Source organism: Equus asinus, chromosome 14 (genome assembly GCF_041296235.1).
Source record: "Equus asinus isolate D_3611 breed Donkey chromosome 14, EquAss-T2T_v2, whole genome shotgun sequence".
Taxonomy (NCBI): domain Eukaryota; kingdom Metazoa; phylum Chordata; class Mammalia; order Perissodactyla; family Equidae; genus Equus; species Equus asinus.
In genome coordinates, this window is record NC_091803.1 from 13,883,145 (window position 1) to 14,027,323 (window position 144,179).

Consider the following 144,179-nt stretch of genomic DNA (forward strand, 5'->3'; position numbering starts at 1 on the left):
GTCTTTCTCTGTATGGCTTATTTTGCTTAATGTAATACCATCAAGGTCCATCCATTTTGTTGCAAATGGGACAATTTTGTCTTTTTTTGTGGCTAAGTAGTGTTCCACTGTTTATATATGCCACTCTTCATTATCCATTCATCAGTTGATGGGCACTTTGGTTGCTTCCATATCTTGGCTATTGTGAATAATGCTGCAATGAATATAGGGGTGCATAAATCTCTTTGAATTGTTGATTCCAAGTTCGTTGGATAAGTACCCAGTAGTGGGGTAGCTGATTGTATGGTATTTCTATTTTTAATTTTTTGAGAAATCTCCATACTGTTTTCCATAGTGACTGCACCAATTTGCATTCCCACCAACAGTGTATGGGGTTTTCTCCGCAGAAAAGAGAACATTTGGTACTTTTTGTCTTGCTAATCATTAGCCATTCTGACACATGTCAGGTGATATCTCATCGTAGTTTTGATTTGCATTTCCCTAAGGACTAGTGATGTTGAACATCTTTTCATGTGCCTGTTGGCCATCTGTATATCTTCTTTGGAAAAATGTCTGCTCATATCCTCTACCCATTTTTTGATTGGGTTGTTTGTTTTGTTTTTTGTGTTGTTGTTGTTAAGTTGTGTGAGTAGTGCAAATTATGAATAAAGCTGCTATAAAATATCAGTGTGATATCAAAATATCAATGCATATTTTGGAAATTACCCCCTTGTTGGATATATTATTTGCAAACATTTTCTCCCAGTTGGTAGGTTGTCTTTTTGTTTTGTTCATGGTTTCTTTTGCCTTGCAGAAGTTTTTCATCTGATGGAGTCCCATTTGTTAACTTTTTCTTTTGTTTCCCTTGCTTGGTCAGACATAGTATTCAAAAAGATGCTGCTGAGACTGACATCAAAGAGTGTACTGCCTATATTTTCTTCTAGGAGTTTTATGGTTTCAGATCTTACATTCAATTCTTTAATCCATTTTGAGTTAATTTTTGTGTATGGTGCAAGACAATGGTCTACTTTCATTCTTTTCATGTGGCTTTCCAGTTTTCCCAACTCCATTTATTGAGGAGGCTTTCCTTTCTCCATTGTGGATTCTTGGCTCCTTTGTTGAAGATTAACTGACCATAGATGTGTGCTTTTGTTTCTGGATTTTCAATTCTGTTCCATTTATCTGTGTGTCTGTTTTTGTGCCAATACCATGCTGTTTTGATTACCATAGTTTTGTAGTATATTTTGAAGTCCAGGATTGTGATGTCTCCAGCATTGTTCTTTTTTCTCAAGATTGCTTTGACTATTCGAGGTCTTTTGTTGTTCCATATAAATTTTAGGATTCTTTGTTCTATTTTTGTGAAGAACGTCATTGGGATTCTGATTGGGATTGCATTAAATCTTTAGATTGCTTTAGGTAATATGGACATTTTAACTATGTTTATTCTTCCAATCCATGAGCATAGAATATCTTTCCATTTGTTTATATCTTTTTTGATTTCGTTTAATAATGTCTTATAGTTTTCAGTGTATAGGTCTTTCACCTCTTTGGTTAAATGTATTCCTAGATATTTTAATCTTTTTGTTGTGATTGTAAATGGGATCGTATTCTTGACTTCTCTTTCTGCTAATTCGTTATTAGTGTATAGAAATGCAAATGATTTTTGTAAGTTGATTTTGTACCCTGCAACTTTACTGTAGTTGTTGATTATTTCTAATAGTTTTCTGATGGATTCTTTAGGGATTTCTATATGTAGAATCATGTCATCTGCAAATAATGAAAGGTTCATTTCTTCCTTTCCCGTTTGGATTCCTCTTATTTCTTCTTCTTGCCTACTTACTCTGACCAAAACCTCCAGTACTATGTTGAATAGGAGCGGCAAGAGTGGGCACCCTTGTCTTATTCCTGTTCTCAGAGGGATGACTTTTAGTTTTTCACCATTAAGTATGATGTTGGCTGTGGATTTGTCATTTATGGCCTTTATTATGTTGAGATACTTTCCTTCTATACCCATTTTATTGAAAGAGTTTGTATCATAAGTGAATGTTGGATCTTGTCAAATGCTTTCTCTATTGAGGTGATCATGTGATTTTTATTCCTCATTTTGTTGATGTTGTGTATAACATCAATTGATTTGTGGATGTTGAACCATCCCTGCATCCCTCATATAAATCCCACTTCATTATGGTGTATGATCCTTTCAACGTATTGCTGTATTTGGTTTACCAATATTTTATTGAGCATTTTTGCATCTAAGTTCATTAGTGATGTTGACTTGTAATTTTCCTTCTTTGGGCTGTCTTTGCCTAGTTTTGCTGGCCTCATAGAATGAGTTAGGAAACATTCCATCTTCTTCAAGTTTTTGGAATAGTTTGAGAAGGATAGGTGTTAAATCTTTTTTGAATGTTTGGTAGAATTCTCTAGAGAAGCCATCTGGTCCTGGATGTTTTGTTTTTTTTTGATGTTTTTTGATTACTGTTTTGATCTCTTTACTTAAGATTGATCTATTCAGATTTTCTATTTTTTCTTGATTCAGTTTTGGAAGGTTGTATGAGTCTAAGAATTTATCCATTTATTCTAGGTTATCCAATTTATGGGCGTATAGTTTTTCATAGTATTCTCTTGAATCTTTTGTATTTCTGCAGTATCCATTGTAATTTCTCCTCTTTTATTTCTAATTTTATTTATTTGCGCCTTCTCTCTTTTTTTCTTAGTGAGTCTGGCTAAGAGTTTGTCAATTTTGTTTATCTTCTCAATCAGCTCTTAGTTTCATTGATCCTTTCTACTGATTTTTAGTCTCCATTTCATTTATTTCTGCTCTAATTTTTATTATTTTCCTTCTTCTGCTGACTTTGGGCTTCATTTGTTCTTATTTTTCTAGTTCTGTTAGGTGTAGTTTAAGATTACTTACTTATTTGATATTTTTCTTGTTTGTAGAGCTGGGCCTTTATTGCCATGAATTTCCCTCTTAAGACTGCTTTTGCTGCATCCCAGGAGTTGGTATATTGTATTTTAATTTTCATTTGTCTCCAGGTATTTTTTAATTTCTCCTTTGATTTCTTTATTTATCCAGTTGTTGTTCAGTAGTATGTTGTTTGATCTCCATATATTTGTGACTTTTTCAGCCTTTTTCTTGTAACTCATTTCTAGTTTCATAGCATTGTGGTCATAAAAGATGCTTGACATGATTTCAGTCTTAAATGTATTGAGGCTTGCCTTGTTTCCCACATATGGTCTGTCTTTGAGAATGTCCCATGTGCACTTGAGAAGAATGTTTATTATGCTGTTTTTGGATGGAATGCTATCTATATATCTGTTAAGTCCATCTGATCAAGTATTTCATTTAAATCCACTATTTCCTTGTTGACTTTCTGTCTGGACAATCTATCCATTGATGTAAGTGGGGTGTTGAGGTCCCCTACTATTATCATATTGCTGTTAATTTCTCCCTTTATATCTGTTAATAGCTGCTTTATATACTTGGTGATCCTGTGTTAGCTGCATATATAAGTATTATGCCCTCTAGGTGGAAAGTCCCTTATATCATTATATACTGCCCCTCTTTGTCTCTCATTTTTTATCTTGAAGTCTGCTTTGTTTGATATAAGTATGGCAACACCTGCTTTCTTTTGTTTGCCATTTGCTTGGAGTATCATCTTCCATCCCTTTTCTCTGAGCCTATTTTTGTCTTTAGAGAAGAGATTTGTTTCTTGGAGGCAGCATATTGTTTGGTCCTGTTTTCTAATCCATCCAGATACTCTGTGTCTTTTGATTGGAGAATTCAATGCATTTACATTTAGAGTGATTATTGGTACATGAGGGCTTAATACTGCCATTTTATCACTTGTTTTCTGGTTTTTCTATATTTCCCTTGTTTCTTGTCCTGTGTATTTCTGTCAGTTCAGTTTGATGTTTCTCTATGATGGTTTTCTCATTATCATTTGTATTTCTGTTCTGATTTTTTGTTTAGTGGTTACCGTGAAGTTTGTATAAAAGATCTCATAGATGAGATAGGCCATTTTCTGAGAGCTTCTTATCTCCATTAGCCTAAGTAGGTTCCATACCTCTCCTCTTCCCCTTCTGAGTTATTGTTATCACAAATCATTCTGTTTCATGTTGTTGGTTTGTCACTAAGTTGAAGTGTCTATAGTTATTTTTTATGCTTTCCACCCCTTTATCTTTTAAGTTATAATTAGTATTTGCTACCCTGTTCTGATAGAGAGCTGTAGTTTTCTGATTTTGTCTGCCTATATATCTCCTTGCTCAAAGCTTTGTAGACTTTTGCCCTTTTGTTTCAGGTATGAGGGCATCCTAAATCATTTCTTGTAGGGGAGGTCTACTGGCTATCTCCCTTAGCTTCTGTTTATCTGGGAAAGCTTTTATTTCTCCATGATATCTGAAGGACAGTTTCACTGGATAGAGTATTCTTGGCTGAAAGTTTTTGTTTCTCAGTATTTTCAATCTATCATTCCATTCTCTTCTAGCTTGTAAGGTTTCTACTGAGAAATCCACTGAAAGCCTGATAGGGGTTCCTTTGTAGATTATTTTCTTCTGCCTTGCTGCCCTTAATATTTTTTCTTTATCATTTACTTTTGCCAGCTTTGCTATTACATGCCTTGAAGAAGGTCTTTTATTATTGATGTAATTAGGAGTTCTATTGGCTTCATGTATTTCTAAGTCCAGTTCTTTCCTTAGGTTTGGGAAGTTCTCAGCTATTATTTCTTTGAACAAGCTCTCTGCTCCTTTCTCCATTTTTTCTCCCTCTTGAATACCTATAATTCTTATGTTGCTTTTCCTAATTGAGTCAGATATTTCTCAAAGAATTCCTTCCTTTTTAAAATCTTAGTTCTCTCTCCTCCTCCACCTGAAGCATTTCTATATTTCTATCCTCTAAATCACTAATTCTTTCCTCCATAATGTCACCTCTATTTTTTAAGGACTCTAGATTATTTTTTTAATCTCATTAATTGTGTTCTTCATATCCAGAATTTCTGCTTTGGTTTTTTGCTTTTAATAGTTTCAATCTCTTTGATGAAGTATTCCTTCTTCTCAGTAATTTTATTCCTGAGCTCATTGAACTGTCTTTCTGAGTTTTCTTATAGCTTGTTGAGTTTCTCTATGACAGCTATTTTGAATTCTCTGTCATTTAGATTGTAAGTTTCTGTAACTTCAAGGTTAGTTTCTGGATTTGTCATTTTCCTTCTGTTCTGAATTGTTGCTGTAGTTTCTCATGATGTTTGATGAACTAATCTTTTGCCAGCACATTTGTGGTAGTATCGGGTTGCAGATTTCACCTGCTACCACTGGGAGGAAGCAGGAGCTATTTTTCCAATCCCACCCCATCTACTGGAAGTTGTCCGGGTACAGTGGGTGCTCTCATCATCTGGGAAAGCATTCACACATGGCACAGGGCTTCCACTGAGCTGAGGCATGTTCCCACTTGTGGGGCTACAGCAGTACTGTAGGCATTTGTGCCAGCTGGGAAAGTGTTTGTGTGCATGTGTTTATCTGCTGCCACCTCTTCTTATGGTCATGCTGCGCACTGTGCTTGGTGGGCAGGGCTTCCTCATGGAGCCCAAGCCTGGGCCACATGTTGGGACTGTAGGAGCAGGGTGGGCTCTCTCACTGGCCAGGAAAGCATTCACCTGTGGTCCCAGGGCTGCTGCCACCCCTTTCCACTGTCACACTGAGGCACATTCTGAGTTTTGGGGCTGCAGTGGTACTATGGGTGCTTTCACTGGCTGGGAAAGCATTCAGGCATGCACACAGGACTGCTGGGGAAGGGTAGGAGAGTGCTCATCTAGCTCTACCACTTCTAGGGAACCAGTCCATCCACCTTCAGATGTATAGCTGTGTGGGTCTCTCAGGCATCCTGTTGTTCTATGTGGGTATCATCCATTGGTCAATGAATGCCCATTTACTTGTAGTTCAAAGAGGGAGAGATAAAGGGAAAAGCTCATTCCTCTGTGTTGCTGACACCACTCTCCAGAAGTTTTAAATTTTAATTAAGTCTAGCTTATCAATTATTTATTTCATACATCATGTCTTTGGTGTTGTATCTAAAAAGGCATCACCATACAAGGTCATTGAGGTTTTCTCCTATGTTGTCTTCTACGAATTTTACATTTAAGTCTATTATCCCTCCTCTTTTTTTAGTGAAGAAGATTGGCCCTGAGCTAATATCTGTTGCCAAACTTCCTCTTTTTGCTTGAGGAAGATTGTCACTGAGCTAACATCTATGCCAATATTCCTCTATTTTGTATGTGGGACACCATGTCAGCACAGCTTGATGAGCAGCGTGTAGGTCTGCACTCAGGATCCAAACCCATGAGCCCTGGGCTGCCAAAGTGGAGCACACGAACTTAGCCATTATGTCACCAAGTCGGCCCCTCTGTGATCCATTTTGAGTTAATTTTTGTGAAGAGTGTAAGGTCTGTGTTCCAGATTCATTTTTTTGCACATGACTGTCTGGTTGTTCTGCACCATTTGTTGAAGAGACTGTTTTTACTCCATTGTGTTTCTTTTGCTCCTTTTTCAAAGATGAATTGACTATATTTATGGGGATCTATTTCTAGGCTCTCCATTCTGTTCCAATGATTTACCTGTCTATTCTTTCACCAATACCACACTGTCTTGATTACTGTAGCTCTGTAGCAAGTCTTGAAGTTAGTTAGGGTCAGTCCTCCAACTTTGTTCTTCAATATTGTGTTGGCTACTCTGGATCTTTTGCCTCTCCATATAAACTTTAGAATAAGTTTGTCAATATTCATAAAATAACTTGCTGGAATTTTTATTGAGATTGCATTGAACCTGTAGATCAATTTGGTAAGAACTGACATCTTGATGATCTTGAGCCTTCCTATTCAGGAACATGAAATACCTCTCCATTTCTTTAGTTCTTCTGTGAAATCTTCATCAGAGTTTTGTAACTCATATAAATCTTGTATATGTTTTGTCATATTTATACCTAAGTATTTCATTTTGGGGAGTGCTAATGTCAATAACACTGTGTTTTTAATTTCAAATTCCACTTGTTCATTGTTGTTATATAGGAAAGCAATTGACTCTTGTGTATTAACCTTGTATTCTGCAACCTTGGTATAACATTTGTTAGTTCCATGAAGTTTTTACTTTTTTGTCAAGTCTTTTAGATTTTGTACATGGATAATCATAACGTCTGCAATGAGACAGTTTTATGTCATCTTCCCCAATCTTTCGACCTTTTATTTCCTTTTCTTATTTTATTGCATTATCAAGAATTTCCAATACAATGTTGAAAAAGAGTGGTGCGAGGGGACATCCTTGCCTTGTACCTCATCTTACCAGAAATGGTTTGAGTTTCTCTCCATTAAGTATGATGTTACCTGTAGGGTGTTTTTTGTAGATAGTCTTTATGAAGTTGGGAAAGTTCCACTCTATTCCTAATTTATGAAAGTTTTTCTTTTATCATGAATGGGTATTTGATATGGTCAAATGCTTTTTTCTGCATCTATTGATATGATCATGTGATTTTTCCTTTTTAGCCTGTTGATGTGAGAATTGCATTAATTAATTTTCAAATGTTGAACCAGACTTGCATGCCTTGGATAACTTCCACTTGTTCATGGTGTATAATTTTTTAAAAATACATTGTTGGGTTTAATTTGCTAATATTTTGTTGAGGATTTGCACATCTTTGTTCATGAGAGATATAGGTCTGTAGTTTTCTTTTTTTTCCTTCTTGTAATGTGTTTGTCTGTTTTTTTGGTGTGTGTATGTGTGTGAGGAAGATTAGCCCTGAGCTAACTTCTGTGCCAATCTTCCTCTACTTTGTATGTGGGATGCCTCCACAGCATGGCTGATGAGTGGAGTAGGTCCACACCTGGAATCCAAACCTACAAAACTGGACCACCAAAGCAGTGCATGCAGAACTTTAACCATTCAACCACGGGACTGGCCCTGTTTGTCTGGTTTTGAAATTAAGGTAATGCTGGCCTCATAGAATGAGTTAGGAAGTATTACCTCTGCTTCTATCCTCTGAAAGAAATTGTAGAGAATTGTTATATTTTTTTCCTTAAATGTTTGGTAGAATTCACCAATGAACCAATCTGGGCTTCTTGCTTTCTGTTGTGGAAGATTATTAATTATTGATGCAATTTCTTTAATAGATTTGGACTATTCAGATTATCTATTCCTTATTGTGTGAGTTATGGCAGATTGTGCCTTTCAGGGAATTGGTCCATTTCATCCAGGTTATCAAATTTGTGGGAATAGAGTTGTTCCTAGTATTCCTTTATTATCCTTTTAGTGTCCATGAAATGTATAGTGATGTCTTCTCTTTTATTTCTAATATCAGTAATTTGTATCCTTTCTCTTTTTTTCTTAGTTAGCCTGGCTAGAGGCTTGTTGATTTTATTATCTTTTCAAAGAATTAGTTTTCGGTTTTGTTAATTTTCCCTATCGATTTCCTGTTTTCAGTTTCACTGATTTTGCTCTAATTCTTTTATTTCTTTTCTTCTGTTTACTTTGAATTTAATTTGCTCTTCTTTTTCTAGTTTCCTAAGATTGCAACTTGGATTATTGATATTATATCTTTCTTCTTTTCTAATAAACCCATTCAGTACTATAAATTTCCCTCTACACACTGCTTCTGCTGTGTCCCGCAATTTTGATTAGTTGTGTTTTCATTTTCATTTAGTTCAAAATATTTTCAAACTTCTCTTGTGATTTCTTCTTTGACCTATGTGTCATTTACAAGTATATTGTTTAATTTCATGTATTTTGGGATTTTCCGGTTGTCTTTCTGTTATTGACTTCCATAGTTTAGTTCCACAGTGGTCTGAGAACAGACATTGTGATTTCTATTCTTTTAAATTTGTTAAGGTGTGTTTAGTAGCTCATAATGTGGTCTATCTTGCTGAATGTTCTGTGTGAGCGTGAGAAGAATGTGTATTCTATGGTTGTTGGATGAAGTAATTTATAGATATCTATAATATCCAGTTGATTGTTGGTGGTGTTGAGTTCAACTATGTTCTTATTGATTTTCTGCCTGTTAAATCTGTCCATTTCTGAGAGAGGGGTGTTGAAGTCTCAAACTATGATAATGGATTCAACTATTTCTTCTTAGAGTTCTATCAGTTTTTACCTTGTGTAATTTTTTTTTTTTTAGGAAGGTTAGCCATGAGGTAACTACTGCCAATCCTCCTCTTTTTGCTGAGGAAGACTGGCCCTGAGCTAACATCCATGCCTGTCTTCCTCTACTTTATACGTGGGATGCCTACCACAGCATGGCTTTTCCCAGGCGGTGCCATGTCCACACCTGGGATCCGAACCGGCAAACTCCAGGCTGCCAAGAAGCGAGATGTGCACACTTAACCACTGCACCACTGGGCCAGCCCTACATTTTGTAATTTTATGCTCTATTGTTAGGTGCATACATGTTAAGAATTGTTATGTTTTCTTGGAGAATTGGCCACTTTATCATTATATAATGGCCTTCTTTATCCCTGAAAGTTTCCTTACTTTGATATCTTCTTTGTCTGAAATTAATATAGCTACTCCTGCTTTCTTTTGATTAGTGTTAGTATGATATATTTTCTTTATCCATTTACTTTTAATCTACTTGTGTCTTTATATTTAAAGTGGGTTTCTTTTAGACAATATGTTGTTGAGCTATGTTTTCTGATCAATTCTGAAATTTCTGTCTTTTAATGGGTCCACTTAGACCATTGACATTCAAAGTTATTATTCATATAGTTGAATTAATAGCTACGATATTCATTACTGTTTTCTATTTGTTGCCCTTGTCCTTGTTCCTGTTTTTGTCTTCCACTCTTTTTCTGCTTTTTGTGGTTTAAACTGAGCATTTTATATAAATGCAGTACACACTATAAAAACCTAATGGTTATTGATTTGATTTAACCCAGGGACAGAAAGGTGGTAAGAAGGTGGGAGCTAGCATTTATTGAGTGTTGCTGTGGGCTGGTAGACAAAGACTTCCATGTTTGTTCCCTTTAATTATTTCAAAATCTTTATAACTAGATATTTTCCATTTTAAAGATAAGGACACTGAGGCTCAAAGTGTGTAAAATCTGCTTAAGACCCATGTCTAGGATATGGCTTGTCCATGGCTTGAATCCAGGTCTTTGTGACTCCAAAGCCCATTATTCATTCTGCCGAGATAGGTCATCATTTCCAGAGATTTTTTGGACATAGAAATTTAGGAGTTTGCTTTGTGAAAGGTAAGAACAGATGACCTAATAGGAATCTCAGCTTTGTCACTTTTTCACTTAGGCCCTAAGAAAAAATTTGAAGCTCCCCAAAGTAAGGCCTCAGTAATCAGCTCATCTGAGGAACAAGAAGCTAGAATGGTGCCAAAAGGCCTGACCCCACCAGCTCATTGCAAGGCCTGTCCTGTGGTGGGGTAAGAAGGGCCTAGACACCAGGAGCCACCACCTCAGGAGGCTGGAAATTTCTCCCCTGACGATGAAGCCTCCAGTGACCTGGACCTGGACCAACTCACAGAAGATGTTGGAAAAGAGCCGGACCAGCGAGAGGAGCTGCTGCATAGAGACAACGCAGAGGAGCTCATCATGGCCTTCTTTGAGGAATAGTTGTGTGCTCTTTTCTCCTTCCTGCTGTCTCACCCTCCTTCCCTGGGAGCAGGAGGGACAGCCTCTCAGACGGTCCCTGAGAAGCTGATAAGTGTTGGGGCTGTTCATTGGCCCCAAGGTTAATTGGCTAAATTTGGAGTTGTGCAGTTTATGTGTTAATAAAACGGGCTACTGGTTTAATTGGTTTGGTTCATCTCTAACCAGGTGCTTCCTTTTGGCTTTGCCCCCTCCTCCTCCATGTCAACATGTCACATCATTGTTTCTCGGAGGAGGCCTGCTCAGTATGGGAAGCTGGGAAGGCAGTGACCCCTGAGTCCTGGGAGAAGGACATCGAGACTGGGTTCAAGTCCTGGCTCAGTCACTTACTAGCTATGTGGCCTTAGGAAAAGCACTGTGGCCATTCTGGTTCTTGTTTTCATGCCTCAAGTGAGAACATCTAATACCAGATAGGGTCGTTGATGATGTTTAAATGAAGTGATGCTTGTGAAGCACTTACACGATACCTGCTACTTATTTTCCTTAGGGAAGGAGAATGGTTCGACTGGGGGCAGTCCTTGAGTTTCAGGCTGGCTACAGGGGATTTTTGGGATTATTGTTCCCTGGCCTGAGGCGGTCACTGAACAAAAGTACTGGAGGAGGGATCTTGGCTTTGAGCTATAGATTAGAATTCATTGTGAGCGAGAAGGACAGAAGTTGAAGGGGATGTCAGTTTTCTCCTTAGATGCATTCAGGAAAATTCTCTGGGTACTTTTATTTTGGTGGGTAAGGCTAGGAAGTTGAAGAGGGAACTGGAGCAGATGGCTCGGTCTCAGGTCCCTGGTGGCCTTCAACACCTGCTGGCTTCTGAGTCGTGTGTGTGGCCGGGGTTATTATTGGAAGCTGAGACCCTCTGCACAGCTTACCCTAAGGAAGTTGTCCCTCAGTCCGCTCCTTAGGCCTTGAAGGTAGAGTATAGGGTCTCTTCCTGGGGGCTCCCATGGGGAGGGGGGCAGGGAGGTGCTGCTGGTGAGGTCTAGCTGGAGAGGGCAAGGGAGGCGTAGAGGATGCCGTCACCCTGGGCAGGGAAAGAGAAGGGGGTTAGTCAGTGGAGGGTGAGCTGTCCCCATCTGAGAGCAGCGATCCCAGACCTGAGTGCCCCGCCGATACCACATTCTCTATTCCTTCCACCCCACCTTCTCCAAGCTTCCCTTTAATTTTTTCTGTCCCTAGTCTGAGCTGCTTATCTCTGGTCTAGCTTGGGGTCAGTATATTGTGTTGGGAAAAAAATCAAGATGTGCTGGGGTCAGGTGGCAAGGCATCCAGGGTAGAGAAATGGTCAGGGGGCTCCAGTACTGAGGTTATCTGCTAGGTTAGGACCAGGGTCGTGTGGGATGGTGGGTGAGGAAAGAGGAAAATACTGGGGCACCTGTGTGGGTAGGGAGTGTGTGGGGAAGAAGGAAGACTGAGGTGGACAGTGTGGAGTGATAGTGGTAGGACATACCTTTAGTCTCAATATTCTGGCATTTCTCCTCAGTGTTGTGGAAAGATCCGCTGCATGAGAACGAGAGTGCGGAAAATGTGTTAGAGGCAGGGCAGGAAAGAGTTAAAACCCGCATCTGGTGGTTCTCTTTGTGGGGGGCTCTGCGACCTGCCTGGACAGGCTCAGAAGGTGAACGCAGTGGTGTAGGGTCAGAAGGAGGCTGCCGGGAAGAGGACTGAGAAGCATTTTGTAGTGTAGCCCAGCAGAGGTCGCCGAGTGCCCACTGAAGGGGGATTGTTCTAGTAACATGGCTTTTATTGAAGGGGCAGAGAGAAATCCTCAGGCTGAGCTCCTGTCCTCGCTGCTGGCACTGCCGCCCTAAAATCTGGAGAATGAAAAGCAGCAAAGCTAATCTCAGGTCCTCTGGGTGGGTGCTCAGGCCCTGGTCCCGGGAGGAGACGCCAAGGTTGGGGGGGGGGTGGGAAAGGGTGGAGGGGAGGGAACAACACGGGATAGACACCAGAGGAAGGCAAGTGGCAAGAGTGGGGGAGGCACAGGGAAGAGGGAGCGGTCTGTGGGAAAGGAGAGTGTGGGAATGGGAAGAGAGGCTGGAGAAGAGGAGGAGGTTGGAGGGTGTGAAGGACCAGGGCTGAGAAAGGAAGGGGAGCCCGGCAAGAGGAGAGGAGGCGAGGCTGGGAGCTGAGGAGGGAAGCTGCTCTGAGAAAAGACAGCAGCGGAGGAGCTGGAGGCAGAGGATCTGTGGTCCTTCGCCCAGGTCACAGGGAAAGGACAGACTGGATGACGAGCAGAAAGAGGAAGAACGTGGAAGAGGTGGAGGTGTTTGGGAAGCATGGGTTCAAGGTGGAGAGAAACCAGGAGGCACAGAAGGACAAACAGAAATGGGGACGAAAGGCGGAGGAAAGCGGGCACCAGAGAAAGATGAGGGGGAAGCATTCTGCCATTCTGGGAAAGAATCAGAGAAAGTGCTGGACCCTTCAGTCCACTGTTCTCAGGGTTTTGTTTTTGTTTTTGTTTTTTTTTAGGAGACAGAGCCTCAGGAAGTGAAGGGCCTGGCCTGTTGGGGACACCTGAGGATGTGGACTGGAGAGTCAGGATGGGAGCAGCTGTGAAAGGCTCACTCCTGCTGTTCTCATAGGAAACTCCCTGTTTCCCAAACCAGTGCCCCCTGCCCACCCCGCCCCACCTTGGAGAACAAGCACTCACCTGGCTGGGGTTCTGGCTTTAGTCCGCAGACCTGTAGGGGGATAAATGGGGTGTTAGTGTGCCATCCACGGACGGCATCTCTCCTCCTGCCTTCTCTGCTCCGTCCTACTCTGAGCCCATCCTTGGAGAGACCGTAGCAGCGAGCAGCTCTGCCGAAACCCCTCTGGGAAGGGCCTGGGACTCCGCGCCCACATCTGTTCTACCATTGTCCCCAGCACCACATGAGGAGAGCAGCTCTTCTCTGCACCCTGTACCCCCTTTGCCCTGCCCTCTCTCCCAACCTTTCCCTCTGCTTCCTTCTCCCTTCTTGGACTCCCAGTGCATCCCCCACCCTGCTTCTTCCACTGCTGAACCCTGGCCCACGCACCCCTCTCCTTCCCTCCTCTTGTCACAGGCACCCGTCCCTCCTGCCCTGACAAACCAGCTTCTTGTGCTTTCCTTCTGGGTGGTGGCTGTTTCTTTCTCCCACCTTGTGAACCTCATGACTGGAATCCGTGTTTGCACTGCAGCCCGTTCCTCTCCATCCTCTTCCACTGATCCTCTGCTGTCTCCCCGTGCCCTCTCCCCCGACATCCTCCTCAAGTCTCTCTGCGGTCTTTCCAAGGGATTTGGCCCCTGGTCCACAGACCTCCTCTCCACCACCCATCACCATCTTGGAGGTCTCATCATGCATGGTGACAACCCTCTGAACACACTCCAGTGAACTCCACTCCACTCAGCCATTCCCTGCTCTTTTATTTTTCATTCACTGGGACTGAGAACTCTAAATATTAAGTACTGGTATCATTTTCATGCTACAACTTTCTTTCCTTCCAGCTCTCTCTCTCTCTCTGCTATACCTGTGCTTTGACCTCACTGAGCTCTTGTCCCTTGATAATCCACTCTCTTCCAGGTTATCCAAGCTCCCTGCTGAGCCCTCCACTCTCCATCCTGCTCTCACTAGCTCCTTGGCCTCCTCTGTTCCCCTGTCCTCAGGCCACACCTAGTTGACAAATCTCCAATCCTGGATGTGTCTCATGGCAAGAATGCCATTTGCTCACCCAAAATTCAGTCACTTTTTACTCAGTTACAGAACCTTCATTTTATTTGTAGTGGCAGTGTGCTTCCCTGCAGATAGATGTGGGACATGTGACTAAATTCTAGCCAATAAAATGTAAGGGTAGAACTTTTGGGAAGGCTCTTTAAAAGGACGACAGACAGCTGGGGCATAGCCTTTTTTTTTTTTTTTTAAAGATTTTATTTTTTTCCTTTTTTCTCCCCAAAGCTCCCCCGGTACATAGTTGTGTATTCTTCGTTGTGGGTCCTTCTAGTTGTGGTATGTGGGACGCCGCCTCAGCGTGGTTTGACGAGCAGTGCCATGTCCGCGCCCAGGATCTGAACCAATGAAACACTGGGCCACCTGCAGCGGAGCGCGCGACCTTAACCACTCAGCCACGGGGCCAGCCCCCATGGGGCATAGCCTTTTTATCCTTTCCTCCTCTCTCCTGTTTCCTGCCTGGATTCAGAAATAATGGGCTGGAGTCCTCGCAGCCGTCTTGGACCATGAGGCAACCTTTTGGATAGAAGCCAGTATCCAGGACAGTGAGCAGAAAGATAGGAGCCTGAGTGCATAAGGACAGTGGCCTCTGCTGTCTGCCTCCAGATGGTTTTATATGAGGGGAAAAAATAAACTCAGTGTTATTTAAGCCATTGTTACTTCTGGTCTCTGGTGCTAGTAGGTTTTATGTCATAATTACGATGGTCATCGCCACTCCACATTTATGAAATAGTTTCACATGCTTTCTTCTAGCACTACGGTTAGTTTTCTCCTCGTCTGATTCTTTGATTTCCAAAATAAATGGAATTTGTTTTGGTGCAAATAATGAAGTAGGGAGATAAAATTACTTTTTCTTAGATGGCTACTCAATTGTTCCACCTCTACGCCATTTATTAAATTAACCATATTTCTGCATTGATTGGAAATGCTATCTTTTAACCCACTAAATTCTACATATATTTGTGTCTGTTTACATCCTGCCTATATTTGGGTTTTCCTCTTCCCTTCCATTGGCTTTTCTGTGTATTAATATGACAGTGTCAAGTCATTTTAATTACTGTGGCTTAGTAATTATAAGTGCTTATGCTCATCTGGTGCTTACTCTGTGCCAGGATCTATTCTAAGTGTGTTACGTTCAAGCGTCATAACGACCTCCAGTGAAGTACTATTATCATTCCCATTTTATTGATCCGTAAGTTGAGGCAAAGATAATAGTACCATGTGCCAGGGTGTACCCAGCCGGGGTGTCAGACAGGATTGACTGCAGGCAGTCATATATATTTAGTAATATGTATATATATAATTATATCCACATTCTATGCTCATCACCTCTGTGCTTTAGTATCTGATAAGGCTAATCTAGCCTTGTTGCAAATTTTCCTTAAAATAATTTCAAATCCATTTTGGAGGGTGTTGGGGTATAAATAATCAATGCCTTCAGCCGTGTCCTCTCTGTGGGCTATGAGCACATACATCCAAATTTTTGATGGACATCTCTACTCAGGTGCCACACAGGTATCTCAAACATAACATACCCAAACTAGAGAATCATCGTTCTCTCCAAACGTGGTCTTGACCTCCTTTGTTCCCTAATTTACTTGATGGTTCCATCATAGCTTCATTCACCCACGTTGAAAACAGGGGACTTATTTCCACTCCCTTGCCCCACATCAAGCCCATCACCAGGTCTTACTGGTTTCCCCTCTTAAACTTTTCCAGGATCTGGCCATTCCCTCCATCCGCATGGCCAGGACTGACCCCAGCCTGGCCCACCTCCGGCCCCTCCACCACAGACTGATGTATCTGTAAGGTGAAGCTGAGGTTGCCACTTTGCTGCTTCACGTTGCCTCTGGACCACAGGCTCTTGGGTATGATTTACAAGGTCCTCTCCTCCAGCTGCTGCCTCCTCCACAGCACTGAGCTACTTACAGGTCCCAGAATGGCTTCCTCCCCCTGGATGGACAGTGACCTCTTCCCCACCTTCACCACTTGCCTGGCTAATGCCTTTTTAGTCTTTGAGACTTTTTGAAGGTGTCACTTCCTCTGGGAAGTCCTCCTTGATTTCCCTATCCTTTGTTCCAACCTACCATAGCTCTTTCCAAATGAGGTCCTGAGGCAGCTTTCTCCTCCTTCTCCTTCTCCCTCTGAGTTCCTTGAAAACAGGGCCTATGCTTTATTTACTTTTGTATCTCCAGTTACAAGCCAGGCCCTGGAAAATGGGCACTCAACCTATGCTTGCTGAGCAGAGCCAACTTCCTGTCCCTTCAGCTCTCTCCTTGCTTTTTCCAGGGCTAACCCTCATGAACCAGGAGGTGAGGACTGATGAGAAATGATTGAGTCAAGAGACAAAAACTGGAAAATGATCAGATTGTGGAGAGGGACTGGTCTGGATCAGTGATTCTCAAACTTGATCACACACAGACTCCACTTGAGGAGACTGTTAAAAATGCAGGTTCAGATCCCCAGACCTCGAGCCCAGCAGAGATCTGAACTCTAAGGGCACCTGGGGTCATTCTGATGCACGTGGGCTCTGAGAAACACCCAACTGGGAAGTTTAGGGAGAGGCTGGGTCTCCTGGACCACTTACCTTTCCTTCTTTTCCACCTGAGGTAGACCGTATGTCCCAAAATTGTGGTTTTGAGAACAGCGCTGGTCAGTGCCACCCCAACCACAGCTTCCAGACTCAGGGACTGAGACTCTGAGTTCCTTTTGCCCTCTGAGACACTGAGGTCAGCTGTTATGGTGGTGGCAGTGGTGGTAGGTTCCAGGATGGTCATATTGGTAGCTGAGAAGACATGAGAAATAAGCAAATTCTCCCTTAGGGGTGTGGAGGTATCTGGGTGAAACTATTACATCTCGTTCCCTAGTCTGGGGAATGTTGGGTGTGCAGGGCAACTTTCTGAAACTCTCACACAGGGAGGGGAGTAACAGGGGAAATGCTGAAGGCTTAGAATCCAGATCACTCAGTTTAAGGAGTGATGTCAGCATTATGGTGGAGTGAGTTGTTTGTTCCCTTTGTGTCTCCCCTCTAGTTTACATCCAGAGGCCTTCCATTCACCAACAGAGGATTCCCTACACAGCACAACAGGATGCAGAAGAGATCCAGGCATCTATACAGCTGAAAGTGGGTGGACTGGACCACCGGGAGGCAGTGGAACTAGGGGGGCAACCCCCTCCCCCTCCCCTGGCAGCAGCAGCATTCCAGGGCACAAATCCTCACACTGGCCTGCAACAGGTGCGGCCTGCCCCCTCCCAGTGGACCCAGCCTGCTAGCTCGTGAGTGGTCCTGGTTGGGGTAGAAAAAGGGGGTGGCTTGCACCCTGCCTATCTCCTGGCAGATCCAGGGTGGACGCCCTCTCCCCATCCTGTGGCAGTGGCCAGGTCTTTCCAACAGTGGGGATCGTATACAAAACTCAGATTTTCCTGGCTGGGGCAGGGCTCTCTGACCTGAGTTTTCAACACACACCAGCTAGCACCAGAGACCAGAGGCTGCACTGCAAGCAACAACAAAGGCTCTCCCTGCTTAGCCCCTGTTTACCCCAGCTGTGGCAGATGGAACTTCTGACCAGAGGCTTCAGGAACCACAGCAGAACTGGTGACCCAGCCCCCAGTGGTAGCACCTCTGACGCCAACTTCACCAGAAGTGGGAGCTGCATACAGTTCCCAGAGTCCTCCAGCCCTCAGCAGCAACAGTGACACCCGTGAACCCAGCACCCCTGGCAGTAGTGCAACCAGTACCCCTAGATAACCCAGGAGCAGCAGCACAAGTGGTGCACAGGGCAGCAGCAGCTGAGCCCATGGAGAGCCCGTAGAGAGCCAGTGGAGGAACAAGAGACCGAGGTGACCCCAGAAGCAGTAGAAGTGCTCACAGCTTGTGACCCTGGTGTTGATACTTGAGACTGAAGCAACATCATAAGCAGAAAGGCACCAGCAGCCCCAGAGGCACAAGTGTCACAAGGAGGGCACTGAGGATGCCCCTGGCAGAGGCAGTGGAGGGTGGAAAGGGCAGGCTCTCAAATACAACCAAAAGCAGCCCAGAACCAAAGTAACCAAAGCTGTACCCAAATAAGGAAGGTGGTTACTGCCACAGATGCACCAGCAGAGGATCAGTTCATGAAGAACCACAGTAACAGCAGAACAGAAGGAGAATGACAGCTCCCCAGAAACCAAACTTGAAGTCACAGAAGATTGCAATCTGACTGACAGAGAATTCAAAATAGCTGTCATAAAGAAACTCAACGAATTACAAAAAAAACTCAGAGGGGGCTGCCCCATGGCCGAGTGGTTAAGTTCGCACACTCCACTTTGGCAGCCCAGGGTTTTGCTGGTTCGGACCCTGGGTGTGGACATGGCACCGCTTATCAGGCCATGCTGAGGTGGCATCACAGGTGCCACAACTAGAAGGACCCACAACTAAAAACAAAAACATACAACTATGTACTGGGGGGATTTGGAGAGAAAAAGCAGAAAAAAAAAGAAGATTGGCAACAGTTGTTAGCTCAGATGCCAATCTTTAAAAAAACACAACAACTCAGAAAGACAGTTCAATGAGCTCAAGAACAAAATTAATGAACAGAAAGAATACTTCACCAAAGAGATTGAAACGTTAAAAAGAAATCAAACAAATTCTGGAGATGAAGAACACAATTAATGAGATGAAAAATAATGAGACAGCATTAAAAATAGAGCAGATTATATGGAGGCGAGAATTAGTGAGCTTGAGGATAGAAACCTAGAAATGATTCAGGTGGAGGAGGAGAGAGAACTAAGGTTTTTTTCTTTTTTTTGGTGAGGAAGATTGGCCCTGAGCTAACATCTGTTGCCAATCCTCCTCTTTTTACTTTAGGAAGATTGTCTCTGAGCTAACACCTATGCCAATATTCTATTTTGTACATGGGACACTGCCACAGCATGACTTGATGAGCAGTGTGTAGGTCTGTGCCCGGGATCTGAACCTATGAAGCCCAGGCTCCCAAAATGGAGCATGAGAACTTAGCCACTACACCACTGGGATGGCCCCAAGAACTAAGGTTTTTAAAAAATGAAGAAATTCTTTGAGAATATCTGACTCAGTTAGGAAAAGTAAGATAAGAATTATAGGTATTTAATCTGGGGAGGGAACTGGACAGAAATTCCTCCTAATTACCTCAAAGTAAAAAGACTTTCTCTAAGGCATATAATATTAAAATTGCCAAAAGTCAATGACAAAGAAAAAATGTTAAGGACAGCAGACAGAAGAAAATAACTTACAAAGGAACACCCATCAGGCTTCCAGTGGATGTCTTAGTAGAAACCCTAAAGGCCAGAAGAGAGTGGAATGACATATTCAAAATACTGAAAGATAAAAATGATCAGCCAAACATACTCTACCCAGTGAAATGATCCTTCAGATATGATGGAGAAATAAAAGCTTTCCCAGACAAACAAAGCTGAGGGAGTTCATTGCTGCTAGACCTGCCTTATAAGAAACATGGAAAGGAGCTCTCCTATCTGAAATTAAAAAGCAAGGGTTTACAAAACATTAAGCAAGGAGATAAATAGACAGACAAAATCAGAAAATTGCAGCTCTACCTCAGACTAGATTAGTAAACATTTAATTATAACATGAAAGCTAAAGGGAAAGAAAGCATCAAAAATAACTATAACCAATGCAGTTTGGTCACAAACTCACAACACAAAGAATAATTTGTGACAACAAAAACATAGAAGGGGAAGAAGAAAGGGACAGAACCTGCACAGGCTAATGGAGATAAGAGGCCATCGGAAAAAAGAGTATCTCATCTATGAGATCTTTTCTGCAAATCTGATGGTAACTGCACAACAAAAGAATCATAAAGAGCAGAGTCATAAAGCATAAATAAAGAGAAAATAGAGAAAAACATCACATGAAACCACCAATCTGAAGTGGCAGACAGAAATACAAGGAAAAGAAACAACAGAGGTATAGAACAACCGGAAAACAAAACATAAAATGGCAGTATTAAGCCCTCATGTATCAATAATCATTTTAAATGTAAATGGATTGATTTCACCAATCAAAAGACACAGATCACTCAGTGTAAATCACAAATCACACCGACCTATCGGTGCTGTGACCTCAGAATTGCATTTCATCATGGGATAATAATGGCTAAATTGCAGGATTACAAAAGCAATTTTTTTTTATTGTGGTAAAATGTATGTAACATAAAATGTACCATTTTAACCATATTTAACTGTACAGTTCAGTGGCAGCAAGTACATTCACATTGTTGTACAACCCCCACCATCATCTATCTCCAGAACGTCTTCATCTTCCCAAGCTGAAACTCTGTCCCCATTAAACACTAACTCCCCATTCCCTTCTCCACCCAGCCCTTGGCAACCATCGTTCTGTTTTCTGTCTCTGAATTTGACTACTCTAGGTACTTCATATAAATGGAATCAAACAATATTTGTCCTTCTACATGATGGTTTTAATATATGGGAAAACATCTGTAAAGCACCTAGTGTATATTGAAAATACGTTTTTAAGATTAAATTAATGTATATTGGACTTTAGGTCCTACAAACAGATTACACCTTCATAGAAGTTTAATGCAGCATTAAAAAATTAACATGAGCATCATGGCAGAGTGAGGTCTCTCAGAAATCTTTCCTCTCCAATATACAATGAAAAAAACATCCATACTTCAACAGACGACATCCAAACGAATACAGAAAATGTTGGAGAGATCCATGCAGCCATTCAATGGAGGGCAGAGAGGCTGGAGCCCCTTCGGAGGAGGTGGAATGGGGTAAGAGAAATCTTTGCTCCCTCCCCTAAAGACTGCGAACAGGATCATGGGAGGCCTTCTAGAGGAAAGGAATGAGGGAGGGGATGTTCATTCACAGGAACTTCAAGGATTCCTAAGGGCCCTTGCAGCCTAGAGGGAAGTCTTCTACTGGGGTGAAAGCTTTTGCAGGGGTTGACCGTATCAAGCCAACACCCCAGGAGAGCAGAGCAAGAAAGCCTGAAGAGCACACAGGAGAAAGCGCTCCTACCCCCACCTGCCCAACCCCAGCTCCAGCCCCTGGGGTTTCAGCTGAAGGCAGAGGGCTCAGAATATGCAGCTCTTGACCCTTGCCCAGTGGCGATAAGTGGTAACTGCAACCAAATAATATCAGGATGCGTAAGAACTGAGCCACTGCCTCTAGCAATATAAAACACTATATTAGATCTCCAGACCAGAGAGAAAATGACAGGTATTCAGAAGTCAGTCCTGAGGACGCAGAAATATGTAGTCTAAATGACAAAGAATTCAAAAAAACTATCATCAAAAAACTCAATGAAGTAAAAGAGAATGTAGAGAAACAATTCAACAAGTTCAGGAGCTACTTAACAAAAGAGATTGAGACTATAAAGAAGAATCAATCAGAAATACTAGAGATGAAAGACACAATGGAAGAGATAAAACAAAATATGGATTCCCTGAATGCTCGTGTGGACACCATAGAGGACTGAATCAGCATAATTGAAGATAGACATGTTGGATTGCTCCAGACAGAGGAGGAGAGAGAACTGAGACTAAAAAGAAATGAAGAAAGTCTCTGAGAAATATCCCTCAATTAGGAAATGCAATGTAAGAATTATAGGTATTCGAGAAGGAGAATGGAGCAGAAAGCTTGTTCAAAGAAATAATAGCAGAGAACTTTCCAAACCTAGGGAAGGAAATCCATATGGAAGAGGCTGCCAGATCTCCTAAATATGTTAATGTAAAAAGACCTACTGCAAGGCATATAGTAGTGAAACTGGCAAAACTGAATGACAAAGAAAGCATACTAAGTGCAGCAAGGCAGATGAAAATAACCTACAAAGGAAGCCCCATCAGGCTTTCAGTGGATTTCTCTGCAGAAACCTTACAGGCTAGGAGAGACTGGAATGACATATTCAAATTATTGAAGGACAAAAACTTTCAGCCAAGAATACTCTATCCAGCGAAAATATCCTTCAGATGTGATGGAGAAATAAAACTTTCCCAGACAAACATAAGCTAAGGGAATTCATAGCCACGAGAACCCCCCTACAAGAAATCCTCAAGAAGGCCCTCATTCCTGAAAGAAAAGGGAGAAAGAGGTTACAAAACAGGGAGTAAGGAGTTAAAAAGGTAAACAGAATCAGAGCAAGATAGCAAATACTCAAATATAGCATTAAAAGCAAAGGGAAGGAAAACACCAAAAACAAAGGTAATCTTGTCATTTTAACCACAAACTCATAACACAAGATGGAATGAGATGTGAGAAAAACAACTTAGGAGGGGAAGAGGAAAGGAACTGAATTGGTTTAGTTCAAGGAAATTAGAGGCCATCAGAAAAGGGACTGTCTTATCCATGAGATCTTGAATACAAACCTCAGGATAACCACTAAACCAAAAAGCAGAATAGAGACAAAAATAATAAATAAGGAGAAAACAAAGAAGCACAACATAAAAAACTGTACAGCTCAATTGGTAGACCAGAATACACAGGATGAGAAACAAAGGAAATGGAGGAGAACCAGAAAATGAGTGATAAAATGGCAGCATTAAGCCCTCAAATATTGATAATCACCTAAATGTAAATGGATTGATTTCTCCAATAAAAAGATACAGAGTGGCAAAATGGATTAAGGAACAAGACCCAACAATATTCTGCCTCCAGGAACCACATCTCAGTTCCAATGACAGACACAGGCTCAGAGTGAAGGGATAGAAGATGATACTCCAAGCTGATGGTGAACAAAAGAAAGCAGGTATTGCAATACTTACATCAGAAAAAGTAGACTTTGAGATAAGACAGGTATAGAAAGACAAAGGGGGCAGTATGTAATGATCAAAAGGACATTCCATCAAGAAGAAATATCATTTATAAATATCTATGCACCCAACACATGAGCACCAAAGTACATAAAGCAACTATTAACCTAAAAGAAGACATTAATAATAACACAATAATAGTAGGGGACCTCAACACTCCAGTCACATCAATGGATAGATCATCCAGACAGAAAATCAACAAGGACACAGTGGAATTAAATGAAAAGTTAGACAAGATGGATGTAATAGACATATATAGAACACTCCATCCCAAAACAACAGAATACACATTCTTCTCAAGTGCGCATAGAACATTATCAAGAATAGATCATATGTTGTGAAACAAGGCGAGCCTCAATAAATTTAAGAAGATTGAAATAATAACAAGCATCTTTTCCAATCACAATGCTATAAAGCTAGAAATAAATTACAAGAAAAAAGCTAAGAAAAAGACAAAGATGTGGAGACTAAACAACATGCTATTGAATGACCAATGGATCACTGAAGAAATTAAAGGAGAAATCAAAAAATATCTAGAGACAAATGAAAATGAAAACATACCATACCAACTCATATGGGATGCAGCAAAAGCCATATTAAGAGGGAAATTCATAGCAATACAGCCTCACCTTAACAAACAAGAAAAAATCCAAATAAGCAATCTCAAAGTACACTTAATTGAATTAGAAAAAGAAGAAGAAACAAAGCCCAAACTCAGCAGAAGGAGAGAAATAATAAAAATCAGAGCAGAAAATAATGCTATTGAAACAAAAAAAGGCAGTAGAAAGGATCAGTGAAACAAAGAGCTGGTTCTTTGAGAAGATAAATAAAATTGACAAACCCCTAGCCAGACTTACAAAGAAAAAAAAAGAAAGAAAGCTCAGATAAATAAAATTAGAAATGAAAGAGGAGAAATAACAATGGATACCACAGAAATACAATGGATTATAAGAGAATACTACAAAAAACTATATAGAATGGACAATCTAGAGGAAATGGATAAATTCTTAAACTCTTACAACCTCTCAAAGCTGAATCAAGAGGAAATAGAGAATCTGAATAGACCAATCACAAGTAAAGAGATTGAAAGTAAAGAGTAATCAAAAGCATCACAAAGAGTAAAAGCCCAGGACCAGACAGCTTCCCTGGGGAATTCTACCAAACTTTCAGAGAGGATTTAATACCTATCCTTCTCAAGCTATTCCAAAAACTTAGGGAAGATGGAATGCTTCCTAACATATTCTACAAGGCCAACATCACTCTGTTTCCAAAGCCTGACAAGGACAATGCAAAAAAGGAAAACTACAGGCCAATATTGCTGATGAACATAGATGCAAAAATCCTCAACAAAATATTGGCAACCCAAACACAGCAATAAATCAAAAAGATCATACATCATGATCAAGTGGGATTTATTCCCGGGACACAAGGGTGGTTCAACATCCGCAAATCAATCAATGTGATACACCACATTAACAAAACGAGGAACAAAAACCACATGATCATCTCAATAGATGCAGAGAAAGCATTTGACAAGATCCAACAGCCATTTATGATAAAAACTCTTAACAAAATAGGGGTAGAAAGAAACTACCTCAACATAATAAAGGCCATATATGACAAACCCACAGCCAACATCATACTCATTGGGGAAAAACTGGACACCGTGCCTCTGAGAATAGGAACAAGACAAGGATGCCCACTCTCACCACTCTTATTCAACATAGTACTGGAGGTTTTGGCCAGAGCAATAAGGCAAGAGAAAGGAATAAAAGGAATCCAAATAGGGAGTGAGGAAGTGAAACTCTCACTGTCTGCAGACGACATGATCTTCTATATATCGGAAAACTATTAGAAATAATTAACACCTACTGTAAGGTTGCAAGGTACAAAATCAACTTACAAAAATCAGTTGCATTTCTCTACTCTAATAACGAACTTACAGAAAGAGAACTCAAAAATACAATTCCACTTACAATTGCAAAAAAAGAATAAAGTACCCAGGAATAAATTTAACTAAGAGGGTGAAGGACTTATACAATGAAAACTATAAGACATTATTGAAAGAAATAGATAATGACATAAAGATATGGAAAGAGATTTCATGCACATGGATTGGAAGAATAAACATAGTTAAAATGTCTATACTGCCCAAAGCAATCTACAGAGTCAATGCAATCCCAATCAGAATCCCAATGATATTCTTCATGGAAATAGAGCAAAGAATCCTAAAATTCATATGGGGCTACCAAAGACCCCAAATTCCTAAAGCAATACTGAGAAAAAAGAACAAAGCTGGAAGCATCACAATCCCTGACTTGAAAATGTACTACAAAGCCATAGTGATCAAAACAGCATGGTACTGGTACAAAAACAAGCACACAGATCAATGGAACAGACCTGAAAGCCCATAAATAAAACTGCACATATACAGACAGCTAATCTTCAACAAAGGTGCCAAGAACATACAATGGAGAAAAGACAGTCTCTTTAATAAATGATGTTGGGAATACTGGACAGCCACATGCAACAGAATGAAAGTAGACCATTATCTCATGCCATACAGAAAAATAAACTCAAAATGAATCAAAGACTTGAAGATAAGTCCTGAAATGATAAAACTTCTGGAAGATAATATACGTAGCATACTCTTTGACATTGAACTTAAAAGGTTCTTGTCAAATACCCTGTCTTCTTAGACAAGGGAAACAAAAGAAAAAATAAACGATTGGAAGGTCATCAGACTAAAGAGCTTCTGCAAGGCAAAGGAAACTAGGATCAAAACCAAAAGACAACCCACCAATTGGGAGAAAATTTTTGCAAATCATATATCCGATAAAGGGTTAAGCTCCATAATATATAAGGAATTCACACAATTGAACAACAAAAAAACAAAGAGCCTGATTGAAAAATGGGCAGAAGATATAACAGACATTTTTCCAAAGAAGATATACAGATGGCAATAAACACATGAAAAGATGTTCAACATCACTAATCATCAGGGAAATGCAAATTAAAACTACACTAAGATACCACCTTACACCTGTTAAAATGAGTGTAATCACTAAGACTAAAAATAACAAATGTTGGATGGGTGTTGAGAAAAGGGAACCCTTACACACTGCTGGTGGGAATGCAAACTGATGCAGCCACTATGGAAAATAGTATGGAAATTCCTCAAAAAACTAAAAGTAGAACTACCATACGACCCAGCTATCCCACTACTGGATATCTATCCAAAGAGCTTGAAATCGATAATCCAAAGTAGCATATGCACCCCATGTTCATTGCAGCACTATTCACAATAGCCAATGGAAACTACCCAAGTGCCCATCGACCGATGATTGGATAAAGAAGATGTGGTATATATATACAATGGAATACTACTCAGCCAGAAAAAAAGACAAATTCATCCCATTTGCAACAACATGGAAAGACCTGGAGGGAATTATGCTTACCAAAATAAGCCAGACTGAGAAAGACAAACACCGGATGATTTCACTCATATGTGGAATACAAACAAGCACATGGACGAAGAAAACAGTTCAGTGGTTACCAGGGGAAGAGGGGTGGGGGGTGGGCACAGGGGGTGGAGGGGAGCACCTATGTGGTGACAGACAAGAAATAACTTACAACTGAAATTTCACAATGATGTAAACTATTATGAACTCAAATAAAAAAATGAAAATAATAAAAAATTGACATAATACTGAGCCACAAAAAAAAATCAAACTTCAATAAGATCCTCACAATAGTTGGAAGCAAATTCACTGTCTATGCTTATTAGAAATTAATAATAAAACTGTAAATACCATGTCTCAATTGAGATAAAAATTTTTAATTACTTAGTCAAAGAAAAACATATAATAACATACTATTTAGAAAATAAACACCAGAGTTAAAAAGAAAAACCTTCCTGGAATAAATGTAAAGCTGTACTCTATAAGCTAAATTCATAGTATTAAATGCTTTATTATTTAAAATGGGAAGGATTCAAAAAATGAATGAAATAGTCAATTTTCAAAGAGAAATTACCAAAAACAGAAAGGACTCAGGCTTAAGAAAATTCAGAGTTAGTAAATAATAAAAACCTATATAGGAATAAGTTTATTAGGAAACAGAATAGTGGGAGGAGTAGTAAATGCAGGAAGTGGTTATTTAGGGAAAAAACAACCAAAAAAACAGACAAGACTCTTGCAAACCTAACAACAAAAGAGTTCACTGAAATCACGAGTGAGTACATGCTCAATTATAGGTTGATAAATCTAAGAACCTTTGTGACATGGATGATTTCCTAAAACAATAAAAAATTTGAAAAAGTGGATTTAAGCAGTAGTAAACTACAACTGATAGGTAGACAAAGAAGTTAAGAATGCCATGAAAGAACTACCTTTCATATAGATTTTAAGTTCAGGAGATTTTATGGGTAAATTCTTGTGAAAATTTAAGGGACAGATTATTCCCACATAGAAGATTCTAGAACACAGAGAAATATGGAAAACTATGAATTCAAATTCACTTCATAAAATGGTATCATAACCCTGATGCCAATATCCATTCATAATTTTTAAAAATACAGATTAAAACAAGAGGCCAGTTTTCTTACTGATCTGAGTGGAGGAAAATACTCAGTATTGGCGAGGGTTTGGGGAAAGAGGACCCTCACACAACTGGAGTGTAAGTTGGCACAGCCTTTGGGAATACGTGAGGGACTATCTATCAAAATGTAAAAGACCCGTGCATGCCCTTTGACCCGGTGATTTCAGTGCTAGGAATTTATCCCGTGGAAACGCTGCACACGTGTTCAAAGGCCTGTGTTCAAGGGTGCTCTTTGCAGCTTTGTTTGTGATGTGACAACAAACTGAATGTCTTTAAATAGGAGACTGATTAGGTAAATATGATACATTGTACATGGGAGACCAGCAGCCATTTTTTAAAAAGGCACAGACGTCTGTGTACTGAAATAGAAGGATACTTGAGGTACAGGAAATAGAAACAGCAAGTTTAGAGCAGAATAGCGTGCAGGCTGATTCTACTGTGTCATATGTCTACACCCACATCTAAATCTATGCCTGTATCTACGTCTGTAAGGTGAACATTTCCACAGAAAGAGGTGGTGGCCGGGGAGATAAAGTGGAGAGGGGAGATTTTACTTTTCATTTGACTCCCGTCTGTGTCATTTGAGCAATTTTTTGTACTGTGCAAGTATCACCAGTACCTTTATTATTTTTAAAATGTAACACTTATCTTTATCAAAGTTGTATAGGCACATAATTTAAAGAGTCAACAAATTCCACGCAGCTTATAAAAACAGCGACCCTGCATAAGCCTCCTCACTCCCTTCCACTCCCCAGAGGCAACTATTTTCAACACCTGTAGCTACGTCCTTTAGCATTAACCCCATATTTACAAATCATCCGTGTACACTGCTGTTGCTTGATTTTGTTGTTTTAGGTGGTATCTATTCACTTCCAATATTGAAATTGAGGATTTAGGTCTCTTACACTGCCGTTTTCTCCATCTTACTCAACTTCTCAGCAATCAATATTCTCCCTTTCGTGAAACGGGTCTTCATTTGGCTTCTGGGACAACATTCTCTCCCTTGGTTCTTCTCTTGCCTCTCTAGCAGCTCCTTCTCAGTCTTCTTTGTTGGCTTCTCCTTGTCTTCCCACCTGGACCAGTCACAGTTCAGTCCTAGGACCTCCTCTCTGTCTCCACTCACTTCCCAGACAATTGTTTCCAGTCCCAGGGCAATAATTATCAGCGATATGCTGATGATCCCCACATTTACACATCCAGCCAACTCTGTCCCTGAACTTGAGACTCAGATCTCACAGCCTACTCACACCTCCATTTGTTTCTCTTGCAGCACTTCAAATTTAAGATGTCCTGAACAGAACTCTGGATTCCTCCCACGCCGGTCCCCCCTCCACTTTCCTTCTCAGTAAATGGCAACTCCATTCTTCAAGATGCTCAGGCCAAAAGCCTTAGAATCATCATTGGTTCTTCTCTCTTCCACACCCCTCACATCCAATCTGCAAATCCTGTCTGCTCTGGCTTCAAAATATCACCAGCATCTGGCTACTTCTCACCTGCCATTGCTGTCACCCTGTTCAAACCACATCATCTCTCACTAGTCTCCCTACTTTTGATCTTGCTCATTTGTGTAGTCTTACTCTCCATAGACAGCCAGAGGGACACTTTTACAGTGTAGATCAGATCAATGTAGATCAGATCACGGCACTCCTCTGCAGGAAACCCTCACAGGCTCCCATGACACTCAGAGTGAAAGTTCTTTCCTTGGCTTTCAAAGCCACATAGGACCTGCCCCCACTGCCTGTTCTGACCTCACCCCATGCCACTCTCAGTGTCTTCATCTGCTTCAGCCACACTTGTCCCACCTCACGACCTTTGCCCTTGCTGTTCCCTCTTGACTGGAATATTCTTCTCCAGATCTCTCCCTCACTTCCTACAGATCTGTGCCTAGCCTGGATTTTTCTCCTGGCTTCTCTAGATCCAGCCCCCAGCTCCTCTCTACCCTGCTTTGTGCCTTTGGAGGCTGGTCTTGGTGGACTCCACTCATGGGCTCTCTCACTGGCTGGTTCCTATTCAGTGGCCAGTAGTAGTCACCAGTGGGAGACAGAAGAGAGAGGAGGGTAGGTCAGGGCATAGCTCTTGGCCCCCTCCCTGACAGGCACTGTATTAGTCAGGGTTCTCCAGAGAAATAGAACCAATAGGATACACAGACATATAGAAAGAGTTTTGTTATGAGGGATTGGCTCACACAATTATGATGGCTGAGAAGTCCTACAGTCTGCCACCTGCAAGCTGGAGGCCCAGGAAACCCCATGGTGTAGTTCCAGTGCAAAACTGAAGGCCTGAGAACCAGAGAGGCCAATGTTCTAAGTCTTAGTCTCATTCCAAAGGCCAGAGGACCAGGAGCTTCAATGTCCGAAGGCAGGAGAAGATGGATGTCCCAGCTCAAGCAGAGAGCAAATTTGTCCTTCCTCCACCTTTTTGTTCTGTTTGGGCCCTCAAGAGATTAGATGATGCCCATCCACTGCTCATCTGTACTGAAAACACTCTCACTCTAGGACACAACCAGAAATGATATCTTACCAGCTATCTGGGCATCCCTTAGTCCAGTCAAGTTGGCACTTAGAACTAACCATCATGTTGACTCCATCTTCCCAGAGGTCACAGCTCCTCTCTGGGGCCCTCTCATGTACTCCAGTCCTCTCTGGGTACCAGTACTTTCTCCCTCCCCTGCTCCTTAGGTCTGTGGCTGCTCCCAGGAGTCTCACCATCCCTGACTGATTTCCCTACCCTGTGTCCAACTCAAAACTCTCCTCAGTTACCCAGTTTGAGTGGTTTTTCCTGCCAGGACTCTGGCTAATATCCCATAGGCCTGCCCTGTCCCATCTGAATGAAGTAACACCCCAGCCACCTCTATCCCACTGATTCTGCTTCATTTTCCTGCTTTTCTCCTTTTACCACCACCTGACATACAGGCAGAATTAATTTCTTTGCTTTTTTTTTTTAGTCTTCTTCCCACACTCAAATGTACGTTCCATCATTGAGCCCTTTTCTGTTTTGTTTTGTTTTTAACTGCTGTTTGCCCAGTGCCCAGCTTAGCGCCTGACACATGGCAGGCACTCAGTCAGTGTTTGTTAAGTCAGAGGTGAGACATCTTGGATCAATCCTCAATTTTCCGTGTCTTTCCTTTTAGTTTCTGTATTACTTTCCGGTGGCTGCTGTAATGGATCACCACAGACTGGGTGACTTACAAGAACAGAGTTCAATCTCGCGCAGCCTAGGACAGCAGTCGGGGATCAAGTGTCAGCCGGCTGCATGCCCTCGGGAGGCTCTGAGGAGGGTCTGTTCCCTGTTCTTCCAGCTCCTGGCGGCCGCCTCACTCCCGTCTCCGCGTCCGTGGCCACACTGCCTGCTCTTCCGTCTGTGTCAAGCTCCCTCTGCCTTTCTCTTCCAAGGACACTGGTGTTTGCATTTAGGTCCCACCCAGATCATCCCAGACAACCTCCTCATCTCACAATCCCCAACTGAGTCACATCTGTCACCACGTAAGGTAATAGTCACAGGGTCTGGGGATTCTGATGTGGACAGATCTTTGGGGGCCTCAATTCAAGTGCTACGGTTTCTAAATCTTTGATCTTTTATTCTACCTTCTGAGAGATCCCCTCAAACTTCACCTCTCCATCCTTTTACTGAATTTTCCATCCGTATTATTACGTCTCTAATTTCCAAGAGCTTTTTACTGTTTGGAAAGCTCCTTTCTAAAGCACTCTTTCTTGTGAGCTGCATGTGACCTCTTAACTTCCTGACAATGATAGTTATTTGAAAGTTCTACTCTCCCTCTGTTGTTTTGGTTCCTTTTGCTCTCTGCCTTTCATGGGAGAAGCTTTCCTTAAATGTTTAGTCTAAGCATATTTTAAAACGGGATGTCTGACCTCGGCATCCCAGACACAGCTGAGGCGTTGGTGCATCCACAGTGCTGGGGGACTTGGTCTGAGACCGAGACCCCACTCTCCCTGTGCCCTTGGCTCCCAGCATGCAGAGAGCCGGCTGACCGGAAACTGTGTGTGTGGGTGGGAGAAAGTGCTTGTCAGTTAGTGGGCTGTAGGGTGATCGGTTAGATTTCTAAGTCTTTTCTGGCCCATCAGATAGATTTCCCAGAGAAGAACCCCTGATCTTCTGCAGGTGGTGGGGGGACACCAGCCTGGCTGCCTGAGTCCTGGGCGGCATCTGAGGGGGTCGAGGTGTGTAGGGTCTCATCAGTTCACCAAACCTCTGGTTTCAAGGACTGAACCCTTGCCCCCAGTATGCCTGGGGCACTCCTCCCAGTGTCCCTCTGGTTCATCCTTTCTGGAAAGCACATTTCCAGGCTTCTGCTCAGGGGGGGTGAAGGGGGGGATGGAGGATTCCTGCTTCTTAATGTGATTTTCAACTAGTTCTCTAGTTTTCAGACCCCTTTTCTGTCCCACTTCCAGAGGTCCTTGTGGCTGCCATTCCTGAACCTTTGGGGGATTTTGCAGTGTAAATCACCTTTTTTCTGGGTTTCCCCACTGCTGGCTTAGGGTTTAGCTCCTCTGGTCTCCCAAGCCAGTTACACTAGTCTGCTTCCAACTTCCCAAATTTTGTTTTTGTCCACCTAGGTCACATATTTTTTGTCCTTGTGGATTTTTGTCTTGAAAATTCCCTTTGCTGTCATTTTAGTAGATTTGGAGAGGCATGGAGGTAAACATGTGATGTAACCCACTGACTTGGCCAGAATTTATGCCTTACTTTTACAGTGAAAATTATCAAAAATAAACATTCAAAAATAATGTTGCACATTAATAATAAAAATAAAGAATATAGAGGAAAAAGTCTTGTGAGACATTTACATAATCTTTAGAAGAACACCCCCAAGGTCTCCTGAGTGACATAAACTGGGACCCATTCCTGGGTGGGAAGATTGTATATTACACTGATTTCCATTTTTTGTCAATTCCTTTATAGGTTTAATGCAATTCTGATTTAAGAAACCCCCATGAATGTTTTTCTCAGGACTGGGCAAACTTATTCTAACATTTATGTGAAAGAATAGTCAGGTAACAATAATAAAGTTTTTGAGGAAGGAGTAATGTAGTTGAGATGAAAATAGTCTTATCAGCCATGAAACATGATAAAGTTACAAGAACTAAAACAGTGAGGGAGTAGGGGGCTGGCTCCGTGGCCCAGTGGTTAAGTTCGCGCGCTCTGCTGCGGCGGCCCAGGGTTCGGATCCTGAGCTCGGACATGGCACCGCTCCTCAGGCCACGTTGAGGCGGCGTCCCATATCCCACAACTAGAAGGACCTGCAACTAAGATATACAACTGTGTACTGGTGTTGGGGGGTTTGGGGAGATAAAGCAGAAAAAAAAAACAACGGAAGATTGGCAACAGTTGTTAGCCCAGGTGCCAATCTTTAAAAAAACAAAACAAAACAAAACAGTGAGGGAGTGATTCAAGAGAAGACAGACCAGTGAAACAGGACAGACAGACCAGAAATAGATAGTGGTCTACAAAAGAACTTAAAAGCCAGGCCTACGAATCAATGGAGGAGAGAAAAAATATTCAATAAATGGGGTTGGGACAATTTGTTTGTTTCTTAATATAAAGATCAATTTAATTCTTTACCTCACACCATGTACCAATGTAACCACGTGCCCACCAGGACCAGTTCAGCTCACCCCATCTCTTATGAATAGAGTGGTTAAGATTCAGAAAATATGCAAAGTCCTATAGCCAGGCCATGTGCAAAAGAAGAAATCCTGAGCTGAAACACCCTTGGAACCAAAGATCCTCCTCCCCATGGAACCCAAGGACCAGGACACAACCAGAACTCGGAAGCTGTACTCCTATCAAAAGCGAGGGGTCCCTCATTCAGGAAGATCCAGTGCTAAAATTCCTTCCCCATCTCATCAGAAATGTTTGGAGCCCCATCATAATGTCTACAACCCTGTCATGAATGTTTCAAATCTTACCATAAATGCTTGAAGCCCACCAATCAAAACCTGTCCCACCAGCATTTCCATGTGCCAGCCTGTTCTCTCTAACATGTTAAATTTTTTCCCAAATCCTGAAGTGGGGAGACAGATCTGAGGGCACATGCCCCCTGTATCCCTGCAGATCAATCTTGCAGAATAAAGCTGATCTCTTTTCCCAAGGCTGCTGCCTAATTAATTGGCTTGTTTATGTGCATTGGGCAGAGAACCCCAATTTTGTGTGATAACACCAATGGGAATGCTTGCTATATTAAAGACTTATGTGAAAAGTAATCAAATCATACAAAAATTAGAATAAACTAAAATATTTTCAACCCTTAGTGGGATATGGGATTTGGAGCTTAGAAATAAAAGAGGACAATTATAAAGGAGAATGATTAGATTTGGCTACAAAAATAAAATATCTGTATGTAAAAAAATCAATAAGACAACCACAAACTTATCAGTTATATTCAGTACAAATATCCCTTTAGTGTGATATCCTTGCATGGTGGTACTTCACTTGGATTAAAAATGTTTCTTTTCATTACTTTCTTGTATTTCTTTAAAAATAATGATCATAAATATGCAGTGAATTGCCGTAATTGAAAGAATTAATTTATTGATGAAAAATCTCATAGTGAATGTGACTGAGAGGAGAAATGAGAAAAGTGAGGAAGATTCAGGAAGGAGGCAGAGGGACCTAAGGAGAGGCCACATCTCTCAGAAGCCACTTAAGGGAACACAGGGACGGCAGACATTATAAATCCAAGGCTTAATCAGGATGAGCCACTTTCTATTTGCCCTAAAACCAGCCCAGTGGTGCAGACGGGGCAGGAGTTTACAAGGGGAGGCATGGAGAGCCTCCTTCCCAAGGGAACAGATATGCAGCACTGACATTGTTTAGAATTGCCAGCCCAAGTCATTCTAAAAAGCAAACCGACTTAGAGGATCTTTAGTTTTCCAAAAGATTTTCTACAGACAATGCACCCCTATTGCCAGCGCCTGGGAGAGATCCCTCCCCCACTGTTCTGGAGGCAGATAAACCCGGGTTCAAGTTCCCACGCCCCACCCAGAAATAGAGGAAGATCTGTTATGCAACACACCCATTATTAGGTTTAAAACAGGTCAAGAGGACAAGATGATCAAGTCAGTGGGTGAGGCCAAGCAACTGGTTAAGAGAGGAGGGTCTGGGGTTAAACTGGATTCAGATCCACCTGCACCACGAGGGAGACTTTGGGCAAGTGTTAGATCTGGGAGCCTCAGTTTCCCTATCTGTAAAGGGAAGAGGAGAGCAGTACCTGCAGTTACTGTGGGGCCATGGTGCAGGTTAACTTGGGTGACGCACACCCAGGTATTCAGCCGGACAAAGTGCACAGTAAGCGGCAGGGGCCGTTTTTGTAACCACAGGACCAGAAACAGAATTTGCCACTCCAAAATATGCCTTTTTGGCTTAAGGATTATTTTGAGATGATGATGATTATTAAGAAATAGCAGGTGCAGGAAAAGCTCTGGAAAACCTGGTAGAAGTTACTCTTTTGTAAGGGAAATGTACATTTATAAGAGAAATCTCCGTTTGTAAGGGTGTCTCCTTCTCTGTGCCAGGAAGGGAAGGATGAGGTAAATCTCTAGAAACTCTTGCCCATGGAGAAGGCAAGGACTGAAATCTGCATAACAACTTTTCACTCATTTATTGTGTTTTTCTTGGTAACCTCCCATAATGGACCCCATATTAACAACAGAGTGTTAAAGCTGATTTTCAGGAGCAGCAAGACAGCCAGGAGCATGAGCAGAAGAGAAAACTGTGACCTGCCAATCAAAATGCACCCTGCCAGTGCTCCCACATACCAGCCAGCCCTCCTTAATCCCTTAAGCTTCACCCCAAACCTGGGCTGGTGAGACAGATTTGAGAGCCTTGCTTCCTGTCTCCTTGCTGATTGACCTCCCAATAGAGCTTTTTCTTTTCTCAAAAGCCAGTGGCATAATACATTGGCTTTTTATGTGCATCAAGCATTGAGCCCTCTTGTCTGGGAACATTATTGCTGCTGCAGACTTGCCTCTTAATGACCAGGACAGAGGGCCAGTATCACGGTGGACAATGTGGACAATGTGACTACAACAAGGAGAGATGGCAGCTGGGGAGGGCAGTGAGAGGATAGGAGGATAAAGAGTATAGAGACAGAGGAAGAGGGAGATGGGAAAGGAGAGAAAAGAGGAAGGATGGGGTAGAAGAGTTGAGGGTCATGTTCTTGGGGGCAGGGTGGGAAGAGGAAGCCGGGAGGTTGGGAAAACAGATGATGGGCATTGCCAGGGGACAGAGGCTGCTTGAGCTGTCACTGGGGACCTACTGTGTATGCTGGGCTGAGCTCCTGGCTGTGGGGAGAAGATATGGGGCAAGCTGGGGTTCCACACACAGACGAGGTGAGGCAGGGCACATCCAGAGAAGTCAAGTTCCCTGAAGTGGGGCAAGGGCAGGGGGCAGGGCTGGAGCCCCAGCTTGGAGCAAGAAGGGAGGATAACTAGGGAGCCCAGAAGATGCTGAGGCCTGGGGAGTGAGGGTGGGGGCTGGACCTGGAGGGGACAATGAGGGGAAGTGGCAAGGAAGGCAGCACAAGTTTGGGGAAGATTAAGGTGAAAAGGATAAACTTGTCAGAGGCCTGGGGAGGAGGATTGGAGGAGAGAGGGAGAGGACTTTGAGAGAAGGGTCAGGAGGAAGGGGGCCTTGGCCAGGACTGGGGGACGAGGGTGTCTGTGGCTTCCAGGAGCCTCAGTGGGTGGGCAAGTTGGCTGTCAGGGCAGCTGGACTCACTGTGGGTGATGGTGAGTTTGGTCCCTTGCACGGACTGCCCAATCAGCTTGCCATCTTTCAGCGTGTTCCACTGGACCCGGCAGAAGTATGTACTTTCGTCCTCCCTCCTCAGGTTTGAGATCCGTAGGGAGCCAGTCTTTGAACCCTCTGTCCAATCCAGGAAGAGCCGGTTCTTGTAATCCTTATGGATGAAAGGAGGGGTCATGCTATAGATGAACTCCCCATGGAAGTGCTTCCGTCTCCAGGATATACTCATGCTGTGAACCTTGGCTGACTCCCAGGAGTAATAAAAGGAGAAAGGGATGTGGATGGAGCCACCCTTGGGGGCTGAGAGGTGCTCTGGTTGGTTGACTCCATAGTCAACCTTTGAATTGGATTCTGCCCAGGGATCTAGAAAGGGAGGAAGACAGAGAGTCTTTGAAGCCATTGGGAGAGACAAAGAAGACAACCTCAGACCTTCTGGCACCCTCATCCATGGGCAGTAGTGTGACAGATGTTAGGACTGGCCCTCTGGCCTGGTTATCCCCTTCTCCAGGCTTGGGATAAGGAGGAGATGAGGGGTTGAGGGGGGCCCAGCATTATGGATCCAGACCTTAATTAGGGATGGAAGGCCTGGCCAGCTACCCCAGCAGACCTCTTCTCCAGGTACCTGACTACAGGGTTTTTTCCCATGGTCCTGGGCAGAGCCAGGGTGGTCCTGGCCACTCACCAGCCTGCAGAGACACCAGCAACAGCAGCAGCAGGGGCAGCCCCATCTTTCTGCTCTCCTCCAGGGGGTTGAGAAGACAAGCAGTACTGTAGGGAGGGGCCAGCTCGGGGGACTCTTGGCATCTGGAGAGCAAGGATCAGCCTCCTTCAGAGGACAGAGGGAGGGTGGAAGCCCTCCCCAAACCGGCCCACCCCCAAGTGACCAGTACTTCCTTCATCAATCTGGCTTCTTGTTTTCGTGTGTTGCAAGAGGGCCTCCCTTGTGGTCAGAACAAAGAGATCCTGATATAGATCCCCAGCCCCCATATTCATGCTGAAGAGCATTGTCCTGAACTTGGCTGGGGCCTCTCTTCTCTCTTCAACTCCCTGCCTCTGCCAGCTCCCTAGGCATCTCCTTAGGAGTCAGTCTCTGTCTCTCTCTGTCTCTCACTCTCTCTTCCTTTGCTCTGGTTCTCTGACTGTCTCCCAGCCCATATCTCTCTCTCATCCCAAAGGAAGAGGCAGCAGCAGAACAGCTCAGGGTCTTCCGTGAGAGGAAAGCAGCCATAGATCTCTGCCCAGCTACAGTTCCTTAGAGAAAAGGAGGTATGCACTGATGGTAGTCAGGTGTCCTCAGTCCCCAGCCCCAGCACCATGCCACCCTGCTTGCTCTTGGCCCTCCCTTCCAAGCATGGGCCCCCTTGCAGTCCTCAGGCAGAACCAAGGCCCACCAGGCTCCTTCCTGCCCCTGGTCTGCTCCCCATGTGCAGTCTCACACCCTCAATAAGGTTAAGAGGTGACGGTGGGCTGACATTCTCAACTTCCCAGGGAGTGGGGCTTCTGGAGGCCACATCTTGACTCACAGAAGGCAAGACTAGACCTGCAGGGCCCTCTGTCCTCGCCACTCCACAGATGAGGAGACCAGGCTCACAGAAGCCTTGCCCAGCTCTGTGGCTCTTAAGTGGTAGGTTTAGGACTCGAGCACCAGTCTTGCTGAGTCCACAGAGCCTTCGGCTCCTTCTGGATGCTTCTGCCTGATTACACCATAGAATCTGGGCCTCAGCTCCTGAATGCAGAGTTCTGGGAGGTGAACCCCAGGAAGCTGTAATTTTACAACACTCCTTGGGTGATTCCATCTCACAGCTGTGAGAGCCCTGAATAAACCAGGACCTTCCTTGGACAGAGCAGGAAATAAGGGCTCATAGCAGAAATGTCACCCTGGGGACAGTCCCTGGGACCGTCTCTAATGGAAGACCCTGCAAGTCTGTGACTGGTAGAGGCCTGGGGTAAGAAATTGGGGCCTGGGACCTTTGGTGACCCACAGGGCTGGCTCTGAAGGAAGCTCTGCCTCATTCTCTCCCAAGGATGAGGTTGGCATTGGCTTACTGAGTCGACAGTAGGGGAAGGAGAATGTGATTTCTTCCGAGGAGGAAACATGTCAGTTTCCTCTTAAATCCTAATAGTTCTTTTTCTACGCTTCTTACACCACCAGCCAGGAAGCCCCCACCCCCTCTCTGTGCCTGCTTTTCTTACCCTTCCTCCCAGGTCTCAGAGGAGAGGTTCTGCATTTTCATGGACTCCCTTTCTCTGAGTCAGGCCTTAAATGTCCATTGCTTCATTTTCAACTTTACAACATTTTGCTGTGGACATATCTTATCTCCATTTTCTCCATAGGGAAACTGAGGCATGGAGCCTCAGTGTAATGGAGTCCTCTTGGCTGTGAAAGATGTTTGGGTGAATTGCTCAGAAGAGAGACAAGGGACCCACTGGCTTCTTGGCAAGGGCCTCCAGAGGATGACTTGCCCAATGACACCTGGGGTCCATTCTTGCCTTGCCTCACTAGCTGTGGGACCTGGCTGGACATTCTCCTCCTTGCCAGGCTGTTTTAGGAGGGGGCTGAATCCCACCAGGGCCATCATCGCCCACTCTGTTGAGCAGCACAGAACTTTCTCTTTTTCTCCCTGAAGCCCCAGTGCATGGCTGTATATCCTAGCTGTAAGTCATTCTAGTTCTTCTAGTCAGCCACTGCCACAGCATAGAAACTGACAGACGGGTCATGTGGTTCTGCAACCAGGACACAAACCTGGGCCACGAACCTGTGATGCCAAAGAGGTAAGTGCTGAACTTTAACCACTAGGCCATCAGGGCTGGCTCACAGAAGTTTTACATAACAGGCTCCCCATAACTTTTACATAGTACTTGCTATTCAGGTGCCTCAGGCCCTACTGCTCCCAGGTATGGTCTCCCTAGATGCAAGTTGCACATTTCATGTCACATTTAGGCCCTTGGACCTAGTTGCATACTCATGAGGCTAGAAAATGTGAGGTGTGATTCCTGCTCAGGGATGGTGTGTTCATCCTCCTTCCATCAGCAGGAATGAGAGGGCCTGGGAATCAGCCTTGAGCTGTGGCTCTACTCACAGAGGGGGCTTTCTGGGAGAAGAAGGCCCTGGTGTTTTGTGATTCAAAGATGAGCAGAGCTTGAATGCAGCCCTTTAGCCCAGCAGGTGGCCATGGGAAAGGAGTCAGAGCAGTGTGATCAGGAGCAGGACAGAGTGAGGGCAGGAGCTGTGGACCATATTTCAGGAACCACTGTCTTAGATCTTCCTCATGTTCTGCCAAGCTTCCACTCTCCCTTCCTCATTGGCCATATCCATCACTGTCCCAGCTCCTTGTCTCTCCATGGCACCTCACCCTGCTCTTGTTTTTTCCTCAAGATCAGGAGTAAAGCAAAGACATCTGCTCTTACTACCTCAATTCATTGTGTTGGAGGATGTAGCCCATGCCATAAGGGAAGAAAATGGAATTAAAAGTATTCTGTATATATGTATTTGGCATCCATTCAAAACACGGCCACTTATATTTGCTATTTTCCTTAGTTTTTGTATTATTCATACTCTGGCTTTGTGGCCTCACTGACGGGAGAGACTGCCCCTCCCAGGGCTAGCCAATTCTTAGAGACAGCATAGGGCCCTCCTGGGAGCATGCCTTTCGTATACAAACTAACCTATCCAGGGCCCACACTCTAAACCGCCTCCTTTATCTAACTCACACACCAAGGCAATATTTTCCCTGCCCTAAATCAACCCTGGACCAGGTACCAGACAACTAGAGACAGCACCTATAGCCCAAAGCCCACCAGAATTGGTCAACCTGGCCAATCCTAAGCTGTTTCCCCTGTCCTGCCTTGCCTTTCCAGTGGAAAATACAATAAAGGCTGAAGTGTATGCTTTCCTCTCCTTCTTGCTTCTGTCTCCTGACTGACTCTACTGCTTCCCCAGAGGACCCTGTATGGTGTGGTGTGCTCCTTCCCCTCAGGAAATGTAAGTAATAAAAACCTTTCAATGGCATTAGACTCTCTGAGTCATCACTCAGTCACCTCTATAAATTAAAATCCTGCATGTACAACAATTGAGACAAAGGGCATCCAGATCAGAAAGGAAGAAATAAAAACTGTCTTTATTCACAGATGACTAGATTGTTTATGCAGAAGATCCAATGGAATGTCCAAAAAACCTACCACATCTATAAGTGATTTAAGCAAGGTTGCAGGATACAAGATCAACATACAAAAATGTCATTGTGTTTCTATATACTAACAACAAAGAATCGGAGACTAAAATGAAAACAATACCATGTATGATAGCATAAAAAATATTAAATACTTGGGAATAAATATGACAAGGTCTGAACACTGAAAACTACAAAACATTGCTGAGAGAAATTTAAAAAGACTATAAATTCTTATATCAAGATGTCAATTCTCCCCAAACTTATCTGTAGATTTAACACAGTCTCAACCAAAATCCTACTGGGGGGGGTCTTTGTAGAAATTGACAAGGAAATTCTAAAATGCCTATAGCAGTTCAAAGGACCTAGAATAACCAAAACAACTTTGAAAATCAAGAGCAAAGTTGGAGGATTTATACTACCTAAGATCAAGATTTACCATAAAGCTATTATAATAAAGATGTATTGGTATCAAGATAGACAATTATCAATGGAACAGAACAGAGAATTCAGAAATAGACCTACACATATATGGTCAATTAGTTTCCAACAAAGATGCAATGGAGAAAGGATAGTCTTTTAAACAAACGGTACTGGAACAACTGGATATTCATACACAAAAATAAACTTCAATTCATAATTTGCGCTATGCAAAAATTAACTCAAAATGAATAGTAGGCCTAAATATAAGACCTGAAATTATATAACTCTGGGAAAAAAATGTAGGAGAAAATCTTTGTGGTTTTGAGTTATGCAAAGATTTCTTGGGTTCAACACCAGAAGCATGATCCCTAAAGAAAATACTGATAAATTGAAATTCATCATAAATAACAACTTTTATTCTTTTTTTTTTTTTTTTGGGTACCAAATTACTTTATTTGAAGGAATGGTACAAATCCAAGAACTTAAGTAGATGATTTGGTACAACTTATAGAAAAGGTAAAGGTAACCCCAACATGCATGCACTGCCACGGTGGATCAGGGAAGTCACCCGGTGGCTGGGGGAGGCTGGCCTGAGACTTAGCTCTCGTCACACTCTCCCAGGGTGTGCTTGTCAAAGAGATACTCTGCCATGCCAGATTCGGGGGGCCCCATCCTGCGCAGGTTGGTTACGTGGTCACCCAATTCTTTGATGGCTTTCACCTGCTCATTCAGGTAATGAGTCTCGAGGAAGTCACACAAGTGGGGGTCATTTTTGTCAGTGGCCAGTTTGTGCAGTTCCAATAGTGACTCATTCACATTTTTTTCCAAGTGTAATGCACACTCCATTGCCTTCAGCCCATTCTCCCAGTCATCCTGGTCTGGTTTCTTGATGTCCTGAAGGAAGATCCGGCCGCCTCGTTGGTTCTGCAGCTTCATCAGTTTCTCAGCATGTTCCCTCTCCTCATGAGATTGGTGAAGAAAATATTTGGCAAAGTTCTTCAAAGCCACATCATCGCGATCAAAATAGAAAGACATGGACAGGTACACACAGGAGACGTGGAGCTCCAGGTTGATCTGACGGTTGATGGCGGCCTCCGAATCCTGGTGGTAGTTCTGGCGCACCTGCGAGGGGAATGCGGTTGTCACGGCGGACGGCTGAGGAGAGGAGAAGGCGGCGGCGGCGGGGCGGCGCTGGAGCGGCGGCGGGAGCCTTGCGGCGGGCCGAGGGCGCTGTGAGGAGGTGAAGGAGGGCTGACTCTGGGTGGCCGGCCGGGGCGGGGAGCGAGCGCCGGGTTCCGTTCAAGCACTGTTGAAGCAGGAAACCGCGGCAACTCCGACGAAGACTGTCAACAACTTTTATTCTTAATAGACATTATTAAGAAAATGAAAGGACAAGCTATAAACTAGGAGGAAAGATTTGCAAATCACATAACTAGCAAAGGACTTATATTCAGGATATACAAAGAACTCTCAAAATTTGATAAAATGAAATCCCAATTTAAAAACATAAGCAAAAGATTTGAATAGATATGTCATCAAAGAATATACACAGGTAAGAAATAAGTACATGAAAAAATGTGTAACATCATTAGTCACTAGGGAAATGCAAATGAAAACCACAGCGAGATACCATTAAACACATAGTAAATGGCCAAAATTAAAAGACCGACAATACTAACTGTTGGCAAGGATGTGGAGCAACTGGAACTCTCATACACTGCTGGTGGGACTGTGAAACAGTACAACGACTTTGGCCATTCCTTCCAAACTGAAACCCACACCTACCATGTGACCTAGTCATACCACACACAGGTATCACAGTGTTGACCAGCAGTCAGCATCACCTGGGAACTTGTCAGAAATGCAAATCCTCAGGCCCCACCTCAACATGCTGAGGTTTGAGGACCACTGCCCTGGGGCAAGGATACTGACACTGACTGAGGACCTGCCTTGTGTGTTACCTGTACTTTTCATAGCAATCCTGTGAGAAGAAGGAATTTTATTCCCACCTGACAGAGGAAGAAACTGAGGCTCACAGAGGTCACCTTACTTACTCCAGTTCCCTCCACTGGGCAGGTCTCTAGTTTGGGTCACATGCAGGTCTGTTGGCCTTGTGAGCTTGGTGCTGATCCAAATAATGACCCCCCACCCCTGACAATTTAACCTCTCTTCCCTCTTCTTTCCCCCCACAGGGCTTCCTAGAGAGGGCTGCTCATTGGTGCTTCATTCAGAAGGCGACTTATCAAGGTCTGGGGAAACTAAGCAGGAGGGACAAGAGCATGACCCCTGAGGGGAGGCAACCCCCATAAGGCACGGAAAGAAGACAAGTGGGCTGTCTGTGTACTTCTGCTGACATCAGCACTGTTTACTTCCTCCTGTTTTCCACCTGGAGGAGGGGCCCAGAGAGGATTTCTCCTGCCCCTGGTTGGGCGAAGCCAGGCAGTGGGCCCTCCAGGAATCAGAGTCCAGCTGGGAAGGGAGGACCCTTGTGTGAAACAAGTAGAGGGAGGCTGGGGCCCCACAAAGTTAATGTTGAAACAGGCGGGGATGACATCTCCCACTTCTGTGCACTGGGTGCTTTGCAATTGCATTAACTGTGTCCTCTTACTTGCTGATTCTTGATGTTCTGACATCTGGGGCCTCAGTGACCAGGCAAAGACTACATTCCCAGAGCTGGTGAATTCTTAGAGATAGCAGCCGACCTTCCCAGGAGCATGCCTTTCTTATGCAGACCAACCCATCCAGAGCCCACATGAGAAACACGTCCTCTATTGGGCTCCTGTTTCTAGAGATCTGAGAGTATAGACATCTTCCTTCATGACAGTCATTTCTGTGTCTGTGCGTCTTACCATACTCGATTAAAAAAAATCCAGGATTTATTTTAAAATAGCACTTAACTCTCCCAGCAAGCCCAGGAGTTAAGCAGGGTTTCTTGTGGCCCTTCTTTACGCAAGAGGAAACTGATACCCCGAGTGAGTTTATGAGTCTTGACTGAGCTCACATTGCCAGTAAATGTCTGCCCTGGTGCTGGGTCTGAGCCCAGAGCCTGTGCTCCTGACCACTTCCCCGTGCAGTGACAACAGTCAGAAATCCTTGGGGCCACATTAATAATGAAGTGTCCCCTTTTCTGTGTTGTCTTCCTGCTACACAGGGAGATGCTTGAGGACTGACTGGGACACTGGCTCATGGAGCTTTGTGTCCTTGTCACCTGGCATAGTGCCTGGGGCAGTCGGTGCTGACTGAATATGTGTGGAAAGAAAGAATGGAGAGGCCCTTAGAGGATGCGTATCAGGTGGAGGCGATACATGTAACTTTCCAGGCCGTGGGCAGTGTTTTCTGTGTCACCTCATTCTGTCCTCACTCAGACCCTCTAAGTGATGTACTACCATTATCCCCCTTTTACAGACGAGAGAACTGAGGCTCTGGGGAGGGAAGTCATTTCCCCAGCAGTTTGACTCCAGTGCCTGCCATCTGTGGTTTGTGCCTCTGTCACCTTCACAAGTTTCATTTCTCATGTAACTGAGACCTCCTCACCTGTCAGCCTCCTTCTCATGCCACCAGGCTGCCTTTCAGCTCCTGATCTATCTGACAAATGCTGACTGAGCTTCTAGGGGATGAGAGCAGAGGCCTGAGAACTGGCAAGGAAGGCTTATCCCTGTCCTTGCTGAGCTCCCAGCTGAGAGAACAGAAAGGATACTCGCAAAGAATGGAAACAGGAGACGCCTGCCTCCTTTCTGCTCAGAGCAGTGGTGTGCTGGCAAATGTCCAACAAACAGCTCTCCAGAAAGAAGGCCTGATTTGTAGCATCTGCCAGTTTCCATGGTGTAAATACTCCCACAATACTGATAGGACTCCCGTACGGGCTGAATGTTGTGTCCCCCCAAATTCGTATGTTGAAGCCCTGACCCCCAGTGCGGCTGCATTTGGCGATGGGGCCTCTAAAGAAATAATTAAGGTTAAATGAGGTTATGGGGGGGGGGGGCTGATCCAACAGGATTAGTGTCCATATAAGAAATCTCACAGAGCGCTGCTCTCTCCTTCTCCACCCACAGGCGCTGAAGAAAGGCCATGTGAACACAGAGCGAGATGATGGCCGCCTACAAGCGAAAGGAACAGGCTTCAGAATGAAACTACCCTGCTGGCATCTTGATCTTGGACTTCCCATCCTCTAGAACTGTGAGAAAAAATTTCCACCCAGTCTGTGGTATTCTGTCATGGCAGCTGAGCAGACTAATGTAACTACCAGTGTCAAGTCACTGAATGTGGAGTTGGCAGAAATGTGCAGCATGCGCCATTGTCTAGTGTTCCCACTGCACAGACACAAGAGCATGACAACCTCAAGTCACAGATGATAGTGAGACGTGGAAAAATATGTAGGAAGTGATGAGTTTCCTTCATTTCTTACATAATTAATTTTATTGTAAATTTATATTATTTAATTTCTTCTTGCTAAAAACATTTTTTAATGTGATAAAATATATATAACATAAAATTTACCATTTTAACCATTTGTAAGTATACAGTTCACTGGCATGATTAGTACTTTCACCTTGTTGTGCACATATTATTTAATTTTTAATAAGGGATGTTTTTAATGAGTGGATGTTTTCATGACACAAAATTTAACAATTGGCTCCAGCATGCCCTTGTCCCTGGGTCCCCCAGTGGTCCTCATGTGGCTTGACAAATTTAGAACAAAAAGCTATGAAACGATTTTGTTTATGTGCATTTCACAGAATTCAAATTTAAGATGAATTATTTGACTTGTAAATCCTCCTTTTTCTTTTCTTTTTTTGTAATATGTTTTTAGTCAACTTTCACTCTGAAAGGCTGAGCATGCGCTTACGGGGCCTGAATTGGCAAATCCATCTCATCTGAGGTGAAGGTGCAGCTCATCTCAGCCCACAGAACTTCACGCCATTGCGTGTCACCAGCCCACGGTATTTATTTATTTTTGGTTTAAAACAACAGAAGTTATTCTCTCATAATTCTGAAGCTCAGAAGTCCAGAATCGAGGTGTCAGCAGGGCCGTGCTCCCTCTGAAGGGTCTCGGGGAGGATCTTTCCTGTTTCTCCTGGCTTCTGGTGGCTCCCAGCTCTCCTCCGTGTCCCTGGGCTTGTAGATGCATACTCACTCCCACGTCCACTTGTTAGTGTTACAACCGGGCTTCACTATGTTCCCAGTTCACAAAAGTGGACCAAGGGCTCTAGGGCAGTACACTGAAGGGAACGTAAAAATCGTGATGAAAATAGTTAACACTGAGATGCAGACAACACCATGCAGGTGATGGTGACTGAGACCCGGAGAGGACGGAGGGAGGGAGGTTGTGTCTGCTGAGACGAGTGAGTGAGGACAAAGGCTTCTCCGAAGTCCAGGGCTGATGTCAGCAAACTGGAAGTTAGCACCCCTGCCATCCTTGTCCCCAGTACATAACCTGTCACAGGACTTTATTAAACTGTGGTCTCTCTAGAAAATTAAGTGTTGGGTACAAGCAAAAAGCAATGTCCCTCAGTTCAAATTTTGTTTCTAAAGGTGGAGAAGATACCAACATTACCAGGTGTGACTCAGCATTGTGCTTCCTGTAGCAAAACAAGATACAAGTACCCCTGGTGGACCCAGGATGACCTTGCTGGTCCCGATGTGATAGATGTAGCCCATTTTCCCTCCCACCTCCACCCTGCATGCTTGTTCCCCCTACTCTTACTGGGGCTGACAGACTGACTCTCCGTTGCACTCAGACAATGGGAGCCAGCAGGATCCTGATCAGAGCGAGGTTGAGGGGGGAGATGGCCGAGGGGGCATCTCCTTGCCCCCTGCCTGGGCGTGCCCTGCAGAATTGTGGTCAGGGTCACTGCGGGCCGGTCACCTTCCTTTTAGACAGTAGGCTTGCCCTACCTGTGGACATGGGCCAGAGCACAGCTGCCAGAGGCCCACACACCTTATTTCAAAATATTTAAAAGTTATCAGTCAAGATTATAATGTGCTTAATGAGAGATGCTCTGTGTCTGAGAAGGATACCTTCAGAATACAAAACTGAGAAATATGTATTTTGATATGAATGAACGTTAGCAAAACAACGACAACTGTCTTTAATTATTGTTGCAGGAGCCTGGATGTTCTGTTAATGGGCTGGTGATATTTGCAGGACTTTTAAAGACATATGGAATTCTTAAATTATTATATATTTTTGTTAAAATTATTTTTTAACCTTCTCTCAGTAAAATCACTAAATATGTTGTTATAATCAACATTTTCATATAACTTGTTTTCTATTGACCGTAATGCCAAATTAGACAAGCTTTCTTGAATCACTGTAGTTCTGAGGTAGTTCTATTTTATTAATTTCCATTTGGAGAAACTTCTCTCTGTTGAGGCAGCAACAACTGGAATTGTCAATTCTATTCCTAAAGGAATCCTTAGATTTGGGAACGTCGTGCATTTTACACAACATATTGATGTGTTGCGGTGAGGTCACATATCAGAAGTTATTATGGCAGAAAATATTACAAAATGTTTTAATTTCATGATCGAAATGATCACTTATATCATGATTTTAACCACTTTTTAAAGCAACATCGGTAGCTTGCTTCATGCATGCTATGTCAAACCCATATGTATGATATATGCATATATAATGTATATATATACACACATATGCATGTATATAGATATGTGATAAGAATTGTTTAAAGATCTGCAGCTGCCATTGCAACTGTTACGCACAGGATGCTAATTTGTGAGTGGCTCTGGAACCCTGAATTGGAACATGAAGAGAAGAAAGAAGGGAATGTTTGAGTCAACCAGAAGACAATAGTTTCTTATGCAAAATCTGTTGCATTCAAGTTATCTGAGAAAGAGATTTCACAAGTTAATTAGTTTGTCTTTTCTGTTACATCATCTTTAATCACGATTGCCTTTAAGACAGGACACTTTTCCTGCGTACAGCTCTCATTGTGACTTGGGTTGTGGTAGGACATGTTTTCCTTCCTGTTGCTTTCCAAGTGGTTTGTTATTTCCATTTTAACTTCTTTTTGGTCCAAGAGTTATTTAAGAGTGTCTCTTCATTTCCAAATACATGTAGTTATGACCTTTGGTCCCATTTAAAAAATGAAACAGTCTTATTGAGATATGATTCACATAGCATACAATCTACTCATTTAAAGTGTACAATTGACCGGTTTTTGGTACATTACATTATTTATTTTTAAAACTTGTGGTAAAATATACATGACATAAAATTTTCCATTTTAACCACTTTTAAGTGTACAATTCAGTGTCATTACTTAAAGTCACAATGTTGTACAACCATCACCACTACCTATTTATAAAAATTTTATCACCTCAAACAAAAACTTTGTAGCCATTAAGGAATAACTCCTCACTTCCCCTCCCCTCAGTCTTTGGTAGCCTCTAATCTACTTTTACTATCTGAATTTGTCTATTTTAGGTATCTCATGTAGGTGGAATTGTACAATATTTATTCTTTTGTGTCTGGTTTATTTCACCTAACATAATGTCTTCAAGGTTCATCCATGTTGTAGCATGTCTCAGAATTTCATTCTTCTTTATGGCTGATTAATATTCCATTGGATATGGATACATTTTGTTTATCCATTCAGCAGTTGATAGACATTTGGGTTGTTGCCATCTTTTGGCTCTTGTAAATGAGCTGCTATGAATATTCATGTACAAGGATCTGTGTACCTGGGTTTTTATTCTTTTAATTTTTATTTTGAAATAATTTCAAACTTAGAGAAAGCACGCAGGTAAAGAACGAGAAAATCCTATATACCTTTTCCCAGATTCGCCAACTAGCAACATTTTGCCACATTTGCTACATATATAATGATTTGAAAATAAACTGTAGATATCTCTGCCCTGTTACTCACAAAAATTTTAGTGTCTGTTTCCTAACAACAAGGACATTTTCTTTCATAGAGCACAATAATCAAAATCATGAAAATTAACATTGACTCAATAGTACTGTGCCTATTCAAATGTCCCAAATTGTCACAGTAATAGTTTTTTAACTTTTTATTGAGATTTTGATAGTTTACAACCTTGTGAAGTTTCAATTGTACATCATTATTTGTCACTCATAGTATAGGTGGGCCCCTTCACCCTTTGTGCCCACCCCCCACCCCCGCTTCCCCCTGGTAACGACTAATCTGTTCTCTTTGTCTACACATTTAACTTCCACATATGAGTGGAGTCATACAGAGATTGTCTTTCTCTATCTGGTTTATTTCATTTAACATAATACCCTCAAGGTCCATCCATGTTGTTGTGAATGGGATGATTTTATCCTTTTATATGGCTGAGTAGTATTCCATTGTATATATATATATACACACCATATCTTCTTTATCCAATCCTCAGTCAATGGGCACTTAGGTTGCTTCCATGTCTTGGCTATTGTGAATAGTGCTGCGATGAACATAGGGTGCATGGGACTTTTGGAATTGCTGATTTCAAGTTCTTTGGATAGATACCTAGTAGCGGGATGGCTGGGTCATATGGTATTTCTATTTTTAATTTTTTGAGAAATCTCCATACTGTTTTCCATAGTGGCTGCACCAGTTTGCATTCCCACCAGCAGTGTAGGAGGGTTCCTTTTTCTCCATAACCTCTCCAACATTTGTTACTTTTTGTTTTGGTTATTTTTGCCATTCTAACAGGTGTAAGGTGATATCTTAGTGTAGTTTTGATTTGCATTTCCCTGATGATCAGTGGTGATGAACATCTTTTCATGTGCCTATTGGCCAGCATATATCTTCTTTGGAGAAATGTCTGTTCATGTCCCCTGCCCATTTTTTGATCGGGTTGTTTGATTTTTTGTTGTTGAGTTGTGTGAGTTCTTTATATTGTATGGAGATTAACCTTTGTCAGATATACGACTTGCAAATATTTTTTTCCCAATTGATGGGTTGTTTTTTTGTTTCAATCCTGTTTTCCCTTGCCTTAAAGAAGCTCTTTAGTCAGATGAAGTCCCATTTGTTTATTCTTTCTATTGTTTCCCTTGTCTGAGAAGATCCTTTTAATACTGATGTCAAAGACTGTACTGCCTCTATTTTCTTCTAGAAACCTTATGGTTTCAGGTCTTAACTTTAGGTCTTTGATCCATTTTGAGTTTATTTTTGTGAATGATGAAAGAATGATCAATTTTCATTCTTTTACATGTGGTTGTCCAGTTTCCCCAGCACCATTTGTTGAAGAGACTTTCTTTTCTCCATTGTATGCCCTCAGCTCCTTTGTCGAAGATTAGCTGTCCAGAGATGTGTGGTTTTATTTCCGGGCTTTCAATTCTGTTCCATTGATCTGTGCACCTGTTTTTGTACCAGTACCATGCTGTTTTGATTACTGTAGCTTTGCAGTATGTTTTGAAGTCAGGGGTTGTGATACCTCTAGCTTTGTTCTTTTTTCTCAGGATTGCTTTAGCAATTCGGGGTCTTTGGTTGCCCCATATGAATTTGAGGATTCTTTGTTATATTTCCATGAAGAATGTCATTGGGATTCTGATTGGGATGGCTTTGAATCTGTAGATTGCTTAGGTAGTATGGACATTTAGCTCTGTTTATTCTTCCAATCCATGTGCATGGAATGTTTTTCTATCTCTTTATGCCGTCGTCAATTTCTTTCCGGAAAAGTCTTGTAATTTTCGTTGTATAGGCCTTTCATTTCCTTGGTTAAATTTACCCCAAGGTGTTTTATTCTTTTTGTTGCGATTGTGAATGGGATTGTGTTCTTGAGTTCTTTTTCTGTTAGTTCACTATTAGAGTATAGAAATGCTACTGATTTATGCAAGTTGATTTTATACCCTGCAACTTTGCTGTAGTTGTTGATTATTTCTAATAGTTTTCCAATGGATTCTTTGGGGTTTTCTATATATAAGATCATGTCGTCTGCAAACAGCGAGAGTTTTACTTCTTCCCTCCTTATTTGGATTCCTTTTATTCCTTTCTCTTGCCTAATTACTCTGGCCAAAACCTCCAGTATTATGTTGAATAAGAGTAGTGAGAGTGGGCATCCTTGTCTTGTTCCTGTTCTCAGAGGGATGGTGCTCAGTTTTTGCCCATTGAGTATGATGTTGGCTGTGGGTTTGTCATATATGGCCTTTATTATGTTGAGGTAATTCCCTTCTATCCCCATTTTGTTAAGAGTTTTTATCATAAATGGCTGTTGGATCTTGTTGAATGCTTTGTATGCATCTATTGAGATGATCACATGGTTTTTATTCCTGAGTTTGTTGATGTGATGTATCACGTTGATTGATTTGCAGATGTTGAACCATCCCTGTGTCCCTGGTATGAATCCCACTTGATTGTGATGTATGATCCTTTTGATGTATTGCTGAACTTGGGTTGCCAAAATTTTGTTGAGAATTTTTGCATCTGTATTCATCAGCGATATTGGCTTGTAGTTTTCCTTTTTTGTGCTATCCTTGTCAGGCTTTGGTATTAGAGTGATGTTTGCCTCATAGAATGTGTTAGGAAGTGTTTCATCCTCCCTAGTTTTTGGGAATATCTTGAAAAGGATAGGTATTAAATCCTCTCTGAAAGTTTGGTAGAATTCCCCAGGAAAGCCATCTGGTCCTGTGGTTTTATATTTTGGGATGTTTTTGATTGCTGTTTCAATCTCTTTCCTTGTGATTGGTCTGTTCAAATTGTCTGCCTCTTCTTGACTCAGCTTTGGGAGGTTGTAAGAGTCTAAGAATTGATCCATTTCCTCTAGGTTATCCATTCTGTCGGCATATAGTTTTTTGTAGTATTCTCTTACAATCTGTTGTATTTCTGCGGAGTCTGTTGTTAGTTTGCCTCTTTCATTTCTGATCTTGTTTATTTGAGCTTTCTCCCTTTTTTTCTTGGTAAGTCTGGCTAAGCCCTTTGTTTCATTGATCCTTTCCACTGCCTTTTTTGTTTCAATAGCATTTATTTCTGCTCTGATTTTTATTATTTCTCTCCTTCTGCTGACTTTGGGCTTTGTTTGTTCTTCTTTTTCTAATTCAGTTAGGTGTAATTGGAGATTGCTTATTTGGGATTTTTCTTGTTTGTTGAGGTGTGCCTGTATTGCAATGAATTTCCCTCATAATGCAGCTTTTGCTGCATCCCTTATGAGTTGGTATGGCATGTTATCATTTTCATTTGTCTCTAGATATTTTTTGATTTCTCCTTTAATTTCTTCAATGAGTCATTGCTTGTTCATTAACATATTGTTTAGTCTCCATATCTTTGTCCCTTTCTCAGGTTTTTTCTTGTACTTAATTTCTAGCTTTAAGGCATTATGATTGGAGAATATGTTTGTTATTATTTCAATGTTTTAAAATTTATAGAGGCTTGCCTTGTTTCCCAGCATATGGTCTATCCTTGAGAATGTTCCATGTGCACTTGAGAAGAATGTGTGTTCTGGTGTTTTTGGGTGAAGTATTCTATATATGTCTATTAAGTCCAACTGTTTTAGCTTTTCGTTTAATTCCACTGTTTCCTTGTTGATTTTCTGTCAGGATGATCTGTCCAATGATGTGAATGGGGTGTTGAGGTCCCCTACTATTATTGTGTTATTTTTAGTATCTTCTGTTATGTTTGTTAATAGTTGCTTTATGAACTTTGGTGCTCCTGTGTTGATTGCATAGATGTTTATAAGCATTATTTCTTCTTGATGGAATGTCCTTTTGATCATTATGTATTGCCCCTCTTTGTCTCTCTTATCTTGAAGTCTACTTTGTCTGATATAAGTATTGTGACACCTGTTTTCTTTTGTTTGCCATTAGCTTGGAGTATCGTCTTCCTCTCCTTCACTCTGAGCCTGTATTTGTCATTGCAGCTGAGATGTGTTTCCTGGAGGCAACAGATTGTTGGATCTTGTTCTTCAATGCATGTTGCCACTCTGTGTCTTTTTATTGGAGAGTTCAATCTGTTTACATTGAGGGTGATTATTGATGTATGAGGGCTTAGTGCTGTCATTATATCACTCATTTTCCAGTTTTCCTGCATTTCCTTTGTTTCTCATCCTGTGTGTTTTGGTCTACCCATTGAATTATGCAATTCTTTATGCTGTGTTTCTTAGTTTTTCCTTATTTATTTTTTGTTTCTGTGTTCTGCTTTTTAGTTTAGTGGCTACCCTGAAGTTTGTATTCAGAATCTTGTGCATAACATAGTACATTTTCTGATGGCCTCTCGTTTCCTTAGTCTAAACTGATTCAGTCCCTTTCCTCCTCTCCTTCTAAGTTATTACTCTCATATCTTATTCTAACTTGTGTTGTGAGTTTGTGGTGAAAGTGACAAGATTGTCTTTATTTTTTGGTGTTTTCCTTCCCTTTAGCCTAATGCGATAGTTGAATATTTGCTACCCTATTCTGATTCTATCTGTCTCCTTACTCTGTGTTTTGTGACCCCTTTCTTCTTTTTTCAGGTGTGAGGGCCTTCTTGAGGATTTCTTGTCGGGGGTGGGGGGTCTTGTGGCTACGAAGTCCCTTAGCTTTTGTTTATCTGGGAAAGATTTAATTTCTCCCTTATATCTGAAGGATATTTTAGCTGGATAGAGTATTCTTGGCTGAAGATTTTTATCTTTTAAAGTTTTGAATATGTCATTCCATTCTCTCCTAGCTTGTAGGATATCTGCAGAGAAATCTGCTGAAAGTCTGATAAGGGTTCCTTTGTACATTATTTTCTTCTGCCTTGGTGCCCTGAGTATTCTTTCTTTGTCATTCATTTTTGCCAGTTTTTCTACTATATGCCTTGTAGTAGGTCTTTTTACATCAACAAATCTAGAAGATCTGAAAGGTTCTTCCACACACATTTCCCTCTCATTCCCTAGATTTAGGAAGTTCTCTGCTATTATTTCTTTGCGCACACTTTCTGATCCATTCTCCTTCTCCTCACCTTCTTGAATACCTATAATTCTTATGTTGCATTTCCTAACTGAGTTGGATATTTCTTGGGGACTTTCTTCATTTCTTTTTAGCCTCAGTTCTCTCTCCTCCTCTGTCTATCAATTCAACATGTCTATCTTCAATTATGCTGATTTGCTTCTCTATGGTGTTGACACAAGCATTCAGGGAATCTGTATTTTGTGTTATCTTTTCCATTGTGTCTTTCATCGCTAGTATTTCTGACTAATTCTTCTTTATAGTTTCGATCTCTTTTGTGAAGTAGCCCCTGAACTAGTTGAATAGTTTCTCTACATTCTCTTTTACCTCATTGAGTTTTTTGATGCTAGCTATTTTGAATTCATCATCGTTTAGTTTACGTATTTCTGAGTCCTCAGGACTGAATTCAGGGTATTTATTGTTTTCTTTCTGTTCTGGAGGTTTGATGAACTGTCTGATGCTGGAAGAATGAAATTTTTCCATTGTGATAATATTCGGCTGCAGTTACAGCCTATCGCCACTGGATGGGGGTCGAAAGCCATGTATTCTGAGCCCTTCACCATCAGCCGGGATGGTGTGGTTTGGGTCAGGGGAGGGGCACTGTCTCCTGCGTGCAGCCCGCTGTTTCCCAATCAGCTCTCACTATCTGATCTCCCAGAGTCTTAGCTTGGTGAGGTCTCACCCCATTAGAGGGCTTCCCTCTAGGCTGCAAGGGCTGTGGAAGTCCTGGTGATCCCGTGGATGTGCGACCCCTCCCTGACTCCTTTCCTCACAGGGCCTCCCGTGGCAGCAAACCTAGTCTTTAGGGGAGGGAGCGAAGTTCTCTCTTACCCCATTCCAGCTCCTCTGAGGTGGGGGTGCCAGCTTCTCCGCACTCCATCTTGTGGCTGCATGACTCTCCGAGGATTCCTGTGCTATTAGGATATTTTCTGTTGGAATATGGTTGCTCCTTTTTGTTGTATGTTGGAGGGGAGAGAGTCCCAAGCAAGCTCACTCTGCCATGATGCTGACATCATTCTCTGAGTACCTGTTTTTAATTCTTTGGGGTATATATCTAGGATTGGAATTGTTGGTTCCCATGGTAATTCCACGTTTAATTTTTGAGGAACTGCATGGCAAGGTGTTCCAGGCAAACTTTATTCATTTTCCATCCCAGACTTGGAATCAGGCATTTCCCCAACAAGCCTCAGTTCCTTTTAGTGGGAAATGATAATTCAAGACCATAATCTTGGTTCTATGAGTGCCCATTCCATGTGGTTGGTTATCATTTCACTGTTTCAGTGGACAGAACTATGAAATACTTTTATCTTTTAACTCAAAAGCCATCATGACTTTATACTGGTACTTCCAATTAAAGTGAAAGATTACAGGGTTTTTACTTAATCTCATCTATTTTACCAGCTTTTCTAAAACTCTAATCTGACAGTCTTCCATTTAGTGATTAATTTAACTAATTTGCATTTCTTGTGATTATTTATATATTTGGATTGTTTATACTCTTTCACTTTTAAATTTTAGTTTGATCTGCTATTTTTTCTTTTTTCTCCTTTTTTTTTCCTTTCCTTCCTCTCTTCCGTTGTTCCTTCATTCCTTCGTCCCTTCCTTCCCGGTTAATGTCTTCTTCCCAATAATACAAAACCTTAAACACATGTTCATGTTCCTTATTTTCCCTTCTTGTAGCCCAATCATGTTGATAATACATAGGGTTTTTAGTTATGGACACACTTTTTTCCTTCACATTGATTTCAGTTTCACAATACATTTTGGACAATAAAATACACCTTACGTCCCATATCTCTTGTGGCATCTCCTGGATTTGGTTCTATCCTTTTTGAATAATAAAGAAGGATTTTAAAAGTGAATCTTTGTCTAGTAAACCTTCTGATGCATTATGCACCTGGGAGTATTTTTATTACACTCTCACATTTGAATAGCAATTTGGTGACATACAAAACTCTAGGTTCAAAATTCTCTTCCCCCAACACTTCAACAGTGTTACTTCATTGTCACGACTGTGAAAGCCATCTGAATCTTGCTCCTTTGTATGTGACTTGCTCTTACTCTGAAAACTCTTAAGAGTTTTTTCTTTGCCTGATATTCTTACCTTTCATTAAAACACATGTAAATTTTGTCCTTATTTCTCCTAGTTGGCACTCAATGGGCCCACTCAGTCAGGACATTTCTCTTTTTAAATTAAATAATTAAATAATGTCAGGCAATTCTGGGAGATTTGTTTCTATTTGTATCAGTCAGGGCAGGAGACAGATGGCATTCTCAAGTGAAGGTAATGGAGGAGAGTTTAACAAGGGGACAATTTACAAAGGAACAGGAAGGATTATGGGATGCCAACAGGGATGGTGGACCATATCAGGCTATGAAGGGTGTAGAGTGTTTGTTACCCATAGGTCTGAAGAGGCAAAGAGAGGGAACAATTACCAGAATCTGGGATAAGTAGCCATAGTTTTAGGGAGTAGAGGAAAACAGCAACCCAGAGTGATTCATCAAGGAGATCTCCTCCCCTTGGTCAGCAGGGGTCTCCCATTGGCAGGTCCCAATAGGAAGCAAGAGGGCAAATGCACCTGGGTGATAGGGTCCTAGGAATCAGCCTCCTGGGGTATGCAGGGTGCAGAAGGTTGGAGACTGGATTTAGGGGGTGAGGAGCAAATATAAAATCCACCATTCCATTGTTTCCCCCGCCATTTAAAAAAATACACTTTTTGTGTCTGTGTGAGGAAGATAAACTTTGAGCTAACATCTGTGCCAATCTTCCTCTATTTTATATGGGATGCTGCCATAGCATGGCTTGATGAGCAGTGCTGGGTCTGCTCCTGGGATCTGAACCTGCAAACTCTGGGCCACTGAAGTGGAGCACCTAAACTTAACCACTATGCCACTGGGCTAGCCCAATAATAGATTTTTTAAAGAGCAGTTTCAGGTTTACAAAAAAGTTGATCAGAAAGGACAGAGAGTTCTGAGCATGAGAGTCAACTTTGCTGCTAAAAACTCTTTAGTGGTGTCCCATTATGTGAGAGAGCAGAACTTTAAAAACATGGCCTTCCATGTCATGCTTATTCCCCCTTCCCCGACCTCTCTCTCCATCTCTCCATCCTTCGCCTTGCTCTCTGGGTCCAGGTATCCTGCTCTACTTCCAGCTCCTCAAACTTCCTGCACAACTTTCCACCACAAGGCAGTTATCTGATCTTTGCCTTACCTGAAATGCTGCTTCTCCCTAATCCTACTTCTCCCTTTGCATTAACTCCCACAGCGCCTTCAGACTTCAACACAAACATCACTTCTTCTGGGAAGTTTTCCTGATCCCCAAAACCAGATCAGCATAACTTGTGACACACTTTCTTGATACTTGGTGCTATTTCTTTCTAACAGTCATCACGGCATCACAGTTTACCCTTTCTGTTTATTTGATTGAACACTCTCTCCTCACTAGCCTTGAACCTCCATGAGAGCAGAGACTGTGCTTGCTTTTGCTTTCTATGGCATTCCCTGCACCTTGCACAGAGCCTGGCACACAATAGATTCTCAGAAAATATTTTTGAGTAGTTGAGTATAAGCCAGACACAGCCAGAAGATTGGAAGCCCCAGGACTCTCTATGTCCTGAGTAGTTGAGAACTGGGAGCTTTCCTTTACAAGTTCCAAAAAAAATATGCAATCTTGCCTTTGAAGTCGACAGGCAAAAATTGTGAATAAATTAAAACATTCCTTGTTCTTATGAAGGAAATTGTAAGAATCTGAAGTTGACACAGTCATCATTTAAGACTCAAGCTGTGAAGAGGTGAGTGTGGCTGTGACACTTTGTACCATGTTATGGGAAAATAAGTCTCTCATAAGGAAGGAGGAAGAGTGGAATGTCGAGCTTTTACATATTCAGCTCACTTTTATTCCTTAGCGTTACTTCATCAGTGAGGCTGAGAATCCATAAATTGCTACATGGCAGTATTTTTTCCTATCAATTTGAATTTATTTTAAAAAGTTGTAGCAAGAATAGAAATAAATCACTGGGGAAAGTCTATCAGATGACTAACCCAAGAAAGACCCTCTTTTTTTAAAAAAAATTGAGACATAATTACATATGGCATTATATTAGGTTCAGGTGTACAACATAATGATTTGAACGATTTAATATTTTTATATGTTGTGAAATGGTCACCATAATAAATCTAGTTAACATCCATCACCGGTATAGTTACAAATTTTTTTTCTTGTAATGGGAAATTTTAAGATCTCCTCTCTTAGCAACTTTCAAATGTGCAATACAGTAGTTCTAATTATAGTCACCAAGCTGTACATTACATCCCCATGACTTTATTTTATAACTGAAGTTTGCAACTTTTGACCACCTTCACCCATTTTGCCCACCCTTCCCCCAACCCCTGCCTCTGGCAACTGCCAATCTGTTCTCTGTATCTATGATCTCTCTTTTGTTTACATTTGACATATAAGTGAGATCATACAGTATTTGTCTTTCTCTGTCTGATATATTTCACTTAGCAAAATGCCTTCAAAGTCCACCCATGTTGTTGCAAAGGGCAAAATTTCATTTTTATGGCTGAGTAATATTCCATCACATGTATACACACCACATTTTCATTATCAATTCATCCATTGATGGATACTTAGGTTGTTTCCATGTCTTGGCTCTTGTAAATAATGCTGCTGTGAACATGGAGATGCAGATACATTTTTGAGTTAGTGTTTTCCTCTCCTTCAGATAAATAACCAGAAGTGAAATTGCTGGGTCATATTGTGACCAAGGAACCAGGCAAAGAAAGGGTTACTGAGGATCTGGTTAATGATTAACATAATCTGTCAAGTGTTTTTCAGACAGAAAGGAACTATGTGTTCTGTTTTGCAGAAGTTGCTGTCCTTGTTTTACAGATGTTGCTGTCTTGCAGAGAAATCACACATTTGCAGGAAGACCACCCCTCCCCAGATTGCTTCAGCACCAGACATCCTAAAACTACCCTGACTCATTAGCATTATAAATTCTGGAAGTAGGCAGCCCAAGGCTGACACAGTAGATTTGTGACACCAGATCTGCAGGGACCCTGGCTTCCTGTATCTTTTCCTTTCAACCAACCTTGGAACGTGCTTTGTTCCCTGTGGTCATAAGATGCCTGCTTCCCTCCAGCACCACATCTGCATCTTAGTAGGTGAAAGAAGAGAAAGAGAAAAGGGCAAAAGACATGTACCAGCCAAGTCTCTCTGCCTGTTAAAGAACTTTCCTGAAGCCCAACTCAGAGACGTCAGCTTCTATAGGTCATTGGCTAGACCTATGTCACATGGCAACCCCTAGTTGCAAGAAAGTCTGGGAAATGTGGTTTTTTCACCAAGAACTTGGCTACTCTGGAAAAAAAATCAAGATTTTTTTAGTAAGGAGGAAGGGAAGAATGGACTAGAGTGGGAAGGTATTCACATCTGCCACATCATCCCTTTAATTCAAACTTTAAAAAATAAAGGGTTCAAAAGTTCATTTGGAAAAGCTTAACATTGCTTTGTGTTTCTTTTTAAATCAGGAAATATAATTCAGCTACATGAGGACTGTGGCAGCCATGAGAAAGTGGCCTACAGACCTCAAACTACAGACAGCATAATTAACCCAGGGTCCCAACGGCCATGCTCTGAAAGAGGCAGCCGTTCATCCTCACAGGTTTGGATACTAGTCCAGGTATGGGTTTCCTTTTCCTGCCACAGAGCCTAAGCCAGAACTACTATCTTGGGGCTTATTGATGGCTTGATCCAGTGACATGGAATCCCATGCAGGTCAGTATCCAACCAGGTGATTCACCTCACAGAGGAGTGGGACTAAATTCCTGACCATGGAATCTGCCATTCCTATCACATACTGCACCAGTCAGAGGGAGCCAGCCTTACAGTATCTTGGAATGGCCTTCGGAAGGTGCAGCTGAAGCCCCAGCTTGGTGGAAACACTCTAATAGGATGGCATGCCTTCCTTCATTTATTTGTTAGATCAGAGACCCCTAAATGATGCTGTGTCTCCAATAGGAATCAAGGGCTGGAAGCATCACACCTAATGACTCACTGGGGGAATATGTGCTTCCTCCAGGGTTGGAGGTTCTAATGCCCAAAGGGGCACACTCTTGTTTGAGGATACAGCAAGGATGTCCTTGAACTAAGTGACTACTGCCACCAGTGCCTTTGGACTCCTTGCACAAGATGAGTTAACAACTTGACAGGGATAATTGATCCTGATTAGCAGGAGGAGAGAGATCTACTTGCACAGTGTGAGAGCAGAGAGAAATCTGTGTGAAATGCAAATGATCCAGTTGGCCACCTCCTGGTACTCCCACACACCATTGTAACTTGGAACCAACATGTGTAGCAAACCCAAACAGAGAAGGGCATGATTATCAATGAGTCACGTCCCTCAGGAATGAAGCTTGGGGCCATGCCACCAGGTAGGCCACCAAGATCTGCTGAGGTGTGACAGTTAAGGGTGAAGGGATGTAGAATGAATAGTGGAGGAAGGAGAAGATGAGTACCAGTTGCAGTTCTGAGATGCATGGCAGCAATCGGGGCTGTGTGTCATCTCACTAACTTTCCTCTTCTGAGTCTTCTCTCAGGAAGTAAAGCCCATGAGAACCACGGAGGAGGTGCTTTCTGACCCTGTATGGAAAAGTAGATTTGCCCAGTGCAAGAGGTGGACCCTGGTGGCCATGAGAATGCATTTTGCAATCTCTGACTGCAGGGATCATACTTGACCAAGAGCCCCAGCTTCTATACTCTGAAATCCCTCCTAGTGAGGCCTCTCTTCCCATGGGCTGCTGCCATCCAGAGACCGAGTGGGGCAGGGATACTGAGGCTGGCCATTCCTAGGAGATGCTTTGATTTCAAATGCTTTTCAGCTTTGATTCAAGAACTTCCCAATGGTCTTGCCAATCTTTCCTTAGACTGCACAGTGACCTAGAATGCTTCTACCCAAGCTTCCTTCCCTCTCTCCTTTATTCCAGGTCGGCCTTGCATCATGGTCTGACAACTCTCCCAGCCTTACTTGTCTACCTCCACATTACCTCTCACTGGCGTTTCCTCCAAACATATTTGCACTTCTAATCCTTTTGGTACCTGCTTCTTGGAGGACTTGGGCTGACCAACCGGTGTACCAAAATCCTCTTTAATGTCCATTACGACCTTGGAAAAAAACCCATGATGTATATCTCAAGTTAAAAAAAAAATAGGAAGAAGGATAGAAATTTTTTTTCACATATTGAAAAATTTTTGGAAAGAACTGTACTTCAAAAGTGATTATCGGGCTGGCCCGGTGGTGCAGCAATTAAGTGGGCACATTCCGCTTCTCAGCGGCCCAGGTTCGCCAGTTCGGATCCCGGGTGCGGACATGGCATCGCTTGGCATGCCACGCTGTGGTAGGCATCCCACGTATAAAGTAGAGGAAGATGGGCACTGATGTTAGCTCAGGGCCAGGCTTCCTCAGCAAAAAGAGGAGGACTGGCAGATGTTAGCTCAGGGCTAATCTTCCTCAGAAAAAAAAAAGTGATTATCTCCAGTCCAGGGTAAGAGCTCTGGTGACCTCTGCCAGCATCTGTGTCAGCATGCCTGTACTGGGTTACAACAATGGCCGCCACAAGTGTCTCAGTCTCTAGAGAGGTCTCACCTCTCACCAAGATGCACCCAGAGCCTACCAGACAGGGTCTGGTGCCCCGAACACAGCCCCTTGACCTAGCATCATGGAGCTGGGAGGAGCCTTCACCATCTTTCTGGCATTCTGCTTGTCTTGTCTGCTCATTCTCATTGCTTGGAAACAGATCAACAAAGGAGGAAAGCTGCCCCCAGTTCCCACAGCAATACCTTTCCTGGGGAACCTGTTGCAAGTCCATACTGTTTCCACCTTTCAGTTTTTCATGAAGCTTAGGGAGAAATATGGTCCAGTCTTCACCATGTACATGGGTCCCCGGGCCGGTAGTTGTTTCATGTGGACATGAAGTGGTCTACTGCTGGTAGACCAAGCAGATTATTTCAGTGGCCCTGGAGAATTGGCTATGGTAGAGTGAAATTTCCAAGGTCATGGTGCAGTTATGGCTAATGGAGAATGATGGAAGATTCTCTGACGCTTCTCCCTGACCATCTTTCGGGACCTTGGGGTGAGAAAGCGGAACATTGAGGAGCCGAGCCAGGAAAAGGTAGGCTTCCTACTGGAGGAATTATGGAGGACCAAGGGTGCCCCCATTGAACGTGCTTTCTTCATGAGCCACACTGTCTCCAACATCATCAGTTCCGTCATTTTTGGAAGCTGCTTTGACTATGAGGACAAGCAGTTCCTAAACCTGCTGCAGATGATCAGTGAGAGTTTCACTGAGATGAGCACACTGTGGGCACAGCTATATGACATGTATTCCAGAATTATGCAATATTTTCCAGGAAGACACAATCACATCTACCTTGGTAGAGGAGCTCAAGGACTTCGTTGCCTCTAGGGTCAAGATTAAAGAAGCATCCCTTGACCCTCAAAATCCTCGGGACTTCATTAATTGCTTCCTCATCAAGATGTACCAGGATAAAATTAAACCCCACATAGAATTCAACCTCAAGGACTTGGTCCTCATCACTTTCAACCTCTTCTTTGCTGGCACAGAGACGGTGAGCTCTACATTATGCTATGGATTGCTACTGATGATGAAGCATCCTGGGGTGGAAGCCAAGATCCATGAAGAGATTGACCAGGTGATAGGACCACACCAGATCCCAAGTGTGGATGACTAGGTCAAGATGCCCTACACAGATGCCATGATCTACGAGATACAGAGACTGACAGATATCATGCCCATGGGTGTTCCCCATAATGTCATCCAGGACACTCATTTCTAAGGCTACTTTCTGCCCAAGGGTAGTGACAAGTTTCCCCTGATTGGCTCAGTCCTTAAAGACCCCAGGCACCTTCTATCCCCAACAATTCTTGGATGATGAGGGCCACTTCAAGAACAGTGAAGCCTTTGTGTCTTTTTCCCCTGGAAAGCGCATCTGCTGGGGTGAGGCCATGGCCCACATGGAACTCTTCCTCTACTTCACCTCCATCTTACAGAACTTCTCCCTACACCCACTGGTGCCACCTTCTGACATCGACATCACACCGACGGTCTCAGGCTTTGGCAACATCCCACCAACCTATGAGCTCTGCCTCATGGCCCACTAAGAGCCCCTTCCTGGGAGTGGAAAGAACCATCAGAGAACAGAGCTCTGTTCTGTTCCCATCCACCTCATCTCCCTAAATTCTCACAACAGCCCTAAGAGAAGACACAATTACTGCTGTCATGGGACCACAGGTCAGTGGGGGATCATCTGAAAATATAGAGCTGCGTATCTTCTACATCCAGTGGAAAAACAATGCCCTGTCCAAGATTTCAGCAACAATCTGGAGGATTTCTTCTCATCCTCTAGATCACTGATCACCTCCACCCAGGCTTTCTGTCTCCACCAAATTCTTGCTGTAGATTCCATGTCTTTATGTTGTTCCTTTGTCTTTCCCTTGGTAACGACCAAAATGTGAGTCACAATCCTTTCTCCTTGATTCTCTATTCACCACTCCCAAAAAGGCAAAAAGAACTTAAGATTGTCAGAAAAAAAAAGTGATTATCTCCAAGTCATGGGATTCTAGGTGATTTTTATTTTGTTTGTTAATTTTTTGGTACTTTTTCAAATTTTCTACAAAAAACATGTATTACGTTTTAGAACTAGGAGAAATATTTTATTTTACAAATAATTCCATAAAAATCTTTATATATATAGGCAGGCTTTCCACCAAGGTGGCTCTGATCAACTGGAATGGAATCCATCTCTTATATCTTTGCAAAGCTGGTTAACTCTCTCAATGGAGACTCCGGCACAGAATATCACAGTCCTCATATGTACTGATATGATAGATGTTGCTGACTCTGTTCCCACCCTCTGATCCCCTCAGCACTGCTTTTCCACATGGGAACTAAACCTTTTAAGATGCATTGGACCACTGCCAGGCTTCCCTCTCCTGCCACCACCCACATCCCAATTCTTGCTGGTTGATTTTTTGCCTGTGCATTAGATAGAGGTAAGAGAAGAGGTACAGTCAGCTGAGGGGAAGGGCTTCCAGGCTTGATCATTGCCCCAGCTCTCCACCCACCCAGCCCAGTACCTGCAGAAGCACTCAGGGGGTGCAGATGAAGGACAGGAGGAAGTCCACCTCATTGTGGATGATGAGTGGCCTTGAGTGGATGCTGTCTGGCAGGGCCAGCCTGGAGGTCATTTCCCAGGTATCCACAAAGTCCACATGGAGGTCAGCAAAGGCACCTGAGAGGAGCCAATTCATTTGGCAGGTGAACTAGTCACTGCTATACACAGACTGGTAGCCAGTGTTGGCCAGTTTGATGATCACAAGAGTACGGGGTTCCTGGGCCAGCAGTGCAGCTGCAGCAACCTGAGTCCCTGCCATTTTTTGCACAAAGATGGGTGTGGGGAAGGTGGTGCAGTGGGCACCCAGGGCCAGCACCACCACATGCAGGGGCCCCCAGCTTGGTCACCAGTCTCCCAGACCATGGAGCGCAGAGAGGCTCCTGGTGTGCAGAGCAGCACAGGGGCCAGCTGTGGGCTCGCCAGTGTAGCACTATGCCCCGAGTGATCTCCACAGCCATCAGGGGCCCCATCTGATATCTGGCATGTAGATCCACCAGCTTCAGGGCCATGGGGAGGATGACAGAGGAGAGGGCTGGTTATTTAGAGCTATGCACTCAACCTGTACAAACAAAAATTCCAGTTTCGACGTACTTTCCAGAACATGGATATTCTGCCCATTACTCAGGCCTCGTCATCCAGAGCAACACATCGCTTTGGCCCCACTGATTGTCCTCAGGATGGATGGGTCACTTAAACTAGTCCAGTCTTGATAATCCGAGGGTTTTTGCTGGAGCTAGTGGAAGAAAGTCAAGTTCTTTCCTGCAAGACAGACATGGGAGGATGGGTCATCTTGCCACCTTCTTGGAAGAGCCCATTGCTGCTGGGCCACCAAATGGAGACCAGGAATGAAGCTAAACAGAAGGGGGCAGAAGTGAGCAGTTAAGAGAAACAGACCTGATGACCAGCTTCAGTCTTTGCTGAAAGCCAGATACACTACTTAACTCTTTAGCCACTTGGGCCAATTAACTCCTTTCCTCCCGGAGCTGCTTTAACTGTGTCTTCAGTTACTTACAACAAGAATAGTCCTGAATGGATGCAAACACTGGTGGAAATGATCCATTACAGGGAGGCAGTGAGGACGGTGTGGAGAAGGGTTGATGACAGGGAAAGCAGTGCTTAAGATATTAGGAGACTGGGCTCAGAGCGATTGTCCTCTTAGAAGTTTCTTTCAAGCTTCTTTTTGTGAAAGCTCTTAAGAAAACTTGACCCATATGATTAGATTCCTCTACTTGCAATGTTCAATGGCTCCACAAGGCCTGCAGAATAACCCAAACTTTCTCACTCAGTCCTCCTCAAGGCAGACTCTCCGCTGCAGTTTGGCTGGACTGCCTGCTGCCTTCCAGACACGCCTGCACCCTCCTTCAGATACTCCCACCACTGCCGAAGTGCTCCCCCACCATGTGGATGAGCAGTCAGTCAGGCAGCCCAGGATGCTGTCAACAGTGGAGGAGGAGTGGCCAGAGCAGGACAGTGAGCACTGCACATCTCAGTGATAGAAGCCAGAGAATTTTGGGACCAGGAACTCAGAGCTGCACAGGCGCCACAGGGACATGGCTATAGGAAAGGGAAAAATGGAACAGGCTAAATTAGTAAAAAGAGCTAACAATTTTTGAGTGTTTGCTCTGTGCCAGATGCATATACTTTAACCATCCTCTTAACATTAGATGGGAAAATCAAGTGAAGTGAGTTGGTAAATGTCAGAGCATGCATGTGAATGCAGGCTTCCAGACTCCACTGCCCATCCCTTAACCACTGCAGGGAGAGGCTAATCTCAGTTATGGACAGAACCCTCCAGGTGGGCTAACCTCTACCCCTAAGTATCCCAGATGCACTCACCCAAGTTGCTGCCTCTCTTGGCTGCCATCTGGCTGTGGATCAGAGAAAGAATCCGAAGGAGAGCTTTGTCACATTCCTGAAGAGACAAGTGTCTGTGACAAGAATGAAGGTGATGGTGAGGGGCTGAAAGCCTGAGTTCAGGTACGAGAATATTATTCGTAATTTTAACTACTCCTTTTTCCAAAAAGGATTCCAAGTGGCCACCATAGATATATGCATACTATATAGTATAATTAAAGATTAAAAGAGAGATTAGAAACTAGGTAGAAGGCAAAGATAATTTTATCAGGAACTTGGGAGTTTTATCAGGACACTTCCTGAAACTGAAAACTATATTTGGCCCTAAACCTCCTAGCAATACACACTCACAAATAATGTTTTATAGTTTTCCTTTTCTAGTAATAGGAAACATATGAGCTTGTTTGGAGAAATTTTTTCTTGAGTTTGCATTCTAAAAGGATCAAGGAGAGGATGAAAACTCAGATAAAAGGAAAATGACTAGAAATAACCAGGCAGTTATGAGTGTGCTTTAAAAATTGTCGAGTGAACTAATGGTGTACCAATTAGCTTTTATTGCATAACAAATCACCCCAAAACCTAGTGACTTAAAACCACAAACGTTTATTATTTTTTACAATTCTGGACTTTATATCTGACTGTCTCGGTTGGAGGTGAGTGGTCTATCATGGCCTCACTCATGCATCAGGGGCCTCAGTTGGAATTGGTGGGATGGCTGAGGGCCCTTTCTGCATGGTTTCTCAACCTCCAATAAGCCAGCTCAGGCTTTTTCACATGATGGCAGAAGCGTTCCCAGTGCTGGAGCAGGAGCTGTAAAGCCAGTTGAGGTCTAGGCTCAGAAATACACAATATCTCTTACACCACATTCCGTTGGTCAAAGCAAGTCATAACGACAGTCCAGATTCAGGAATAAGGAGATAGCTTCCAGCTCTAGATGGAAGGAGCTGTAAAGGATCTGTGGAGATTTTCGTGGTTGCAATCTACCACATTGGGTGTGTGCATGAATTGGTGATGCTAAATGTTCACCATCTCCAGTTGTAGATAGTCTTAAAGGCAAATTTTTTATGCCTTCTCCCATTCCCCAAGGCAGTCCTGTCAATCACGCCACACCATTCCCTCCTCAGCCCCAGAAGGAGGAAGCACTTCTAACTTCACAGAGAAAGCAAAGACCGTTGTTCCAGCCATCTCTGCTTCAAGACACCTTACCAGAAATCTTGTCAGCATCTGCACCCAGGCTCACCTCCAGAAGAGAAGCAGTCCCCCACTCTCCTACTAGACATTTTCTTTATATCCTTGCTGATTCCTTTTCAGCATTTTCCATTCTCTGTCTTGCTCAGTCTGGCTCCCACTCTGACCACTCCACTGAAAGGGCTCTGGACGAAGTTGCTCATGAACGTCATAATTGCCAACTCCACAGGACACTTAGTGCTCATTTTACCTGACTGCCTAGTAGCACTTGACATTCCTTCTTGAAACTTACATGCCCCCTTGGCTTCCTTGACCATACACTGCTCCATTCTGCACTTACTGCCCACTTCCCTCTCAGTCCATACTGGGGGCTCTTCTTTCTCTTCACGCACCTTAAATAAAATTTTTTGTTGTTGATTGGTCACGAGAACATCTCTAGACTAAAAGGTATGAAGAACCATAATGCAACATACTCACCACCCAATTTAAGAAAAATATATTATCATTACTTTGAAGTCTCCATTATGTTTTTCTCCAATCCTATTACTTTCCTGGCCCCTCAGAGGCAACCACTATCTTGAATGGGGTTCTTTATTTCCTTGAATTTTTTGGTAGTCTTACCAAATGTGTTTGCATTTCTACACAAGGATTGTTTTTGTATGTTTTCGAACTTAAAATAAATGAAATCATATTGTAAATATTCTTCTACAACTTTCTTTTTATCACTTAAAATTATGATCCTGAGGTTTATTCATTTATTGTGGATAGCTGTAATTCATTTTCACATATAGTACTCAGTCTTATGAATAATGACATAGTGTTGGGAAAACTGGATATCCACATGCAAAAGAGTGAAATTGTACCCTTATCTTACACCATATGCAAAAATTAACTCGAAATGGATTAAAGACTTAAATGTAAGACCTGAAACTGTAAAACTCCTAGAAATAAACATAGGGAAAAAGTTTTTTGACATCTGTTTTGGTCATGATTTTTTGGATATGACTCCAAAAGCAAAGGCAACAAAAGCAAAAATAAACAAGCAGGACTACATCAAACTAAAAAGCTTCTGTACAGCAAAGGAAGCGATCAACAAAATGAAAAGGTAACCTATGGAATGGGTGAAAACACTTGCAAACCATATATCTCATAAGCAGCTAATATCCAAAATATATAAAGAACTCAATAGCCAAATAATAAAAATACTTCAATTTAAAAATTGGCAAAGGACATGAAAAGACAGTTTTCCAAAGAAAACATACAAACGGCCAACAGGTTCATGAAAAGGTGCTCAGTGTCACTTATCTTCAGAGGAATGCAATCAAGGCCACAATGAGATATCACTTGATACCTGTTAGGATGGTTATTATAAAAAAGACAAGATTCAGTGAGTATTGGAGAGGACGCGGAGGAAAGTGAACCCTTGTACACTGCTTGTGAGAGTGTAAATTGGTATAGCCATTATGGAAAATCGTGTGAACTTTCTTCAAAAAATTAAAAATAGAACTACAATAGGATGCAGCAATCCCACTTCCTTGTATATATTCAAAGGAAATGAAATCAGTATCTCAAACAGATATCTGCACTCCCATGTTCATTGCAGCATTATTCATAACACCCAAGATATGGAAACAACCTAAGTGTTTATTAACAGATGAATGGATAAAGAAAATGTGAGATATATGTGTGTGTATGTAGAAACACACAGAGGAATATTATTATGCCTTAAAAAAGAAGAAAATCCTGCCATTTGTGACAATGTGGATGAACCTGGAGGACATTATGCTAAGTGAAATAAGCCAGACACAGAAAGACAAATACTGTATGGTCTAACTTATACATGGAATCTAAAAAACTTCATAGAACCAGAGAATGAAATGGTGACTTCCAGGGGCTGAGGAGTAGGGGAAATGAGATGTTGGTCAAAGGGTACGAACTTCCAGTTATAAGATGAATGATTTCCGGGGATCTAATGTACAGCCTGGTGATTAAAGTTAATAACACCACGTTGCATGCTTGAAATTTGCTAAGAGAGGAGATCTTTGTTCTTGCCACACATGAGAGTATGGTAACTGTGAGGGTGATAAATGGGTTAATTAGCTTGACTGTGGTAATCATTTCACAATGTATACATATATTAAGTCATCATATTGTACACATTAAGAAATCATGTTGTACAACCTAAATGTATGCAATTTTTATTTGTCAATCATACCTCAATAAAGCTGGGTGGAAAAAGAATAAAAACAGAAGCACGAGTCAGAGTTAATTTAATATTAGACATTGGAATGACAAGTTAAGCTGAAGCTGCTAACAAGAGCAAAAAAAATAAAAGAAGAAATTGGAAAGAGGAAGATCAAAAAGTAACCAATGGGAAAGATGGTTTTAAGCCCACAAAGAATGTAAAAAAACAGATAATGGATCTAAGTCATAAATGTGTTTTGTTCTTGGTAAGTTACCTCTATTAGTATTAACACCTTATGGTTAATCTAAATGTGACACAAACAAGATCCCTTGTTTATTAATTTGGTACTGGATTCAGAGGTTACAAAACTGGCATGAAAGAATCCCAGGCAATAATGGGATTCTGTAAAGAAATTAGCATTTGCTTCTGCCAAAAATCTAGGCCAATAAGTTCCCAGACCCTGTTAAGCTAACACAGCCTGAGATTTTCCAGACCACTCTGGTTTGTGAATTTGGGCTGCACATCCACCTGAGGGCTGGCTTGTGGGTATCAATTCTCTAGGAAGACATTTTTCTGACCACTCTGGACCATGGTCCGTCCACGACAGTCAGGTTCTTTGCTGTCTTCTGGTTAGATGTAGGGTGGTGGTTTCTAGTTCACACAGTTTGAAGGTGTAGAACTTGGAGACCCTGGCTTTACGCCGGTGTGCAATCTCTTGTAAGACTACCCACATTGTCCAAGGCTCCCCACATTGTCTCCTGCTCTTGGCTTCCTGAACACCCATCTCAAGTTTGCTGAGTTTGGCAAATGCCCCCAAGGGGAAAGTAAGCTTCAGTGGTCTATTACCACCCTCGTCTCTGGGTTCCCAGGCTCACTAAGATTTTTCCCTCTGATAATTCCTTAAAAGTTGACAGATTATCAATGGATTTAAACATATTAAAAATATCTTTGTCGTTAAAAAAATTTTGGTGTTATTGAGGTATAATTGCATAGAGTAAAATTTACTCTTTGTAGTGTCATAACTATACCTTTTGACACTTATATATGGTCGTGTAATTGCAAGTACAATTAAGACATAAAACAATTCCATGACCCTAAAAACTTCCCTCATGATCGTTTGTAGTCAGTTTCTCCCCCTCCATCTCCAGACTCCAGCAACCACTAATCTGTTTCCTTTTCAAAGAGTTTTACCTTTTCCAGAATGTCATATAAATAGAATCATAGAATACGTGGCCTTTTGAGTTTGGCTTCTTTTCACTTAGCACAATATGTTAAAGATTCATCCATGTTGTTAAATCTAACAGTAGTCTGTTCCTTTTTATTACTGAGTAGTATTCCACAGTAAGGATGTATCAATTTGTTTATATTGGTGTTGTATTTGAAGGATATTTGGGTCGTTCCCAGTTTTGAGTGATTATGAATAAAGTCACTATAAACACTCATGCACAGGCTTTTGTGTATGAGCATAGGTTTCATTTCTTTGGTGCAAGTACCCAGGAGTATGATTTCTGGGTTGTATAGTAAGTGTAATATTTAATTTTATAAGAAACTGCCAAACTGTTTCCAGAATGGCGGTACCATTTTGCATTCCCATCAGCAGTGTTTGAGAATTCCAGTTACCCCATATCCTCCCCAGCATTGGTTTGTCAGAAAAAGGCATTTTTACTGAGTATAGAATTCTGGGTTGGTAGCTTTTTCCTTTAACACTTGAAAGATGTCATTCCATTTTCTTTTAGCCTCTTACCTGAAGCTGTAATTCTGTTGTAACTCATATCTTTCTTCCTCTTGATGTAAGTTGCCATATTTTTCCTCTGGCTACCTTGAAGATTTTTCTCTTTCTCTTTGGTTTACATTGGTTTAAAAGTGATTTGTTTAAGGGGATGTGTGTGTGTGTGTGTGTGTGTGTGTGTGTGTGTGTGTTCTTCTTGGAGTTTACTCAATATCTTGGATCTGTGGGTTAATAGTTTATATTTTTAGAAATTTTTTACCCATTGTCTTTTCAAATATTTCTTCTGCACAACTCTTCTCTCTCTTCTCCTCCTGGGATTCCAATTACCCATATCCTAGACCTTTGAGTATTTACCAAAAGTTCTTTCACGTTCTGTTCTCTCTCTCTCTGCCCTTGTATTTCAGTTTTGGTACTTTCTATTGACCTATCTTCATATTCCCTGGAAATACCTCATGAAATCTATTGTGGCCCTTTGCTTTCTTCAGATTCTCCAAAAAATTCCAACTGCCTTGTTGGAGTGGAACAGCTTGACTTGCACCTGAGCATTTCCAGGCCAGAGCAGAGGGAAGGACAACAGGTATGTGCCATTCTCCAGAACCTGGACATCCCCAGGGATCCAACCTTCACATCAGGAGTCAGCAGCTGTGCCCAAAATAGATCCTCACTGTGGGTCTTGGGTCTGCCCTGGTGGTCTCTGGCCACAAGGATAACCTCCAGGAATCCTCCCAGGGCACAGCTGGCTTGGGCAGGACCTCTCAGGTGGTAGGTGGAGGTCTGGGGGCTGGTGGAGGCCAAAAGGTCCCCTTCATCCCCTGGGGTTGGAGGCCAGTAGAGAAGATGGGTCAGATCCAAGAGCTCTTGGGGGAGAAGGTCCAAGAGGGAGGAAGGTTCTGTGGACTTGGAGGCAGATGTAGAGGCAGGGTGAGGCCCTGGGGGCCGAGGCATGGTGCTGTCAGATCAGGACATCTTGATACAGAAGATCTGTGGGTAGAGAAGGAAGAATCTATCAGTGGTTTGTGTTTCCCTCACTTTGTTCTCAGAAGGAGATTTCCATTCATCAAAGCTAGTCCCCTCTGCCAGGTAGGACCCAGAATTTCTGTCCTGCCAGCACCAGGCTGTCTGTCACTCATCAGCCTGGTGTCTGAGTCACTATCTCATCTATTTGAAGGTAAAAACTGTTCTTCCTTAAGGAAAACTTTATGTCTATAGGTTTTTTTCCAAGTTAAAAAAAATAATGGTATCATCTCTGCCTTCTTGTAAGAATGGCCTTCTTGCTTTCCAACATCTCCATCTCCCCTGCAGAAAGCAATAACAAAAAGATAACAAGACAAAGTCATTTGGAGAAATTAAGAAACAGAATTCTAAAAATGCATGAATCAAAGCAGAAATCCAAATGGGTATCAGGTAACATTGTGACCACATGGTAACTTGGGGAATGCAGTTAAAGCAGTGCTTAGAGGAAGCTTTATAGCCTTAATGCTTCTATTTGAAAAGAAAAAATGTTGAAATGGTCTGAGCTATATATCTATTTCAAAAAGTTAGAAAAAGGAGAGCAAGTAACCCACAGAAAGTGGAAAGAAGTAAATAATAAAGACAAAATGAGCAGATTCATAGAAAACAAACATAAAATAGAAAGTATAGATAAAGCCAAAATGTGGCTCTTTGAAAAGACTCACACAATTAACAAACTTCTGACAAGAATTCTCAAATAACAAGAGAGAAATCAGGAGTGGGCCAATTTCAGAAATGGAAAAGGAGACATAACTATAGCTGATGCAGATACAAAAATGATAATATGTCTGTGGCAACAAATTTCAATATTTAAGCAGAATAGACACATTTCTAGATAACTGTGCACAAACCGACTCACAAGGAGATAGAAAACTTCATTACTACAAAGTAAAAGCTTAACACTAAGGGACATGATGGACCCAGGGCAGGCAACAACCACTCTGGCACCGAGAGACAATATTTTGATCAGCAGTGCTTTCTATCAAAAGATTATTGATCAAGGGGGTGGGACCAAGATAGTGGAGTGAGAGGTCTTCTTTGTCTCTCCCCCATTGAATCTACAACTAATTGGACATTCACCGATTAACAAAGGATATCCAGATAGCATCTCAAGACACCTAAAAGTCTCATGCTAGTACACATCGGAAGGCGGACGGACTTCCCCCTGGGAGGAGGTGGAAATAAGTGAAAACTCTCCGAACCCTGACCCCCAACCTCCGGACAGCCTAGTTCCTGCAGGAGGCTCTCTTCCAGCGGACTCCCCCATAGCATCGCCACACACCAAGGGCAGGAGTGTGCACTCACCAGCAGAGCGACGGTGGAAACAGGTGACAACACTCCTACCCAAGCCCCCCGCGATCACACCTAAGCCCAGAGGGAATTCCCCAGGGTCCCACACCCACCAGCAGGGAAGGCCTCTGCTTGCCATTAGCTGGGAGGCCCCACCCAGAAGCCAGAACAAAGAGAAGCTCCTGGCAGGCCTGGCACAGCACCAGACCGCTCACGGTCTCTGGCACACGGCTCAGTGCAGGAGGCGCCTGGACTTCCCGTAGACATGCTTGAGGACACGTTTGGAGCTCCAGCGCCTGGCTCTGCAGCGCAGAGGAAGGCTTCGGGGATCCTGCACCTCCCTGGCAGGGAAAGCCTCTGCTCACCATTAGCAGGGAGGACACGCCCAGAATCCAGGACAAAGGGAAGCTCCCGGTGGGCCGATCCCCCGGGTCGGCTCCAGACCACAAGCTGCCGCTGGGCTCATGGTCTCCAGTGCACGGGTCGCTGCAGGGGGTGCCTGGACATCCCATGGACACACTTGGGGACTGGGTGGAGCTCCAACACCCGGCTCTGCAGCCCAGGGGTTCACTCCAGGGTCCCACATCCCCCCAGCAGGGAGGGCCGCTGCACACCATTGGCAGGGAGGCTCTGCCCAGCATTCGGAACACCGGGAAGCTCCCTAGGGCAGAATTCCCCACAAGGCAGCAGCTTACAAGCCACTGCCAGGCCCACGGACTCTGGCCGTGTCCCAGACGAGGCAAGGGGCTCCCAGAGATCCCGTGAGAGTGAAGTGGGGCAGAGTAGAGCTCCAGTGAAATGGCTACGTAGCCCGGGGGGAACTCCAGGTTCTTACAGCAGCCTCAGTGAAAGCCTCTGCACAGCACTAGTGGAGAGGTCCCGACTGGCATTCGCAAGGTGGGAAGGCCCTGGGGCAAAAGTAGCACAGCTAGGTGAGCTAACGACAGACTGCAGAAGATACCCATAGCTCTGCTGGGACCTATAGTGGACAAGTGTGATCTGGTGGGCTCTGTTAGGGACAAATCAGAGATTATAGGTGATCCTGCTCCTGGCTGATGGGAAAGCCCACAACACTGCTGCAGACCACAAGGAGGGTGTGCGTCTAGGTGGGCTGTAGCAGTAGGTACCAGCAGCCTGAGGCCCCCTTGCGATTGCCCCCACAACTGACGAGGGACCCCACAGGGCCACTGTGACTATGAGGAGGGGTCCAGGCCCAGTCAGTAACAGCTGACAGGTTTCCTAGTTGGGGCAGTCTAAAAAGCTGTCCCTCCCCCACACCAGTCGCAACAAGTGGAAGCAGCGACTAAACTCTATCCCTATGTGGAGGCACAAATCCACGCCATCAAGCAGTATGAAAAAATATATTAAATCTCCAGGACAGAAGGAAAATGATAAGCATGCAGAAAACAATCCCAAAGATAATGAAATCTATAACCTAAATGACGATGATTTCAAAACTGTCATTATGAAAAAACTCAACGACCTAAAAGAGAATTCAGATAGACAACTCAATGAGTTCAGGAGCTATGTCACAAAAGAGCTTGACACTATAAAGCAGAACCAATTAGAAATATTGGAGATGAAGAACACAATGGAGGAGATTAAGAAAAATCCGGACTCTCTGAACAGTAGGGTCGATAATATGGAGGACAGAATTAGCAATCTGGAGGATAGGAATATAGAAATGCTGCAGGCAGAGGAGGAGAGAGAATTAAGACTAAAAAGAAATGAAGAAACTCTCCGAGAATTATCTGACTCAATTAAGAGATGCAACACAAGGATTATAGGTATACCAGAGGGAGAAGAGAAGGAGAAGGGGGCAGAAGGCCTGTTCAAAGAAATAATAGCTGAGAACTTTCCATACGTGGGAAGAGAGATGGAACTTCACGTGACAGAAGCCAATAGATCTCCAAACTTTATTAACGCAAGAAGACCAACCCCAAGACATATAGCAGTGAAACTAGCAAAAGTCAACTACAAAGAGAAAATACTAAGGGCAGCCAGGCAGACGAAAATAACTTACAAAGGAAACCCCATAAGGCTATCAGCAGATTTCTCAGGAGAGACCTTACAGGCTAGAAGAGATTGGAATGAAATATTCAAAACTCTGAAGGACAAAAACCTGCAGCCAACAATACTCTACCCAGCAAAAATATCCTTCAAATACGATGGAGAAATAAAAACTTTCCCAGATAAACAAAAGTTAAGGGAGTTCATCACCACAAAACCTCCCCTTCAAGAATTGCTCAGGAAGAAACTCATTCCTGAAAAATCAAAAAAAGGAAAGGGGTTACAAAATCCAAAACAAAGGAGATAAGCAGAAGGTCAATAACACAAAGTAACAGCTCTCCATCAGGACAAAATGCAAAAGAACCAGAAAACAAGTGATAAAATTGCAACAGTAGGCCCCCACGTTTCAATAATCACACTAAACGTGAATGGATTGAACTCTCCAATCAAAAGGCACAGAGTGGCAGGATGGATCAAAGAACAAGACCCAACAACATGCTGCCTCCAGGAAACACACCTCAGCCCCAAAGACGAACACAGACTCAGAGTGAAGGGGTGGAAGACAATACTCCAAGCTAATAATGAACAAAAGAAAGCAGGTGTCGCCATACTTATATCAGACAAAGTAGACTTCAAAGCAAAACAGATAAAGAAAGACAAAGAGGGGCAGTATATAATGATAAAAGGGACGCTCCACCAAGATGACATAACAGTTATAAATATATACGCACCTAACACAGGAGCACCAAAATTCATAAGGAAGCTATTAACAAAACTAAAAGGAGCCATCAACAGCAATACAATAATAGTAGGGGACCTCAACACCCCATTAACACCAATGGACAGATCATCCAGACAGAAAATCAACAAGGAAATTATAGAATTAAATGAAAAATTAGATCAGATGGACCTAATTGATATATATAGGACACTTCATCCAAAAACAGCAGGTTACACGTTCTTCTCAAGCACACATGGAACATTCTCAAGGATAGACCATATCTTGGGAAACAAAGCAAGCATCAATAAGTTCAAGAGGGTTGAAATAATATCAAGCATCTTTTCTGATCACAATGCTATGAAACTAGAAATCAACTACAAGAATAAAGCTGGGAAAGGGCCAAAAATGTGGAGACTAAACAACATGCTACTGAACAAACAATGGATTATTGAAGAAATTAAAGAAGAAATCAAATACTATCGGGAGACAAATGAAATTGAAAACACACAGTACCAAATTATTTGCGACGCAGCAAAGGCAGTCCTAAGAGGGAAATTCATTGCAATACAGGCTCACCTCAATAAGCAAGAAAAACCTTACATAAACAATCTCAAACGACACCTAACGGAATTAGAAAAAGAAGAGCAAACAAAGCCCAAAGTCAGTAAAAGGAGGGAAATAATAAGAATTAGAGCAGAAATAACTGATATTGAAACAAAAACGACAGTAGAAAGGATCAATGAAACTAAGAGTTGGTTCTTCAAGAAAATTAACAAAATCGAGAAAATCTTAGCCAGACTTACTAAAAAAAAAAGAGAGAAGTCTCAAATAAATAAAACTAGAAACGAGAGAGGAGAAATCACAACAGATACCGAAGAAACACAAAGGATCATAAGAGAATACTATGAAAAACTATATGCCAACAAACTGAACAACCTAGAATAAATGGATAAATTCCTAGACTCATACAACCTACCCAAACTGAATCAGGAAGAAATAGAGAATCCAAATAGACCAATCACAAGTAAAGAAATAGAAACAGTAATCAAAAACCTCCCCAAAAATAAGAGTCCAGGACCAGACGGCTTCTCTGGAGAATTCTGCCAAACATTCAAAGAAGATTTAATACCTATCCTTCTCAAACTGTTCCAGAAAATAGAGGAAGATGGAGTACTCTATAATACATTCTATGAAGCCAACATCACCCTGATCCCCAAACCTGACAAGATCAACACAAAGAAGGAAAACTACAGGCCAATATCACTGATGAATATAGATGCAAAAATCCTCAACAAAATTTTGGCAAACCGAATACAGCAATATATCAAAAAGATTATACACCATGATCAAGTGGGATTTATACCAGGGACACAGGGATGGTTCAACATCCGCAAGTCAATCAACGTGATTCACTACATTAACAATATGAGAAACAAAAACCACATGATCATCTCAATAGATCCAGAGAAAGCATTCGAGAAAATTCAACATCCATTTATGATAAAAACCCTCAATAAAATAGGTATGGAAGGAAAGTACCTCAACATAATAAAGGCCATATATGACAAACCCACAGCCAACATCATACTCAACGGACAAAAACTGAAACCCGTCCCTCTGAGAACACGAACAAGACAAGGGTGCCCACTTTCACCACTCTTATTCAACATAGTACTGGAGGTGTTGGCCAGAGCTATTCGGCAGGAAAAAGAAATAAAAGGAATCCAAATAGGCAATGAAGAAGTAAAACTCTCGCTGGTTGCAGATGACATGATCTTATATATAGAAAACCCCAAAGAATCCATACAAAAACTATTAGAAACAATCAACAACTACAGGAAAGTTGCAGGGTATAAAATCAACATACATAAATCAGCAGCATTTCTATATGCTAACAACGAACTAACAGAAAAAGATCTCAAGAACTCAATCCCATTCACGACCACAACAAAAAGAATAAAATACCTTGGGATAAATTTAACCAAGGAAGTGAAAGATCTATACAACGAAAACTACAAGACCTTCTTGAAAGAAATCGACGACGACATAAAGAGATGGAAAGACATTCCATGTACATGGATTGGAAGAATAAACATAGTTAAAATGTCCATACTACCTGAAGCAATCTACAGATTCAATGCTATCCCAATTAGAATTCCAATGTCATTCTTTACAGAAATCGAACAAAGAATCCAAAAATACATATGGGGCAACAAAAGACCCCGAATTGCTAAAGCAATCCTGAGAAAGAAGAACAAAGCTGGAGGCATCACAATCCCTGACTTCAAAACATACTACAAAGCCACAGTAATCAAAACAGTGTGGTACTGGTACAAAAACAGATGCACAGATCAATGGAACAGAATTGAAAGCCCAGAAATAAAACCACACATCTATGGACAGCCAATCTTTGACAAAGGAGCTGAGGGCCTACAATGGAGGAAAGAAAGTCTCTTCAACAAATGGTGCTGGGAAAACTGGACAGCCACTTGTAAAAGAATGAAAATCAGCCATTCTTTTTTTTTTTTTTACCATTTTTTTATTGAGTTATTGATAGGTTACAATCTTGTGAAATTTCAATTGTACATTAATGTTTGTCAGTCATGTTGTAGGTGCCCCACTTCACCCTTTGTGCCCACCCCCCACCCCACCTTTCCCCTGGTATCCACTAAACTGTTCTTGGTCCATAGTTTTAAATTTCTCATATGAGTGGAGTCATACACAGATTATCTTTCTCTCGCTGGCTTATTTCACTTAACATAATTCTCTCAAGGTCCATCCATGTTATTGCAAATGGAATGATTTTGTTCTGTTTTGCAGCTGAGTAGTATTCCATTGTATATATGTACCACATCTTCTTTATCCATTCGTCTGTTGATGGGCACTTAGGTTGCTTCCACGTCTTGGCTATTGTAAACAGTGCTGCAATAAACATTGGGGTGCACAGGACTTTTGGGATTGCTGACTTCAGGCTCTTTGGATAAATACCCAGTAGTGGGATGGCTGGATCGTATGGTAGTTCTATTTTTAGTTTTTTGAGGAATCTCCATACTGTTTTCCATAGTGGCTGCACCAGTTTGCATTCCCACCAGCAGTGTAGGAGGGTTCCTTTTTCTCCATAACCTCTCCAACATTTGTTGCTATTAGTTTTAGATATTTTTGTCATTCTAACGGGTGTAAGGTGATATCTTAGTGTAGTTTTGATTTGCATTTCCCTGATGGTCAGCGATGATGAGCATCTTTTCATGTGCCTATTGGCCATGAGTATATCTTCTTTGGAGAAATGTCTGTTCACGTCTCCAGTCCATTTTTTGATCGGGTTGTTTGATGTTTTGTTGTTGAGTCGCGAGAGTTCTTTATATATTATGGATATTAAGCCTTTGCCAGATATATGACTTGCAAATATTTTTTCCCAGTTAGTGGGTTGCTTTTTTGTTTCAATCCTGTTTTCATTTGCCTTGAAGAAGCTCTTTAGTCTGATGAAGTCCCATTTGTTTATTCTTTCCATTGTTTCCCTTCTCTGAGAAGGCATGGTGTCCAAAAAGATCCTTTTGATACTGATGTCAAAGAGTGTACTGCCTACGTTTTCTTCCAGAAGCCTTATGGTTTCAGGTCTCACCTTTAGGTCTTTGATCCATTTTGAGTTTATTTTGGTGAATGGTGAAAAAGAATGGTCAATTTTCATTCTTTTACATGTGGCTTTCCAGTTTTCCCAGCACCATTTGTTGAAAAGACTTTCTTTTCTCCATTGTATGTCCTCAGCTCCTTTGTCAAAGATAAGCTGTCCATAGATGTGTGGTTTTATTTCTGGGCTTTCAATTCTGTTCCATTGATCTGTGCATCTGTTTTTGTACCAGTACCACGCTGTTTTGATTACTGTGGCTTTGTAGTATGTTTTGAAGTCAGGGATTGTGATGCCTCCCGTTTTGTTCTTTTTTCTCAGGATTGCTTTAGCAATTCGGGGTCTTTTGTTGCCCCATATGAATTTTAGGATTCTTTGTTCTAATTCTGTAAAGAATGTCATTGGGATTCTGATTGGGATGACGTTGAATCTGTAGATTGCTTTAATTAGAATGGACGTTTTAACTATGTTTATTCTTCCAATCCATGTACATGGAATGTCTTTCCATCTCCTTATGTCGTCATCCAATTCTCTCAGAAAGGGCTTGTAATTTTCATTATATAGGTCCTTCACTTCCTTAGTTAAATTTACCCCGAGGTATTTTATTCTTTTTGTTGCGATTGTGAATGGTATTGTATTCTTGAGTTCTTTTTCTGTTGGTTCATTACTGGAGTATAGAACTGCTACTGATTTATGCAAATTGATTTTATACCCTGCAACTTTGCTGTAGTTGTTGATTACTTCTAAGAGTTTTCCAATGGATTCTTTGGGGTTTTCTGTATATAAGATCATGTCGTCTGCAAACAGCGAGAGTTTCACTTCTTCCCTCCCTATTTGGATTCCTTTTATTCCTTTTTCTTGCCTGATTGCTCTGGCCAGGACCTCCAGTACTATGTTAAATAAGAGTGGTGATAGAGTGCATCCTTGTCTCGTTCCTCTTTTCATGGGGATGGGGTTCAGTTTTTGCCCATTGAGTATGATGTTGTCTATGGGTTTGTCGTATATGGCCTTTATTATGTTGAGGTAGTTTCCTTCTATGCCCATTTTGTTCAGAGTTTTTATCATAAATGGCTGTTGGATCTTGTCAAATGCCTTCTCTGCATCTATTGAGATGATCATGTGGTTTTTATTCCTCAGTTTGTTGATGTGGTGTATCACGTTGACTGATTTGCGGATGTTGAACCATCCCTGTGTCCCTGGTATGAATCCCACCTGATCCTGATGTATGATTCTTTTGATGAATTGCTGAATTCTGATTGCCAAAATTTTGTTTAGAATTTTTGCATCTATGTTCATCAGTGATATTGGCCTATAGTTCTCTTTTTTCGTGGTGTCCTTGTCAGGTTTTGGTATCAGCGTGCTGTTGGCCTCATAGAATGTGTTAGGAAGTGTTCCATCTTCCCTAATTTTTTGGAATAGCTTGAAAAGGATAGGTATTAAATCCTCTCTGAAAGTTTGGTAGAATTCCCCAGGAAAGCCATCTGCTCCTGGGGTTTTATTATTTGGGATGTTTTTGATTGCTGTTTCAATCTCTTTCCTTGTGATTGGTCTGTTCAAATTGTCTGCCTCTTCTTGAGTGAGCTTTGGGAGATTGTAGGAGTCCAAGAATTTATCCATTTCCTCTAGGTTATCCATTCTGTTGGCATATAGTTTTTTGTAGTATTCTCTTATACTCTGTTGTATTTCTGCAGAGTCTATTGTTATTTCTCCTCGCTCATTTCTGATTTTGTTTATTTGAGCTTTCTCCCTTTTTTTCTTTGTAAGTCTGGCTAGTGGTTTGTCAATTTTATTTATCTTCTCAAAAAACCAGCTCTTTGTCTCATTGATCCTTTCTACTGCCTTTTTCATTTCAATAGTATTTATTTCTGCTCTGATTTTTATTATTTCTCTCCTTCTGCTGACTTTGGGCTTCATTTGTTCTTTTTTCTCTAGTTCAGTTAGGTGTGGAACCACATATTATTTTAAAGCAAATTCCAGAAATCATATTATTTTATCTGGAACATTTCAGTACGCATACACCATGTATACTTAGATGTACATTGTATTTTGTGTATTTAGTGTGCTTGTTATACGCAGTGTATACTAAAAAACCTTTAAAAAAACATAACTACAATACCATCATCAGACTTCAAGAAAATACCAGTAATTCCTTCATATATCAAATAACTACTGACTGTTTAAATTTCTGATAGTTTTTTTAAAAGATTGTATCTTTTTGAGCAGTTTTAGGTTTACAAGGAAATTGGGAGAGAAGTACAGATATTTCTCATATATCCCCTGCCCCTACACATACATAGCACCCCCCGCCCCCATTATTATCAACGTCACTCACTAGGATGGTATATTCTTTAACAGTGACACGTCATAATCACCTAAAGACCGTAGTTTACCTGAGGTTCACTCTTGGTGTTGTGTATTCCATTGGTTTGGACAAATGTATAATGATATATATCCATCATTATAATATCATATAGAGTATTGGCATTGCCCTAAAAATCCTCTGTGCTCTGTCTATTCATTTCCGCCCCACTGGCAACCCCTGTCCCCAGCAATCAGTGATATTTTTGTTGTTTCCATGGTTTTTCCTTTTCCAGAATGTCATATAGTTGGAATCAAACAGTATATAGCCTTCTCAGATTGGCTTCTTTCACTTAGTAATATACATTTACGATTCCTCCATGTCTTTTCATAGCTTGCTACCTCATTTCTTTTCAGTGCCAAATAATATTCCATTGTCTGAATGTAAACAGTTTATTTACCCATTCACCTCCTGAAGGACATCTTGTTTGCTTCCAAGTTTTGCAAATTGTGAACAAAACTGCTATAAATATCAGTGCGCAGGTTTTTGTGTGGATATAAGTTTTAAACTCCTTTGGGTAAATACCAATGAGTGTGATAGCTGGATCTTATGTTTAGTTTTATAAGAACCATCAAACTGTCTTCCAAAGTGGCTGTACCATTTTTCATTCCCATCAGCAATGAATGAGATTTCCTGTTGCTCCACATCCTGGCCAGCATTTGGTGTGGTCAGTATTCTGGATTTGGGCCATTCTAATAGATGTGTAGTGCCTCTCATTGTTGTTTTAATTTGCATTTCTCTAATGGTATAGGATGTGGAGCATCATTTCACATGCTTATTTGCCATCTTTATATATTTTTTGGTGAGGTGTCTGTTAAAGTATTTGGCCCATTTTTAAATTGGATTGTTTTCTTATTGTTGAGTTTTAAGAGTTGTTTGTGTATTTGGGGTAACAGGCGCTTTACCGGTTGTGTCTTTTGCAAATACTGTCTCCCAGTCTGTGACTTGTCTTCTAATTCTTTTGATGTTGTCTTTTGCAGAGTAGAAGTTTTTAATTTTAATGAAGTCCAGCTTATTAATTATTTACTTCATGGATCATTGGTGTTGCATGTATTTCATTGGTGTTTTATCTAAAAAGATATCACCAGGGGCTGGCCTGGTTGCACAGTGGTTAAGTTCATGCACTCCACTTTGACAGCCTGGGGTTCGCCAGTTCAGATCCTGGGTGCAAATGTACACACTGCTCATCAAGCTATGCTGTGGTGGTGTCCTACATAGAAGAACTAGAAGAACTTACAACTAGGATATACAACTATGTACTGGGCCTTGGGGAGAAAGAAAAAGAACTAAAAAGTCATCCCATACAAGATAATTTAGGTTTTCTGCTATGTTATCTTCTAGGAATTTTACATTTAGATCTATGATCCATTTTGAGTTAATTTTTGTGAAGAATGTAAGGTCTGTGTTCTAGATTCTTTTTTTTTTTTTTTTGCACGTGACCATCCTGTTGTCCTTGCTAGGACCATTTGTTGAAGAGACTATCTTTGCTCCATTATATTCCCTTTGTTCCTTTGTCAAAGATCAGTTGACTATATTTATGGGGATCTATTTCTGGGCTCTCCATTCTGTTCCAATGATCTACTTGTCTATTCTTTCATCAATACCACACCATCTTGATTACTGTAGCTTTGTTGTAAGTCTTACGTTGGCTAGGGTCAGTCCTCAAACTTTGTACTTCAATATTGTGTTGGCTACTCTGGGTCTTTTGCTTCTCTATGTAAACTTTAGATTAAGTTTGCCAATGTTCATAAAATAACTTGCTGGAATTTTTATTGGGATTGCATTGAACCTATAGATCAAGTTGGTAAGAACTGACATCTTGGTGATCTTGAGTCTTCTTATCCAGGAACATGAATTACCTCTCCATTTCTTTAGTTCTTATTTGATTTCAATCATCAGAGTTTTGTAATCTTCCTCATATAGATGTTGTATACCTTTTGTTGGTTTTATACTTAAGTATTTCATTTTTGGGGGTGCTAATGTCAATGGTATTGTGTTTTTAATTTCAAATTCCACTTGTTCCTTGTTGGTATATAGGAAAGAAATTAACTTTTATGTAATAACTTTGTCTCTTGCAACCTTGGTATAATCATTTATTAGTTCCAGGAGATTCTTTTTTGTCAAGTCTTTCAATTTTTCTACATGGACAATCACATCATCTTCAAACAGACAGTTTTATGAAATCCTCCCCAATCTGTAGCCATTTTATTTCCTTTTCTTGTTTTATTGCATTATCAAGGACTTCCAGTACAATGTTGAAAAAGAGTGGTGAGAGGTGACATCCTTGCCTTGTACCTGATCTTAGTGGGAAAGGTTTGAGTTTCTCTCCATTAAGTATGATGTTAGCTGTAGGTTTTTTGTAGATAGTCTTCATCAAGGTGAGAAAGTTCCATTCTATTCCTAGTTTACTGAGAGTTTTTTTTTTTTATCATGAATGGGTGTAGGCTTGGTCAAATGCTTTTTCTGCACCTATTGATATGATCATGTGATTTTTCATTTTTAGTCTGTTGATATTATGCATTACATTAATTGATTTTCAAAAGCAAACCAGACTTGCATGCCTTAGATAACTTCTACTTGTACATGGTGTACAATTTTTTTTTGTACATTGTTGGATTTAATTTTCTAATATTTTTTGAGGATTTGTACATCACTGTTCATGAGAGATACAATCTGTTTTTTATTTTTTTCAGGAAGATTAGCCCTGAACTAACATCTGCTGCCAATCCTCCTCTTTTTTGCTGAGGAAGACTGGCCCTGAGCTGACATCCATGCCCATCTTCCTGTACTTTATATGTGGGACACCTACCACAACATGGCTTGCCAAGTGGTGCCATATCCGCACCCAGGATCTGAACTGGTGAACCCCAGGCCACCAAAGCGGAACGTGTGAACTTAACCACCGTGTCACCGGGCCAGCCCCACAATCTGTTTTTTTTTTCTTCTTGTAATGTGTTTGTCAGGTTTTGATATTAAGGTAATGCTGGCCTCATAGTTTGAGTTAGGAAGTATTTTCTCTGCTTCTAGCCTCTGAAAGAGATTGCAGAGAATTGGTATAATTTTTTCCTTAAATGTTTGATAGAATTCACCAGTGAACCCATCTGAGCTTGGTAATTTCTGTTTTGGAAGGTTATTAATTATTGATTCAATATCTTTAATGGATATAGGCCTACTCAGATTGTCTCTTTCTTGTTGTGTGAGTTTTAGCAGATTGTGCCTTTCAAGGAGTTGGTCCATTTTGTCTAGATTATCAAATTTGTGGGCATATACTTTTTCCTAATATTCCTTTATTATCCTTTTAATGTCCATGTGATCTGTAGTGATATCCCCTCTTTTATTCCTGATGTTTGTAATCTGTCCCCTCTCTTCTTTTCTTAGTTAGACTGGCTAGAGGTTTGTTGATTTTATTGATCTTTTCAAAGAATTAGCTTTTTGTTTTGTTAATTAGCTCTATTGATTTCCTGTTTTTAGTTTCATTGATTTCTGCTCTAATTCTTATTAGTTCTTTTCTTCTGCTTGCTTTGAATTTAATTTGCTCTTCTTTTTCTAGTTTCCTAAGATTGAAACTTGGATTATTGATATTATATCTTTCTTCCTTTTTTTTTTTTAAAGATTTCATTTTTTTCCTTTTTTTCCCCAAAGCCTCCCAGTACATAGTTGTATATTCTTCATTGTGGGCCCTTTTAGTTGTGACATGTGGGATGCTGCCTCAGCGTGGTTTGATGAGCAGTGCCATGTCCGCGCCCAGTATTCGAACCAACGAAACACTGGGCCGCCTGCAGCGGAGCGCGCCAACTTAGCCACTCAGCTGTGGGGCCAGCCCCTCTTTCTTCCTTTCTAATAAGTGCATTCCATGCTATAAATTTTCCTCTAAGCACTGCTTCTGCTGCATCTCACAATTTTGATATGTTGTGTTTTCATTTTCATTTAGTTCAAAATATTTCCAAACTTCTCTTGTGATTTCTTCTTTGACCTATGTGTCATTTAGAAGTATACTGTTTAATCATCACGTATTTTGGAATTTTCCAGTTATCTTTCTATTATTGACTTCCAGTTTAATTCCATTGTGGTCTGAGAGCAGACATTGTATGATTTCTGTACTTTTAAATTTGTTGAAGTATGTTTAGAAGCCTATAATATGGTTTGTCTTGGTGAATGTTCCATGTGAGCTTAAGAAAAATGTGTATTCCATTGTTGTTGGATGAAGTAGTCTATAGATGTCTATTATATCCAGTTGATTGATGTTGTTGAGTTCAACTATGTCCTTACTGATTTTCTGCCAGCTGGATCTGTCTATTTCTGAGAGAGGGGTGTTGAAGTCTCCAACTGTGATAGTGGATTCAGCTATTTCTTCTTGCAGATCTATCAGCTTTTGCCTCATGTAGTTTGACACTCTGTTGTTAGGTGCATACACGTTAAGAACTGCTGTGTCTTCTTGGAGAATTGACTCCTTTAGCATTATGTAATGGCCTTCTTGACCCCTGATAACTTTCTTACTTTGAAGTCTTCTTTGTCTGAAGTTAATATACCTATTCCTGCCTTCTTTTGATTAGTGTTGGTACGGTATATTTTCCTCCATCCATTTACTTTTAATCTATATGTCTTTATGTTTAAAGTGGGTTTCTTGCAGACAATATGTAGTTGGGCTATGGTTTTTGATGCGATCTGAAATCTCTGTGTTTTAATTGATGCATTTAGACCACCAACAGTCAAAGTAATTATTCATATAGTTGGATTAATATCTATAATATTCATTATTATTTTCTATTTGTTGCCCTTGTTTTTTGTTCCTGTTTTTGTCTTCTACTCCTTTTCTGCTTTTTGGGGTTTTCATTGAACATTTTATATAAACACAGTACACACAATGGAAACATAATGGTTACTGATTTGATTTGATCTAGAGACAGGAGAATGTTAAGGAGGTAGGAGCTAAAATTTATGGAGTGTTGCCGTGGGCTGGTAGACAAAGACTTCCATGCTTGTTCCCTTTAATTCTTTCAAAATCTCTATAACTAGAGCCATTTTAAAGATAAGGAGACTGAAGCTCAAACGGTTTAAAATTGGCTTAAGACCCATGTCTAGCATATGGCCGACCCATAGCTTGAATCCAAATCTTTCTCCCTCCAAAGGCCATATTCTTTCTACTGAGAAAGGTCATCTTTTCCAGAAACCTTTTTGGGAGTAGAAATTAAGGAGTATGCCTTCTAAAAGGTAAGAACAGATGATCTATCAGGAATCTCAGTTTCATCACTTTTTCATTAAGAAAGAAAAAAATTAGAACTCCTGAAAGCAAGGCCTTGGTAACCAGCTTCTTGGAGGAAAAAGAAGCTAGAATGGTGCCAAAGGGCCGGACCCCACCAGCTCATCGCAGGGCCTGTCCTGCGGTGTGGACAGAAGGGCCTGGACCTCAGGAGCCACCACGTCAGGAGGCTGGAAATTTCCTCCCTGACGATGAAGCCTCCAGTGATCTGGACCTGGACCAACTCACGGAAGATGTTGGAAAAGAGCCGGAGCAGAGGGAGGAGCTACCGCATAGAGACTACGCAGAGGAGTTCACCACGGTCTTCTTTGAGGAATAGTTGTGTGCTCTTTTCTCCTTCCTGCTGTCTCACCCTCCTTCCCTGGGAGCAGGAGGGACAGCCTCTCAGATGCTCCCTGAGAAGCTGATAAGTGCTGGGGCTGTTCATTGGCCCCAAGGTTAATTGGCTAAATTTGGAGTTGCACAGTTTATGTGTTAATAAAACGGGTTATTGTTTTAATTGGTTTGGTTCATCTCTAACCAGGTGCTTCCTTTTGGCTTTGCTCCCTCCTCCTCCATGTCACCATGTCACATCATTGTTTCTGGGGGGAGGCCTGCTCAGTATGGGAAGCTGGGAAGGCAGTGACCCCTGAGTCCTGGGAGAAGGACATCGAGATTGGGTTCAAATCTTGGCTCAGTCACCTACTAGCTATGTGGCCTTAGGAAAAGCACTGTGGCCATTCTGGTTCTTGTTTTCATGCCTCAAGTGAGTACATCTAATACCAGATAGGGTCGTTGATGATGTTTAAATGAAGTGACGCTTGTGAAGCACTTACACGATACCTGCTACTTATTTTCCTTAGGGAAGGAGAATGGTTCGACTGGGGGCAGTCTTTGAGTTCCAGGCTGGCTACAGGGGATTTTGGGGGTTATTGTTTCCTGGCCTGAGGCGGTCACTGAACAAAAGTACTGGAGGAGGGATCTTGGCTGTGAGCTATAGATTAGAATTCATTGTGGGCGAGAAGGACAGAAGGTGAAGGGGATGTCAGTTTTCTCCTTAGATGCATTCAGGCAAATTCTCTGGGTACTTTTATTTTGGTGGGCAAGGCTAGGAAGTTGAAGAGGGAACTGGAGCAGATGGCTCTGTCTCAGCTCCATGGTGGCCTTCAACACCTGCTGGCTTCTGAGTCGTGTGTGTGGCCAGGGTTATTTTTGGAAGCTGAGACCCTCTGCAGAGCTTACTCTAAGGAGCTTGTCACTCAGTCCACTCCTTAGACCTTCAAGGTAGAGTATAGGGTCTCTTCCTGGGGGCTCCCATGGGGAGAGGGGCAGGGAGGTGCTGCTGGTGAGGTCGAGCTGGAGAGGGCAAGGGAGGCATAGAGGATGATGTCATCCTGGGCAGTGAAAGAGAAGGGGGTTGGTCAGTGAAGTGGGGAGCTTTCCCCATCTTAGAGCAGCGATCCCACACCTGAGTGCCCTGCTGATACCACATCCCTCTATTCCTTCCACCCCACCTTCTACAAGCTTCCCTGTAATTCTTTCTGGCCCTAGTCTGAGCCGCTTATCTCTGGTCTAGCTTGGGGCCTGTATATTGTGCTGGGAACAAATTAAGATCTGCTGGGGTCAGGTGGCAAGGCATCCAGGGTAGAGAAATGGGCAGGGGGCTCCAGTGCTGAGGTTATCTGCTACGTCAGGATCAGAGTCGTGTGGGATGGTGGGTGAGGAAAGAGGAAAATACTGGGGCACCTGTGTGGGTAGGGAGTGTGTGGGGAAGAAGGAAGACTGTGGTGGACAGTGGGGAGTGATGGTGGTAGGACTTACCTGTATTCCCAATATTCTCATACTTCTCCTCAGTGTTCTGGAAGGATCCCCTGCATGGGAACAGGAGGGTGCCTAGAGGCAGGGCAGGAAGGAGTTAAAACCCGCATCTGGTGGTTCTCTTTGTGGGGGGGCTCTGCGACCTGCCTGGACAGGCTCAGAAGGTGAACGCAGTGGTGTAGGGTCAGAAGGAGGCTGCCAGGAAGAGGACTGAGAAGCAATTTGCAGTGTAGCCCAGCAGAGGTCGCTGAGTGCGCACTGAAGGCGGATTGTTCTAGTGACGTGGCTTTTATTGAAGGGGCAGAGAGGAGAAATCATCAGGCTGAGCTCCTGTCCTCTCTGCTGGCACTGCCTCCCTAAAATCTACAGCATGAAAAGCAGCAAAGCTAATCTCAGGTCCTCTGGGTGGGTGCTCAGGCCCTAGTCCTGGGAGGAGATGCCATGGAGTGGCGGGGGTGGGGGGGGGAGACCCAAGGAAGGCAAGTGGCAAGATTAGGGGAGGGAGAGGAAGGAGGGAGAGGTCTGTGTGAAGGGAGAATGTGGGAATGGGAACAGAGGCTGGAGAAGAGGAAGAGGTTGGAGGGTGTGAAGGACCAGGGCTGAGAAAGGAAGGGGAGCCTGGCGAGAGGAGAGGAGGCGAGGCTGGGAGCTGAGGAGGGAAGCTGCTCTGAGAAAAGACAGCAGCGGAGGAGCTGGAGGCAGAGGATCTGTGGCCCTTCACCCAGGTCACAGGGAAAGGACAGACTGGACGACAAGCAGAAAGAGGAAGAACGTGGAAGGGGTGGAGGTGTTTGGGAAGCATGGTGTTCAAGATGGAGAGAAACCAGGAGGCACAGAAGGACAAACAGAAATGGGGACGAAAGGCGGAGGAAAGGGGGCACCAGAGAAGGATGAGGGGGAAGCATTCTGTCATTCTGGGAAAGAATCAGAGAAAGAGCTGGACCCTTCGGTCCACTGTTCTCAGGGTTTTGTTTTTGTTTTTTGTTTTCTTTAGGAGACAGAGCCGCAGGAAGTGAAGGGCCTGGCCTGTTGCAGACACCTGAGGATTCAGACTGGAGAGTCAGGATGGGAGCAGCTGTGAAAGGCTCACTCCTGCTGTTCTCATAGGAAACTCCCTGTTTCCCAAACCAGCGCCCCCTGCCCACCCCGCCCCACCTTGGAGGACAAGCATTCACCTGGCTGGGGTTCTGGCTTTAGTCCGCAGACCTGCAGGGGGATAAATGGGGTGTTAGTGTGCCATCCACAGACAGCATCTCTCCTCCTGCCTTCTCTGCTCCGTCCTACTCTGAGCCCATCCTTGGAGAGACCAGAGCAGCGAGCAGCTCTGCTGAAACCCCTCTGGGAAGGGCCTGGGACTCCGTACCCACACCTGTTCTACCATTGTCCCCAGCACCACATGAGGAGAGCAGCTCTTCTCTGCACCATGCGCCCCCTTTGCCTTGCCCTCTCTCCCAACCATTCCCTCTGTTTCTTTCTCCCTTCCTTGGACTCCCCTGCATTCCCCAGCCTGATCCTTCCACTGCTGAACCCTGGCCCCCCCAGGCCGCTCCTTCACTCCTCTTGTCACAGGCACCCCTCACTCCTGCCCTGACAAACCAGCTTCTTGTGCTTTCCTTCTAGGTTGTGGCTGTTTTTCTCTCCCACCTTTTGAACCTCATGACTGGAATCCGTGTTTGCACTGCAGCCCGTTCCTCTCCATCATCTTCCACTGACCCTCTGCTGTCTCCCCGTGCCCTCTCCCCCCACATCCTCCTCAAGTCTGTCTGCAGTATTTCCCAGGGAATGGGCCCCTGGTCCACAGACCTCCTCTCTACCACCCATCACCATCTTGGAGGTCTCATCATGCATGGTGACAACCCTCTGAACACACTCCAGTGAACTCCACTCCACTCAGCCATTCCCTGCACTTTTATTTTTCATTTATTGGCACTGAGAACTCTAAATATTAAGTACTGGTATCATTTTCATGCTACAACTTTCTTTCCTTCCAGCTCTCTCTCTCTCTCTGCTATACCTGTGCTTTGACCTCACTGAACTCTTGTCCCTTGATAATCCACTCCCTTCCAGGTTATCCAAGCTCCCTCCTGAGCCCTCCACTCTCCATCATGCTCTCACTAGCTCCTTGGCCTCCTGTGTTCCCTGTCCTTGGGCCACACCCAGCTGACAAATCTCCCATCCTGGATGTGTCCCATGGCAGAGAATGCTATTTGCTTCCCCAATATCCATTCACTTCTTACTCAATTACAGAATCTGGATTTTATTTGTAGTGGCAGTGTGCTCCCCTACAGATAGACGTGGGATGTGTGACTAAATTTTAGCCAATAAAATGTCAGGGGAAGTTGTGGGTAGGACTTTCAGGAAGGCTCTTTAAAAGGAGGACAGACAGCTGGGGCATACGCTTTTTATCCTTTCATCCTTTCTCCTGTTTCCTGCCTGGATTCAGAAATAATGGGCTGGAGTCCTCGCAGCCGTCTTGGACCATGAGGCAACCTTCAGGATAGAAGCCAGTATCCAGGACAGTGAGCAGAAACATAGGAGCCTGAGTGCCTAGGGACAGTGGCCTCTGCTGTCTGCCTCCAGATGCTTTTATATGAGGGAAAAAATTAACTCAAGGTCATTTAAGCCACTATCACTTCTGGTCTCTGGTGCTAGTGGGTTTTATCTCATAATTACGATGGTCTTCACCACTCCACAGTTATAAAATAGTCTCACATGCTTTCTTCTAGCACTAGGGTTAGTTTTCTCCTCATCTGATTCTTTGATTTCCAAAATAAATTGAATTTGTTTTGGTGCAAATTATGAGGTAGGGAGATCATTTTTTCTTAGATGGCTACTCAATTGTTCCATCTCTACACCATTTATTACATTAACCATATTTCTGCACTGATTGGAAACGCTACCTTTTAACCTACTAAATTCTGCATGTATTTGGGCCTGTTTACATCCTGCCTGTATTTGGGTTTTCCTCTTCCCTTCCATTGGCTTTTCTGTGTATTAATATGACAGTGTCAAGTCATTTTAATTATTGTAGCTTAGTAATTATAAGTGCTAATGCTCATCTAGTGCTTACTCTGTGCCAGAATCTATTCCAAGTGCGTTATGTTCAATCATCATAACAACCTCCAGTGAAGTACTATTATTATTCCCATTTTATTGATGAGTAAGTTGAGGCAAAGATAATAGTACCATGTGCCAGGGTGTACCCAGCCCGGGTGTCAGACAGGATTGACTGCAGGCAGTCATATATGTTTAGTAATATATATGTATAATTATATCCACATTCTATGCTCATCACCTCTGTGCTTTAGTATCTGATAAGGCTAATCTAGTCTTGTTGCAAATTCTCTTTAAAGTAATTTCAAATCAATTTTGGAGGGTGTTGGGGTATAAATAATCAATGCCTCCAGCCCTGTCCTCTCTGTGGGCTGTGAGTGCATACATCCAAATTTCTGATGGACATCTCTACTCAGATGCCACACAGGTATCTCAAACACAAAGTACCCAAACTAGAGAATCTTCGTTCTCTCCACACATGGTCTTGACCTCCTTTGTTTCCTAATTTACTTGATGGTTCCATCATAGCCTCAGTCACCCAAGTTGAAAACAGGGGACTTATTTCCACTCCCTTGCCCCACATCAAGCCCATCACCAGGTCTTACTGGTTTCCCCTCTTAAACTTTTCCAGGATCTGGCCATTCCCTCCATCCGCACGGCCAGGGCATTAGACTGACCCCAGCCTGGCCCACCTCCGGCCCCTCCACCACAGACTGATGTATCTGTAAGGCGAAGCTGAGGTTGCCACTTTGCTGCTTCACGTTGCCTCTGGACCACAGGCTCTTGGTATGATTTACAAGGTCCTCTCCTCCAGCTGCTGCCTCCTCCACAGCACTGAGCTACTTATAGGTCCCAGAATGGTTTCCTCCCCCTGGATGGACAGTGACCTCTATCCAACCCTCACCACTTGCCTGGCTAATTCCTTTTTAGTCTTTGAGACTTTTTGAAGGTGTCACTTCCTCTGGGAAGTCCTCCCTGATCACCCCTCCTTTGTCCCAATCTAGCATAGTTCTTTCCAATTGAGGCAATTAGCCCTTGAACCAGCTTCCACCTCCTTCTTCTCCTTCTGAGTTCCTTGAAAGAAGGGCCTATGATTTATTTACTTTTCTATCTCCAGTTATAAGCCAGGCCCTGGAAAATGGGCACTCAACCAATACTTGTTGAGCAGAGCCAACTTCCTGTGCCTTCAGCTCTCTCCTTACCTTTCCAGGGCAGACCCTCCCCTCCCCGTGAACCAAGAGGTGAGGACTGATGAGAAATGATTAAGTCAAGAGACAAGAAGCATAAAATGATCAGATTGTGGAGAGGGGCTGGTCTTGATCAGTGGTTCTCAAACTTGATCATGCACAGACTCCACTTGAGGAGACCGTTACAAATGCAGATTCAGATCCTCCCCCATGACCCCTGACCTCGAGCCCAGCAGGGATCTGCATTTTTAAGGGCACCTGGGGTCATTCTTATGCAGGTGGGTTCTGAGAAACACCAACTGGGAAGCTAGGGGAGAGGGCGGGGCTCCGGACCGCTTACCTTTCCTTCTCTTCCACCTGAGGTAGACCATCAGTCCCAAAATTGTGATTTTCAGCACAGCACTGGCCAGTGCCACCCCAACCACAGGTTCCAGACTCGGGGACTGAGACTCTGAGTTCCTCTTGCCCCCTGAGTCCCTGCAGTCGACTGTGGTCGTGGTGGCAGTAGTTGTGGCAGCAGTGGTGGTAGGGCCCAGGGTGGTTGTCTTGACAGCTGAAAAGACATGAGATATAAGCAAATTCTCCCTTGGGGGTGTGGCAGTATCTGGGTGAAACTGTCACATCTTGTTCCCTAGTTTGGGGAATGTTGGGGGTGGGGAGCAACTCTCTGAAGCTCTCACAAGGGAGGGGAGTAACAGGGGAAATGCTGAAGGCTTAGAGTCCAGATCATGCAGTTTAAATCCTGACTCTCCCACCAATCACTGTTGTGACCACAGAACCTCATTTCATCACGGGATGAAATGGCTAAATCACAGGATTAAAAAAAAATTTTAAATTGTGGTAAAAGACACAGAACATAAAATGTACCATTTTAACCATATTTAAGTGTACAGTTCAGTGGCATTATGTACATTCACATTGTTGTGCAACCCTTACCACCATCCATCTCCAGAGTGTTTTCATCTTCCCAAACTGAAAACTCTGTCCCCATTAAACACTAACTCACCAGTCCCTCTTCCTCCAGCCCCTGGAAACCACCATTCTACCTTCTGTGTCTTTGAATTTGATTACTCTAGAGATGATGTATAAGTGGAAACAAACAGTATTTGTCCTTTAAACATGGTTGTTTTAATATGTGAAAAAACATCTACAAAGCACCTGGTGTATATAGAATGTGCTTTTAAGGTTAAATTCACATTTAAGTCCAAGAAAAAGATTGTACCTTCTTTTAATGGACCATTAAAAAATTGACCAAATATTCAGCCAAAGAAAAAAGATCCAATTCCAATATTACCTTCAGGTCAGTGTGGATGGAATTCACTGTCCACTCTTACTAGAAATTAATAATAAAAATGTCAATACCATTCCTCAATTGAAAAATTAAAATATAATCAAAGAAAAAATATAGTAACATGTCAGATAAAATAAAACTGATAGTAATGCATATTAAAAGCAAAACAAAACTAAAGCTACACTCAAAGTTAACTTCACAGTAGTAAACACTCTCATTATTTTAGGTGCAAAGAATATTAAAAGTGAAATTTTCAATTTCCAGAGAAAATGTACCAAAAACAGAGAGGAGCCAGCCCTAAGGAAACTCAGAGTTAGACAGTGATGAAAACCTATGTTGGAATAAATTTATTAGGAAGTAGAACAGTGGTAGGAATAATAAATGCAAGAAGTGGTTATTTAGGGGAAAAAACACAAAAAAACTGACAAGACTCTTGCAAACCTAACGAGAAAGAAAGAGGCCATTGAAATCATGATTGAGCATGTGCTCAGTTACAGGTTGATAAGTCTAAGGACCTCTGTGAAGTGGATTATTTTCTGAAACAATAAAAAATTTGACAGGAGATCTCGTTAAGATGGCAGCATAAGCAGACTCTGAACTCACCTCCTCCCATGAACACAACCAGGTTACAACTATTTTTGGAAAAATTAGTCTGGAGAGAAAACTGAAAACTGGAAAAAAGAACCCCCAGAACAAGTGACAGCCCTGACTAAGCTAGAAGAGGCAGAAATTCCTGCTGGAGAGGAAAAAAGCCACCTTTGGGAGCAGTGGAGCATCTCAGCTCGCCAGGCGGGAGCCACCCTAAGGTACGTAGCCCTCCCTGGAGGAGTGAGGTCCGGAGCTGGGGCCGATACTGCTATAAGCATCCTTCAGACTCAGCCCAACTGAGACAAGGGTCTTACTGTCTGGCTTCACTGGCTATTAACTGCAGCGAGGACACCCTCAGAAAGGCTGTCGGCCAAAAGCCGAAAAGACCTGGGTCTTAAAGGGCCCACACACAAACTCACTCATTGCAGGAAACTAAAATCACCAGAGAGAAGGCTGACAGTCCTTTGGTGAAATGAGACTCACCTGGTGGGCTCTGGGGGTATCTTGATGAGAGGAGGGACCTCTCCAGAGACTGACACATTGGTGGGGCCATTGTTCTGAGCTGGTCCAGGTGTGCTGACACAGACCCCAGGTGGGCGCCATTGAGGTTCTTCCCTTTGCCTGTTAGCCCAGGGATCTGCCACACCCAGTAGAGCACAGATTTAATCCAGGGCAGGCAGCCCACCCTAGGGACCGGCCCCACCCAACAGCAAGTCCTCAGGTTACTTTTTGGCCTGCATTGACTGGGTGCCTTGATCCTCTACAGACAGGTGAATGTGTCTGCCTCTGTGGGGCAGGGCCTGTGTGAGGACCAGGTGAACTGTGGGGGGCATTGTTAGAGAGGCAGGGACCTCTGCAGTGCAGCATCAGGGTACAATCCAGAGAGTTGGCAAGTGTACACAGACCAAGACTGTGTTGACAGGTGTGTGTGTGGTCCTGTGGGGGGTGAGGCTTAGCAGCAGCAGCAGACCTGTGCTTCACAAATAGCCATAAAAAGGATAAGCTCCACCTTCCAAAGCCTGAAACAACTGAGTGCTCCCATGCCTGAGGCCAGCCCCACTCAGCTGCACTCCTAAGAGAACTGACAACAGCCTTGTAGGCCTGAAGCCTATCACAACTGTAAGCCCCTGAGCCTAGCAACCAATTAAGAGGAAAACTGAAAGAGGAATGTGCTGACAGACTTTGTAGCTAATGGTGCTGAGGCTCCCCAAACTGGATTTACAAACAGTTGGCCAGGGAAGGAAAGACTAGATTCCCTGGGCACCTGAAGTAAGAGAAACCCTGCCACAGCAGAAAGATGCAAGTAGCCCACAAAGGAGTCACTCCTAGATCATTTTGACTGGTGATGAGAGGCAAGCACACTTCTGGGCCTCATAAGGCATCTCATACATAAGGCCACTTCTCCAAGATCAGGAGACGTAGCCGACTCACCTAATACATAGAAATAAGCATAGAGAAAGAAGCATAATGAGGAGACAAAGGAATACTTTCCAAGCAAGGGAACAGGACAAAACCCCAGAAAAAGGACTAAATGAAACAGAAACAAGCGACCTACTAGACAAAGAGTTCAAACAAAATATCATAAGGAGGGTCACAGATATTGCGAGAAGACGGGATGAACACAGTGAGCTCATCAGCAAAGAACTAGAAAATATAAAAAAGAACCGATCAGAAATGAAGCATGCAATACTGGAAATGAAAAATTCACTAAAGGGACTCAATAGGAGAGTAGAGGATGCAGAAGAATGGATCAGTGAGCCAGATGAAAGACTGGAAGAAATCACACAAGCTGAACAGAAAAAAGAAAAAAGAATTAGACAGAATGAAAACAGTCTAAGGGAACTCCGGGACAATATCAAGCATGCTAACATTTGGATTATAGGTGTTCCAGAAGGAGAAGAGAGAGACAAATGAGCAGAAAATTTATTTGAAGAAATAATAGATGAAAATTTTCCTAACCTAAGGAAGGAAACAGACATCCAAGAACAGGAAGCACAGAGAGCTCCAAACAAGAGAAGCCCGAAGAGGCCCACACCAAGACATATTATAATTAAAATGTCCAAAATTAAAGATAAAGAGATAATCCTAAAAGTAGCAAGAGAAAGGCCACAAGTGACATACAAAGGAAAGCCCATAAGGCTATCAGCAGACTTCTCAGCCAAAACCCTACAGGCGAGAAGAGAATGGCACAACATATTTAAAGTGCTAAAAGCAAAAAAACCTACAGCCAAGAATACTCTATCCATCAAGGTTGTCATTCAGAATTGAAGGAGAGATAAAGAGCATCCCAGACAAGCAAAAACTAAAGGAGTTTATCACCAAGAAACCAGTTCTACAAGAAATGCTGAAGGGACTTATTTAAGTGGGAAAGCAATGACCACAAATAGAGATTAAAAAATTATTTAAAAAAAACACAAAAACCAGGCAATAAAATCACTTGTAAAGGTAAAAATATAGTAAAGGTAGCAGGTCAACTACCTGTGAAGATAATATGAAGGTTAAAAGACAAATGTACTAAAATCACCTATTTCAATGATAAGAGGGTAATGGATAGACACACACTAAACAAGAGACTATATATAATTTGAAAAACATAAAGTGTGGCAGGAGGAGAGTGAAAAAGTAGCGCTCTTAGAGGTCAAGCTAAAGAGTCTATCAACTCAATATAGACTGTTATATACATAAAATATTAAATAGGATCCTCATGGTAATCACAAATCAGAAACCTATAATAAGTAAGCAAAAAAGTAAGACAAAAGAAATCAAACATATTACTAAAGACAGCCATCAAACCACAAGGGAAGAGAGCAAGAGAAAAAGAAAGGAACAGAGGAGAACTACTAAAACACTCAGAAAAAAAGTAACAAAATGGCAATAAATACATATTTATCAATAGCTGCTTTAAACGTCAATGGACTAAATGCTCCAACCAAATACCATAGGGTGGCCAATTGGATAAAAAACAAGATCCATGTATACGCTGCATACAAGAGACACACTTCAGACCTAAAGACATTCTCAAACTGAAAGTGAAAGGATGGGAAAATATATTCCATACAAATGGCAAAGAAAAGAAAGCGAGGGTAGTAATACTTATATCAGACAAAATAGACTTAAAACAAAAACTGTAACAGGAGACAAAGACTGGCACTACATGGTGATAAAGGGAACAATCCAGCAAGAAGATATAACATTTGTAAATATCTATGCACCCAACATAGGAACACTTAAAGATATAAATCAATTATTAACAGACATAAAAGGAGAAATAGACAGTAACACAATAATAGCAGGAGACTTTAACACTCCACTTACACCAATGGGTAGATCATCCAAACAGAAGATCAGTAAGGAAACACTGGCCTTAAAGGACACATTAGACCAGATGGACTTAATAGACATATACAGAACATTCCATCCCCAAACCACAGAATACATATTATTTTTCAAACGCACATGGAACATTCTCCAGGATTGATCACATATTAGGTCACAAAACAAATCTCAATAAACATAAGAAGATTGAAATAAAACCATGCATCTTTTCTGACCACAAAGGTATGAAACTAGAAATCAACTACAGGAAGAAAACCAGAAAAGCCATAAAAATTTGGAGATTAAACAAAATGCTACTGAACAATGATTGGGTCAATGAAGAAATCAAGGGAGAAATCAAAAAATTCCTGGAGACAAATGAAAATGAGAATACAACATGCCAAAATCTGTGGGATACAGCAAAAGCAGTTCTAAGAGGGAAGTTTATAGCAATTCAGGCCTACCTCAACAAAGAAGAAAAATCCCAAATAAACAATCTACAAGTGCATCTAAACGTACTGGAAAAAGAAGAACAAACAAAGGCCAAATCAGCAGAAGGAAGGAAATAATAAAAATCAGAGCAGAAATAAATGAAATAGAGACTAAAAAACAACAGAAATGAAACCAAGAGTTTGAAAGATAAACAAAATTGACAAACCCTTAGCTAGACTCACCAAGAAAAAAAGAGAGAAGGCTCAAATCAATAAAATCAGAAATGAAAGAGGAGAGATTACAATGGACACCTCAGAAATACAAAATATAATAAGAGAATACTATGAAAAGCTATATACCAACAAATTGGATAATCTAGGAGAAATGGATAAATTCTTAGAAACATACAACCTTCCAAAACTGGACCAAGAAGAAGTAGAGAATTTGAATAGACAAATCACCAGTAAGGAGATCAAAACAGCAATCAAAAACCTCCCAAAAATTAGAAGTCCAGGACCAGATGGCTTCCCTGGTGAATTCCACCAAACATTCAAAGACGACTTAATACTTACCCTTCTCAAACTCTTCCAAAACATTGAAAAGGAGGGGAGGCTTCCTAACTCATTCTACGGAGCCAACATTATCCTGATGTCAGAACCAGACAAGGGCAACACAAAAAAAGAAAATTACAGGCCAATATCACTGATGAACATTGATGCAAAAATCCTGAACAAAATACTAGCAAATCAAATACAACGATACATTAAAAACATCATACATCATGATGAAGTGGGTTTCATTCCAGAGATGCAGGGATGGTTCACTATCTGCAAATCTATCAATGTGATACACTACATTAAGAAAATGAAGAATAAAAATCACATGATCATCTCAATAGGTGCAGAGAAAGCATTTGAGAAGATACAGCGTCCATTTATGATAAAAACTCTAAATAAAATGGGTATAGAAGGAAAATACCTCAACATAATAAAGCCCATATATGACAAACCCACAGCAAACATCATTCTCAATGGAGAAAAACTGAAAGCTAATCCCTCTAAGAAGAGGAACCAGACAAGGACGCCCACTGTCACTACTCTTATTTAACATAGTATTGGAAGTCCTAGCCAGAGAAATCAGGCAAGAAAAAGCAATAAAAGGGATCCACATTGAAAAAGAAGAAGCAAAACTGTCACTCTTTGGAGATGACATTATTTTATATATAGGAAACCCTAAAGAATCCACTAAAAGACTTTTAGAAACAATAAATGAATACAATCAAATTGTGGGATGCAAAATAAACATGCAAAAATTGGTTGCATTTCTATATACTAACAATGAAGTAGCAGAAAAAGAAATTAAGAATACAATCCCATTTACAATTGCAACAAAAAGAATAAAATATCTAGGAATAAACTTAACCAAAACCTGAAAACTATAAAATATTCTTGAAAGAAATTGAAGAAGACACACAGAAATGGAAAGATATTCCATGTTCTTAGATTGGCAGAATTAACATTGTTAAAATGTCCATACTTCCTAAAGCAATCTATAGATTCAACACAATCCCTATCAAAGTTCCAACAACATTTTTCACAGAAATAGAACAAAGAATCCTAAAATTTATGTAGAACAACAAAAGACCCCAAGCACCAGTTTGGGACGCCAAAGGATTCCTGAGAAAAAAGAACAAAGCTGGAGGTATCACACACCCTGATTTCAAAATATACTACAAAGCCATAGCAACCAAAACAGCATGGTACTGGCACAAAAACAGACACACAGATCAATGGAACAGAATTGAGAGTCCAGAAATAATCCCACACATTTATGGACAGCTAATATTCCACAAGAGAGCCAAGAGCATACGATGGAGAAAGGAGAGTCTCTTCAATAAATGGTGTTGGGAAAACTGGACAGCCACATGCAAAAGAATGAAAGTAGACCATTCCCTTACACTATGCACTAAAATCAACTCAAAATGGATTAAAGACTTGAATGTAAGACCCAAAACCATGAAACTTTTAGAAGAAAATATAAGCAGTATGCTCTTTGACATCGGTCTTAGCAGCATATTTTCAAGTACCATGTCTGACCGGACAATGGAAACAAAAGATAAAAATGAATCAGTGGAACTACATTGAACTAAAAAGCTTCTGCACAGCAAAGAAAACCATCAACAAAATGAAAAGACAACCTAACAATTGGGAGAAGATATTTGCAAACGATATATCAGATAAGGGGTTAGTATCCAAAATATACAAAGAACTCACACATCTCAACAACAAAAAACCCAACAAACCAATTAAAAAATGGGCAAAAGATATGAACAGAGATTTCTCCAAAGAAGATATACGGATGGCCAACAGGCATATGAAAAGATGTTCAACATCATTACCTATCAGGGAAATGCAAATCAAAATTACAATGAGGTATCACCTCACTCCGGTCAGAATGGCTATAATAACAACACAGGACACAACAAATGTTGGAGAGGATGTGGAGAGAAGGGAACACTTGTACACTGCTGATGGGAGTGCAAACTGGTGCAGCCACTATGGAAAGCAGTATGAAGTATCCTCAGAAAATGAAGAATAGATGTACCATATGATCCAGCTATCCCACTGCTGGGTAGTTATCCAAAGAACTTGAAAACACAAAGGCATAAAGATACATGCACCCTTATGTTCATTGCAGCATTATACACAATAGCCAAGACTTGGAAGCAACCTAGGTGCCCATCAAGGGATGAATGGATAAAGAAGATGTCATATTTATACACAATGGAATACTACTCAGCAATAAGAAATGATGAAATCTGGCCATTTGTGACAACATAGGTGGAACTTGAGGGCATTATGCTGAATGAATATAGGCAGAGGGAGAAAATCAAACACTGTATGATCTCACTCATAAATAGAAGATAAAAACAACGACAAGCAAACACATAACAATGGAGATTGGATTGGTGGTTACCACAGAGGAAGAGGGGGAGGGCAAAAGGGATGATTAGGTTCACATGTGAGGGAATGGACTATAATTAGTTTTTGGGTGGTGAACATGATGTAATCTACACAGAATTCGAAATATATTACGATGAACATCTGAAAGCTATATAATGTTATAATCCGATGTTACTGCAATTAAAAAAATAAAAAAGTTGAAAAAGTTGATTTAAGCAATAGTAAACTATAACTGACAGGTAGACAAAGAAGATGTTAAGAACGCTATGAAAGAACTACCTTTCATAAAGATTTTAAGTTCAGGAGGTTTTATGGGTAAATTCTTGTAAAAATTTAAGGAACAGATTATTCCCACATAGAAGATTCTAGAACAGAGAGAAATATGGAAAACTATGTAATTCTAATTCACTTCATAAAATGGTAACATAACCCTGATGCTAATATCCATTCATAATTTTTAAAGATGCAGATTAAAACAACAAAGGATAGGTGTTTTTTTAAAAAGATCTGAGAGGAGGAAAATCCCCAGTATTGGTGAGGATTTGGGGAAAGAGGACCTTCACACAGCTGGAATATAAGTTGGCACAGCCTTTGGGAATGTGTGTGGGACTATCTATCAAAATGTGAAAGACCCGTGCATGCCCTTTGACCTGGTGATTTCAGTGCTAGGAATTTATCCCGTGGAAACGCTGTGCACGTGTTCAAAGGTCTGTGTTTAAGGGTGCTCTTTGCAGCTTTGTTTGTGATGTGACAACAACCTGAATGTCCTTAAATAGGAGACTGATTAGGTAAATGTGATACACTGTACATGGGAGACCGGCAGCCATTTTTTAAACAGGCACAGACGCCTATGTACTGCAATGGAAGGATACCAGACGTACAGGAAGTAGAAACAGCAAGTTTAGAGCAGAATAGTGTGCAGTTTGATTCTACTGTGTCACATGTCTACATCTACATCTAAATCTACATCTGTATCTATGTCTGTAAGGTGAACATTTCCACGGAAGGAGGTGGTGGCCGGGGAGATAAAGTGGAGAAGGAGGATTTTACTTTTCATTTGACTCCCATCTGTGTCATTTGAGCATTTTTTTTATTATGTGCAAGTATTACCAGTACCTTTATTATTTTCAAAATGCAATATTTATCTTTATCAAAGTTGTATAGGCACATAATTTAAAGAGTCAGCAAATTCCACGCAGCTTATAAAAACAGCGACCCTGCATAAGCCTCCTCACTCCCTTCCACTCCCCAGAGGCAACTATTTTCAGCACCTTTAGCTATTTCCTTTGGCATTAACCTTGTATTTCTAAATGACATGCACACACTGCTGTTGCTTGATTTTGTTGTTTTGGGTGGTATCTATTCACTTCCAATATTGAAACTGAGGATTTAGATCTCTTACATCCACATTTTCTCCATCTTACTCAACTTCTCAGCATTTAATTTTATCCCTTTCATGAAGCAGGTCTTCATTTGGCTTCTGGGACAATATTTTCTCTCTTGGTTTTTCTCCTGCCCCCCTAGCAGCTCCTTCTGAGTCTTCTTTGTTGGCTCCTCCTTGTCTTCCCACGTGAACCAGTCGCGGTTCAGTCCTAGGACCTCCTCTCTGTCTACACTCACTTCCCAGACAAGCTCCTCCAGTCCCAGGGCATTAACTACCAGCGATATGCTGATGACCCTCAAATTTACACATCCAGCCATATCTCCCTCTGTGCTCCAGACTCAGATCTCACTGCTTGCATCTCACTGCCTCATGGCCTCCATTACTTTCTCCAGTAGCATCTCAAATTTAAAATGTCCTGAACAGAACTCTGGGTTCCCTCCCAGACCTGTTCCCCCCCCATTCTCCCTGTCAATAAATGGCAACTCCATTCTTCAAGATGCTCAGGCCAAAAGGCTTAGAATCATCATTGGTTCTTCTTTCTTTCTCACCCCCTACATCCAATCATCTGCAAATCCTGTCTGCTCTGTCTTCACAATATCACCAGCATCTGGCTACTTTTCACCTGCCCTTGCTGTCACCCTGTTGAAGCCACATCATCTCTTACTGGTCTCCCTTCACTTGATCTTGCTCATCATTGTAGTCTTACTCTCCATAGACAGCCAGAGGGACACTTTTACAGTGTAGATCAGATCAATGTAGATCAGATCACGGCACTCCTCTGCAGGAAACCCTCACAGGCTCCCATGACACTCAGAGTGAAAGCTCTTCCCCTGACTTTCAAAGCCACCACAGGACCTGCTCCCACTGCCTGTTCTGATCTCAACTCCTGCCACCCTCAGTGTCTTCATCTTGCTTTAGCCACACTTGTCCCACCTCATGGCCTTGCCCTTGCTGTTCCCTTTTGACCAGATATTCTTCTCCAGATCTCTCCCTCACTTCCTACAGATCTGTGCCTAGCCTGGAATTTTCTGCTGGCTTCTCTAGATCCAGCCCCCAACCCCTCTCTACCCTGCTTTGTGCCTTTGGAGGCTGGTCTTGGTGGACTCCACTCATGGGCTCTCTCACTGGCTGGTTCCTATTCAGTGGCCAGTAGTAGTCACCAGTGGGAGACAGAAGAGAGAGGAGGGTAGTTCAGGGCATAGCTCTTGGCCCCCTCCCTGACAGGCACTGTATTAGTCAGGGTTCTCCAGAGAAATAGAACCAATAGGATACACAGACATATAGAAAGAGTTTTGTTATGAGGGATTGGCGCACACAATTATGATGGCTGAGAAGTCCCACAATCTGCCATCTGTAAGCTGGAGGCCCAGGAAACCCCATGGTGTAGTTCCAGTGCAAAACTGAAGGCCTGAGAACCAGAGAGGCCAATGTTCTAAGTCTTAGTCTCATTCCGAAGGCCAGAGGACCAGGAGCTTCAATGTCCGAAGGCAGGAGAAGATGGATGTCCCAGCTCAAGCAGAGAGCAAATTTGTCCTTCCTCCACCTTTTTGTTCTGTTTGGGCCCTCAAGAGATTAGATGATGCCCATCCACTGCTCATCTGTACTGAAAACACTCTCACTCTAGGACACAACCAGAAATGATATCTTACCAGCTATCTGGGCATCCCTTAGTCCAGTCAAGTTGGCACTTAGAACTAACCATCATGTTGACTCCATCTTCCCAGAGGTCACAGCTCCTCTCTGGGGCCCTCTCATGTACTCCAGTCCTCTCTGGGTACCAGTACTTTCTCCCTCCCCTGCTCCTTAGGTCTGTGGCTGCTCCCAGGAGTCTCACCATCCCTGACTGATTTCCCTACCCTGTGCCCCACTGAAAACTCTCCTCAGTTACCCTGTTTGACTGGTTTTTCCTGCCAGCACTCTGGCTAATGTCCCAGAGGCCTGCCCTGTCCCATCTGAATAAAGCAACACCCCAGCCACCTCTATCCCACTGATTCTGCTTCTTTTTCCTCCTTTTCTCCTTTTACCAACACCTGACATACAGGCAGAATTAATTTCTTTGCTTTTTTTAGTCTTCTTGCCACACTCAAATGTACGTTCCATCGTTGAGCCCTTTTCTGTTTTGTTTTGTTTTTAACTGCTGTTTGCCCAGTGCCCAGCTTAGCGCCTGACACATGGCAGGCACTCAGTCAGTGTTTGTTAAGTCAGAGGTGAGACATCTTGGATCAATCCTCAATTTTCCGTGTCTTTCCTTTTAGTTTCTGTATTACTTTCCGGTGGCTGCTGTAATGGATCACCACAGACTGGGTGACTTACAAGAACAGAGTTCAATCTCCCACAGCCTAGGACAGCAGCTGGGGATTGAGTGTCAGCCGGCTGCACGCCCTCGGGAGGCTCTGAGGAGGGTCTGTTCCCTGTTCTTCCAGCTCCTGGTGGCCGCCTCACTCCTGTCTCGGCCTCCGTGGCCACACTGCCTGCTCTTCCGTCTGTGTCAAGCTCCCTCTGCCTTTCTCTTCTAAGGACACTGGTGTTTGCATTTAGGTCCCACCCAGATCATCCCAGACAACCTCCTCATCTCACAATCCCCAACTGATTCACATCTGTCACCACGTAAGGTAACAGTCACAGGTTCTGGAAATTCGGATGTGGACATATCTTCGGGGGCCTCAATTCAACATGCTACAGTTTGTAAATCTTTGACCTTTTATTCTACCTTCTGAGAGATTTCTAAAAAATTTGTCTTTCCATCCTTTTATTGAGTTTTCCATCCGTGTTATTACGTCTCTAATTTTCAAGAGCTCTTTTACTGTTTGGAAAGCTCCTTTGTAAGGCACTCTTTCTGGCGACACGTATGCGACCTCTGAACTTCCTGACAATGATGGTTATTTGAAAGTTCTGTTCTCCCTCTGTTGTTTTGGTTCCTTTTGCTCTCTGCCTTTCATGGGAGAAGCTTTCCCTAAATGTTTAGTCTAAGCATATTTTAAAATGGGATGTCTGACCTCGGCATCCCAGACACAGCTGAGGCGTTGGTGCATCCACAGTGCTGGGGGACTTGGTGTGAGGCTGAGACCCCACTCTCCCTGTGCCCTTGGCTCTCAGCATGCAGAGAGCCGGCTGACTGGAAGCTGTGTGTGTGGGTGGGAGAAAGTGCTTGTCAGTTAGTGGGCTGTAGGGTGATCGGTTAGATTTCTAGGTCTTTTTTGGCCCATCAGATAGATTTCCCAGAGAAGAACCCCTGATCTTCTGCCCGTGGTGGGGGGATACCAGCCTGGCTGCCTGAGTCTTGGGCGGCACCTGAGGGGGTCGAGGTGTGTAGGGTCTCATCAGTTCACCAAACCTCCGGTTTCAAGGACTGAACCTTTGCCCCCCGTATGTCGGGTGTAATCCTCCCAGTGTCCCTCTGTTCATCCTTTCTGGAAAGCCCATCTCCAGTCTTCCGCTGGGTGGGAGATGGGGGGATGGAGGTTTCCTCCTTCTTAAAGCAATTTTCAACTTGTCCTCTAGTTTTCAGACTCCTTTCGCTCCCACTTCCAAGGGTCCTTGTGGACGCCATTCCAGAACCTTTAGGGGGTTTTGCGGTGCAAATCGCCTTTCTTCTGGGTTTCCCCACTCCTCGCTTAGGGTTTAGCTCCTCTGGTCTCCCAAGCCAGTTACACTAGTCTATCAGCTTCCAGCTTCCCAACTTTTGTTTTTGTCCACCTGGCTCACATATTTTTGTCCGTGTGGATTTTTGTCTTAAAAATTCTCTTCGCTGTGATTTTAGTAGCTTTGGGGAGGCATGGAGGTAAACCCTCCAGTTTGGCCAGAATTTATGTATTACTTTTACAATGAAAACTGTAAAAAGTAAACATTCAAAAAATAATGTTGCACATTCATAATAAAAATAAAGAATAAATAGGAAAAAGTCTTGTGAGACATTTACATAATCTTTAGAAGAACACCCCCAAGGTCTTCTGACGAACATGAAAGAGGACTCGTTCCTGGGTGGGAGACTGTATATTACACTGATTTCCGTTTCTATCAATTGCTTTACAGGTTTAACACAATTCTGATTTACACAATCCCTGTGAGTGTTTTTCTGAGGACTTGTCAAACTTGTTCTAACATTTATGTGAAAGAACAGGCAGGCAACAATAATAAGGTTTTTGAGGAAGAAGTCATGTGGTTGAGATGGGAACAGTCTTATCAGCCATGAAACACGATAAGGTCACAAGAACTAAAAGAGTGTGACAGTGATATAAGAGCAGACAGACCAGTGAAACAGGACAGACAGACTAGAACCGGATGCTATTCCTCAAAAGAACTTAGAAAGTCAGGCCTACGAATCAATGCACAAAAGATACTCAATAAATGGGATTGGGACAATTGATTGTTTCTTGCTATAAAGATCAATTGAATTCTTCACCTCACACCATATACCAATAGAAATTCTCACTATATTAAAGAGTTTTATTGTGAAAAGTAATCAAATTATACAAAAATAAGAAGAAATTAAAGTATTTTCAACCCCTAGTGGGACATGGGGTTTGGGGCTTAGAAATAAAAGAGAATAATTACGAAGGAGAACAATTAGATTTTGCTACAGAAATAAAACATCTGTATGTGAAAAAAAATCAATAAGCCAACCACAAACTAATCAGTCACTTTTGCGACAAATATTCCTTTGGCGTGATGTCTTTGAATGGGGGTACTGCACTTGGGTTGGAAAGGTTTCTTTTTTATTACTTTCCTGTATTTTTAAAAAAATAATGAGCATGAGTATCTAATTGCATTAATTGAAAAAATTAATTTATTGATGAAAAAGCTCATAGTGAATGTGACTGAAAGGAGAAATGAGAAAAGTGAGGAAGATTCAGGAAGGAGGCAGAGGGACCTAAGGAGAGGCCACATCTCTCAGAAGCCACTTAAGGGAACAAAGGGAGGGGCAGACATTATAAATCCAAGGCTTAATCAGGATGAGCCACTTTCTGTTTGCCCTAAAACCAGCCCAGTGGTGCAGACGGGGCAGGAGTTTACAAGGGGAGGCACAGAGAGCGTCCTTCCCAAGGGAACAGATATGCTGCACTGACATTGTTTAGAACTGCCAGCCCAAGTCATTATAAAAAGCAAACCGACTTAGAGGATCTTTAGTTTTCCAAAAGATTTTCTACAGACAGTGCACCCCTATTGCCAGCGCCTGGGAGAGACCCCCTCCCCCACTGCTCTGGAGACAGTTAACCCGGGTTCAAGTTCCCACGCCCCACCCAGAAATGGAGATCTATTATGCAACACATGGATTATTAGGTTTAATACAGGTCAGGACAGGGGATGGCCCAGTGGTGCAGTGGTTAAGTGCGCAAGTTCCGCTTAGGCGGCCTGGGGTTCTCTGGTTCCGATCCCGGGTGTGGACATGGCACCACTTGGCACACCATGCTGTGCTAGGCGTCCCACGTATAAAGTAGAGGAAGATGGGCACGGATGTTAGCTCAGGGCCAGTCTTCCTCAGCAAAAAGAGGAGGACTGGCAGCAGTTAGCCCAGGGCTAACCTTCCTCAAAAACAAAAACAAAAAACAGGTCAGGATAACAAGACAATCAAGTCAGTGGGTGAGGCCAAGCAATTGGTTAAGAGAGGAGGGTCTGGGATTAAACCGGGGTCAGATCCCACCCCGAGGGTGACTTTGGGCAGGTGTTAGGTCTGGGAGCCTCAGTTTCCCTATCTGTAAAGGGAGAAGGAGAGCAGTACCTGCTGTTACTGTGGGGCCGTGGTGTAGGTTAACTGGGGTGATGCACACCCAGGCGTTCAGCCGGATGCAGTGCACAGTAGAGGGAGCTGCCCTATTGCTGCAGCAGACGCGCCTCTTAATGACCAGGACAGAGGAGCAGGATGAGAGTGGACAACGGGGACAATGTGACGGAGAAGCACAGGGAGGGGTGGGGGCTTGGTGGGATGTCAAGAGGCAAGGAGGGTAAAGAGGATGGAGGTGGGGGGAGAGGGAGATGGGACAGGAGAGGAAACAGGAGGGATGAGGTGGGACCCTTGAGGGCCATGTTCTAGGGGGCGGGACTGGAGCCCCAGCTTGGAGCAAGAAGGGAGGCTAACTGGGGAGCCCAAAAGCTGCTGACGCCTGGGGAGTGGGGGTCGGGGCTGGACCTGGAGGGGGCAGTGAGGGGAAGTGGCAAGGAAGGCAGCCCAGGTTTGGGGAAGATTAAGGTGAAAAGGGTAAAGTTGTCAGAGGCATGGGGAGGAGTGGAGGGGAGAGGGAGAGGACTTTGAGAGAAGGGTCAGGGAGAGAGGGCCTGGGTAGGTCTGGGGGATGAGGGTGTCTGTGGCCTGCAGGAGCCTCAGCAGGGTGGGCGTGGCAGCTGCCGGGGCAGCTGGACTCACCGCGGGTGATCGTGAGGTTGGTCCCCAGGATGGACTGCCACATCTCCTTGTAGCCAATCAGTGTGTTCAACTGGACCCGGCAGAAGCAGACACTCTCGTCCTCCCACCGCAGATTCGAGATCTGGAGGGAGCCATTCTTTGAACCCTCCGTCCAGTTCAGCAAGAGCCGGTTCTTGTAATCCTTATGGATGAAATGAGGGGTCATGTTGTAGATGAACTCCCCATGGAAGTGCTTCCGTCTCCAGGATATACTCAAGTTGTGACCCTTGGTTAACACCCGGGGGTAATTGAAGGAGAAGGGGATGTGGATGGAGCCACCCTGGGGGGCTGAGAGGTGCTCTGGTTGGTCGACCCCATAGCCAGTCTTTGGATTGGATCCTGCCGAGCTACCTAGAGGAGAGAGGGAGGAGGAGAGAGTTGGAAGCCATTGGAAGAGACAAAGATAACCCCAGGGGGTCTGGCACCCTCACCCAAGGGCAGTAGGGTGACAGATGGTAGGACTGGCCCTCTGGCCTGGATGACTCCTCTCCAGGCTTGGGATAGGGAGGAGGTGAGGGGCTGGAGGGGACCCAGCACTGCAGGAACAGCCCTTAGTTAGGGGTGGGAGGCCTGGCTGGCAACCCCAGCAGACTCCTCCAGATACCCGGTCACAGCCCCTCCCAGGGACTCCTCCCATGGCCTCAGGCAGAGCCAGGGTGGTTCGGGCCACTCACCAGCCTGCAAAGATGCCAGCAGCAGCAGCAGGGGCAGCCCCATCGCCCTGCTCTCCTCCAGGGAGATGAGAAGACGAACAGCACTGTAGGGAGGCCCTATGTAGGGGCCACCTTGGGGAACTCTTGTCATCTGGAGAGCAAGGATCAGCCTCCTCCAGAGGACAGAGGGAGGGTGGGAGCCTTCCTCAAACCCGCCCACCCCCGAGTGCCCAGCACTTCCTTCATCAGTCTGGCTTCTTCTTTTCCTGTGTTGCAAGAGGGCCTCCCTTGTTGTCAGTGCAAAGAGAGCCTGATATAGATCCCCAGCCCCCATCTTCATGCTGAAGGGCGTGGTCCTGACCTTGGCTGGAGCCTCTGCTCTCCTGCCTCAACTCCCTCCCTCCGCCAGCCCCCTTGGCATCTCCTTAGGCATCAGTGTCTGTCTCTCTCTCTCACTCTCTCTCCCTTTGCTCTGGTTCCCTGAGTGTCTCCCAGTCTCTGTCTCTCTCTCTCATCCTGGGGGAGGGGGCGGCAGCAGCACAGCTCAGGTTCTTCAGAGAGAGGAAAGTGGCCATGAGTCTCTACCCAGCTACAGCCCCACAGAGAGAAGGAGGAGGGCGCCGATGGTGGTCAGACACCCTCAGCCCCAGCCCCAGTGCCACCAGGGACTCCCCTGAAGTCCTCAGGCAGAACCAATGCCTGCCAGGCCCCTTCCTGCCCCTGGTCTGCTCCCTATGTGCAGTCTCACACCCTCCCTGAGGTTAAGAGGTGAGGGTGGGCTGACATTCCCACCTCCCCAGGGAGTGGACCTTCTGGAGGCCATATCTGGACTCACAGAAGGCAAGACTGAACCTGCAGGGCCCTCTGTCCTCACCACTCCACAGATGAGGAGACCAGGCTCACAGAAGCCTTGCCCAGCTCCGTGGCTCTCAAGTGGCTGGTCTAGGACTCACACTCCAGTCTTGTGGAGTCTGCAGAGCCTGCTGCTCCTTCTGGATGCTTCTACCTGGTTGCACACAGAATCTCTGGGGCTCATCTTCCAAACGGAGTGTTCTGGGGGGTGAACCCCAGGAGGCTATATTTTTACAATGCTCCTTAGGCGATTCCACTCACAGCTGTGAGACCCCTGGCTAATCCAGGGCCTGCCTTGGACAGAGCAGGAAATGAAGACTCACAGCGGTAATGTCATCCTGGTGATAGTCCCTGGGACCATCTGGAATAGAGGACACTGCCAACCTGTGACTGGTGGAGGACTGGAGTGAAAGATTGGGGCCTGGGACCTTTCGTGGCCCACAGGGCTGGCTTTGTAGGAGGCTCTGCCTCACCCCCGCCCCAGGATGAGGTTGGAATCTGCTTACTGAGAAGTCAGTGGGAGTGAGGGGACTTAATTTCATCAGAGGAATTGGCCTCAGTCTTCTGGAGGTGGAAGCAAGCAGACGGACTTCCTTTCTCCTTTTCTCAGTTTCCTCCTCCATCTTAATAGTTTTCTTCCTTGCTTCTCCCACGGCCAGCCCAGCAGCCCCAGCTCTCTTTCTGTGTCTGCTTTTCTTATCCCTCCTCCCAGGGCTGAGAAGAGAGGTTCTGCATTTTCATGGAGTCCCCTTATCTGAGTCAGGTCTTAAATATCCATTGCCTCATTTTCAGCTTTACATTCTGTGGTGGACGTATCATTATCTTCATTTTACTCATGAGGAAACAGAGTCACAGAAACTTAATGGCATGGTGTCTTCTGGGCTATGAAAGGTGCTTGGGTGAATTGGAAACAATTGGAATGGTAAGCAGAAGAGAGGACAAGGGACCCAGTGACTCCTTGGTAGGGCCTCTGGAGGGTGGCCTGCTCTGTCTGAGGCATGACATCTGGGTTCCAATCTTGCCTTATCTCACTGGCCATGGAGCCTGGCTGGCTGGTCTCCTCCTTGCCAGGCTTTCCTAGAAGGGTGCAGGACCCCATCAGGGGTGTCACTGCCCATTCTGTTGAGTACCGGAAAACTTTTACAAAAGAGGTTCTGGATAACTTTCATATAGTAACAGCTTTTCAGGTGCCTCGGGCTCTGCTCCTTCCCCATATGGTCTCCTTAGAGGCAAGTTGCACATTTCATGTCACGTTTAAGCCCTTGGACCCATTTGGATGCCCATAAGTCTAGAAGTTGTGAGGTGTGATTTCTGCTCAGGGATGGTGTGTGGTCTCCTGGTTTGTTCATCCTCCTTTTGCCAGCAGAAATGAGAGGGTCTGGGAATGAGCCTTGAGCTGTGGCTCTACTCACAGAGGGGCTTCTGGGAAGAGGAGGGCCTGGAGTTTTGTGATTCAAAGATGGGCAGAGCCTAAAAGTAACCCTTTAGCCCAGTGGGTGGTCATGGGGAAGGAGTCAGAAGCAGTGTGATCAGGAGCAGGACAGAGTGAGGGCAGGAGCTGTGGACTACGTTTTGAGAACACTGTCTTAGATCTTCTCCAAGTTCTCCCAAGCTACCATTCTCCCTTCCTCACTGGCCACATCCATCACTGCCCCAACTCCTTGCCTCTCAATGGTACCTCACCTGCTCCTGTATTTCCCCCAAGATCAGGAATAAGTCAAAGACATCTCTTCTCACTACCTTCATTCACTGTGTTGAAGGATGTGGCCCATGCCATAAGGGAAGAAAAAAAATATTCTGTGCACATGTATTTGGCATCCATTCAAAGCAGGGCCAATTGTATTAACTATTTTTTCTTATGTTTTGTATTGCTCATACTCTGGCATTTGTGGTGTCACTGACGGGAGAGACTGCCCCTCCAAGGGCTAGCCAATTCTTAGAGACAGCATAGGGCTCTCCTGGGAGCATGCCTTTCATATGCAAACTAACCAATCCAGGGCCCACACTCTAAACCACCTCCTTTATCTAACTCACACACCAAGGCAATATTTCCTCTGCCCTAAATCAACCCTGGGCCAGGTACCAGACAACTAGAGACAGCACCTATAGCCCAAAGCCCACCAGAATTTGTCAAATTGGCTAATCCTAAGCTGTTTCCCCTGTCCTGCCTTGTCTTTCTAGTGGAAAATACAATAAAGGCTGTAGTGTACTCTTCCCTCTCCTTCTTGCTTCTGTCTGCTGACTGACTCTACTGCTTCCCCAGAGGACCTTGTATGGTGTGGTGTGCTCCTTGCCCTCAGGAAATGTAACTAATAAAAGCCTTCTTTCAATTGAAAGCCCAGAAATAAAACCACACATCTATGGACAGCTTATTTTTGACAAAGGAGCTGAGGGCATACAATGGAGAAAAGAAAGTCTTTTCAACAAATGGTGCTGGGAAAACTGGAAAGCCACATGTAAAAGAATGAAAATTGACCATTCTTTCTCACCATTCACCAAAATAAACTCAAAATGGATCAAAGACCTAAAGGTGAGACCTGAAACCATAAGGCTTCTAGAAGAAAATGTGGGCAGCACACTCTTTGACATCAGTATTGAAAGGATCTTTTTGGACACCATGCCTTCTCAGAGAAGGGAAACAATAGAAAGAATAAACAAATGGGACTTCATCAGACTAAAGAGCTTCTTCAAGGCAAATGAAAACAGGATTGAAACAAAAAAGCAACCCACTAACTGGGAAAAAATATTTGCAAGTCATACATCTGAGAAAGGCTTAATATCCATAATACATAAAGAACTCTTACAACTCAACAACAAAAAATCAAACAACCCGATCAAAAAATGAGCTGGAGACATGAACAGACATTTCTCCACAGAAGATATACGGATGGCCAATAGGCACATGAAAAGATGATCATCATCGCTGATCATCAGGGAATTGCAAATCAAAACTACACTAAGATATCACCTTACACCCATTAGAATGACAAAAATATCTAAATCTAATAGTAACAAATGTTGGAGAGGTTGTGGAGAAAAAGGAACACTCATATACTGCTGGTGGGAATGCAAACTGGTGCAGCGACTATGGAAAACAGTATGGAGATTCCTTAAAAAATTAAAAATAGAACTACCATACGATCCAGCCATCCCACTTCTGGGTATTTATCCAAAGAGCTTGAAGTCAGCAATCCCAAAAGTCCTATGTACCCCAATGTTCATTGCAGCATTATTTACAATAGCCAAGACATGGAAGCAACCTAAGTGCCCATCAACAGATGAATGGATAAAGAAGATGTGGTACATATATACAATGGAATACTACTCAGCTGCAAAACTGAACAAAATCATTCCATTTGCAATAACATGGATGGACCTTGAGGGAATTATGTTAAGTGAAATAAGCCAGCTAGAGAAGGATAATCTGTGTATGACTCCACTCATATGAGGAATTTAAAAATGTGGACTAAGAACAGTTTAGTGGCTACCAGGGGAAAGGTGGGGTGGGAGGTGGGCACAAAGGGTGAAGTGGTGCACCTACAACATGACTGACAAACAATAATGTACAACTGAAATTTCACAAGATTGTAACCTATCATTAACTCAATTAAAAAAAAAGAAAATTTAAAAAAAGCCTTCTTTGAATGTCATTAGACTCTCTGTGTCATCACTCAGTCGCCTCTATATATTAAAATCCTGCATGTACAACAATTGAGACAAAGGACATCCAGATCAGAAAGGATGAAGTGAAAACTGTCTTTATTCACAGATGACTAGATGGTTTATGTAGAAGACCCAATGGAATGTCCAAAAACTCTACTAGAATTATGATTATGAGTAATTTAAGCAAGGTTGCAGGATACAAGATCAATATACAAAAATCTTGTTGTGTTCCCAAATACTAACAGCAAGGAATTGGAGATTGAAATGAAAACAATAATGTTTATGATAGTATCAAAAATTTGAAATGTTTAGGAACAAATAAGTCAAGATGTGTACACTGAAAACTGCAAAACATTGCTGAGACAAATTTAAAGAGACCATAAATTCTTATGAGTGGACTGAATACTATGAAGATGTCAATACTCCCCAAATTAATCTGTGGATTTAACACAAGCTCAATCAAAATTCTAGTAGGGTTTTTTCTAGAAATTGGCAAGCAAGTTCTAAAATTCCAATAGCAATTCCAAGGACCTACAACAATCAAAACAACTCTGAAAATGGAGAATAAAGTTGGAGGATTTATACTCCCTGACTTCAAAACTTATTATAAAGGTATTGTAATAAAGATGTATTGGCATCAAGATAGATAAATACATCAATGGAACAGAACAGAGAATTCGGAAACAGACCTATACATATTTGTCAATTAATTTCCAACAAAGATGCAATGGAAAAAGCATAGTCTTCTAACAAATGGTACTGAAACAACTGGATATTTATACACAGAAAATGAACTTCAATCCATACTTTGCATGATATACAAAATTAACTCAAAATGAATCATGGGGAAACTGGGAAAAAAGATTTGCAAATATAGCAAAGGACTTGTATTCAGACTTGTATTCAAGTCCTAGCAAAGGAGTTGTATTCAGAATATATAAAGAACTCTCAATATTTGATAAAACAAAATCTCAACTGAAGGGGCCAGCCTGGTTGCCTAGTGGTTAAGTTCAGCCTGCTCTGCTTTGGTGGCCTGGGTTTGGTTCCCAGGGGTGGACTTATGCCAAACGTTGTCAGCCATGGTGTAGCAGTGACCCACATGCAAAACAGGGAAAGATTGGCACAGATGTTAGCTCAGGGAAAATCTTCCTCAAGTGAAAAAAAAAAATCTCAATGTAAAAAAAATGAGCAAACATTTGAATAGATGCTTCATCAAAGAATATATACAGGTAATAAATAAACACATGAAAAGATATGTAACATCACTAATCATTTGGGAAATGCAAATGAAAACCACGATGAGATATCATTACACATCTATTAAATGGCTAAAATTAAAAGACCAACAATACTAACTGTTGGCAAGGATGTGGTGCAACTGGAACTCTCATATGCCACTAGTGGGAATGTGAAACAGTACAACTACTTCGGCCATTCCTTCCAAAGTTAAACCCACACCTAGTATATGACCTAGTCATACTACACACAGGTATCACAGCGTTGACCAGCAGTCAACATCACCTGGGAGCTTGTCAGAAATGCAAATTCTCAGGCCTGACCTCAACCTGGTGAAGTTTGAGGACCACTGTCCTGGGTCAAGGACACTGACATTGACTGAGGACACCTGCCTTGTGTGTTACCTTTGCTTTTCACAGCAACCCTGTGAGATGAAGGAAGTTTATTCCCACCTGAGAGAAGAAGAGACTGAGGCTCAGAGAGGCCACTTCACTCACTCTGGTTCCCTCCACTGGGCTGGTCTAGAGTTTGGGTTACACTCAGGTCTGTCTGCTTTGTGAGGTTGGTGCTTATCCAAATGACTGCTCCCACCCTCGACAGTTTAACCTCTCTCCCTCCCCCTCTCCTCACACAGCCCTTCCTAGAGAGAGTGGTCCATCGGTGCTTCATTCAGAAGGCCACTTATCAAGGCCTAGGGAAACAATGGCAGGAGGGATGTGAGTGTGGCCCCTGAGATGAGGCAGTCCACCTGAGGCACAGAAAGAAGACAAGTGGGCCGTCTGGGTGCCTCTGCTGACATCAGCACTCTGTTTACTTCCTCCTGTTTTCCACCTGGAGGAGGGGCCCAGAGAGGATTTCTCCTGCCCCTGGTTGGGCGAAGCCAGGCAGTGGGCCCTCCAGGAATCAGAGTCCAGCTGGGAAGGGAGGACCCTCGTGTGAAACAAGTAGAGGGAGGCTCGGGCCTCACAAAATTAATGTTGAAACAGGCGGGGATAACATCTCCCACTTCTGTGCTCTGGGTGCATTGCAATTGCATTAACTGTGTCCTCTTACTTGCTGATTCTTGATGCTCTGACATCTGGGGCCTCAGTGACCAGGCAGAGACCACCCCTCCCAGAGCTAGTGAATTCTTAGAGATAGCAAGCTACTTGCCCAGGAGCATGCCTTTCCTATGCAGACCAATCCATCCAGAGCCCACATGAGAAACACCTCCTCTATTGGGCTCTTATGCCACAGGAGGGCAATATTTCTCTGCCCTGTTCACCCCAGGGCCAGGTACCAAAAACCAGGGAGAGCCACTCAGCCCCAGAACACACATAAACTATTCTAACTAGTTAACCCTAAACCTGCTACTCATCCTCACCTTGATTTCCCCAGAAACTACAGCAAAGTCTCCTCCACACATTTCCCCTTGCTTCCTCTGTCCTCTGCCTGATCCTGGTACCTCCCCACATGGCCCTGCATGGAGTGCCGTGACTCCTGTTTCCAGGGATTTGTGAGTATAAACTCCTTCCTTCATGACAGTCATTTCTGTGTCTCTGAGTCATACCATACTTGATTTTAAAAATCCAGGGTGTGTTTTAAAATAACAACAAGCCCAGGAGTTAAGCAGGGTCAGTTATGGTCCTCATTTACGCAAGAGGAAACCGAGGTCGAAAGTGAGATTATGAAGCTTGACTGAATTCACATTGCCAGTAAATGTTTGCTGTGGTTTGGGGCCTGAGACCAGAGCATGTGCTCCTGACCACTTCCCTGTGCAGTGACAACAGTCAGCAACCCTCTGGGCCACTTTAACAATGAAGTGTCCCTTTTCTGTGTTGTCTTGCTGCTACACAGGGAGATGCTTGAGGACTGACTGGGGCACTGGCTCATGGAGCTTTGTGTCCTTGTCACCTGGCATAGTGCGTGGGGCAGTCAGTGCTGACTGAATATGTGTGGAAAGAAAGAATGGAGAGACCCTTAAAGGATGCGTATCAGGTGAAGGCAATGCATGTAGCTTTCCAGGCTGTGGGCAGTGTTTTCTCTGTCACCTCACTCTATCCTCACTCAGACCCTCTCAGGGAAGTACTGTCATTATCCCGCGTTTACAGATGAGAGAACTGAGGCTCTGGGAAAGGAAGTCATTTCCCCAGCAGTCTGACTCCAGTGCCTGCCATCTGTGGTTTCTGCCTCTGTCATCTTCACAAGTTTCATTTCTCATGTAAGTGAGACCTCCTCACCTGTCAGCCTCCTTCTCATGCCACCAGGCTGCCTTTCAGCTCCTGATCTATCTGACAAATGCCAACTGAGCTTCTATGGGATGAGAGCAGAGGCCTGGGAACTGGGAAGGAAGGCTTATCCCTGACCTTGCTGAGCCCCCAGCTGAAAGAAGAGAAAGGATACTCACAAAGAATGGAAACAGGAGATCTCTGTCTCCCTTCTGCTCAGAGCAGTGGTGTGCTGGCAAATGTCCAACAAACAGCTCTCCAGAAAGAAAGCCTGATTTGTAGGATCTGCCAGTTTCCATGGTGTAAATACTCCCACAATAGTGATAGAACTCCTGTTCAGACTGAATGTTGTGTCCCCCCCAAATTCATATGTTGAAGCCCAGACCCCCAGTGTGGCTGCATTTGGAGATGGGGCCTCTAAAGAAACAATTAAGGTTAAATGAGGCCATGGAGGTGGTGCTGATCCAATAGGATTAGTGTCCTTATAAGAAATCTCACAGAGCGCTGCTCTCTCTTTCTTCACCCACAGGTGCTGAAGAAAGGCCATGTGAACACAGAGCAAAATGGCAGCCGCCTATAAGTTGAGGGAAGAGACCTCAGAATGAAATCTACCCTGGCAGCACCTTGATCTTGGATTCCCATCCTCTAGAACTGTGAGAAAGAAATTTCTGCTGTTTAACTCACCCAGTCTGTGGTATTCTGTCATGGCAGCCGAGCAGACTAATGTAACTACCAGTGTGAAGTCACTGAATGTGGAGTTGGCAGAAATGCGCAGCACACGCCATTGTCTAGTGTTCCCACTTCACAGACACAAGAGCATGACAACCTCAAGTCACAGATGATAGTGAGACATGGAAAAATAAGTAGGAAATGATGTTTCCTTCATTTTTTGTATGATTTATTTAATTGTAACCACATATTATTTAAATTCTTTGTGATCAAAAAAATTTTTCATTGTAGTACAATATACATACCATAAAATTTACCATTTTAACCATTTTTAAGTGTACAGTTCATTGGCATCAGTATATTCAGACTGTTGTGCACATATTATTAGATTTTTAATAACGGCTTTGTCTAATAATTGGTTCACAACATTACACAAAATTTAACAATTGGCTCCAGCACACCCCTCTCCCTAGGGTCCCCCAAGTGTTCCTCAGGTGGCTTGACAACTTTATGAAGGAAGAGCCGTGAAATGATTTTGTTTATGTGCATTTCACAGAATTCAAATTTAAGATGAATTATTTCACGCATAAATCCTTCTTTTTCTTTTCTTTTTTGTAATATGTTTTTAGTCAACTTTCACTCTGAAAGGCTGAGCATGTGCTTACGGGGCCTGAACTGGCAAATCGATCTCACCTGAGGTGAAGGTGAGCTCATCTCAGGCCACAGAACTTCATGTCATTGCCTGTCACCGGCCCACAGTATTTATTTATGTTTCGTTTAAAATAACAGAAGTTGTTCTCTCATAATTCTGGAGCTCAGAAGTCCAAAATCAAGGTGTCAGGTGTCAGCAGGGCCATGCTCCCTCTGAAGGCTCTCGGGGAGGATCCTCCCTGCCTCTTCTGGCTTCTGGTGGCTGCAGCTCTCCTCGGTGTCCCTTGGCTTGTAGATGTATCACTCACACCCACGTCTACTTCTTAGTGTTACGACTGGGCTTCACTATATTCCCAGTTCACAAAAGTGGACCAAGGGCTCTAGTGCGGTACACTGAAGGGTACATAGAAATCGTGATGAGGGTCCGGCCCCGTGGCTGAGTGGTTAAGTTTGCATGCTCTGTTGCAGGCGGCCCAGTGTTTCGTCAGTTCGAATCCTGGGCGCGGACATGGCACCACTCATCAAGCCACGCTGAGGTGGCATCCCACATGCCACAACTAGAAGGACCCACAACTAAGAATAAACAACTATGTACCGGGGGGCTTTGGGGAGCAAAAGGAAAAAATAAAAAATAAAAAAAAAGTCATGATGAAAATAGTTAACACCGAAATGCAGACAACACCATGCAGGTGACGGTGACTGAGACCAGGAGAGGACGGAGGGAGGGAGGTTGTGTCTGCTGAGACGAGTGAGTGAGGACAAAGTCTTCTCCAAAGTCCAGGGCTGATCGCTGCAAACTGGAAGTTAGCACCCCTGCCATCCTTGTCCCCTGTACATAAACTGTCACAGGACTTTATTAAACGGTGGTCTCTGTAGAAAATTAAGTATTGGGTACAAGCAAAAAACAATGTTCCTCAGTACTGATTTGTTTCTAAAGGTGAGAAGATGCCAAAATCACTGGGTATGACTCAGCGTTGTGCCTCCTGTAGCAAAACAAGATGCAAGTCCCCCTGTTGGACCCAGGATGACCTTGCTGGCCCTGAAGTGCTGGACATAGCCCATCTTCCCTCCCACCTCCACCCTGCATGCCTGTCCCCCCTGCTCTTACTGGGGCTGATGGACTGACGCACCCCACATTGTGCTCAGACAATGGGAACCAGCAGGCTGCTGATCAGAGGAAGGTTGAGGGGGGAAGTGGCCGAGGGGATGTCTCCTGGCTCCTTCCCTGGGTGTGCACAGCAGAATTGTGCTTGGGGTCACTGCAGGCTGGCCACCCTCCTTTCGGACAGTAGGCTTGCCCTACCTGTGAGACCCTGCCAGAACACAGCTAGGGGTATACATGCCTTATTCCAAAATATCTTAAAGTTATCAATCAACTTCACAAACTGGTTAATCAGATGCTCTTATCTGTCTGTCCCGAGAAGTACACCTTTATAATACAAAATTGAGAAATATGTGTTTTTATACGAATGAAAGTTAGCAAAACAGAGACAACTCTTTCTAAATATTGTTGCAGGAGACTGGATATTCTGTTAATGGGCTGGTGATATTTGCAGGATTTTTAAGACATATGAATTCTTAAATTATTATATATTTATTTGTTAAAAATTATTTTTTACCTTATCTCAGTATCAGTAATCATTAAATATCATTAAATTGTTATAATCTATGTTTTCACATAATTTGTTTGCTATTGATGGTAATGTCAAATTAGACAAGCTTTCTTGAATCATTGTAGTTCTGAGGTAGCTGTGTTTTATTAATTTCCATTTGGAGAAACTTCTCTCTGTTGAGGCAGCAACAACTCGAACCGTCAATTCTATTCTTAAAGGAATCCTTAGATTTGGAAACGTCACGCATTTTACACAACATATTGATGTGTCACAGTGGGGTCATATATCATAAGATATTATTATTGCAGAAAATATTACACAGTGTTTTAATTTCATGATCTAAATTGTTATCACTTCTATCATGATTTTAACCACTTTTTAAAGCAACATTGGTAGCTTGCTTCATGCATATGTCAAACCCGTATGTATTATATATGCTTATAAGATGTATATATATATATACACACATATGCATATATGCAGATACGTAATAAGGATTTTTTAATGTTCTGCAGTTGCCATTTGCAACTGTTATGCACAGGATGCTAATTTGTGAGTGATTCTGGAACCCTGAATTGGAACATGAAGAGAAGAAAGAAGTGAATGTTTGACTCAACTAGGAGACAATTATTTGTTGTAAAAAATCTACTGCATTCAAGTTGTCTGACAAAAAGATTTCACAAGTTAATTAATTTGTCTTTTCTGTTACGTATGTACCTCCTCTGCTTGTTTCCTTCACACAGGCCCATGCAAGGACAGTCTTTTATGTCAGCAAGGTCACAACTCCCAGACCCTTATGGGATTTTGGTTCAGTCCCCTTTGTGTCAGGACATGTGGCTACTGTGGGAAGAAGCACTTCTCTGGGTATTGAAGGGTGTCAGTCATGAGACCCTTCCTTATAGGTGACAGGTTTCCCTGGGCCAGCACTGGGTGCTGTACACCACGTGACACAGATGTTCATGTGTCATCTATAAATCCACTTGTGTGTTTATGTCCAAGATCTTCTAGAGCCTGGGGTCAGAGTGGGGTCCTTCTTGCTTGACTGTAGGGGCAGTGCTGGTCGCAGCCCCTGTCAAGCAGCCCTCTCTGCATAGAGCGTGCTCCCTCCCTGCTGCCCCTCCCCCTCTTCCTCTCTGGACAGTGACCTGGAGATGTAACTGCAGACTTGCTGGACTGGCCTTGGGCCACCACTCTGTCCCTTACAGTGTTCCTGCCCCTGGCCACTCCTTCCTCTAGAAGTACTCCCATTCTTAAGCTCTCTTCCAATTGCCTTCATCTGAGAGAGCCGTCTGCTTCCGACCAGAACCTGTCCGGCTTCATGACTGGACAAAGGCACGCGGAGTATGAATGCACTGTTGGCAGATGTGTGGTGGGTATAAGGGGAGAAGTGCTCCACGGCTCTTTGTCCTATTTATTGCTGGAATGCCTGCTACAGGAGAGCAGAGCCACAAGGCAGATTGGAAAATGTGGACAGGAAGAAAAGGGGTTTCTAGTCCACAAAAGAAATTGTATCTTATGAGTTTTCATTCTCGGACCTGAGGTGCACGGGATGAAGTAAATCCTACTTGTGCTGTTACAAATAAACCCTAATGCCTGTGGTTTAACACAGTGAAAGTTCAGTCCTGGACCATATAGCATTCCAGCGTGAATGTTCCTGATCAAAGGCTTCCTGGGCATCTCTCCTCCAATCGGTGATTTGGAGACCCAGGCTCTTCCCTCCCGTAGCTTTATCTCCTCTAGTTCCTAAGGGTCCTCTCCATTCATCTGGCAAATGAGGAGACAGAGTGTGGAAGATTGCACAAGATGTCTTACAGCACTTCCTCTGGAGGTGATTACGTCAGTTCCTCTCACACTGCGCTCGCCGGAAATCAGTTGTCTGACCCCCACCTGTCCCAGAGAGGCCAGAAAGTGCATTTACTTGTGGGACCAGGATTAGGGTTAGGCAATGAGGCACTCCACTCAGACGGAAGATTTAAGGGGATGCCAAAAAACCTAGTAAATTTAAAAAGTAATATTGACGAATTTGCTTCCATTAAAGCCAGTGAAATAAAATTATAATAAACTCTGTTTTGGGTATAAATAAAATAAATTTTAAAGTATCATGAGTTTTAATAGGCATCATTTTCAAGTTTTCAATATATTTTCAACTCTTTAATGTTCTGTTAAAAATTAATCATTAAAAATACGTGAAAATATGTATATTGGAGCCCACAGTTTTGTGTGTCTGGTATGATAAAAGGGAAAAAAAAGAACGAGGCCAGAGTTGACATGACAGCTATCATGATCACATAGTTCAGTTCAAGGCTGAACTATGGGCAGAAATAAAATTTTACATTTTAACCTTGACTGTCGCCAGATGGCTGGATAACCATGCAGTAGTCTTTCCCTGCAGTCAGGACATTTAGAAAGGCCCGGACACAAAATACACTGTAGCTGGGATGGATGACCAATCAGAACTGGACTCAGCCTTAGCCTTGCAAACCTTGCACTTTTTGCCTTGAAAAGCCAGCCACCCAAAGACTAAGGGGGATTCACCTATCAACTTGCAGGTTGAGATGTATTTCCCAAGTTTGCAAACCTTTTAATAAAGCCTCTTTTACTTTAAATTTTCACTTTTGCCTTATAAAGCTACTCATTTGGGTTAACTTTTCTGGTGACAAGGATGGGATATGAAGCAGCCATCCGATCTCCTACTGGGGGTTGACTGGACACTGCATACCGGTGCAGCCCAGAGCCCTTTGACTGCTCCTCCACATCTCCAGTGACCTCAGAAGGATGACTAAGGTAAGGTCCTCTGGCATACTCGAGCTCCCATGCTTTGATAAAGCTTTAGAGGCTCTTGAAGAAGGGGATTCCCTCAATTTCTAAGGAAGACGTCCCCTCAATTTCTAAGGAAGGGATTTCTTCAACTTCTGAGGAGGGATTCCCTTATAAGGTTCAGCTGCAGCTGGTTTATGGGGATGGTTCTTCAGGGAGGTGTCTCCATTCAGGATGGGCACCTTTTGTTCTAAAGATTGCTCTAGAAAAACAGCAAATGGCCAGCCGCTTACCACCATTCCTGTGGCCTTTATATACAAAAATTGTGGACCAAATACTTGCAAGTTCCTTGTCACCTAGGTCCATATTACTAGAGGTGATCTAAAATTACATTGACCACAATGGAGCTCCTTCGATATTCCCCAGTTGGTTTATTTATGCACTCATTTGGAAAAGAGAGGATTCAAAACCTCTCAGAAACAAAGGAATGCATTCTTTGATTAATATGCATAAGTTTCTAAAAGACAAAATGACTTCGCAAACAGCTTTAAAAAGGATCCTTACAGCAAAAGGAAGTCAAATTTTTACTGAAATCTTTGGCCATCTGAATAGGTCCATCTGCCAGAGAGCAATTTGGTTCCAACTATTCTTTTGAGTGTTGGGCCTGAGACATGGATAAAATTGTAAGATCTCCGTGTCTATCTGGATGTGTATGTTCATGTATGTAAGTCTCTCTCTCTATAAGTTTGTCTGCCTCTGGACGGTAAAATTTCTAAAGGATCTCTATTTAATTGGCTTAAAGTGAGCACTTATATAAATTATTTCTAAATGTAATAGAAGTTAGCCCAGATGTTTTTCAAGTTAACATGATATAAAAATGATCTTTGGTAAATAAAAGCTTGTTTAAATTTGTTGGTTTAACAAAAAGGGGCTTGTCTTCAGAGTTATTAATGTTAAATATGATAACAAACATACAACCTTTTCTACCTGGGTTTACTGGTTGGATGGGCTCCTGCTGTTTCTGTTGTGGAATTTGTTGGCAGGAAAAATTGCTTGAGATGATGGTTAACTATTTAATGTCTAATCCAAGCATAATTGTTAAAAACAAATGTGTAAGTAAATGTAAATAAGATATAAGCTTATGCCAACTTAAACTAAATAATGGATATTCACTAAACATCTAAATAATTTCTGGATAGAATGATATACTCAAACATTGCTAAACATAAGTTTGTTTAGTCTTGGCTTTCTAATTTTTTTTACAGAGACAAAAAATATTTGGATCTATCAATTGACATGTTTTGTGCCACATTAAAAAGTTTTCTATCAGGAGAAACATGCTTCTAGAAACTATAAAATATGGTTATGGCTTTGCTAATCTACTACAAGATGCTAATATATAATAGAGAGTTCACAATTCTTTCTTCCTAGTTTTCATCGGAAAGCAAAGATTATGAATAGTTAAAATATTTTTTAAAGTTGGAAAAAGAGCTGAAGATACAAAAGGAATCAAAGAAAAAATGTGAGAACTCAGAGTAATAAACATAAATTGACTCTATACAAACCGGGTGCATTGATGCTGAGAGAGTGCAGACAAAGCAGCATGAGCTCCTTTAAAAGGCAAAAAACAATGGAATCCTTGTAAGAGCTTTCTCCTACTATGGAATGATTTACTGTAACTTCTTACTTTTCAAACTATAGTCATGGACCATTGAGAAATTATAAGTAACCTTTATTTAAATAAAAAAGGTATGTGACATCTACATTTGTATCATTATAGACAAATGGATAATATATATTTTCCATTTTAGTTATAATACATAGATAAGTTTATTATAAAATATGTGTATTTAAATAAAAGAAAATAATTGCATAAAATATATGTATGGCAGGTAGTAAAATAAAAAATACATGTAAGTTTATTAAATTTTTGTTTCTGTTACATATATGATTATATATATAATTACATATATAATATACATTTATTTAATTATAATTATATATATAACCATATATATATATCATATACCGTATGTAATTATATATATATATATATATATATATATATACACACACACATACAGGTGTATGCTGGACCATAATATACAGTGTATTTCTTGCTATGGAATGATCTAACGTGTTTGAAAGCCACTACTCTTACACCACAGTAAATTGAACAACAGCAGGGTCTATGCAGCTAAATGGCGAAACTAATACAAGGCTTCTGTCCTGTACACACAATGGTAACTCCTCAAGGCCAGGCTGTTATCACTCTCTGGCAGGCTCAAACTCTCTTGCCTTGTCTTTTCAGATTTATAGCCAAACAATAATCTTTGTTTAAAAGAACTTCCCCCATTTCTTATAACTACTTGCAGAGCTAAAAATTCTGGTGGTGGCTTCCCAGATATTTGTAGCTCTGCCATCAGTGTCAAAGCTGTTATTCCATCTTTCAAATCTTTATTCTGCTTACTCAGCTTAGAGCAACCCCCTTCAGCAATAATGTGGGGATCTTCTTGCCTCTGCCTGTTCTATCACTCCCAGTTTAGCAGAGCAACGTCAGGATAAACCTATAGACACAAGTGAATCTCATACTGTTATTTCTAAAATGCCTGGGTCTATTTTAACTATATTATATATGAGAAATTTATATTCATTTAATGTAGTGCATAGGTAATTATGCTGTCCTCTAAAAGTAAAATCTTTAATTATTCTGTAACAACTGCCATGCATTATTTGTTTTCTAGGTAAATTTCTTAAGTTTTAAAATTGAAAAAATGACTGCATATAAAAATTAGACAATAAAATATTTGTCTTCAGTCAGAAAGTTTAAAAAATGGAAATATTTTTATTTTGTTAAGAAAGATAAATTTGTTCCCAAGCATTAGGGAAGAAAAAGAGAAAGAAGGCATGGGACAAATTCTGAATGTAAAAAGCAAGTGACAAAAGGTTTGTGGAAGTAAAACCCTGAGGAAAGAGTTTTATGCGTGGTCAAACTGGCTAAGATTAAATTTATTTAAAAAAAAAGTTTTAAAATAAAAAATAAACTGGTACAAAAATTAAAATTTGCTTTTTATCTCTCCTAAAAGACAAGGTCTTCTCAGATTATTGATCTCCTCTTAGCAAAAAATTGTAACAAAGTTTCTTTCCCTTTGATGTAATCTGCCTAGCAAACAAAGCTTCTCTGTGGGTTTTGCGCAGAAGTATGCAACTTGGTATGTTTGCCTTTCAAATCTCTTTCTCACTTTGGTTAAATTGATAATTAAGTATTGTTTCATAAAAATCTGTGATCCTTTTTGATCAAATATTTTTAAACCTTTTGATATTTTTAACAAATTTCCCCCAGGCTTCAAGTCCTAGGCAAAATCTTTCTTTTGACTTAAAAGTGAACTTTGAAAATTTACAATCAGCCCTGGGACTTCTCAAAGAATTTGTTCTCTCTTTCTATGAAAAGAGAAATATTATACTAATTAGACTCGTTTGATATGTTAAATTACATTTTTATGTCTTCATAAATGTATGTCATAAGACTTCCAGAACTTATATGAAATTCCTGAAAATCTAACATGTCCTTGTATAAAACATTGTCATCAAAAGTGTGAGGCTCCCACTAAACATCAGGAAAGCCCCCTTAGTGGACTTTCATACAAAGACAGCAGCAACAATCTCTATAAAGGTTATGACACATATAGATAAAATCCATTCTGCTTCTCTTGCAAAAAACCCCACAAAAACGACCCCTCGTTGCCGGATTTTTGCCATCCTGATATCCTTGTCACCTGGTGACAGTCTGCTCCTAAATCAGAAAAATTAAGGTAGGTGAACCATGGCTGTAAATTAAACACTCCAGGCTATGGGAAACACAGGATGCCCACTTGGTTCTTCCTGTTTTTGTTTTTGCATTCTTTCTTTTTTTTTTAAAGATTTTTTATTTTTTCCTTTTTCTCCCCAAAGCCCCCTGGTACATAGTTGTGTATTCTTTGTTGTGGGTTCTTCTAGTTGTGGCATGTGGGACGCTGCCTCAGCGTGGTCTGATGAGCAGTGCCATGTCCGCGCCCAGGATTCGAACTAACGAAACACTGGGCCGCCAGCTGCGGAGTGCGTGAACTTAACCACTCGGCCACGGGGCCAGCCCCTGTTTTTGCATTCTTTCACTCACCACAGTGCATTAAGAAAAACTGTTTCTGTCCCCAGAGGCCTCAGAATTCTCCCTCTGGGTTCTTTGAGCAGCTGGATTTCATTCAAATGTTACTTAGTATGGGTTATTATTATGTTTCTGTTATTGTATGTATGTTTTCCAAATGGATTAAAGCCCTCCCTTGCCCTTGTGGTAATAATCTCACGATGGCAGAGAAATTGCTAAAACATTGAGGTGCACCTTCCACAGTCTCAAGCGATTGAGGCACCCACATCACTGAGTGAATCATACAAACTGTAACAAAAAACTTTTAAACCTCGTGGTTCCTGTCATCCTCAATCATCAGATAAAGTTAAAAAACACTAATGAAAAAACTGAATTCAAGGAGAAAAAATGTTAAATTACATGGGACTACATGAACTTGGAAAGATGCCCTAATGTTTCATTTGTCCAGATTTAAAGAAATCTTTCCTGTTAACTATGACTTAGAGCAATTTGTAAGCAGAATTGAAGCATTTGTCTTTTTCTCCTTACCTGATCCCACCAAAACTTGAAAACTATTTTTTCCCAAGGAAAGATTCACCGTGAGCTATTATCTGTTGCCAATCTTTCTCTTTTTTCCCTCCCCAAAGCCCCAGTACATAGTCATATATCCTAGTTGTAAATCGTTCTGTTACTTCTATGTGAGCCAATGCCACAGCATGGCAACAGACAGAGAGGTGGTGTGATTCCAGGACTGGGAAGTGAACCTGGGCCTCCAGAGTGATGAGTGCTGAACCGTAACCAGTAGGCTGTCAGGGCTAGCTCTGAAAACTTTTGATAAGTGAGTATCTTTATTTTCGTGGCAATAGAATTGTTTGCACGAGTTCAATAAGAATCTGTTCTCCTTATAGCACAATTGGAAACGCTAGAGATGTTACCAAGACTTTGACCGAAATGTCATATTTGACAAAAACATGCATAAACTCAGATATAACCAAACAGCTTTGAGGAATAAGGATTGACTTCACAGAACAAATAAAGCCATTCGGAAAATATTTGCTTAGTACCTTGCTCACAGGGTCCCCAGCAACTTTACCTGGTGACTAAAGAAGGTCACTTCCCTGGAAGGTGCAAGAACCTCAGGGTATTTGGGGGACCTTGAGAAGAGAGAAATTCCCCCAAATCTGTAGGTATTATAGGTGGAGTCTGATGACAAGTCCTTGCCTTGGCTTTCCTAGACTCTAGAAGCCTTTCAAGTGCAATCTGAGATTCCTTATAAAAAGTTCCAGGAAAGCAGATTTAAAAGATCCTATATGATCAATTACTTTTCTTGCTGTACTTGTGTAAATAATGGGGCCAAGTTTATTAAAACTAGACATTTTGCAAACCCATGAGTCTTAATTTGGCTATTTTTGTTAAAAATTAATGTAATTTATGGAGAAAAAATTATGTTTCAGGAAAAATTATAATACACATTTGTAGATAATGGATTCTAGTTCTGTTAATTACCTTTGAGGTTTTTGTTCTCTACATGCAAACTGTACTGGATCCTGAATTCTTCCAGTTTCCTCAAAAATCTGGTAGAAATCTCCAAACTAATGTTTTCAATTTTTTCCATCCTTTTCATTTGAAGTCATTGAGAACTGAGGCCACCCTTTTTTCCTGAGGCCTCTGCAAACTGAAACTGGACAGCTTGGTATAAACTTAAGAGAGATCACTATGATGGCCCATGTTTAGACAATCTTGATGCCTGTTGCTGTATAAGGCACTCAAAAAGTTTACCTGAACATCTGATGACATCATCAGAGACATTTCAAACTGCAAAGCATGCTTTGACCCTGACAGCTAGAAATCTTGTTGGCTGGCTATCCCTTGGGCTCAAGAATTAATTTATAATATGCTCCAACCATTAACCTTGTTTTTCTTTTTGTTTCATAAGGTTTCACTTGAGTTTCCAGGCCCTAACCTTGATTAGTTTATAGGCCTTTCCTACTGGATTCCCCAAGGATTGAGGTCCATTATGGAAGGGATTCTAAAATTTGGGCTATTTTGCTAATGTATGTGGTCATCTGTGTAATTATAAAATAGGGACTTAAGTGTTTCTCCAAAGCCACTGATCAGAGTACTAAAATATTAATTATAAAACGATTCCTCACTCTCTCCACCTGGTACCTAAAATATTTTAAAATAAAGGTAAAACAATTTCATTCCTCTGATCTTTTCTCTTTCACAGCAATAAGAAGCTAGAGAGGTCTTTGCCCCCATTCCTCAAGATTGAGGAAGGATCGTAAAACAGTCAGATTGAAACCAAGAATGAAAGAGTTAAAATTTTCCCTGGATTAGGGTAAAACTGTGCCTCATGCCCACAAGGTTGAGATAGGAATCAAAGTAACCAAAGTTTCTGAGCTTGTTTTGCAGAACAACAGGAAGACCTCTGATAAGAGAGCAGCTCGCTGACAGTTCCCCCGCTCACCTGATCAAACATTGTGCAGCAGTATCTGGATGCCACCCCACCCCGGGCAACCCACATGATGCTAGTTCAAGCAACCAGCTACGTTGAGCCCATGCCACACTCTGATGCCTCCCATATGGGACTAGATTGTGAATACTCCCTGAGTTGATCAAAGGTGTCACCTTGGTGAACCTATGATTGAAAGGGGAAAATGATAGAAGAAAAAGAAAAGAACGAGGCCAGAGTTGACATGATGGTTATCATGACCACATCAAGGCTGATCTATGGGCAGAAATAAAAAATTACATTTCAAACTTGACTGTCACCAGATGGCCAGAGAACAATGCAGTAGTCTTTCCCTGCAGTTAGGACATTTGGAAAGCCCTGGACCCAAGATACACTGTAGGTGGGAAGGGCGACCAATCAGAACTGGACTCAGCCTTACCCTTGCAAAGCTTGTACTTTTTGCCTTGAAAAACCAGCCACCCAAAGACCAAGGAAGAGACTCACCTCTCAACTTGCTGATTGAGGTGTACTTCCCTGGTTTGCAAACGTTTTAATAAAGCCTCTTTTTCTTTAAATTTTCATTTTTGTCTCATAAATCTGCTCATTTTGGTTAACAAGGGGAGAAAGAATCTAGGTTTTGAGGAATATGTAACAGTCTCTGCCAGACCCCCAAACTTCATTTTTCATTCTTTATTTATTTGATTTTTTGTCTTCTTTAGTCACAAATGCCTTTAAGATAAGACACTTTTCTCTGCGTACAGTTCTCATTGTGTCCCCAGGTTATGGTAGACATACATGTTTTCCTTCTTGTTACTTTCTAAGTGGTTTGCCATTTCTCTTTTAATTTCTTTTTGATCCACAAGTTAATTAAGGGAGTGTCTCTTCGTTTCTAAGAATGCATAGTTAAGACTTTTCGGTCCCATTTAAAAAAACAGTTTTATTTAGATATAATTCACATAGCATACATTCCACTCATTTAAAGTGCACAATTGACTGGTTTTTGGCATATTACATTATTAACTTTAAAACTTGTGGTAAAATATACATAGCAAAATTATCCATTTTAACCATTTTTAAGTGTACAATTCAGTGTCATTACTTACACTCACAATGTTGTACAACCACCACCAATATCTATTTATAAAACTTTTCCTTTACTCACCTCAGTCTGTGGTAGCCTCTAACCTACTTTCAGTCTCTATGCATTTGTCTATTTTAGGTATCTTATATAAGCAGAATTATACAATAGTTATTCTTTTGTGTTTGGCATATTTCACCTAACATAATGTCTTCAAGGTTCATCCATGTTGTGGCATGTCTGAGAATTTCATTCTTCTTATGTTGATTAATATTCCATTGGATATAGATACCACATTTTGTGTATCCATTCATCTGTTGATAGACGTTTGGGCTGTCTCCATCTTTTGGCTCTTGTAACAGAGCTTCTATGAGTACTCGTGTACAAGTATCTGAGTACCTGTTTGCAATTCTTTTGAGTATATACCCGGGAGTGGAATTGCTGGTTCCTATGGTAATTCCATGCTTAACTTTTTGAGGAACTGCATGGCAAGATGTTCTAGGCAAACCTTTTCCATTTTCCATTCCACCCTTGGAATCAAGCATTTCTCCAACAAGCCTTGGTTGCTTTTGGTGGGAAATATTTCAAGACCATAATCAGAGCTCTAGGAGTGCCCATTCCATATGGTTGATCATTGTTTCCAGTCACTTTCTCAGTGGACAGAACTATAAAATATTTTTATTTTTTAGCTCAAGAGCCGTCATGACTTCATACTGACAGTTCCAATTAAAATTAACGATTACAGGGTTTTTACTTAACCTCATTGATCTTACTAGCTTTTCTAAAACTCTAATCTGACAATCTTCCATTTAGTGATTAACTTAGTTAATTTGCATTTCTTGTGATTATTGATATATTTGGATTGTTTCTACCATATCATTTAAATTTTTTAATTAGTTTAGTTTAGGAACGAGGAGAGTGGAAGGTTAAGTTGCTATACATTCACCTCACCTTTGTTCCTTAGCATCACTTCATCAGTGAGGCTCAGAATTTATAAACTGCTAAAAGGCAGTATTTTTTTCCTTTTTGATTTGAATTTATTTTTAAAAGTTGTAGCAAGAATAGAAATAAATGCTCGAGGGAAGTCTATCAGATGACTAACCTCAAGAAACACCCTCTTTTTAAAAAATTGAGATATAATTGACATATTAGTTTCAGGGGTATAATGTAATGATTTGAATGATTTGATATCTGTATATATTGCAAAGTGATCACTACAATAAGTCTAGTTAACATTCATCACCAACATAGTTATAAATATTTTTCTTGCAGTGAGAACTTTTAAAGTGTACTCTCTTATCGACTTTTAAACATGCAATATAGCATCATTAACTATAGTCATCATGCTGTACATTACATCCCCATGACTTTATTTTATGACTGGAAGTTTGTACCTTTTGACCACCTTTACCCATTTCACTCATCCTCCCCATCCCCTGCCTCTGGTAACCACCAATGTATCTGTATCTATGATGTCTCTCTCTTCTTTTAGACTCCACACATAAGTGAGATGATATAGCAATTGTCTCTCTGTCTGACATTTCACTTAGCATAATACCTTCAAAGTCCATCCATGTCATCACAAGAGGCAAGGTTTCATTCTTTCGATGGCTGAATAATATTCTATTGAATATATTTACTACATTTTCTTTATCCATTTATCCATCAATGGACACCGGTTGCTTCCATGTCTTGGCTTTCGTAAATGATGCTGCTATGAACATGTGGGTGCAGATATCTTTTTGAGTTAGTGTTTCCCTTACCTTTGGATAAATAGCCAGAAGTGGAATTGCTGGATCATAGCAGTAATCTCTTGTTTGAATGACTTTTATCATTCTTTAAGGAAATCAACCATATTTCCTGAGTTATTGTGTATTTAAAATGTTTGTTGCCTTTGTAGTTGAATAATACTCTGGCTGACTGTAAAATTCTTGGGGTTTTTTTAGTTTGCAGTCTTTGCAAGCACTGTTCCACTATCTTCTAGTGTTCAAGGTTCCTGCTTAGTAATCTAAGCCAATCTAAATTTTTCTCTTGTAGGTGACTTAAACCTTTCTTGCTTAAATGCCCAATGGATTCTTCCTTTATCTTTAAAAGCTGGTGATTTTAAAAGTTATGACCTGATGCTGGCTGTTTTGTGTTAGATTTTTCTGGACTGTATGTAATAAAAGACTTCAAACATGTGAAAGAAATATGATCTGAGTTACCAGAAATGGAAAAATCCACAGTTGTGTGAATTATGACATGAGTTCAGCTGTGAATTACAGGAACACACAAACAAACCCAGGAGTTTAAACAGATTAGAAAAAGAATTACGTTCCTCACATCAGGAGAAGTCTAGAAGTAGGCAGCCCAAGGCTGACACAGCAGATCTGTGATGCCAGATCTGTAGGGACCCTGGCTCCCTGTATATTTTCCTTTCGACCAACCTAGAACATGCTTTGTTTCCTGTAGTCACAAGATGCCTGCTTCCCTCCAGCACCATATCTGCATCTTAGGAGATGAAGAAGAGAAAAAGAAAAGGGCCAAAGACATGCACCAGGCAAGTCTCTCTGCCTGCTAACTTCCTGAAGTTCCCTGAAGCCCAACTCCTAGGTGTCAGCTTCTAGAGGTCATTGGCTAGAACCATGTCACATGGCAACCCCTAGTTACAAGAAAGTCTGGAAAATGTGGCTTTTTCACCAAGCACTTGGCTACCCTGGAAAAAAATCAAGATTTTTTTTAGTAAGGAGGAAGGGAAGAATGGACTCGAGTGGGAAATTATTTGCATCTGCCACATCATCCATTTAATTCAAACATTAAAAATTAAAACGTTTAAAATTTCATTTGGAAAAACTTGACATTGTTTTGTGTTTCTTTTTAAATCAGGAAATATAATTCAGCCGCACAGGGACTATGGCAGCCATGAGAAAGTGGCTCGCAGACCTCCAACTACAGAGAGCATAATTGACCCAGGGTTCCAACAGCCATGCTCTGAAAGAGCCAGTCGTTCATCCTCACAGGTTTGGATACCAGTCCAGGTATGGGTCTCCTTTTCCTGCTACAGATGCTAAGCGAGGACTACTATCTTGGGGCTTATTGATCGTCTGATCCACCGGCATGGAATCCCATGCAGGTCAGCATGTAAATAAGGGACCCACTTCATAGAGAAGGAGGAGTGGGACTGAATTCCTGACCATGCAACCTGCCATTCCTATTACATACTGCATCACTCAGAGGGAACCAGCCTTACAGTACCCTGGAATGACCTTTGGAAGGTGCAGCTGAAACCCCAGCTTGGAGGAAACATTCTAACAGGATGGCATGCCTTCCTTCAGTATATTTGTTAGATCAGAGACCTCTAAATGTTGCTGTCTCTCCAATACGAATCAAGGGTTGGAAGCATAACTGTCAATGACTCACTAGGATATTATGTGCTTCCTCCAGGGTTGGAGGTCCTGATCCCTAAAGGGGCACACTCTTGTACTGGGATATAGCAAGGATGTCCTAAAATTACTGCTGCCACCAGGGCACTTTAGGCTCCTTGTGTGAGACAAGTCCCCAACTTGGCAGAGATCATCGATCCTGAACAGCAGGAGGAGAGAGGGCTACTTTCACAGTGTGAGAGCACGGAGGAAGCTGTGTGGGATGCAGATGACGCCCTTCCCCCTTTCCCCTTGTAACCGCTAATCTGTTCTCTTTGTCTACGTGTTTAACTTCCAAATATGAGTGGAGTCATAGAGAAATTGTCTTTCTCTATCTGGCTTATTTCACTTAACATAGTAACCTCAAGGTCCATCCATGTTGTTGTGAATGGGACGATTTTATCCTTTTATATGGCTGAGTAGTATTCCATTGTATATATATACACACCATATCTTCTTTATCCAATCATCAGTTGATGGGCACTTAGGTTGCTTCCACGTCTTGGCTATCGTGAATAGTGCTGCAATGAACATAGGGGTGCATGGGACTTTTGGAATTGCTGATTTCAAGTTTTTTGGATAGATACCCAGTAGTAGGATGGCTAGTTCATATGCTATTTCTGCTTTTAACTTTTTGAGAAATCTCCATACTGTTTTCCATAGGGGCTGCACCAGTTTGCATTCCCACCAGCAGTGTAGGAGGGTTCCTTTTTCTCCACAACCTCTCCATCATTTATTACTTTTTGTTTTGGTTATTTTTGCCATTCTAAAGTGTGTAAGGTGATATCTTAGTGAAGTTTTGATTTGCATTTCCCTGATGATCAGTGATGATGAGCATCTTTTCATGCGCCTATTGGCCATCTGTATATTTTCTTTGCAGAAATGTCTGTTCATGTCCCCTGCCCATTTTTTGATTGAGTTGTTTGATTTTTTGTTGCTGAGTCATGTGAGTTCTTTATATATCATGGAGATTAACCCTTTGTCGGATATACGACATACAAATATTTTTTCCCAATTGTGGGTCGTTTTTTTGTTTCAATCCTGTTTTCCCTTGCCTTGAAGAAGCTCTTTAGTCTGATGAAATCCCATTTGTGTACTCTTTCTATTGTTTCCCTTGTCTGAGAAGACATGGTGTCCGAAAAGATCCTTTTGATACTGAAGTCAAAGAGTGTACTGCCTAGATTTTCTTCTAGAAGCCTTATGGTTTCAGGTCTCAACTTTAGGTCTTTGATCCATTTTGAGTTTATTTTTGTGAATGATAAAAAAGAATGGTCAATTTTCATTCTTTTACATGTGGCTGTCCAGTTTTCCCAGCACCTTTTGCTGAAGGGACTTTCTTTTCTCCATTGTATGCCCTCACCTCCTTTGTCAAAGATTAGCTGTCCAGAGATATGTGGTTTTATTTTTGGGCTTTCAATTCTGTTCCATTGATCTGTGCACCTGTTTTTGTACCAGTACCATGCTGTTTTGATTACTGTAGCTTTGTAGTATGTTTTGAAGTCAGGGATTGCGATGCCTCCAGCATTGTTCTTTTTTCTCAGGATTGTTTTAGCAATTCGGGGTCTTTTGTTGCCCCATATGAATTTTAGAATTCTTTGTTCTATTTCCATGAAGAATGTCATTGGGATTCTGATTGGGATGGCTTCGAATCTGTAGATTGCTTTAGTATGTTTTAAGTATGTTTATTCTTCCAATCCACGTGCATGGAGTGTCTTCCCATCTCTTTATGCCATCATCAATTTCTTTCAGGAAAGTCTTGTAGTTTTCATTGTATAGCTTTCATTGCATATTTCTTTGGTTAAATTTACCGCAAGGTATTTTACTCTTTTTGTTGCAATTGCAAATGGGATTGTGTTCTTGAGTTCTTTTTCTGTTAGTTGATTATTAGAGTATAGAAATTCTACTGATTTGTGTAAATGATTTTATACCCTGCCACTTTGCTGTAGTTGTTGATTATTTCTAACAGTTTTCCAATGGATTCTTTGGGGCTTTCTATATATAAGATCATGTCGTCTGCAAACAGCGAGAGTTTCACTTCTTCATTGCCTATTTGGATTCCTTTTATTTCTTTTTCCTGCCGAATTTCTCTGGCCAACACCTCCAGTACTATGGTGAATAAGAGTGGTGAGAGTGGACACCCTTGTCTTGTTCCTGTTCTCAGAGAGATAGCTTTCAGTTTTTGCCCATTGAGTATGATGTTGGCTGTGGGTTTGTCATATACGGTCTTTATTGTGTTGAGGTACTTTCCTTCTATGCCCATTTTTTGAGAGTTTTATCATAAATGGATGTTGAATCTTGTCAAACGCTTTGTCTGCATCTATTGAGATGATCATGTGAGGTTTGTTTCTCATTTTGTTAACGTGGTGTATCACGTTGATTGACTTGCAGATGTTGAACCATCGCTGTGTCCCTGGTATAAATCCCACTTGATCATAGTGTATGATCATTTTTTTTATTAAGGTTATAAAAGTTAACATCCTTGTGAAATTACAGTTGTACATTATTATTAGTCATGTTGTAGGTACACCACTTCACCCCTAGTGCCCTCCCCCCACCCCTCTTTCCCCTGGCAACCACCGATCAGTTCTCTTTGTCCATATGTTAACTACCACCTATGAGTGGAGTCATACAGAGTTCGTCTTTCTCTGTCTGGCTTATTTCACTCAACATAATACTCTCAAGGTGTATCCATGTTGTTGTGAATGGGACAACTTTGTCCTTTTTTATGGCTGAGTAGTATTCCACTGTATATATATACCACAACTTCTTTATCCAATCACCAGTTGCTGGGCACTTAGGTTGGTTCCATGACTTGGCTATTGTGAATAATGCTGCAATGAAGATAGGGGTGCATGGAGCTTCTGAAATTGCTGATTTCAGGTTCTTAGGATATATACCCAGCAGTGGGATGGCTGGCTCATAAGGTATTTCTATTCTTAACTTTTTGAGGACTCTCCATACTGTTTTCCATAGTGGCTGCACCACTTTGCACTCCCACCAGCAGCGTATGAGGGTTCCCTTTCCTCCACAGCCCCTCCAACCTTTGTCACTCTTGGTTTTGGATATTTTTGCTATTCTAACATGTGTAAGGTGATATCTTAGTGCAGTTTTGATTTGCATTTCCCTGATGATTAGTGATGATTAGCAACTTTTCATGTGTCTATTGGCCATCCGTATATCTTCTTTGGAGAAATGTCTGTTCATGTCCCCTGCCCATTTTGTAATTGGGTTATTTGATTTTTTATTGTTGAGTTGTGTGAGTTCTTTGTATATTATGGAGAATAACCCTTTGTCGGATAAATAACTTGTGAATATTTTTTCCCACTTAGTGGGCTGTTTTTTGTTTCAATCCTGTTTTCCCTTGCCTTGAAGAAGCTCTTTAGCCTGATGAAGTCCCATTTGTTTATGCTTTCTGTTGTTTCCCTCATATGAAGCGTTATGGTGTCCTAAAAGATTCTTTTGAAGCTGACGCCAAAGAGTGTGCTGCTGATATTCTGTTCTAGAAGACTTATTGTTTCAGGCCTAATCTTTAGGTCTTTGATCCACTTTGAGTTTATTTTATTAAAGAGTAAAAAAGAATGGTTGATTTTAATTGTTTTACATGTGGCTGTCCAGTTTTCCCAGCACCATTTGTTGAAGAGAATTTCTTTCCTCCATTGTAGGCCCTCAGCTCCTTTGTCAAAGATTAGCTGTCCATAGATGTGTGGTTTTATTTCTGGGCCTTCAATTCTGTTCCATTGATCTGTGCATCTGTTTTTGTACCAGTACCACGCTGTTTTGATTACTGTGGCTTTGTAGTATGTTTTGAAGTCAGGGATTGTGATGCCTCCAGCTTTGTTCTTCTTTCTCAGGATTGCTTTAGCAATTCAGGGTCTTTTGTTGCCCCATATGTATTTTTGGATTCTTTGTTCGATTTCTGTAAAGAATGACATTGGAATTCTGGTTGGGATAACGTTGAATCTGTAGATTGCTTTAGGTAGTATGGACATTTTAAGTATGTTTATTCTTCCAATCCATGTGCATGGAATGTCTTTCCATCTCTTTATGTCGTCGTCGATTTCTTTCAAGAAGGTATTGTAGTTTTCATTGTATAGATATTTCACTTCCTTGGTTAAATTTGTCCCAAGGTATTTTATTCTTTTTGTTGCAATCCTGAATGGGATTGAGTTCTTGAGATCTTTTTCTGTTAGTTCGTTGTTAGCATATAGAAATGCTACTGATTTATGTATGTTGATTCTATATCCTGCAACTTTGCTGTAGTTGTTGATTGTTTCTAATAGTTTTTGTATGGATTCTTCGGGGTTTTCTATATATAAGATCATGTCATCTGCAAACAGCGAGAGTTTTACTTCTTCGTTGCCTATTTGGATTCCTTTTATTTCTTTTTCCTGCCGAATTGCTCTGGCCAAAACATCCAGTACTATGTTGAATAAGAGTGGTGAAAGTGGGCACCCTTATCTTGTTCCTGTTCTGAGAGGGATGGGTTTCAGTTTTTGCCCATTGAGTATGATGTTGGCTGTGGGTTTGTCATATATGGCCTTTATTATGTTGAGGTACTTTCCTTCTATACCTATTTTATGGAGGGTTTTTATCATAAATGGATGTTGAATTTTCTCGAATGCTTTCTCTGCATCTTTTGAGATGATCATGTGGTTTTTGTTTCTCATATTGTTAATGTAGTGAATCACGTTGATTGACTTGCGGATGTTGAACCATCCCTGTGTCCCTGGTATAAATCCCATGGTGTATAATCTTTTTGATATATTGCTGTATTCGGTTTGCCAAAATTTTGTTGAGAATTTTTGCATCTATATTCATCAGTGATATTGGCCTGTAGTTTTCCTTCTTTGTGTTGTCCTCGTCAGGTTTGGGGATCAGGGTAATGTTGGCTACATAGAATGTATTAGGGAGTGCTCCATCTTCCTCTATTTTCTGGAATAGTATGAGAAGGATGGGTATTAAATCTTCTTTGAATGTTTGGTAGAATTCTCCAGAGAAGACGTCTCGTCCTAGACTCTTATTTTTGGGGAGGTTTTTGATTACTGTTGCTATTTCTTTACTTGTGATTGGTCTATTCAGATTCTCTATTTCTTCCTGATTCAGTTTGGGTAGGTTGTATGAGTCTAGGAATTTATCCATTTCTTCTAGGTTGTTCAATTTGTTGGCATGTTTTTTCATAGTATTCTCTTATGATCCTTTGTATTTCTTCAGTATCTGTTGTGATTGCTCCTCTCTCTTTTTAAATTTTATTTATTTGAGACTTCTCTCTCTTTTTTTTTAGTGAGTCTGGCTAAGGGTTTGTGGATTTTGTTAATTTTTTCAAAGAACCAACTCTTAGTTTCATTGATCCTTTCTACTATCTTTTTTGTTTCAATATCATTTATTTCTGCTCTAATTCTTATTATTTCCCTCCTTTTACTGACTTTGGGCTTGGTTTGTTCTTGTTTTTCTAATTCCGTTAGGTGTCGTTTAAGGTTGTTTATGTAAGATTTTTCTTGCTTATTGAGGTGAGCCTGTATTGCAATGAATTTCCCTCTTAGGACTGTCTTTGCTGTGTCCCAAATAATTTGGTACAGCGTGTTTTCATTTTCATTTGTCTCCCCATAATATTTGATTTCTTCTTTAATTTCTTCAATAATCCATTGTTTGTTCAGTAGCATGTTGTTTAGTCTCTACATTTTTGGCCCTTTCCCAGCTTTATTCTTGTAGTTGATTTCTAGTTTCATAGCATTGTGATCAGAAAAGATGCTTGATATTATTTCAACCCTCTTGAACTTATTGATGCTTGCTTTGTTTCCCAAGATATGGTCTATCCCTGAGAATGTTCCATGCGTGCTTGAGAAGAATGTGTAACCTGCTCTTTCAGATGAATTGTCTTATATATATCTATTAGGTCCATCTGATCTAATTTTTCATTTAATTCTATAATTTCCTTGTTGATTTTCTGTCTGGATGATCTGTCCATTGGTGTTAATGGGGTGTTGAGGTCCCCTACTATTATTGTATTACTGTTGATGTCTCCTTTTAGTTTTGTTAACAGTTTCTTCACGAATTTTGGTGCTCCTGTGTTAGGTGCGTATATATTTATGACTGTTATGTCATCTTGGTGGAGCGTTCCTTTTATCATTATATACTGCCCCTCTTTGTCTTTCTTTATCTGTTTTGCTTTGAAGTCTACTTTGTCTGTTATAAGTATAGCAACACCTGCTTTCTTTTGTTCATTATTGGCTTGGAGTATTGTCTTCCACCCCTTCACTCAGAGTCTGTGTTTGTCTTTGGGGCTGAGGTGTGTTTCCTGGAGGCAGCATATTGTTGGATCTTGTTGTTTGATCCATCCTGCCACTCTGTGCCTTTTGATTGGAGAGTTCAATCCATTCACGTTTAGTGTGATTATTGAAACGTGGGGGCCTACTGTTGCAATTTTATCACTTGCTTTCCAGTTCTTTTGCATTTTGTCCTGATGGAGAGCTGTTACTTTGTGTTATTGTCCTTTGGCTTATCTCCTTTGTTCTGGATTTTGTAACCCCTTTCCTTTTTTTGATTTTTCAGGAATGAGTTTCTTCCTGAGCAATTCTTGAAGAGGAGGTTTTGTGGCAATGAACTCCCTTAACTTTTGTTTATCTGGGAAAGTTTTTATTTCTCCATCATATTTGAAGGATATTTTCACTGGGTAGAGTATTCTTGGCTGCAGGTTTTTGTCCTTCAGAGTTTTGAATATTTCATTCCAATCTCTTCTAGCTTGTAAGGTCTCTCCTGAGAAATCTGCTGATAGCCTTATGGGGTTTCCTTTGTAAGTTATTTCCTTCTGCCTGGCTGCCCTTAGTATTTTCTCTTTGTCATTGACTTTTGCTAGTTTCACTACTCTATGCCTTGGGGTTGGTCTTCTTGCATTAATAAAGTTTAGAGGTCTATTGGCTTCTGTCACATGAAGTTCCATCTCTCTTCCCAAGTTTGGAAAGTTCTCAGCTATTATTTCTTTGAACAGGCCTTCTGCCCCCTTTTCCTTCTCTTCTCCCTCTGGTATACCTATAATCCTTATATTGCATCTCCTAATTGAGTCGGATAATTCTCGGAGAGTTTCTTCATTTCTTTTTAGTCTTAATTCTCTCTCCTCCTCTGCCTGCAGCATTTCTATATTCCTATCCTCCAGATTGCTAATTCTGTCCTCCATATTATCGACCCTACTGTTCAGAGAGTCCGGATTTTTCTTAATCTCCTCCATTGTGTTCTTCATCTCCAGTATTTCTAATTGGTTCTTCTAATTGGTGTCAAGATCTTTTGTGACATAGCTCCTGAACTCATTGAGTTGTCTATCTGAATTCTCTTTTAGGTCGTTGATTTTTTTCATAAGGGCAGTTTTGAAATCATTGTCATTTAGGTTGTAGATTTCATTGTCTTTGGGATTGTTTTCTGCATGCTTATCATTTTCCTTCTGTTCTGGATATTTAATATATTTTTTCATACTGCTTGATGGCGTGGATTTGTGCCTTCTCATAGACATAGAGTTTAGTCGCTGCTTCCACTTGTTGCAACTGGTGTGTGTGGGGCGGCAGCTGTTTAGACTGCCCCAACCAGGAACCCTGTCAGCTGTTAGTGACTGGGCCTGGACCCCTCCTCGTAGTCACAGTGGTCCTTTGGGGTCCCTCATCAGTTGTGGGGGCAATTGCAAGGGGGCCTCAGGCTGCTGGTGCCTACTGCTGCAGCCCACCTACATGCATTCCCTCCTTGTGGTCTGCAGCGGTGTTGTGGGCTTTCCCAGCAGCCAGGAGCAGGATCACCTATTATCTCCGATTTGTCCCTAACAGAGCCCACCAGATCACACTTGTCCACTATAGGTCTCAGCAGAGCTATGGGTATCTTCTGCAGTCTGTCGTTAGCTCACTTAGCTGTGCTGCTTTTGCCCAGGGCCTTCCCGCCTTGCGAATGCCAGTCGGGACCTCTCCACTAGTGCTGTGCAGAGGCTTTCACTGAGGCTGCTGTAAGAACCTGGAGTTCCCCCCTGGGCTATGTAGTCGTTTCACCAGAGCTCTACTCTGCCTCACTTTACTCTCACGGGATCTCTGGGAGCCCCTTGCCTCGTCTGGGACACAGCCAGAGTCTGTAGGCCTGGCGGTGGCTTGTAAGCTGCTGCCTTGTGGGGAATTCTGCTCTAGGGAGCTTCCTGGTGTTCTGAATGCTGTGCGAGGCCTCCCTGCCAATGGCCAGCAGAGGCCCTCCCTGCTGGGGGGGTGTGGGACCCTCGAGCAACCCCCTGGGCTGCAGAGCCGGGTGTTGGCGCTCCACCCAGTCCCCAGGCGCATCCATGGGAAGTCCAGGCACCCCCTGCACCGATCCGTGTGCAGGAGACCGTGAGCCCAGCAGCAGGTTGCGGCCTGGAGCTGCCCCCGGAGATCTGCCCACCGGGAGCTGCCCTTTTTCCTGGATTCTGGGCGTGGCCTCCCTGTTAATGGCAAGCAGAGGCTTTCTCTGCCGGGGAGATGCAGAACCCCGGAGCCTTCCCCCACACCGCAGAGTCAGGTGCTGGAGCTCCAACCGTGTCCCCAAGCACGACTACGGGAAGTCCGGGTGCCCCTTGCACTGAGCCAAGCACCTGAGACTGTAAGCCCAGCGGCAGCTTGCAGTCTGGAGCCGCCCCGGGGGACCCGCCCACCAGGAGCTTTCCTTTTTCCTGGATTCTGGGCATGGCCTCCCTGTTAATGGGGAGCAGAGGCTTTCCCTGTCGGGGAGATGCGAGACCCTGAAGCCTTCCCCCATGCTGCAGAGCCAGGTCCTGGAGCTCCAAACATGTCCCCAAGCATGTCTACGGGAAGTCAGGGGGCCCCCTGTATCGAGCCGTGCGCTGTAGACCGTGAGCTCAGTGGCACCTTGCGGTCTGGTGCCATGCCAGTCCCGCCGGGAGCTTCTCTTTCTTCTGGCTTCTGGGGGGGGCCTCCCTGCTAATGGCGAGGGGTGGCCTTCCCTGCCGGTGGGTGTGGGGCCCTGGGGATTTCCCCCCCGGGCTTAGGTGTTATCGCGGGGGGCTTGGGTAGTGGTGTTGTCACCTGTTTCCACCGTCACTCCGCTGGTG

General features: G+C 42.3%; 3 protein-coding genes and 2 pseudogenes across 4 annotated transcripts; 1 reads left to right on the forward strand and 4 right to left on the reverse strand.

Annotated features, from left to right (window-relative positions):
* Positions 1-8,481: 8,481 nt before the first annotated feature.
* On the reverse strand, positions 8,482-37,346 carry LOC106827793 (paired immunoglobulin-like type 2 receptor alpha). 2 transcript variants are annotated; one of them, XM_044747557.2, is made up of 6 exons: positions 37,148-37,346; positions 36,439-36,828; positions 16,878-17,075; positions 13,255-13,285; positions 12,052-12,101; positions 8,482-11,625 (listed from the first exon to the last, which is right to left on the reverse strand). In XM_044747557.2, exons 1-6 carry the CDS (start codon positions 37,191-37,193, stop codon positions 11,621-11,623), a joined length of 720 nt encoding a protein of 239 aa, XP_044603492.1. In that variant the 5' UTR covers positions 37,194-37,346; the 3' UTR covers positions 8,482-11,620. The 2 variants fall into 2 exon arrangements, with proteins under 2 accessions (XP_044603492.1, XP_044603494.1); XM_044747559.2 differs by lacking the exon at positions 16,878-17,075 and having other exon boundaries at positions 11,285-11,625; positions 37,148-37,328.
* Positions 37,347-41,469: 4,123 nt separating this feature from the next.
* LOC106827803 (ferritin heavy chain) lies at positions 41,470-61,081 on the reverse strand. Its single transcript, XM_014835870.3, has 4 exons — positions 61,022-61,081; positions 45,108-45,154; positions 44,901-44,995; positions 41,470-42,358 (listed from the first exon to the last, which is right to left on the reverse strand). The coding sequence occupies exons 1-4, from the start codon at positions 61,079-61,081 to the stop codon at positions 41,655-41,657; spliced, it is 906 nt and encodes a 301-aa protein (XP_014691356.3). The 3' UTR covers positions 41,470-41,654.
* Positions 61,082-61,521: 440 nt separating this feature from the next.
* On the forward strand, positions 61,522-63,244 carry LOC139040155 (cytochrome P450 2G1 pseudogene; annotated as a pseudogene).
* A 706-nt stretch (positions 63,245-63,950) lies between these two features.
* Positions 63,951-64,755, reverse strand: LOC106827806 (NXPE family member 3-like; annotated as a pseudogene).
* A 6,353-nt stretch (positions 64,756-71,108) lies between these two features.
* On the reverse strand, positions 71,109-110,765 carry LOC106836303 (paired immunoglobulin-like type 2 receptor beta). The gene is made up of 6 exons (XM_070484323.1): positions 110,432-110,765; positions 109,719-110,108; positions 93,725-93,937; positions 90,319-90,349; positions 89,147-89,218; positions 71,109-72,054 (listed from the first exon to the last, which is right to left on the reverse strand). Exons 1-5 carry the CDS (start codon positions 110,748-110,750, stop codon positions 89,176-89,178), a joined length of 996 nt encoding a protein of 331 aa, XP_070340424.1. The 5' UTR covers positions 110,751-110,765; the 3' UTR covers positions 71,109-72,054; positions 89,147-89,175.
* Positions 110,766-144,179: the final 33,414 nt, after the last annotated feature.

Bases quoted from the DNA above. Each gene is read 5' to 3' on its own strand.
- LOC106827803 (XM_014835870.3), bottom strand. From the start codon at position 61,081: ATGGACATTAAAGAGGATTTTGGTACACCGGTTGGTCAGCCCAAGTCC. The intron at 44,996-45,107 runs GTGGGTGGAGAA...TTATTTCTTTAG, and splicing joins ATGGCCTTTCTTCAGCGCCT to AGGCCCCATCGCCAAATGCA. The intron at 42,359-44,900 runs GTATTGTGGGAG...TCAACAGTGCTT, and splicing joins CCCGTACGGGAGTCCTATCA to GAACGGAACCCGGCGCTCGC.
- LOC106836303 (XM_070484323.1), bottom strand. From the start codon at position 110,750: ATGAAGATGGGGGCTGGGGATCTATATCAGGCTCTCTTTGCACTGACA. The intron at 93,938-109,718 runs GTGAGTCCAGCT...ATGTCTTTTCAG, and splicing joins CAACCTCACGATCACCCGCG to CTGTCAAGACAACCACCCTG. The intron at 89,219-90,318 runs GTGAATGCTTGT...CCCTGCCTCTAG, and splicing joins AAAGCCAGAACCCCAGCCAG to GCACCCTCCTGTTCCCATGC.
- LOC106827793 (XM_044747557.2), bottom strand. From the start codon at position 37,193: ATGGGGCTGCCCCTGCTGCTGCTGTTGCTGGTGTCTCTGCAGGCTG. The intron at 17,076-36,438 runs GTGAGTCCAGCT...ATGTCTTCTCAG, and splicing joins CAAACTCACCATCACCCACA to CTACCAATATGACCATCCTG. The intron at 12,102-13,254 runs GTGAGTGCTTGT...GTTCTCATGCAG, and splicing joins AAAGCCAGAACCCCAGCCAG to CGGATCTTTCCACAACACTG.